General features: G+C 43.6%; 1 protein-coding gene across 6 annotated transcripts; it reads left to right on the top strand.

The window, feature by feature from the left end:
- The first annotated feature begins 54,439 nt into the window (after positions 1-54,439).
- Positions 54,440-114,669, top strand: chrdl2 (chordin-like 2). Of its 6 annotated transcripts, none has more exons than XM_078211936.1 (13): positions 54,440-54,523; positions 55,070-55,311; positions 56,886-57,027; positions 59,415-59,527; positions 60,432-60,528; positions 77,362-77,507; positions 86,571-86,664; positions 88,042-88,109; positions 92,973-93,147; positions 99,361-99,555; positions 101,928-102,110; positions 110,031-110,129; positions 113,986-114,666. In XM_078211936.1, the coding sequence occupies exons 3-13, from the start codon at positions 56,922-56,924 to the stop codon at positions 114,114-114,116; spliced, it is 1,407 nt and encodes a 468-aa protein (XP_078068062.1). In that variant the 5' UTR covers positions 54,440-54,523; positions 55,070-55,311; positions 56,886-56,921; the 3' UTR covers positions 114,117-114,666. The 6 variants fall into 6 exon arrangements, with proteins under 6 accessions (XP_078068062.1, XP_078068065.1, XP_078068063.1 ...); XM_078211939.1 differs by lacking the exon at positions 54,440-54,523 and adding an exon at positions 54,795-54,939 and having other exon boundaries at positions 113,986-114,669; XM_078211937.1 differs by lacking the exons at positions 54,440-54,523; positions 55,070-55,311 and adding an exon at positions 55,364-55,424.
- Positions 114,670-144,179: the final 29,510 nt, after the last annotated feature.

The following is a 144,179-nucleotide window of genomic DNA, read 5'->3' as shown; positions in this document are numbered from 1 at the left end:
CTCCCTCAGTGTACCCGAACAGGCGCCGGAATGTGGCGACTAGAGGATTTTCACAGTAATTTCATTGCAGTTTTAATATAAGCCTACTTGTGACAATAATAACTAAACTAAACTTTAAACAAGCCCACAGGAGTCTTGATGTGAGGTAAAATCCACTAACTTTGAAGAATTCACCTGGAATATCATCAAGACTGCAGGTCTTGTTGTTCTTCACCTGTTGGTTTCTTGCAGATCACATCATCTGTTCCACAAACATCTGCTTCTCCACATGGATTGAATGATACGCACGTCACTTCGATCTTTGACCTGAACAATGGGATAATCCAGGAGGTGCCAATGCTTTGGTCTAGGTTGCCAACATGTGGTTTTGATTTTGTCCTTCTGGCGGAAGAGGATGTTTATTATAATGAGTCTTGTGCTGAGCAGATTCTGTCAGTAGGACCACACTATTTACATAATTTCCACCCTATCTATTCCAATGGTTTTACTCCAGGCTTTGGAGTGACAGCCAACCTGGTATCATCCCCGGAAGGATGTTTTTTTTCTTGCTTTGAGATGGCTGGAAGAATTTCATCAACATCAAAATAGAACTTCCCAATGAGTCAGAGTCAAAAGTTAGAGCATCAGTGCTGATGTTGGTGGCATATTGGCTATGGCTATAGGTGATGTGTCAATGAGCCTTTCATTTAAACAATTGCAGAGTTCTGGCAGTCCATCCAAGATTCCGTTCCAGAAGACAGTCAAACCTGCGACCACAAAACTTGCTGTCAACTTTTCCTTTCCAGTACAAGTTACATCTCCCTGCTTGTTCCTTCAGCTATCTCTCACCTGGAAAGCAAGTCTCACTGAAGACAGTGATGTCAATTTGGAGTCTTGATAGATCGCGCACGATGTTTGCAGTTCTTCTTTCTGGATGACGATCCCACTGGGCATGGTTCCCAGCCAGGAGAGAGTTTTATGGCACCTTTTCTATCCTCCTCACAATTTGGTGTGGACACAGGGTATCCTAAAGAGGATTGCTCAGTCACAGGTGCTTCTGCTAAAAGATACCTCCATCCCAACACACGAGTCCAACAATCTTCATGCATCTGTCACCTATGTGCAGGTTCTTGACTTACAACTCCCAGGTTCACTGTCCTATCTCTATTGTCAATTCCCCCTCACCGTGGGCTTGGCAAATGTACCCTGGTAGAAACCTCCGTGTGACTTTGGTTAACATGTGGTCCTTGGGACTCTGTCATTGTCCACATGATCTTGATAGGTTGGTGATCAGATTTCAGTGACATGTCAGATCACAATGACCAGGACTGCTTTGCCCCTGCAGCCTTCTTCCACCTTCCCAGCTGGTGAGGCACATACGCCGGAATTCTACCACCCCACCAGCCATGGGAATCAGAGCGGACGAGGGGCGGATAATGGGCAGGATTTTCCGGTCTTGGGTCGAGCGAGGCCCTAAGGTCCCGCCCATAGTCTTCCTCCACCTCTACTGCCACTGAGAACATTTTGGATTGCGTTTTTTCTGGCAACTCTCCTCAATCTTAGTGCCAAGGGTGGCAAAATCTGGAGTAAGGAGATTCTGACAGCATTAGTCAAGGAATCAATGGAATCATAGAATCCCTACAGTGCAGAAAGAGACCATTTGGCCCATCGAGCCTGCACCAACAACAATCCCACCCAGGCCCTATCCCCGTAACTCCACGTATTTACCCTGCTAGTCCCCCTGACAGTAAGGGACAATTTATCATGGCCAATCAACCTAACCCGCACATCTTTGGAATGTGGGGGGAAACCAGAGCACCCGGAGGAAACCCGCATAGACACGGGGAGGATGTGCAAACTCCACACAGTCACCCGAGGCTGGAATTGAACCCGGGTCCCTGGTGCTGTGATGCACCACTGTGCCACCATGCCGCCCTAGAATACACTAGCCTCTCCATCATATCAAAGTGACAATCTACAGAGAAGTCTTATGTTACATTTACATTTCAACAGTGACTACACTTCAAAAATACATTGTCAGCAGTAAAGCACTTTGGGAAGTTTTGAGGCACAATATAAATACAAGTTTTCTTTCTTCCTTAGACATTGAATAAGTTGGCATGTACTCCACAGCAAGAAACCTCTGCTTCAATAATACTTCATGCAAACATGCAAAACTTTCTAGCCAGGTTTTAGTGAATCTGGTTAGTGTTTAGTAAATCCTTTGCAGCGAGCCATGACTACGTCACCATTGCAATACCCATGGGGTATTTCAGCTAAGTCCAATCAAAAGATAAATAAATATGGTATCCATCAAGTGTTTCTGAATTACTGAAAAGTCATGGATTGTTTTCATACAGTGAGAAATTATGGCAAACGAGTGAAGTATATTTATTAGTCACAAGTTAAAGCTTACATTAACACTGTAATGCAGTTACTGTGAAATTCCCTGAGTTGCCACAGTCCAGCGCCTGTTCGGGTCAATGCACCTAACCAGCACGTCCTGCCACCGTGCCACCCAGTAAAGAGATCAAGCAAGAGAAAAGGTATCTCACTCTGAATCGTAAGTAGTCTTACAACACCAGGTTAAAGTCCAACATTTTATTTGCTAGCATGTTTATTTGCTAGCACGGGCTTACAGAGCGCTGCTCCTTCATCAGGTGAGTGGGTCGGTATGCGCGATCTTCTTGGAGATCCTCTCCACTTTGAGCCGGTGGTTTGTGGTGTCAGTGGTAGCCATGATGTGGAGATGCCGGTGTTGGACTAGGGTGGGCACAGTAAGAAGTCTCACAACAGCAGGTTAAAGTCCAACAGGTTTATTTGGTAGCACGAGCTTTCGGAGCACCACCCACCTGATGAAGGAGCAGCACTCCGAAAGCTCGTGCTACCAAATAAACCTGTTGGACTTTAACCTGGTGTTGTAAGACTTCTTACAGTGCTTACCCCGTCCAACGCCGGCATCTCCACATCTTAATCTGAACTATTCCACGATTTAAGCACCTGTTAAAAACAATCTGCACATTGATCACATTTGAATCCCACCCAGTGAGAAAGAAGTCAACTCTCATGGGATGTAATAGTGGCAAATAAATAAACTTGACAAAACTCGAGAGAATATAGAATATCTTGATCAGGTTCAGGGAAGAATAAACTGTCTGTGCTTCATGAATGGAAGTCTGTGCACTGCTGATTACATCAGGTTTGTATACATGCAGCAGATCAGATATCAAGTCAATGGAGAACGAGATTAATTCTAATTGAATAGAGAGAGAAACCTTCAACAGTGGAAATCTGGACGAAGAACAAACAATGATGAAACTAGCTACAATAGCTCCAATAGCTTAGAGTTTACAGCACGGAAGGAGGCCCTTCGGCCCACTGTGTCTGAGCTGACCATCAAAAATCTTACCTATTCCAACCCCATTTTCCAGAACTTGGTCCGTAACCTTGTAAGCTATGTAATTTCCAGTGTTCATCTAAATGCATCTTAAAGAGAAAGGACAAGTTATATTTTTTAATAGACCATTTCACGGTTATGATCTGAGCTGGAAATGATAGGGAGAGCAAGACAGAGAGGGAGAGAGTGTAATTTTGTGACAAATTAACGACGAGTGTTCAAAACGTAAATTGGACAGCAACTTCTGGTGTGCACACATGTGCAGTTACACATGGAAATTAGGAAGTTGCAGTCTAAGTTTCCCTGCTCCTTCAGAAGCTTGACTGTTATTATTGGCCAGAATTCTCTCATCCCGCCCTCCACTGGAATTCCAGTGGGTGGGGCGGGGGAGGGGGGGGAGCTCACCATGTAAAGGTCCATTGAAATCGGGCAGGAATTTCCGGTTTTCAGGCGAGCGTGGCCGGAGAATCCCGCCCAATATCTCTGAAAGACTCAGGAATATGTGGAAGAGCCTGAAGGTGGCATACTGATGCATGAAGTACCTATTAAGCTCTGCAGAAAAAGATAAAATCTGTACATTCCAGTGTAACTAAATTGTTAATAGTGTGAAAAATCTTAATCACTGTTAACAACCTCTCTGATGTGGAGATGATAGGTGGGAACAACCTCTCTGGCATAGAAAATGGACTTACACGATGTGGAATCTCACTCTTCCAGATTTTATTTGATGAAGTTTTAAAAGCATGAAAAAGTAATAAAAGATTATCCCAATTTTCTTTTTCTGTCCATGGAAGGATGCAATTGTTCTGGAGAGAGAGTGCAGAGGAGGTTCACAAGAATGTTGACAGGGCTGGAAAAATCTAGCTTTATGGAGAGATTGGATAGGTTGGGGTTATTTTCCTTTGAGTAAAGGCTGAGGGGTGACTTGATTGAGGTGTACACAATGATGAGGGGGAGAGAGAGAGAGTGAACAGGATAAAATTGTTTCCCTTGGTGAAGAATTCTAGAACCAGGGGACATCGATACAAGATAAGTGGCAGTAGGTGTAGAGGGGACATGAGGAAGAATTTGTTTACATCGAGGGTGGTGGGTGTCTGGAATTCGCTGCCTGAATTGGTGGTGGAGGCAGAGACCCTAAACTCTTTTAAAAAGTACCTGAATCTGCACCTTAGGTGCAGGTAACTTAGGTGCTGTAAGCTACAGGGCTATGGGCCAGGTGCAGGAAGGTGGGATTAGAAAGGGCACCTGGGTATCAAAGAACAAAGAACAATAAAACACAGGAACAGACCCTTTGGCCTTCCAAGCCTGCGCCGATCACGTTGTCCTATCTAGACCAATCGCTTATATCCCTCTATTCCCCGTTTGTTCATATGCCTATCAAGATATGCCTTAAATGTGGCTAACATAACAGCCTCAACCACCTTACTTAGCAGTACATTCCAGGCCCCCACCACCCTCTATGTAAAAAAAACTTCCCCCGCACATCTCCACTGAACCTTTCCCCCCTTTTCTTGAACTTGTGCCCCCTTGTGATTGTCATTTCTGCCCTGGGAAAAAGCTTCCAACTGTTCACCTTATCTGTGCCCCTCATAATTTTATAAACTTCTATCAGTCGCCCCTCAGCCTCTGTCTTTCCAGGGAGAACAATACAAGTTTATTCAATCCCTCCTCATAGCTAATACCCTCCATACCAGGCAACATCCTGGTAGACCTTTTCTATATTCTCTCCAAAGCCTCCACTTCTGGTAGTGTGGTGATCAGAATTGGATACAGTATTCCAAATGTGGCCTAAGCAATGTTTTATACATCTGTAACATTATTTGCCAACTTTTATACTCAATGTCCCATCCAATGAAGGCAAGCATGCCATATGCTTTCTTCACCACCTTTTCCACCTGTGCTGCCACTTTTAAGGATCTCTGGACCTGTACCCCCAGATCTCTCTGTGTGTCGATACTGCTGATAGTTCTGCCATTTATTTTATAGCTCCCAACTGAATTGGATCTACCAAAATGCATGATCTTGCATTTGTCCAGATTAAATTCCATCTGTCATTTCTCCGCCCAATTTTCCAGCCTATCTATATCCTGCTGTATACTCTGACAATCTTCATCACTATCCGCAACCCTGCCAATCTTAGTATCATCCGCAAACTTGCTAATCAGACCAGTTGCCTTTTCTTCCAAGTCATTTATATATACTACAAACAGCAAAGGTCCCAGCACTGATCTCTGCAGAACACCACTAGTTACAGACCTCCATTCAAAAAAACACCCTTCCATCGCTACCCTCTGTCTTCTATGGCCAAGCCAGTTCTGAATCCATCTAGCTAGTTCACCCCTGATCCCATGAGATTTAATCTTTTGCACCTGCCTGCCATGAGAGATCTTGTTGAATGCTTTACTAAAGTCCATGTAGACAACATCCACAGCCCTTCCCTCGGCAATCATTTTTGTCACCAATTAATTCAATTAAATTAGTGAAACATGACCTCCCTTGTACAAAACCATGCTGTCTGTCACTAACAAGACCATTCAGTTCCAAATGTGTATAGATGCTATCTCTAAGAATCTTCTCCAACAATTTCACTATCACTCACGTTAAGCTCACTGGCCTATAATTACCCAGATTATGCTAGCTACCCTTCTTAAATAACGGGACAACATTGGCGATCCTCCAGTCCTCTGGGACCTCACCAGTGGCCAACGAAGAAACAAAGATTTCTGCTGGAGGCCCAGCAATTTCATCTCTTGTCTCTCTCAGAAATCTGGGATAGATGCCATCTGACCTTGGGGATTTGTCCATCTTAATGATTTTTAATTCACCAAACACTTCCTCCCTTGTAATGATGACTTGTTCTAGAAGGTTTACACACCCCTCTGAGACACCATCTATCGATGTATCCCTCTCCTTTGTGAATACCAATGCAGAGTACTCATTAAGGATCTCACCCACTTCCTCTGGTTCTACACATAATTTCCCTCCTCTGTCCTGAAGTGGGCCAACTCTTTCTCTAGCTACCCTCTTGTTCCTAATATATGTATAAAACGCCTTGGGATTCCCCTTAATCCTGTCTGCCAAGGACATTTCGTGACCCCTTTTTGCCCTCCTAACTCCCTGTTTGAGCTCTTTTCTACTCTCCCTGTATTCTTCAAATGCTTCATTTGTTTTTAATTGCCTGGATCTCATGTATGCTTCCTTCTTCTTTTTGACTAGACTCACAATTTCCCTGGTCATCCAGGGTTCCTGAATCCTGCCTTTCCTGTCCTTCCTTTTCATAGGCACATGCCTGTCCTGCACTCCGATCAACTGCTCCTTAAAAGACTCCCACATGCCAAATGTGGGTTTACCCTCAAACAGCCTCTCCCAAACAACAGCCTCCAAATCCTGCCTAATCTGGCCTTCCCCCAATTTAGTACATTAACCCTAGGATAACACTCGTCTTTTTCCATCCGTATCAGTAATCTTACGGAATTGTGGTCACTGTTCACCGCATGTTCCCCCACTGCAACATTGATGACCTGACTAGGCTCATTCCCTAGTACTAGGTCCAGTATAGCCCCCTCTCTAGTTGGACTATCCATACATTAGCCGTGATTCTCCCAATGCAACCCACACTTTTTCTGGCGGGTCGCGGTGGGAGATGCGCATCGCCGGCCTTGTTCCGGGATTTGCACATGTGCCGGGAACACATGCATATCTCCCAGAGCCGGCGAATAGTCGCCGATCAGACCGCGCTGGAAACCAGCAGGAAGGCAGGTAAGTAATTTGAATCTTTATAAAATGTATTTTAAATATGTTTTAAATCTAATTATTGGGAATTTTCGGGTCCCGATTGAATCTCCCACCCTGCCAGTACTTCATTCCGGCGGGGTTTACACTAGCTCCCCATGTTCAGGGAACTAGCGGGAGACCCCGCCTGAATGAAGGGGGGCAATCGGGGCCCCCCAAGGGGTTGGGCAGTGGGAGTGGTGCCCCCTGGGCATGGGCACCCTGGCAGTGCCAGCCTGTGCCCCCTGGCATTGCCCAAGGGGTAAAGTGCCCATGCCTGGGGGCACCTTGGCACTGCCCACCGGACATCGGGCAGTGCCAAGGGGGCAGGGCCTGCTGTGGGCGGGACCTAGGGGCGATCGATGGGGTTGGGAGGGGTCCCGCTGCCACTGTGTAGATGGGATCGGTCTCGGATGGAGGGAAGGCAATGATTGGGGTGGTCTGGGGGGTGGGGTGTCCTGCCAGGGGTTGCCTGCCTCCGGTGGGAGGGGGGGGGGGCTGGAGGTGTCTGACCCCGGGGGGATTAGCCGGGGGGGGTGGGGGTCTGCCACTACCAGGGAGAGTGGGCTGTATATTAGGGTGCTCTGGGACAGGTGGGGGGGTCAGGGCTTGCCCGGGAATTTTTGAGAGGGCTGCGATTGGGCCATGGAGGGGGCTGGCCAGCGATCGAGCTGGCCAACAAACGGGGAGTCTGACATTTCAGGAGCACTGCGCATGCGCAGAATTCCAGAGCTGTCAGACTCCGGTGTGAATAGGCCCCGCCCCTCTGGGTTTTTAATGATATTCACGATCGTGACCTCTGCAGTGCACAGAGTGCGGAGATTCGAGTGAGAAGCTGAACTGACAAAACAGTCGGGATCCAGAACAGTTTTCCCGCCAATTCAGCATTTTTGGGAGAATTGTGGCCATTGTTCCAAAAAGCCTTCCTGGACACACTTAACAAATTCCTCACCATCTGGACCCTTGGCTCTAAGGGATTTCCAATCAATATGAGGAAAATTAAAGTCTCCCACTACAACAACCCTATTATTTCTACATCTGCCCCGAATCTGCTTACATATCCATTCCGCAACTTCCCGTGGGCTGTTGGGAGGCCTGTAGCACTCCCCCATCATAATGACTGCCCCCTTCCTGTTTCTGAGTTCCACCCACAGTGTCTCATTACATGATTGTCCTCCCTCTGTACAGCTGTAATATGTTCCGTAACCAGTATTGCAACTCCCCCACCATTTTTCCGCCCCTCTGTCTCGCCTAAAACATTTATATCCCGGAATATTTAGCTGCCAGTCCTGTCCCTCTTTTAATCAAGTCTCCGTTATCGCAACCACATCCAAGTTCCGCGCAAGAATCAAGGCTCTAAGTTCATCTGTCTTACTTGTTATACTCATTGCATTGAAGCAGATGCACTCCAGACCTCTGGGCCCACTGAGTTCGACCTCCCCCAGTCTGCTCTTCCTCTTAGCTAGCCTGGCCTTGGTCCCATGCTCATCACCAGCCTCTACACTTGCTGACTTACTGTTCTGATTCCCATCCCCTCACCACATTAGTTTAAACCCACCCGAACCATACCAGCAAACTTTCCAGCCAGGATATTGGTGCCCCTCCAGTTCAGGTGTAACCCATCCTTCTTGTACAGGCCCCACCTTCCCTGGAAGACATCCCAATAATCCAAAAAACTGAAACCCTTCCTCCTACACCAGTTCTTTAGCCATATGTTCAGCTGCACTATCTCCCTGTTCCTAGCTTCACTAGCACGTGGCATGGGGAGTAATCCTGAGATTAATACCCTAAAGTCCTGCTTTTCAATCTTCTACCTAACTTCCTAAATTGCCCTTGCAGGACCCCGCTACTCTTTCTATCTATGTCATTCATGCCAATGTGGACAATGACATCTGTCGGATCTCCCTCCCGTTTTAGGATGCTTTGCACCACTCAGAGACATCCAGGATCCTGGCACCAGGGAGTGTCCTTGGGCTGGCATGGACAAGATGGGCCAAATGGCCTCCTTCTGTGCTGAAACTTAGCTAAGTAGCTATTCTAACTTATGCTTCCTGAGTTAGGCTGTGTGTCTCAGTAAGGATTCTTCAATCACTTGGTTAAGAAGATGTACTGTTGCTTGCTCCGTGAACACACAGACTCAGATTGCACAGACAGAGCACTGTCAGTGCAAAAGCCCACATGTGGGCAATGTAAGTGTAATAGGTGATCGTGCCTGGTGTTGTTCAATTGCTGCTGATTGCAAGCTCCAGATCTTTAACCTGTCTTTTTCTTGAATTCTGAGGGCCCTACTGTACAATCAGCTTTTACAGTGTTCTAAACGTTTGGTTGTTTGCTTTTTGATTCTAAGTTTAGAAGGCAGAGATAAGACATGGGCTGTTGTGTAGAAATGGAATACACAGCAGAAAATTCATTTGAGTGCTTCCTTCCAAAATCCTAATGCAAGACACAGTGACTGAGAGATAGTGATGTCGAGGAAAATAGAGCCAATTCTGTGCTACTGTGACACCAAGTGGAAAATACTGAAACTGCACTGAGATACCCAGTGAAAACCCGTTCAATAAATTGGAAAGAATAGACACTTATAAAGGGATGAAACGTTAAAGTGTTAAATTTTGCCTCATTTTGTGTTCATAAAGTGAAGGGTGACAGCACTGGGAATGGAACATTTATCACTTTTTGCCCCCAGATCAGCTTCAGCAGCGTTTGCAAGTTTGAATAAGGTTTTAGCTACTTATGCCTTTGTAATCTTTCATTGTCCTGTTTCACTTCACATAGAACTCTAATATTTACAAATAATTTGTTTATAAAATTAATCTTGTCTGGATGTGAACACAGATCCCAGGTGTGAAAGGAATGTGATCTAATTCACTGGTAATTGCTTTCCGTATTGCTGCTATGGTTAACCTTTCCTTCACGGATTAAATACCAGTGATGAAATCACAGAACTGTTGGGTTGCAAAGGAGGTCATTCAACTCATTTTGTCCGTACCGGCTCTCTGAAACAAGCATCATGACTTAGCGACATTGCTCTGCCTGTTCCCATACCATTGCACATTATTTCTATTCAACTAATCATCTAATTCCCCTCTCAGGGGCGGCACGATAGCACAGTGGTTAGCACTGCTGCTTCACAGCTCCAGGGACCTGGGTTTGATTCCCGGCTTGGGTCACTGTCTGTGTGGACTTTGCACATTCTCCTCGTGTCTGCGTGGGTTTCCTCCGGGTGCTCCGGTTTCCTCCCACAGTCCAAAGATGTGCGGGTTAGGTTGATTGGCCATGCTAAATTGACCCTTAGTGTCCTGAGATGCGTAGGTTAGAGGGATTAGTGGGTAAAATATGTAGGGATATGGGGGTAGGGCCTGGGTGGGATTGTGGTCGGTGCAGACTCGATGGGCCGAATGGCCTCTTTCTGTACTGTAGGATTTCTATGATTTGAATGCCTCGATTGAACCTGCCTCCACCACACTTCCAAGTGGTGCATTCCAGACCCAAGCCACTCATTGTGTGAAAAAATATTGTCACATCACATTTGCTTCTTTTACAATCTGTGCTATCTCATTCTTGATCTTTTTACAAGCGGGAACCCTTTCTCGCTATCGACTGTGTCCAGGCCCCTTATCATTTTGAACATCTGTATCTCAGCCTTCATCTTCGCTGGGATTGTGGTCGGTGCAGACTCGATGGGCCGAATGGCCTCCTTCTGCACTGTAGGGTTTCTATGATCTACTCAAGGACAATAGTCCCAAACTCTCCAATCTATCCTCATAACTAAAGTTTCTGAACCCTGGAATCTTTCTTGTAAACTTTACACTCTCTGGAATGCATTCACACCCTTCTTATTGTGTGGTGCCCAATACTCCAGCTGAGATCTAATTAATGTCTTGTATAAGTTCTGCGTAATGTTCTTGCCCCTCTTCTCTTGTCCCTAGTAATAAATCCCAGAATACTATATGCTTTATAAACTGCTCTCTCTACCAATCCTGCCACCTTCAATGATCTATGCACATATCCATTCTGCTTCTGCTCCCACTTAAGAATTTTACCCCTTATTTAATGTTGTCTCTCCATGTTCTTGCTACCAGATCACATTTCTCTGCATTGAACTTCATCTGCCATCTATCTGCCCACTCCACCAACTTATCTATATCAATTTGAAGTTCTACACTGTCCTCTTCACAGTTAACAATACTTGCAAGTTTTGTGTCATCCACAAACTTTGGAGTTGTCCAGTGCACACCAAGATTGAAGTCATTAATATATATTAAGAGAAACAAGGATCCCAGTGCCGACCCCTGGGGACGCCGCTACAAACTTTCCTCCAGTCTGTAAAATATCCATTGACCATATGTTATATATTTAAGTAGTTACATGATTGATTTATGAGCTGATCACATGATTTGATGGTGATGCTTTTGGAATGTTTCACAGACTCCTGCTTTTAGCTGCAGTTTGTCCTCTGTACAGGCAACAGCTCCTTCAATAAATCAGCTGTTGTTAGTTTGAATTTACATGTGCAGACCACATCTTTCCTTTTTGTCTAAAATCTACAAGCCTTAACATAGGTAGGACATTACCCATTATTCTCTGCTTCCTATTATTCATGATGTGGAGATGCCGGCGTTGGACTGGGGTAAACACAGTAAGAAGTTTAACAACACCAGGTTAAAGTCCAACAGGTTTATTTGGTAGCAAAAGCCACACAAGCTTTCGAGGCTCTGAGCCCCTTCTTCAGGTGAGTGGGAATTCCCAAGACGGGAGTGGGAGTGGGAATTCCCACTCACCTGAAGAAGGGGCTCAGAGCCTCGAAAGCTTGTGTGGCTTTTGCTACCAAATAAACCTGTTGGACTTTAACCTGGTGTTGTTAAACTTCTTACTCCTATTATTCAGCCAATTTTGTATGCGCATTGCTACTGTCTCTTTGATTCCATGAGCTATAATTTTTCTCATAAGTCTGTTGTGTGGTACTGCATCGAATGCCTTGTGTATAAAAACACAGTAAGAAGTCTCACAACACCAGGTTAAAGTCCAACAGGTTTATTTGGTGTCATGAACAAAGAACAAAGAACAGTACAGCACAGGAAACAGGCCCTTCGGCCCTCCAAGCCTGTGCCGCTCCTTGGTCCAACTAGACCAATCGTTTGTATCCCTCCATTCCCAGGCTGCTCATGTGACTATCCAGGTAAGTCTTAAACGATGTCAGCGTGCCTGCCTCCACCACCCTACTTGGCAGCGCATTCCAGGCCCCCACCACCCTCTGTGTAAAAAACGTCCCTCTGATGTCTGAGTTATACTTCGCCCCTCTCAGCTTGAGCCCGTGGCCCCTCGTGAACGTCACTTCTGATCTGGGAAAAAGCTTCCCACCGTTCACCCTATCTATCCCCTTCATAATCTTGTACACCTCTATTAGATCTCCCCTCATTCTCCGTCTTTCCAGGGAGAACAACCCCAATTTACCCAATCTCTCCACATAGCTAAGACCCTCCATACCAGGCAACATCCTGGTAAACCTTCCCTGCACTCTCTCTAATGCCTCCACGTCCTTCTGGTAGTGCGGCGACCAGAACTGGACGCAGTACTCCAAATGTGGCCTAACCAGCGTTCTATACAGCTGCATCATCAGACTCCAGCTTTTATACTCTATACCCCGTCCTATAAAGGCAAGCATACCATATGCCTTCTTCACCACCTTCTCCACCTGTGTTGCCACCTTCAAAGATTTGTGGACTTGCGCACCTAGGTTCCTCTGTGTTTCTATACTCCTGATGACTCTGCCATTTATTGTATAACTCCTCCCTACATTATTTCTTCCAAAATGCATCACTTCGCATTTATCCAGATTAAACTCCATCTGCCACCTCTCCGCCCAATTTTCCAGCCTATCTATATCCTGCTGTATTTCCCGACAATGCTCTTCGCTATCCGCAAGTCCAGCCATCTTCGTGTCATCCGCAAACTTGCTGATTACACCAGTTACACCTTCTTCCAAATCATTTATATATATCACAAATATGAGCTTTTGGACCTTTTGGAGCTTTTGGAGCACCGCTCCTTCATCAGGTGAGTCACCTGATGAAGGGGCAGTGCTCCGAAATCTTGCGATACTAAATAAACCTGTTGGACTTTAAACTGGCATTGTGAGACTTCTTACTGTGCCCACCCCAGACCAATGCCAGCATCTCCACATCATTATATATATACATTCATTAGAGAACTATTTCATCACATTTCAATTATTTCTGAAGTTATGTTATCTCTTGATCAACTTACATTCTTTAAAATAATTATGATGGGGATGGCAGTGAATGTACTTCCTATAAATTCCTTACTGGCTTCAACATGAGGAACATGCACAACAGCAGGCAGTGAAGGATTGGCACTGGATGCAACAGTGCATTTCTTTGACATAGGTCTCAAGTATGGTAGCAGGGAAGGAACAAAGAGGATCCAGACCAGGAAGTGAGTGAGTCAAATATAACCACTTCTGAGAACCTCATCATAGAACCCTACAGTGCAGAAGGAGGCCATTCGGCCCATCGAGTCTGCACCAACAACAATCCCACCCCAGGCTGTATCCCCATATCCCCACATATTTACTTCACTAATCCCTCTAACCTACACATCCTGGGCAATTTAATATGGCTAATCAACTTAACCTGCACATCTTGGACTGTGGGAGGAAACCAGAGCACCCGGAGGAAACCCACACAGACACGGGGAGAATGCGCAAACTCCTCACAGATAGTGACCCAAGCCGGGAATCAAACCCAGGTCTCTGGAGCTATGAGGCAGTACTGCTAACCACTGTGCCATCATGTTGCCCACCTCAATAATCGCACACTCAAGAATGACACTGACAACATCAGAGGAGCAGAAAACCAACTCTCTGCTGTAATTCTGGAATGGTTATGGCATGATGGGGTTGCAATTGGACTCAGTGCCCTAGTTTGAGAAAACTAAAAATCCACTATGTGATCCTGCTGTAAAATGTGACATTGTCAACATCATAAGAAGCAGAATTGGACTCCTATGTGATGGTCAGTGTTCAAATTAAATTGCTGACACTCATTGCATGGGCTGACATGTGAAGAATATAAATTTTGAGGAAGTCGAGGTGTTGATGCCTTCGAAATCATACTCCAGTGTGAGTAAACACCACTTTTTTTTCCTTTTAATATGCTTTTAAGAGATATTTGTCTGGAGTTATCTGGGTAAGTTACCCTTTTTCTGCATTCCTACCTACTCTTCACCATCCTAACCCAGCAACAGCTTCCAAAATTCTTGGCAAGTGATCTACATCCATTTAGTAGATTGTAGAATGCCCACCATCCTTAGCTCTTCTTTCGAATTTCTCTCCCCCTCCACCCCCCGGACCTCAGCTCAGAAAGAGCACATTAAGCCACTTTGCCACTCAGAAACTTATATCTTTGTTTCAATCCGTCCATCCTTCCCTCAAAAGAATGTTCCACAGATCATGCAATAGATATAGCTCTTGGATCAAAGGATATGGGGGGGAAGGTGGGTTCAGGATATTGAATTTGATGATCAGCCATGATCAAAATGAATGGCAGAGCAGGCTCGAAGGGCTGAATGGCCTACTCCGGCTCCTATTTTCTATGTTTCTAGAATGCAAATACAATTGACGCTCTTTTGGATCTAGCCATTCTGCAATCCAAGGAGTGAAAACCAATTAGTTGGTGTGTGCTTCTTAATGTTAATGAGATACAGCAGTGAAGCTACGAATAGATTAGCGACAGATAACTTGTACTTCAGGAATTTTGTCCCATGAAATTGATTTTCTTTTGATTTGCCTCATTTGGATAGTTAGTTAAAAAGAGCAAGGTTATTCCTAGTTGCATCTTATTCGTATTTGAAAAATAAAGCATTTTTGTCTGGTCTGGCAAAATCATATACAACCCTCACTTCTGAAAAAATAATGTGACTACACAGCTGTAGCAGTGTTAAAGAAAGGCCAGGAATTCCTTTAATTTTACAGTTGCTGACCTAATGACTAGCATGTTCAGTCAATTATACCAAGATTGCAGGTTATTCATACTTATCCTTCATTCCTGTAAGGATGAAGGATAAGTATGGCAAGTTTCGGGAACCTTGGCTAACAAGAGATATTGTGAGCTTAGTCAAAGAGAAAAAGGAAGCATTTGTCAAGGCTAAGAGGTTGGGAACACACAAAGCAAGTATGGAATATAAGGAAAGTAGAAAGAAACTTAAGCAAGGAGTAAGGAGGGTTGAAAGGGGTCCGAAAAGTCATTGGCCAGCAGGATTAAGGAAAATCCCAAAGCTTTTTATACATATATAAAGAGCAAGAGGGCAGCCAGGGAGAGGGTTGGCCCACTCAAGGACAGAGGAGGGAATCTATGTGTGGAGCCAGTGGAAATGGGCGAGGTTTTAAATGAATACTTTGCGTCAGTATTCACCAAAGAGGACTTGGTGGATGATGAGTCTAGGGAAGGGTGTGTAGATAGTTTGAGTCATGTTGAGATCAAAAAGGAGGAGGTATTGGGGTTCTTGAGAAACATTAAGATAGACAAGTCCCCAGGGCCTGATGGGATATACCCCAGAATACTGAGAGAGGCAAGGGAGGAAATTGCTGGGGCCTTTAGAGAAATCTTTGTATCCTCACTGGCTACAAGAGAGGTAAACACAGTAAGAGTTTTAACAACACCAGGTTAAAGTTGTTAAAACTCTTACTGTGTTTACCCCAGTCCAACGCCGGCATCTCCACGTACAAGAGAGGTCCCAGAGGATTGGAGAATAGCCAATGTTGTTCTTTTGTTTAGGAAGGGTAGCAAGGATAATCTACGCAATTACAGGTCAGTGAGCCTTACATCAGTGGGAGGGAAATTATTGGAGAGGATTCTTCGAGACAGGGTTTATTCCCACTTGGAAATAAGTGGACATATTAGTGAGAGGCAACATGGTTTTGTGAAGGGGAGGTCGTGTCTCACTAACTTGATTGAGTTTTTTGAGGAAGTGACAAAGATGATTGATGAGGGTAGGGCAGTGGATGTTGTCTACATGGACTTCAGTAAGGCCTTTGACAATGTCCCTCATGGCAGCCTTGTGCAGACAGTGAAGTCGCATGGGATAAGAGGTGAGCTGGCTACGTGGATACAAAACTGGCTCGGTCAAAGAAGACAGAGGGTAGCAGTGGAAGGGTGTGTTTCTGAATGGAGGGCCGTGACATGTGGTGTTCCTCAGGGATCAGAGATGGGACCTTTGCTGTTTATAATATATATAAATGATTTTGAGGAAAATGTAATTGGATTGATTAGTAAGTTTGCGGACGACACAAAGGTTGGTGGATTTGCGGATAGCGATGAGGACCATCAGAGGATACAGCAGGATATAGATCAGTTGGAGACTTGGGCGGAAAGGTGGCAGATGGAGTTTAATCCGGACAAATGTGAGGTAATGCATTTTGGAAGGTCTAATACAAATAGGAAATATACAGTAAATGGCAGAACCCTTAAGAGTATTGATAGGCAAAGGGTGTACAGGTACACAGGTCACTGAAAGTGGCAATGCAGATGGAGAAAAAGGCATACAGCATGCTTGCCTTCATCGGCCAGGGCATTGAATTTAAAAATTGGCAAGTCATGTTGACGCTTTATAGAACCTTAGTTAGGCCGCACTTGGAATATAGTGTTCAATTCTGGTCGCCACACTACCAGAAGGATGTGGAGGCTTTGGAGAGGGTGCAGAAAAGATTTACCAGGATGTTGCCTGGTATGGAGGGCATCAGCTATGAGGAGAAGTTGGAGAAACTTGGCTTGTTCTCACTGGAACGACGGAGGTTGAGGGGTGGTGTGATAAAAGCCGACAAGATTATGAGGGGCATGGACAGAGTGGATAGTCAGAAGCCTTTTCCCAGGGTGGAAGAGTCAATTACTAGGGTGCACAGGTTTAAGGTGCGAGCGGCAAAGTTTAAAGGAGATGTACGAGGCAGATTTTTTACACAGAGGGTGGCGGGTGCCTGGAACTCGTTGCCAGGGGAAGTAGTGGCAGCAGATACGATAGTGAATTTTAAGGGGTGTCTTGACAAATACATGAATAGGATGGGAATAGAGGGATATGGTCTCCGGAAGGGTAGGGGGTTTTAGTTCAGTCGGGTAGCATTGTCGGTGCAGGCTTGGAGGGCCGAAGGGCCTGTTCCTGCGCTGTAATTTTCTTTGTTCTTTGGTATTATCGCTCAACTATTAATCCAGAAACCCAGATAATGTTCTGGGGACCTGGGTTCAAATCCCGCCACAGCAGATGGTGGAATTTGAATTCAGTAAAAAATATCTGGAATTAAAAGTCTACTGATGACCTTGAAACCATTGTCGATTGTTGTAAAAACCCATCTGGTTCACTAATGTCCTTCAGGGAAGGAAATCTGCCATCCTTAGCTGGTCTGGCCTACATGTGACTCCAGATCCACAGCAATGTGGTTGACTCTCAACTGCCCTCTGAAATGGCTGAGCAAGCCAATCATTTGTAACAATCGCTACAAAGTCTCAACAAAGAAATGAAACAGGACAGACCACCTGACATCGACCGAGGCACCGGAAAAGACAACGGCAAAACAAACAGCCCCGTCGACCCTGCGAAGTCCTCCTTAATAACATCTGGGGGTCATGCCAAAATTGGGAAAGCTGTCTCACAGACTAGTCAAGCAACAGCCTGACATAGTCATTCTCACGGAATCATACCTTACAGATAACACCATGACCATCCCTGGATATGTCCTGTCCCACCGGCAGTACAGACCCAGCAGAGGTGGTGGCACAGTGAAATGCAGTTGGGAGGGAGTTGCCCTGGGAGTCCTTAACATAGACTCTGGACCCCATGAAGTCTCATGGCTTCAGGTTAAACACGGGCAAGGAAACCTCTTACCCGTTACCACGTACCGTCCTCCTCTGGCTGATGAATCAGTATTCCTTCATGTTGAACAACACTTGGAGGAAGCACTGAGGGTGGCAAGGGCGCAAAATGTATTCTGGATGGAGGATTTCAATGTCCACCACCAAGAGTGTCTCGGCAGCAGCACTACTGATCGAGCTGGTCAGATCCTAAAGGATATAACTGCTAGACTGGGTCTGCAGCAGTTGGTGAAGGAACCAACAAGAGGAAATAACATACTTAACCTCATCCTTACCAATTTGCCGGCTGCAGATGCATCTGTTCATGACAATATCGGTAAGAGTGGCCACGGCACCGTCCATGTGGAGACAAAGTCCCGTCTTCACATTGAGAATAACCTCCATCGTGTTGTGTGGCACTATCACCATGCTAAATGGGACAGACTTCGAACAGATCTAGCAACTCAAGACTGGACATCCATGAGGCGCTGTGAGCCATCAACATCCGCGGAATTGCACTCCAGTACAATCTGCAACCTCATGGCTGGCATATCCCCCACTCAACCGTTACCATCGAGCCAGGGGATCAACCCTGGTTCAATGGAGAGTGAAGAGGACATGCCAGGAGCAGCACCAGGCATAACTAAAAATGAGGTGTCAACCTGGTGAAGCTACCAAACAGAACTACTTGCATGCCAAATGACAAAAACAGCAAGTGATAGACAGAGTTAAGTGATCCCACAACCAACAGATCAGATCTAAGCTCTGCAGTCCTTCCACATCCAGTCGTGAATGGTGGTGGACAATTAAACAACTCACTGGAGGAGGAGGTTCCACAAATATCCCAATCCTCAATGATGGAGGAGCCCAGCACATCAGTGCAAAAGATAAGGCTGAAGTATTTGCAACAATCTTCAGCCAGAAGTGCCGAGTGGATGGTCCATCTCGGCCTCCTCCAGTGGTCCCCAGCATCTCAGATGCCAGTCTCCAGCCAATTTGATTCACTCCATTTGATAACAAGAAACAGTTGGAGGCACTCGATACTGCAAAGGCAATGGGCCTTGATAATGTTCCGGCAATAGTACTGAAGACTTGTGCTCCAGAACTTGCCGCTCCCCTAGCCAAGCCCTTCCAGTACAGTTACAACACTGGCATCTACCCAACAATGTGGAAAATTGCCCAGGTATGTCCTGGACACAAAAAGCAGGACAAATCCAACCCGGCCAATTACCGCCCAATCAGCCGACTCTAGATCATCAATAAAGTGATGGAAGGGGTCATCCACAGTGCTATCAGGCAGCACCTGCTCAGCAATAACCGGCTCAGTGACGCCCAGTTGGGTTTCGCCAGGGTCACACAGCTCCTGTCCTCCTCAGCTTTGGTTCAAACATGGACAAAAGAGCTCCAGAGATGAGGTGAGAGCAAAAGCCCTTGACATCAAGGCCGCATTTGACCGAGTGTGGCATGAAGGTGCCCTAGCGGAACTGGAATCAATGGGTATCAAGGGGCAAACTCTCCGCTGGTTGGAGTCATACCTGGTACATAGGAAGATGGTTGTGGTTGTAGAGGGTCAGTCATCTCTGCAGGAGTCCCTCAGGGTAGTGTCATGGAGTCATAAAAATTTACAGCATGGAAACAGGCCCTTCGGGCCAACTTGTCCATGCCGCCCTTTTTTTAAAAAAAACCCTAAGCTAATCCCAATTGCCCGCATTTGGCCCATATCTCTCTATACCCATCTTACCCATGTAACTATCTAAATGTTTTTTAAAAGACAAAATTGTACCCGGCTCTACTATTACCTCTGGCAGCTTGTTCCAGACACTCACCACCCTCTGTGTGAAAAAATTGCCCCTCTGGACACCTTTGTATCTCTCCCCTCTCACCTTAAACCTATGCCCTCTAGTTTTCGACTCCCCTACCTTTGGGAAAAGATATTGACTATCTAGCTGATCTGTGCCCCTCATTATTTTATAGACCTCTATAAGATCACCTCTCTGCCTCCTACGCTCCAGAGAAAAAAGTCCCAGTCTATCCAACCTCTTGTTATAACTCAATCTATCAAGTCCCAGTAGCATCCTAGTAAATCTTTTCTGCACTCTTTCTAGTTTAATAATATCCTTTCTATAATAGGGTGACCAGAATTGCACACAGTATTCCAAGTGTGGCCTTACCAATGTCTTGTACAACTTCAACAAGACGTCCCAACTCCTGTATTCAATGTTCAGACCAATGAAACCAAGCATGCCGAATGCCTTCTTCACCATTCTGTCCAACTGTGACTCCACTTTCAAGGAGCTATGAACATGTACCCCTCGATCTCTTTGTTCTGTAACTGTCCCCAATGCCCTACCATTAACTGAGTAAGTCCTGCCCTGAGTCAATCTACCAAAATGCATCACCTCGCATTTGTCTAAATTAAACTCCATCTGCCATTCGTCAGCCCACTGGCCCAATTGATCAAGATCCCGTTGCAATTGGAGATAACTTTCTTCACTGTCCACTATGCCACCAATCTTGGTGTCATCTGCAAACTTACTAACCGTGCCTCCTATATTCTCATCCAAATCATTAATATAAATGACAAGTAACAGTGGGCCCAGCACTGATCCCTGGTCACAGGCCTCCAGTTTGAAAAACAACTCTCTACAACCACCCTCTGGCTTTTGTCAAGAAGCCAATTTTGTATCCATTTCGCTACCTCACCCTGGATCCCGTGAGATTTAACATTATGCAACAACCTACCATGTGGTACCTTGTCAAAGGCCTTGCTAACATAGACAACATCAACTGCACTGCCCTCATCTACCTTCTTGGTTGCCCCTTCAAAAAACTCAATTAAATTTGTGAGACATGATTTTCTAATCACAAAGCCATGCTGACTGTCCCTAATCCGTCCTTGCATCTCCAAATGCCTGTAGATCCTGTCTCTCAAAACACCTTCCAACAAATTACCCACCACAGATGTGAGGCTCACTGGCCTGTAGTTCCCAGGCTTTTCCCTGCAGCCCTTTTTAAACAAAGGCACAACATTTGCCACTCTCCAATCTTCAGGCACCTGGCCCGTGACTATCGATGATTCAAATACCTCGGCTAGGGGACCCGCAATTTCCTCCCCAGTCTCCCACAACGTCCTGGGATACACTTCATCAGGTCCCGGGGATTTATCTACCTTGATGCGCTTTAAGACTTCCAGCACCTCCTTCTCTGTAATATGTACACTCCTCAAGACATCAATATTTAATTCCCCAAGTTCCCTCACATCCATGCTTTTCTCAACAGTAAATACTGATGAGAAATATTCATTTTGGATCTCACCCATCTCTTGTGGATCCGCACATAGATGACCTTGTTGATCCTTAAGAGGCCCTACTCTCTCCCTTGTTACGCTTTTGCCCTTTATGTATTTGTAGAAGCTCTTTCGATTCTCCTTTGCTTTATCTGCCAAAACAATTTTGTGTCCCCTTTTTGCCCTCCTGATTTCTCTCTTAACTCTACTCCTACACCCCCTATACTCTCCAAGAGATTCACTTGATCCCAGCTGCCTATGCACGTCATGTGCCTCTTTCTTCTTTTTGACCAGGGCCTCAATATCCCGAGTCATCCAGGGTTCCCAACTTCTGCCAGCCTTGCCCTTCACTCTAAGAGGAATGTGTTTACCCTGAACCCTGGTTAACACACTTTTGAAAGCATGCCACTTACCAGACGCCCCTTTACCTTTCCACAGACTCCCCCAATTAACTTGATGTGTCCTAGGCCCAACAATCTTCAGTTGCTCCATCGATGACCTTCCCTCCATCATAAGGTCAGAAATGGGCATGTTTGCCGATGATTGCACAATGTTCAGCACCATTCACGACTCCTCAGATACCGAAGCAGTCCATGAGCAAATGCAACAAGATCTGGACAACATCCAGGCTTGGGCTGACAAATGGTAAGTAACATTCGTGCCACACAAATGCCAGGCAAGACCATCACCAATAAGAGACACACTAACCACCGCCCCTTGACATTAATGGTGTAACCATCACTGAATCCCCGACCGTCAACATCCTTGGGGTTACCACTGACCAGAAACTCAACTGGACTCACCACATAAACATAGTGGCTACAAGAGCTAGTGGCTTTTGCTACCAAATAAACCTGTTGGATTTTAACCTGATGGTGTGAGACTTCTTACTGTGTTTACAAGAGCAGGGTTAGAGGCTAGGAATACTGCGGCGAGTAACTCACCTCCTGGCTCCCCAACACCTATCCACTATCTACAAGGCACAAGTCAGGAGTGTGATGGAATACTCCCCATTTGCCTGGATGGATGTAGCTCCAACAACATTCAAGAAGCTTGACACCATCCAGCACAAAGCAGCCCACTTGATTGGCACCACATCTACAAACATTCAATCCCTCACCACCGACGCTCAGTTGCAGCAGTGTGCACTATCTACAAGATGGCCATTTGCCATCTGCTGCAGTCAGGGGCAAGGATGAAGAGAGGAAAGGATGCAGGTGTCTCTAATCTATGTCATGGTTGAAAAGTGCTCACGTAGTTAGTCTTTCTATGCTGCCAAGGCAATGGCCTCTCTATAGAGTCTCAAGGGAATGGGGGCAAGTAGAAAATTGTCAGAGCGAGGTTTCTTGCACATGGTTCTCATTACCCTGATCAAAGAGCAATGTTTCCATGCGCAGTCATCTATGAACAAGAGGAACACCCATCTCTGGTCTTTCAGGATGTCCTTCACATGGAAGGGATGATGTGGGGTGCCATGTCTAAATGGAGGATATGGAACAGCTTAGCACTGGCCTGCGGGCTTTGAGATGGAGGGAAATCTGTAAACATTTCAATGTGTTTTCAGATCTGCTGATGCATCAATGGTGCAGGCAACACCGCCTTGGTAATGGCTCTCATCAAGATGCAGGGAAGGAGGGCCCATTGCAGGCCGGCACTGGGCCAGGACAACCAAGGACTTGACCAGTAAGAGGCAGCGTGGGGCCTCTATTAGATCAAGATGCTGGCAAACAGGGTCCACTGCAACAGTGAGCATTGGCCCAACTATGGGTGTATCACAGGCAGTAGTCTTCTCCAGAAATAAATGAAAGGCAATGCTGTAGACATTGTCATATGTTCCAGGATGAGGTTGCTGCATCTATCAGCTTCTCAAGAATGAACTGCAGCTGTGAAGACTTTAGGGGACCAGGGTGGAGCTCCTGATTTACATTGAGCAAATGGCTGCCAGATGCCATTCCAATATGGCGTCTGGGCCTTTGGCCCCATGAGGTAATGGCAGGATGGATGACCTCCTGCCCACCCTGCCATGAGGTTTGCTGTGCCCTTTGCTGAAGCATAATTAATGAGCTGAACGGATGATCGTCCTTGTTTAACCATCCTGCCACCCACTGAGAATCATGCCAGTTTTCCTGCCCACCACTGAACTTAGACTCCAGAACTGCAGTTATTGCAACTGTTTCTGCTACTTGAAGATATAATTGGTGTATCTACAGCATCCAGACTGTCATATTTTGAGAGTATTTTGAGGTATTTTGAGAGACAGGATCTACAGGCATTTAGAGACGCAAGGACTGATTAGGAACAGTCAGCATGGCTTTGTGATTAGAAAATCGTGTCTCACAAATTTGATTGAGTTTTTTGAAGGGGTAACCAAGAAGGTAGATGAGGGCAGTGCAGTTGATGTTGTCTACATGGACTTTAGCAAGGCCTTTGACGAGGTACCGCATGGTAGGTTGTTGCATAATGTTAAATTTCAAGGGATCCAGGATGAGGTATCTAAATGGATACAAAATTGGCTTCTTGACAGAAGCCAGAGGGTGGTTGTAGAGAATTGTTTTTCAAACTGGAGGCCTGTGACCAGTGGTGTGCCTCAGGGATCAGTGCTGGGTCCACTGTTATTTGTCATTTATATTAATGATTTGGATGAGAATATAGGAGGCATGGTTAATAAGTTTGCAGATGACACCAAGATTGGTGGCATAGTGGAAAGTGAAGGAAGTTATCTCCAATTGCAATGGGATCTTGATCAATTGGGCCAGTGGACTGATGAATGGCAGATGGAGTTTAATTTAGACAAATGCGAGGTGATGCATTTTGGTAGATTGACTCAGGGCAGGACTTACTCAGTTAATGGTAGGGCATTGGGGACAGTTACAGAACAAAGAAATCTAAGGGTACATGTTCATAGCTCCTTGAAAGTGGAGTCACAGGTGGACAGAGTGGTGAAGAAGGCATTCGGCATGCTTGGTTTCATCGGTCTGAACATTGAATACAGGAGTTGGAATGTCTTGTTGAAGTTGTACAAGACATTGGTAAGGCCACACTTGGAATACTGTGTGCAATTCTGGTCACCCTATTATAGAAAGGATATTATTAAACTAGAAAGAATGCAAAAGAGATTTACTAGGATGCTACCAGGACTTGATGGATTGAGTTATAAGGAGAGGCTGGATAGAGGGACTTTTTTCTCTGGAGCATAGGAGACTGAGGGGTGATCTTATAGAGGTCTATAAAATAATGAGGGGCATAGATCAGCTAGATAGTCAATATCTTTTCCCGAAGGTAGGGGAGTCTAAAATTAGAGGGCATAGGTTTAAAGTGAGAGGGGAGAGATACAAAAGTGTCCAGAGGGGCAATTTTTTCACACAGAGGGTGGTGAGTGTCTGGAACAAGCTGCCAGAGGTAGTAGTAGAGGCGGGTACAATTTTGTCTTCTAAAAAACATTTAGATAATTACATGGGGAAGATGGGTATAGAGGGATATGGACAAAATGCGGGATTGGGATTAGTTTAGGGGTTTTAAAAAAAGGGGGAGGGCATGGACAAGTTGGGCCGAAGGGCCTGTTTCCATGCTGTAAACCTCTATGACTCTCTGACTCTATAAGCAGAGTGGAGGAGGTTCTGCAGACATGTCAGTTTTGATGAAGACTGCCGGTGGAACTCAGATTGGTTGTGTACTGCTCTCAGCTCAAGTTAAAACCTAGAAGACAAGAAGCCGAAATTCTTCATGAGAAAGACAAGGGTTTTGAAGGACTGAGATTGATGAAACATTTGCAGTGTGAACTGCAATCTAATTAGTAACATCTTTTTTTATTCATTCGTGGGACATGGGCATCCGTTGGCTGGCCAGCATTTATTGCCCATCCCTAGTTTTGATTTGATTTATTATTGTCACATATATTGGGATACAGTGAAAGCTATATTGTTTCTTGTGTGCTTTACAGACAAAACATGCCATTCATAGAGTACATAGGGGAGATGGAAAGGAAAGAGTGCAGAGTGTAGTGATACAGCTATAGCGAGGGTGTAGCAAAAGATCAACTTAGATAAGGTTGGTCTATTCAAAAGTCTGATGGAAGCAGGGAAGAAGTTGTTCTTGAATCGGTTGGTATGTGACCTCAGACTTTTGTACCTTTTTCCAGATGGAAGAAGGTGGAAGAGAGAATGTCTGGGGTGCGTGGGGTTCTTGATTATGCTGGCTGCTTTGCCGAGGCAGTGGGAAGTATGCAGAGTCAATGGATGGGAGGCTGTTTGTGTAATGGACTGTGCTTCATTCACAACCCTTTGCAGTCTCTTGCAGTCTCAGTCAGAGCAGGAGCCATACCAAGTTGTGATACATCCGGAAAGAATGCTTTCTATGATGCATCTGTAAAAATTGGTGAGAGCCATAGCGAACATGCCAAATTTCCTAAGCTTCCTGAGAAAGTAGAGGCATTGATGGGCTTTCTTAACTATAGTGTTGGCATGGGGGGACCTGAACAGGTTGTTGATGATCTGGACACCTAGAAACTTGAAGCTCTCGACCATTTCCGAGAAGGTGGTGGTGAACTGCCTTCTTGAAATGCTGCAGTCCACGTGCTGTGGGTTGATCCACGATGCAAGGATTTGGACCCAGCGACTGCAAAGGAATGGTGGTATATTTCCAAGTTGGATGGTGAGTGACTTGGAGGGGAACTTGCAGGTGCTGGTGTTCTCATGTATCTGCTGCCTTTGTCCTTCTAGATGGAAGTGATTGTGGATTTGGAAGGTGCTGTCTAAGGATCTTTGGTGAATCTAAACACCTGTTTAAGTTGTGTCTGCCATTTAGTGTATAATTTACAGTTTATAAATTGACTACATTTTGCCTGTTAATTTATGTTTAACTTGTGTTGATTCTGAATTTAAAGTCTAGGTGATTACCTAAGACGGTATTTATTGTTTGCTTTCACTCTTGTTAAGTAAAGATATTCCTCTTTTTAAACCATGGAATTTTGTGGCTTAACCCAAGTTTTTAGGATTTCATATTTCTTCTACATTAAAAGAAAGTTACTGGCCTCATCCAAGATCCTAATGAGAGATTTAAGATAATTGGTGGAAGGGACAAAGGAAAGATAAGGAGAATTTTCTTTAAGCAGTAAGTTGCTATGATTCGGAATACACTGCCTGAATCAGTGGTAGAAGCAGATTCAACTGTAACCTTCGAAAGAAAATTGAATATATACCTGGAAAGAAACACTTGGTGGACTAGGGAGAAAGATGGTCGACAAGGTGGCAAAGTGGTTCGCACTGCTGCCTCACAGCACCAGGGACCCGAGTTCAATTCCGGCCTCTGGCGACTATCTGTCTGGAGCTTGCACATTCTCCCCATGTCTGCGTGGATTTCCTCTGGGTGCTCTGGTTTCCTCAGCCTCTAGATTAGGTTGATTAGCCATGCTAAAATTTCCCCTTAGTATCAGAAGGATTAGTAGGGTAAATACGAGGGTTTATGGGAATAGGGCTTGTCTGGGATTGTTGCCAGTACAGGCTTGATGGGCCAAATGGCCTCCTTTTGCACTGTAGGGATTTTATGATTCTATGAATAGGAGAAGTGGGATTATAGCTCTCTCAGAGTCAGTACAACATTAAATAACCTGTATGATCTATGATTGTGCAATAGTCCATTGTTGCAGCCTATTTTCACATACTGCTTTCACATACACTTAGGGGCAAGGTTTAAAGGAGATGTACGAGGCAAGTTTTTTACACAGAGGGTGGTGGGCGCCTGGAACTTGCTGGGGGAAGTAGTGGAAGCAGATACGATAGTGACATTTAAGGGGCGTCTTGGCAAATACATAAATAGGAAGGGAATAGAGTGATGTGGTCCCCGGAAAGGTAGGGGGTTTTAGTTCAGCATGGGCAGCATGGTCGGTGCAGGCTTGGAGGGCCGAAGGGCCTGTTCCTGTGCTACAACTTTCTTTGTTCTTTGTTCTTTGCTAAACTGCTTCTAAATGGTCATGAATGTTTCAATAATCTGTAGTGTACTTTATTACATTTTTCCACAAAACATTAATTGTGTTTAATTGTACATAAGGTGATGGTCTTTAATCCTGGAACTCTCTCCCTAACAGCACTCTAGGTGTACCTATACCACATGGGCAGCCGGTGGTTCAAGGCAGCAGCTCACCACCACCTTTTCAAGGGCAATTAGGGGTGGACAACAAACACTGGCCGAGCCAGCATTCTGATACTGAAAGAAAAAGTGATGTTGCACTGAAGCACTTACAAAGTTATAATTATTGAATCTGTGCTGTTGAGTCATGCTTGTAATGTTTCACTTTGTAAATAAATTTACTATCGATCACAGGCTGGCTTTCTGGATTAGAGCTTGGAGAATGCTGGAAAATTATATAAAATGCTTGTTTGATGGACTTTAAAATACTGCTTCCTCCAAAATACAATAGCATGTAATTATGTTGCAGTTAAACATACTGATGCGCGATTAAATCACTCGGGAGGCTAGATCGTACCCGGGAAACAAAGGCTTTTATTAATAACAAGAATGGAACACACTATATACAATACAATCCCAGACTAAAGGGTCACCAGGCAGTGCAGTGACCTTTATACTCCTCCAGGTAGGCGGAGCCAACTGGAGTGTACCACAGAACAATACCAACAGGTAGAACAGCCCAACCCTAACCCCAACAGTGACAACAGTAACATATCTACAAACACCCATAGTGCTAACCATCTATGGTTCAGTACTCATAGTGGTAACCATCTATGGTTCACCACACACACTTAGGGGGGAATCTTCCCATCCCGCCCATCACGGGAGTCGTAGCGGACGGCGGGGGGGGGGGGGGGGGGGAGAGCGGTCCATGTAAAGGTCTGTTGACCTCGGGTGGTATTTTATGGTTTCGGGATGAGCGAGGGTGTAAAATCCCGCCTGTTAAATTTTAATATTATTTGGTGCCGCAATTATTAAGTTTAACCACAAGAGGGCATGAGTCGACAGTGATTCTGTTACTTGGCTCCCCACACACAGATGAAGCATGTACACCTGTCAAACTGTTTTCCACTCTGCTCTCAGATACTTAACTTATAGATCCAGCAATCACTTAAAAATGCATCTTCTGTGCCCATCAGCTTCCCAGAAATCTGGTCTAAATGAAACAGCATTCTTACTAATTACAATATCCAGTTACTGCATTGTCAAAAAAAAATAATCTGGTCGCTGAATTCTTCATGGCAAAGATTTCCTGCTTCAAAGATTATATCCAAAAGCTACATCAAGCAAAATAAAAACAGGCTGTGAGAGTGTGGAAAATATACGCAGTGTGATCCAAAACAGAGTGTAATCAAAGAGATCAATGCAGCTGAGTGGTAAACTAATGAAGGGAATCAAGCTTTGGAAACTATTAGCTTGAGTTATTCAAAGCATGTTGCGATAACCATTCTGTCTGTGCTAATAATATCAAGAGACCCGCTTCGGAGGAACAAGGTACATAACAAACATCTACCGCTGTAAGTATGTACTTAACAAGAAGAACGAAAGGAATCCTGCACAATGTGATTTGCAGCATTTAAAACTGCAGTTATTAGAGTGGCAAATAAAGTTTATTTATTAGTGCCACAAGTGGGCTTACATTAACACTGCAATGAAGTTACTGTGAAAATCCCCTAGTCGCCACACTCCGGTGCCTGTTCGGGTACACTGAGGGAGAATTTAGCATGGCCACTGCACTTAACCAGCCCATCATTCAGACTGTGGAAGGAACCCGCAGCGCCCGGAGGAAACCCACGCAGACACAGGGAGGATATACAGACTCCGCACAGACAGTGACCCAAGCTGGGAATCAAACCCAATTCCCTGCCGCTGTGAGGCAGCAATGCTAACCATTGTGCCACCGTGCCGCCCCTACATACACAGAAAAATATCAAAAGCAGTTTCGACAATAACCATGTTATTAAATTTGTTAGCAATCCTACAGTAGGCCTGAAGTTAGAGGACTGATTCTGTGTCATAAATGAATATAAGATGATTATTGTTATAGTGGTTTTGCAGAAGGGTCTCCAAAAAGACAAACTTTCAGGTCGAATTGAATGGTCTTTGTACAGATGTTCTTGAGGATCATGTTCATCTTGGCACTTGAAATTAGAAGATGGTCTTTTAGTCCACTCATACTGCAAATGATTTACAGGGATCTAAAATCTACCATATAAAGTTTGAAGTAAAGAAGTGTTAAGTTGAATTCTGGCACATGGCCATTTACTGCCAATGCATTTTAGTCCAGGTGAACACAATGGAGTGAAAGCTTCTCAGCCTTGCGTTGATATAATGCAATTGCAAACTTCCAACAAAGCTCCTTTTCAACTTTTAAATTTAGTTGACAAATACCCATCTGTCTTTTAGGGCTCACCATTTAAATTTACACTGCATGTGGACGCCAGTGAGCAGCCATGGCTAAGGACTCCACTTTGACTGACAGCAGAGTTAACGGCATAATTCAGGTCCGCCAGCTTCACATTCTTTAAGTGGCAATCTATGGTATAAACAGCACTATTTCACATTGCATTTGAGCACAGTTGTAATTTAGACCCACACAGACGTACCAATGGAAATCTTTATAAGTTATCTTTGTGCTATAAATACCAGGGCCTCCAAGTGCGTCACATAAACAATGATGTGAATGTAATGCTAACACAGTTGATGATGGGATAAGGCTATTTTACAAAAGATCAACTCCATTTTTGTACTGATAGGTTACAGTTTTCCACATGTTCAGCCAGGACTAAAAATCTCTATCGACAAGCTTTCTTTCTTGGAACCATTTTATGTCGAGCTTGATACAAGTAAGCTCTTTTGCAAAGTCAGTAGCACGGTACTTTCTCTTTCATATAATTTTCACACTTTAAAAATACTTTCCATAAGGCAACTCCCACAAAATAACACATTTCAATCCAATATTCTCTCACTTACAGCTGGTCCGCACTCTCCAGCTTCGAAGTAACAATTTTGATTCTCAAACAAAAAGAAAATCCCTTGGCAGCCAGAATGATAAGCGGCTATACAAGTGGAACTAACCGAAATAAAATAATATTAAAATTGATGGATATTTACTGCTTGATTGTTCAGTGACAGGGTCTCAGGTCTGTCCTCAACATCTATCCAGAATGCTGACATTGCCCATTGTTGAATGTAAGGTGAGGAAAGCCTGTAACTTGAACTGTGCAAGGCTGCTGACATGCAGTATCCAGAGGGAAGACTTATTGCCATTTGGATGGAGTTCCAGAGGGTCAATGTTACTTGTGGAACTATATCAAATGAATACCTTTATTGAAGTGGCACGGTTCCTGAAAACACATGGATTACTTTAAATTACAGTTTTAATAAAGAACATTAATGAAAAGAATGCTGACAATCGCTATGCAGCAGGATTTATCAGGAAATGCCCTGCAAAGGGTAAATTGCAAACCAAAGCTGAATTCGAAAAGAAGACAAAGTCTGTTTGTAGCTGTTCTACAGGACTTTAAAAGACATTTGGAATTTGCATTAGTGACCCAGGTGAAACTCAGATATTGCTGTTATTATTGAACAAAAAACAGTTTCTGGCGACTGTGCATTTTCATTTAAACGTTGAAATCTGGAAGTTTCTGTCAGTGATACCATACTCCTTTGTAGGTTGTGCTGTTGCCGTCTTCACAGATTGAATCACCGATTTGTTCTGAAGTTCAACTATTTAAAAAGAAATGTCATCGAAAGAAAGAAAGGCCTATGTTTAGATGGCGCTTTGCATGACCACAGGATGCCTCACAGCCAATTAAGCATGTTTGCAGTGTCGTTACAGTTGTATTGCAAAGAATATTTATTTACACAGCATTCTCACGCTAAGGAGCAATGATAAAGCTAATCCTTGTTCATTCAGGAGTTGGTGAGTTCATAATGGTGTATCATATCATAATTATTACTGAACAATATCTCTGGTCACGAAGAGCTACTTTTATTATTGTGGAATCTCATTCCCTCAGAACAATAGATTTCAGATTCTTTACAAAATAATAAATATTTTTTTCAAGAAAACGTTTTTTCAATTCGTATTTCTCCCTTAACCTCACATGTGTGTCTCAATCTTCATTTTGCTTTCTGATGTAAATGTGATTTTATATTCCCTACTTTTTATCCTGCTGCTTTGCTGTGAGAATTCTTCAATATAATGGGCTGAGCAGGAGGTCTGCTGCTTGTCCTGTCGGTGGATACCCCATATTCACTGTAGAAAGTGCCAAATTCAAACTGACATTGAAAAAGAGGAAGTCTATGCTCTGAAGCCTGCTAATGTGAACATTTTATTTTGAGGTCAGCGGTAAGTGGAGTTCCTTTGCCTTTGTGTGCAAAACTCAGGTCAATGAGAAATAGTTATTCTGATATTTATAAAGGTGAATGGTGTTAAAATCAAGATACATGTGCAAAATATTCTTCATAAACAATATACCTATATACATCTCTGTGCATCCATACAATGTAAGAAGTTTAACAACACCAGGTTAAAGTCCAACAGGTTTATTTGGTAGCAAAAGCCACACAAGCTTTCAGAGCTCTTAGCCCCTTCTTCAGGTGAGTGGGAATTCTGTTCATAAACAGAGCTTATAAAGACACAGACTCAATTTACATGAATAATGGTTGGAATGCGAATACTTACAACTAATCAAGTCTTGATTAGTTGTAAGTATTCACATTCCAACCATTATTCATGTAAATTGAGTCTGTGTCTTTATAAGCTCTGTTTATGAACAGAATTCCCACTCACCTGAAGAAGGGGCTAAGAGCTCCGAAAGCTTGTGTGGCTTTTGCTACCAAATAAACCTGTTGGACTTTAACCTGGTGTTGTTAAACTTCTTACTGTGTTTACCCCAGTCCAACGCCGGCATCTCCACATCATGACATCCATACAATGGCATGGTGGTGTCATCGTTAATCCAGAAACTCGGCTAATGTTCTGGGGACCCTGGTTCAAATCCTGCCACGGCAGATGATGGAATTTGAATTCAATAAAAAAATCTGATGACCATGAAACCATTGTTGGAAAAACCCATCTGGTTCACCAATGTCCTTTAGGGAAGGAAATCTGCCGACCTTACCTGGTCTGGCCTACATGTGACTCCAGAGCCACAGCAATGTGGTTGACTCTTAACATGACATCTGAAATCATAGAATCATAGAAACCCTACAGTGCAGAAGGAGGCCATTCGGCCCATCGAGTCTGCACCGACCACAATCCCACCCAGGCCCTACCCCCACATATTTACCCACTAATCTACGCATCCCAGGATTCTAAGGGGCAATTTTTAACCTGGCCAATCAACCTAACCTGCACATCTTTGGATGTGGGAGGAAACCGGAGCACCCGGAGGAAACCCACGCAGACACGAGGAGAATGTGCAAACTCCACACAGACAGTGACCCGAGCCGGGAATCGAACCCGGGACCCTGGAGCTGTGAAGCAGCAGTGCTAACCACTGTGCTACCGTGCCGCCCCAATGGCTTAGCAAACCACTCAGGATTGGGAAATAAATGCTGCCCAGCCAACGATGCCCATGTCCCACAATCAGTAAAATAAAAAAAAGGATTTCATAGATCCTCAATTGTTTTGGATTTATATCAAAATGGTTTGACAGTGCAAAATGTTTGCTAGGGCCTATCCCAATTTTCTGGATTGGGGTTGGCCCCAGCAAGCAGACTCTGCAGAGTCAACATGGTTTTATGAAAGGGAAATAATGTTTAAACAATTTATTGGCCAGCCTGATGGAGGGTGAAGTTACACACAGGTTCTAACGCAGAAAATACAGATGAAGAATTTGATGAGACACGTGTCAAATGATGGCCAATTGAGATACACAACAAAATGTTTGGTGTATGGTGGCACCTTCGAGAAATGATTCTGGTACCAACCTGGCAGTGGTCTTTGGGCAGAACTTGGAGCCCATTCTTCCCAGTATCCAAGTGGTTAACAATTCCATGGCATAATTGTGGACCCAACAATGGTGCAATGTTTAATGGCCAATGTCAAAAGTTTCATTGCATCACAAGTAGCTTCCAGCAGAGGAATGAATGCCATAACAAAAGCTCAGGCTGAAGTCATGCAGTGTTAGCTGATGTGAAACAAACTCAAGCTGCTAACATAATGGCTTTGGATTACAATGTGCAAAGAAGCTTGCAGGGTATCCAAATAATCTATCCTCCAATGGATCACTAGGACTGCTGAGGCGCTGCCCAAGGTGAGTGGCACTGGTTTGTGGAATATGAACTTACAGACACTCAAAATCGCACCATTTGTACCCCAGTACTGCCTCTCTGCCAGCACTCTTACAGTTGTCTTTTAGCTGAAAAACCCAGGCTACTGCTACAGAAAATGGTACATTTTGAAGATGGTCTTTCTAGGCCCAGAGCTGCTCCTCATAGGCAGAATACATTCTCCTCCAATGAAGTTCACAAGTCTTCTATCAGCCATGCTGCAGCCGTTCAGGTAGGCAATGCTTTGGAGGACCAAAACAGCCAAAGGCACACAGACGACAGATACAAAGGGGATACACAAGGTGATTTAGTTACATTTGCAAGCAATATATTCATGATTTAATTTGAAAATTTGGCTTCGAATGTTGATTTTAAGTTTTATTTTAACATTTGCATTCTGGCCAAGTGATGATCAGAGACAGAGGGAAGCTAATAATTGTGGGAATCTGGGTGAATGAAGAATTGGGGTGGCAATTGCTGGCATCTCTCTCAAAGTAGTTCGTCACATCCAGCCCAGGATACAAAAGACTGTCCAGGTTGTCCGCTTGCACTTTCTCTCTCTTCTTCCCCACCATCTTCTTGCTCTGCATGGTCCCTACTTGTCCTGCTCTTCATGGTCCCTGCTCATTCTCATTCTCCCCTATTTCATGAGGAAGGATTAATATAAATTGACCATGTCCAGGAGAAATTTATTCAGAATTCTTGAAATCAGGCAAAAGTCCTTCAGCACTTGCCACCTCACTCTCTGTAGACTATTGAACTTTGAAATAGCTGTAGGAAGATTCAGACACTTGCAGAATTGCACCTAGAGAACGCAATCAGCAACGAACTATTAAATAGTTAAAGATCCCTTTCAATAGCAATGGTTGAGGACCTTTTGTAATGACCTCAACGAGGCCCACGAGGTTGGCCTCCTGGATTATGAGCTCCCTGAGTGAGGTAACGATTACCTGCGGTGTCGGGGGGCACCGTTAATGCCTTCTGTTCCCACTGGGCACCGCAGGGACTGGGGTACATTATTGACCCCTTTAATCACAATTTAATTTGATATTTTAAGTTTTCTTTCCACTTTGCCCTTTGTTTTGGACGGTTCCCCTCCTTTTGGGAGCTGTCGATTTTAATTTGTCCCCTCGTTAATTTGATTCAGTTTATTTGGTTGGTGAAGAAGATTGGTAATGATTACCTGCCCAATTGGAGAGTCTCACCTGTATATATAAAAGATATATATATATATGTATATATTATACATTGAGGAGTGTCAGGACTACTGACACTCTGAATTCTGACTTTGTACCTAAAGCACCCTTAGGAGTGGAATTGAGTTTGTAAATAAAGGGGATCTGGTGAAGGGACACTGGCTTCTGAGGAATTATTTCACCTTTTATGTCTGGGGGCCATACTTATCTGTGTGATATTCGGAAAGGATATTGGTTTAAATTGACATTAACATTGCACGGCGATTGGTGTCACAATCTGTCTTCTCTGTGTCCTTCTGACAATGGTGTGGGTATGTTAATGTCTTTACCAACATGGCACATGGCATGATTTGCAGCAGACATTGTGTGTGCCATTGGATGCCATTTCAGTCCTCAAACTGCATTGGTAGCCCAAACAATGGATGCACAATTTTGCAGTCAAGTGTTCGAGAAAATTGACATGAGTATTATCTACAAATTCCTGTTCTAATTCTCCCAGTCTACGTGGGAATTAAAATCTCCTATTATAACCATTGTGTTGTGATAAGAGTTGTTCAGGTTTCATTAATCATATTTAAACAAGTTCTGATTTTTGACCAATTTTTTGGTATTTAGCTTTGGACTGAGAGCAAGCACTGATTTAATTGCAATTCTTAATATATCAAATCCGTAGCATTCCTATATTTGGAACTCGATCAACATACTTACATCATAGCTTGAATGTATCTTCCAATAACATCAGACGTTCATCATAACTCAAAACTTTGTTGCTGACTTTTTTCAACAATCTCTCCCCTTGAACTTTGTCAACATATTTTTACACCCAGCTTACTTGTGGCAATTGCCACTTTAAATGGAATGGACTACATTTATATAACTGCAAACACATCCGTTATGGTGATTTTCAAATGTTTCCTTGCGTGGTTCAAATTCTTTGGATTCTTCAAAGATACTTGTTGAAATCGTTTCTCTCCAACCCCCTTCCTTTCTCAAGCAATATCGCACAAACTAGAAGCAAACAAGCTGTAGATAGTGAATAGGAAACTAAGTAACTGGAATTAAATTTAAAAGTAACCACCTGAGAGAGATTAAGTAACTTTACACGTTTGCTATTAGAACTGGAGGGGCAAAATTGAAAACACAATTGATTATAGTTCCCAGCTAGCTGCTGTTCTCCTGGCAATTCACCATCCTGAATTCTTAACCAGCTCCCACTGCCAAGTCCTACATGGAAATTCATTGCATGCTAAAATGGAAAAGTGAAATTAATACTAAACAGAACAAGCAAGCAGAACAGAATGCTTAAATGTACTTGACCGAATTGCTGAGGCTTTTGCAGCCTACAAGATTTGACTTCGCTAGTCAGCACGTGCCAATCAGAATTCAGAACAAGGAAAAAAACATACACTCCAAAATGCTGCTCAATATTCTGATCGAATCATGCAGACTTTGCGAATACATTACTTGAATTTGTTTTGCTTGCAGTAATGAAGAAACCGATAACTCCCTCGCGTGGAACTGTTGGCCCAATGCTGCCGAGAATTGATTTGCTGCGGCCAACTGGGAAATTATATGTGATGGTGGGCCTCAACCCTCTGGCTGCTGTTTAATGATGGTCTTTACATTCGATGAGCTGTGTTCATTGATATCAACATCAATTCACCTTCAGATATCGGTATAAACTCAATGAGTTTTTTTTACACTTTGACTTTGAGAATTGGATCCAGGCCCCAACTAATCATTAGGCTTTGTTTTTCTCTTTCCTGGCATATTTTCCTGACTTTTCTGGTAGTTTTCCAGGAAAACTCAATAATACACACTCCTATTCCAGCCACTGTAGTTATGTTTACCTGGAACTGGTTTGCATTTTATACATGAAACAAAAGGGTCATGCCTGGGAAACAGAATCCAATGTCAGTACGATACATGTTTAGGCTATCTCCGATAACATTGTCATTAATTGCTTAGTCGTTTTATAAACTGTTGTGTTGAAGATGTTGGATACTAAAGTCACTTTATTCCTGATTTATCTGACACAAAAAATTGTCTAATATATAAATAGTTAAAAGCTGCATGGAAATTAGCAAGAGCAGATTCCATCCAAACACGTTGGCCCAGAATGTACAGGGGAAGTAACGGTGATTTTAATACGCACGCCATTATTAATGTGTAAAAAGACCAGTAATTTGTGCTGAGGAAGAGCTATATTGTGAATTTCTAGATGATCTGTGCCACAGGTTTCGCACAGAGAAAGGAGCTCACTGTCGATCTCCTCATAGAATTCAACAAATTGCTGCGTTTGCGCTGTTAAAATGGATTCACCACACTGCAGAAAGTTAGGGTTAGTATATAACAATATAAGAATGCTTCAAAAGACAAGATTTACGTCCCTGTACTGCTACTTAATCACTGAGGTTCAGAGAGGAAACAACTGTAACTATGGCTAGCACTGCTACCTCACAGTGCCAGCGATCCGGGTTCGATTCCGAGCTTAGGTCACTGTCTGTGTGGAGTTTGCACATTATCCCCGTGTCTGCGTGGTTTCCTCCGGGTGCTCCGGTTCCCCCCCACAGTCCAAAGATGCGCTGGTTAGGTGAATAGCTCATGATAAATTCTCCCTCAGTGTACCCAAACAGGCGTCAGAGTGTGGCGACTAGGGGCTCTTCACAGTAGCTTCATTGCAGTGTGAATGTAAGCCTACTTGTGACTAATAAATAAACTTTTGTTCCCTCTTTAAAGATAGTGATTTTTTTCTACAGGGTTTTTAACATAGAAACATAGAAAATAGGAGCAGGATTAGACCATTCGGCCCTTCGAGCCTGCTCCACCATTCAATTTAATCGTGGTTGATCACCAGTATCCCATTCCCCCTTTCTCTCCATACCTCTTGATCACTTTAGCCACAAGGGCCACGTCCAGCTCCCTCTTGAACATATCTAACGAGCTGGCCCCAACAGCTTTCTGTAGTGGAGAATTCCACAGGTTCACAACTCTCTGAGTGAAGAAGTTCTTCCGCATCTCAGTGTGAATGGCTTATCCTTTATTCTTAGACCGTGACCTCTAGTTTTGGACTTCCCCAACATTGGGAACAGTCTTCCCGCATCGAGTCTGTTCATCCAGTCAGGATTTTATATGTTTCTATGAGAGTCCCTCTCATTCTTCTAAATTCCAGTGAGTACAAGACCAGTCGATCCAGTCACTCCAGTGAACCTTCGCTGGACTCTCATAAAGTTTTTATAAATTTATTTACTTTACCTTTCTGACTTTTTCTTTCCCTCATAATCGAATACGGATTTCCATGTTTTTATTTCTCTTTTTCTATATCTAATTCAACCTTCCCTGCCACGGAATCGGAGCGGGCGAGGGGTGGACAACGGAAATGTCTGTTGATCTCGGGAGGGAATTTTTGAGGTTGCTCAAGCGAGGCCATAAAATCCCGCCCCCTATTTCCGATTCCTTCATTTCTCTATGTATTTCCCTATCCCGAAGTTTATTTTGGTTAAAGAGACAAACTGTTGGTCCCATTGTCTGTCGAGGTTCCAGGGATATAAATAGTTAGCTGCTGTTACACCGAGTTGTCAATAATAGAATGCATTGTAAGCAGAATGTAAAAGTTGTGAATTTGGTGAGACTGGAAATTTAGTGTAGAGGGTGAAGGAGCTGCTACTTTTTGCTTTCAATATTTGTAGTGGTTTGCACAAGCTTGAGACAATAATTATATTCAAATCATATCCAATGCTGTAGTGCTAGTTAGTGTGTTGAAAATACTTACAATAGACTGAATATAAGTAGCATAGTCTAAGACATGGCAGAGCAGGTTATATGTCAAAACTGCATGGAGTCTGTAGAAATCTGTGCTCAGATTTATAGAATCCCCATGGTGCAGAAGGAGGCCATTTGGCCATCGAGTCTGCACCGACCACAATCCCACCCAGGACCTATTCGCACAACCCCACATATTTACCCTGCTAATCCCCTGATACTAGAGTCAATTTAGCACGGCCAATCAACCTAACTCGCACATCTTTGGACTGTGGGAGGAAACCGGAGGACCCAGAGGAGACCCACGGGGAGAATCATTGAACTGAAGTGAGTTGGAAACACTCTGATATATTCCCCCTCAATTTACAGCATTTCAAATTACTTGTTTGTATCTCAATATCAAAAATATTCAAGACGACACGTGGAGCCAGTGGAAAGATTGCAAATCACAAGCTATGGTTTTCCTAGGAGAAGGCCATTGGATAGTGGAGTATGGAGAAAGAAGGGAAAGGTGAAAGAGCTGCCATTTCTGGACAACCCAATGTTTTGTATCAACTTATTCCCGTCTATTCCCACACAAACCAAATAAATTCATTATCACACAATGGAAGTTTCATCAGAAGGTCATTAAAAGCAAACGTCTGGCATTTGTCATCTCACAGTCATTGAAGGCTTGAAAAAGCAGATTACCATTTGTGCAGAGCAATGCAGAACCACATGGTATCCTTTGACCCATTCACTGAAGTTTGCCATCATCATTACACATAAATGAGCACTAAGAGGTAATATTGGTTAAGGATAAGGATAAATAAGCAGCAGAAGTTAGTGGAGCTGAACCAATTGAATGCCGCACCTCAAAACTGAAGTAAGCAGAAGGAAAATAAGTTGCATTAGCAATTAGCACAAGGTTAGGTATATGAAATGACAAACAACAGGGAGAATACAATTTTCACAGTGAGGCAACCAAGAGCTATTGTCCAGTGAACAACATGGAAGCATCCTAGTGAGTGTTTTAAAGGATTATCCATTTAATCACTCCTGTAGATGCATATGTAGGGTGGGATTTTCCACCCATGCTTGCCCCAAAACCAGAAAATTCCGCCCAAGGTCAACAGACCTTTGCAAGGTTCCCCCCCACTCCACCCCCACCACTGCTACGATTCCCATGGTGGGCGGGACGGATGGGAAAGATCCCCCCCAAGAACAGGATTAAGTTCAGTGATCCCTTGTAGTAAAATAGCACTCATTGTTAAAGCTCATTCATAAATAATAGCCACCTGGTAAGAAAACAGGCAGTGATAGAGCCCTGCAGCATTATTTTCCAGCATTCATAAGGTGGGAGGAGGAGGAGGAAGATAGTTTTATCTTTCAGAAATGGTGCAGGAGTTGAGCTGTTGGTTCGGTTTTACTTTATACACTTCTCCCAGTTTCCTTTTCCATTGCTTTATACCATCATCAGAGTCAAAATATTCCTCAATCCCTTCAGGGTGGAGGAAAAAAAAACTGCTGAGGAAAAAGTCATAAATAAATAAGATTTTTTTCTGATGGGAGTGACACTGACTAGGCCAGCATTTGGTACCCGTCCCTTGTGTCTGGAGCAGGTGATGAGGGAACTAACAAGAGGGAACACCCTCCTTGATCTTGTCCTCACCAACGCGCCTGCTGCAGATGCATCTGTCCATGATGGTATTGTAAGAAGTCTCACAACACCAGGTTAAAGTCCAACAGGTTTATTTGGTAGCAAAAACCACTAGCTTTCGGAGCGCTGCTCCTTCATCAGGTAAGTGGGAGTTGTGTTCACAAACAGGGCATATAAAGACACAAACTCAATTTACAAAATAATGGTTGGAATCGAGTCTTAAAGGTACAGACAATGTGAGTGGAGAAAGGGTTAAGCACAGGTTAAAGAGATGTGTATTGTCTCCAGCTAGGACAGTCAGTAAGATTTTGGAAGGCCAGGCAAGTCGTGGGGGTTACAGATAGTGTGACATGAACCCAAGATCCCAGTTGAGGCCGTCCTCATGTGTGCGGAACTTGGCTATCAGTCTCTGCTCAGCGACTCTGCGCTGTCGTGTGTCGTGAAGGCCGCCTTGGAGAACGCTTACCCAAAGATCAGAGGCCGAATGCACGTGACCGCTGAAGTGTTCCCCAACAGGAAGAGAACACTCTTGTCTGGTGATTGTCGAGCGGTGTTCATTCATCCATTGTCGTAGCGTCTGCATGATCTCCCCAATGTACCATGCCTCAGGACATCCCTTTCTGCAGCGTATCAGGTAGACAACGTTGGCCGAGTTGCAAGTGTATGTACCGTGTACCTGGTGGGTGGTGTTCTCACGTGAGATGATGGCATCCATGTCGACGGTCCAGCATGTCTTGCAGAGGTTGCTGTGGCAGGGTTGTGTGGTGTCGTGGTCACTGTTCTCCTGAAGGCTGGGTAGTTTGCTGCGGACAATGGTCTGTTTGAGGTTGTGCGGTTGTTTGAAGGCAAGAAGTGGGGGTGTGGGGATGGCCTTGGCGAGATGTTTGTCTTCATCAATGACATGTTGAAGGCTCCGGAGGAGATGTCGTAGCTTCTCCGCTCCGGGGAAGTACTGGACGACGAAGGGTATTTTGTCTGCCGTGTCCCGTGTTTGTCTTCTGAGGAGTTCGGTGCGGTTTTTCGCTGTGGCGCATCGGAACTGTCCATTTGGCCCATATCCCTTTATACCATCTTACCCATGTAACTGTCTAAATGCTTTTTAAAAGACAAAATTGTACCCGCCTCTACTATTACCTCTGGCAGCTTGTTCCAGACACTCACCACCCTCTGTGTGAAAAAACTGCCCCTCTGGACCCTTTTGAATCTCTCCCCTCTCACCTTAAACCTATGCCCTCTAGTTTTGGACTCCCCTACCTTTGGGAGAAGGTATTGATTATCTAGCTAATCTATGCCCCTCATTATTTTATAGACCTCTATAAGATCACCCCTAAGTCTCCTACGCTCAAGGGAAAAAAGACCCAGTCTATCCAACCTCTCCTTATAACTCAAACCATCAAGTCCCAGTAGCATCCCAGTAAATCTTCTCTGAACTCTTTCTAGTTATGGGATATGGGATCCTGGGCTTTAAAAATAGGGACATAGAGTACAAAAGCAAGGCAGTTAGGCAAAACTATAGAAAGCACTAATTTGGCCTCAACTGGAGTATTGTGTCAGTTCTGGGCATCACACTTTCGGCAGGATATGAAGGCATTAGAGAGGGTGCAAGCACAATTCATGAAAATGGTTCCAGGGATAAGGAACTCCAGTTATATGGACAGATTGGAGAACCTGGGGTTGCTCACTTTGGAGTAGAAAAGGTCGAGAGAGGTTTTGATAAAGGAAATAAATATCATGAAGTGTCAGAAGAGAATAGACCGGGAGAAACTCTTCCCAATTATGGAAGAATCAAGAAGCAAAAATACACCAACTTACGGTGATTGGCAAAAAGAAGTAATAGTGACATCTGGAAAATTGTTTTGTGCAGTGAATGGTTAGGATCTGGGATTCACTGCCTGGGAGTGTGGTGAAGGCAAATTCAATTGTGGGATTCAAAAGAGAATTGGCTCATCTGAAATGAAAAATTTGCAGGACTATGGGAAAAAGGAAGTGGGAGTGGTACTGGGTGAATTGCTCTTGTCGAGAGCTGGCACAGACACAACAGGCCAAATGGCCTCCTTCTAAAGTTAAAGTTTATTTTATTAGTCACAAGTAGGCTTACATTAACAAGGAAATGAAGTTACTGTGAAATTCCCCTAGTCACCACAATCCGCCGCCTGTTCGGGTCAATGCGCCTAACCAGCACGTCTTTCAAACTGTGGGAGAAAACCGGAGTACCCAGAGGAAACCTACACAGACACGGGGAGAACGTGCAAACTCCACACAGGCAGTGACTCCAGCTGGGAACCGAACCCGGGTCCCTGGCACCGTGAGGCAGCAGTGATTACCACTGTGCCACCGTGCTGCCCTTAAGCAGTCTAGGATTCTACGAGAAGGTGTTCATAACCTACTGGATGTCAAGAAGTGATTGAAATATAAAGGTATAATGAGGGTAAGTGGTCGGGAGGGGTGGTGTCGGGGGGAGGGGGATGTGGGGCATATGTAAGATGCCCATATATTGCTCATATGTAAGATGGGCAAAGATTAGGCAGTTTTCAATCTTAATCTGTATCCTGAGATTCAACCTCAGCCTGGAATCTCTCCCATTTTGTTTACAAAAAATTTATATGTAATTTTATGTGGCTTGAATTTTCTGTGTTTTTGTATTGATGGTGCTTCCAATTTTGAGAAGATGGAAGCCATTTTATTCAGCTTCCACCAAAAAAGTTGTGTCTTCATCACTAACTCCATTGTAAGTGGAAACTTGATGGTGAATAGCCTTAGTGAGTATTTGATCACAGGATCAAATCCCATGACAAAGTGAACAGTTGCATAATATCATCCAGCTCCAGCTTTACCTTAACGTTGGCATCATTTTAAATGATCATCCATGTTTTTGTCACCTCTGGACTTAAAATACTCTCCTTATCAATCTCCTGAGCCATACCGTACTCTTTTCCCAAAAGTCTGTTGCCCTTATCCCAGGTTAGGGGTTCTACTCACTCATCAAACCTGTTCACAAGGATATGAACATACAAAATAAGAGAAGCAGGTGAGGATTTATTTAACTGATGTTGTGGTACCATATAAGGACATGTACCTATTGTCTGGCCTCTTTAAGGGACAATTTTCTGAAAGGGTCACATGATCCAGGCTGACAAATCAGGAACTGAGTTGGGGTTTCACTCCAACTTGTCTGGGCTTTTCCCAGCAGTTAGATCCTAGAGTCATGCCTGGATGCATTGAATCTATATCACCCTGTAAATAATTAATAAATGTCTATAGTTTGTTCTTAACTGGTGGAGCCAAGTTACAACAGTACCTTAAGTTGCTGACAGTCATTTCCACTGAGACAGGATGTGATATTATAGTCACATGACTCTGAACTCAATGTAACAGCAGTAGCCGAGGTCAGATGCGTATCTCACAGTTAACGTTGCATGTATCTAGTCTTATCTTCTATTAAGAATCTACACTATTGTTTTACCAATCATTGTCATATGATTGGTACATTTACATCAAAGAGAAGAATGTAACATGGTGGCAGCCTGATTTTTGAAGATTTTACTGAGATGTATACAGTCCTCAAACGCTCTGACACACAGCAGAAGGGAATCAGCTATCAAGTATTAATACCCCATGCATAACCAATTCTGCTGCGCTGGATGGATCCTACACAATGTACCTTTGTTCGGGGACATTGCACTTTGCTCCAGCTAGAAAGCACCAGGTCCTGGTAAGATTGTTTCAATTTCAGATAGCTTAATTAGTACAAGTCGATCTGCAGCAAAGTGTGTGCAGGGACAGAAATTAAATAGCTGACACTGAAGTGTCTAGCTTTCAGCAGAACTTATAAGGGGAAGAATCCATTAATGCAGCTTACTACCATTTGGGAGGTTTGGGGATGGAGCGTGGAGGGCAGTGGGGAGGTGCAGCATCAGTTAGACTCTGGCCACTGGCCTCAGAAAGGAGAATCCATTCAGTAACAATTCCCAAGAGCTTGAAAAAGGTTGTAAAAAGCATTTTTTTCACTGTTTAATTTTACCTTTGCGGCTGCAATTCATTTCATGCGAAAATCACTGTTCTGTGGATGGAGGTTAACCTAAGCCAAGGAAAACAGAAACATCTCAACAGCACCACCATTGCAGCCAAGCAACAACTTGTGACTAACTAAGAGGGTGACTATTAAGATATTGCAACTCAATCTGATGAAGAGCATAAATAACTGTTCCAAATACTCTTAATAAACCTGCAAAAAGCCACATGATGACCATAAAATTTCCAGCACTCAATTAGAAGACAATGGATCTTCTGTCTGAGGTCACTTCGTTCTGACAATGCGTAGAGCTGTATTTTCTGGACCTCATTTTTCTGAACCAGATAAACAAACCATTAAAATCATTATAGACAATGAAGCTCTCCACAAACTGAACACTTCAGGTCTGTCAAGCGATGACTTAAAAATACAGATATAATATTGTCAACACTCGCGGACAAGTGAAGCCCAGCTTTGGAATACACTGTCTGGAATTCATGTCTCTTAGGCAACAATTGACAGAGGCCACTGAACAATTCATGAATAGATGCAGAGACAAGAAGCATCAGATAGCTTTGCGCAGAGGCAGTGGGAGAGACTCATCCTGAGTGATATACAGCCATAGTGAGTGTGGGTATTGGGAATTTGGACCACTGTGGGAATTCTGTGCAGAAGGGAAAGATGTTCTTTTTTTTCTTTGCTTTCTAACGTTTTAGGTCTTCGGAGTGGTCTTACCCTGCGGCAGTAGAAGAGGGAGAACTGACTGGTGAGTCGTGGGTAAAATCAGGTAAGTATTTACGACTTTTATCACTTACAGTCTGTAAGATCTTTTTGTGGCTTATAGTTTGTAAGGACTATATTCTGTAGTAACAAGGACCTAGAAAGAAGGGCCCTAGAGTAATTGATATTATTTGATATTAAGCATTTTCCGAAGGTTTGATTGAAAGGGGTATGTTATGGCAGGAGAGCTCAAAGCTGTGGTGTGCTCCATGTTTTCCTTGTGGGAAACTGGGAACATTTCCAGTGCCCGGGACCATCACATGTGCAGGAAGTGTCTTCAGCTGCAGCTCCTCGAAGCCCGGGTTTCAGAATGGAGTGGCAGCTGGGGAAACTGGAGCATTCGCGAGATGGAGTGTATCCTGGATAGCACGCATAGAGAGGTGGTCACACCGCAGGCTAAGACTCCCCAAGCAGAAAGGGAATGGGTGACCATCAGGCATAGCAAGAGGTCTAGGCACATAGTGCAGAAACCTCCTGTAGCCATTCCCCTGTTTCTCTGCTGAAACTTGATTCATTTGGTTCCCCTCATTTCCAAGAACCGGGTCCTACAATGCCCTCTTTCTCATTAGACAGGAAACAGACGGATACACAAAATTCCCAGAACAAATCCTTGCCCCTATATGTGATTTAAACAATTTCTATCTCAGTCTACATTAAAATAATTAAAGTCCCCATTATAACTATTCTATAGTTCTTGCACTTTTCTGTGATCTGTGGATTTGTTCCTCCACACCTTTCCCATGAGTTGTGGTATATGAATATGGAGAACAATGTAATGGTACTTCTATTGTTTCTTAGCTTTAGCCACATGGATTCTGTCCTTACTCCCTCTGGGGCATCCTCTTTCCCCAACAGTAATGTTCTCTTTAATCAATAGTGTCACCCCCTCCTCCTTTCATTCTTTCACTATCTTTCCTGAATATCTTGTACCCAGTAACATTCAGTACGCAGTCCTGAGCTTCTTTGAGCCAGTTCTCCATTATTGCCACAATATTTTCACATGGATGTATGCACTTGCTGCTCATTAACCTTAATTACCACGTTCTGCATGTTCACACACACACATGCGCAGTAACCCTCATTTAAACTTCATTACATTCCCTATTATTCTGACCACACTTTACTATTTTCTACTCCAGTGCTATCTGTATCTCCTGCTTCTCTGAACTCCTTGGTGTTCCTCTCTAGTATTACCTCCTGTTTCTCACAAATCTGCCAACTTAGTTTAAACCTTCCCCAGCAAATCACCCCTGCCGGGAAATTGGACCTGTTTCGATTCGGGTGCAATCCATGGAGCCTGTACAGTTCTATCTCCCCCAGAACCAATATCCCAAAAATCTAAATCCCTCCTTCCATATCATATCTCCATCCATACATTTACCTGCTCTACCCCACTATTCCTATTCATATGTGTGTGGTCCGAGAGTAATCCAGAGATGGCCATTTGCAATCCTGCTTGTTAATTTCCTTTCTAGCTTCCCAAACTTTGAATGTGGACCTCATTCCCCAATTCTACCCAGATCATTGGCAGCAATGTGGACCATGACTGTGGACCATTCCTCTCCCTTTAGTTTGCTCTGTAGCCACTTAGTGACAGCTTGACCCCGGCATCGAGGAGGCAACTTACCATCCTGGATTCATATCTGAGGCTGCAGAAATGTTCTCTTAACTATCAAATCCTCAATCATGACTGCTTTTTCAAACTTATTCATGCCTCTCTCTACAGCGAAGCCAGCCAAGGTGCCTTGACTTGGCCTTGGCTGTATTCCGAGATGAAACATCACTCTCACCAGCTTTCAGTTCTGAATAGATTGGTGGAGTAGTGGATGAGGTGAGTAGTGGATGAGGTGAGTAGTGGATGAGGTGGTGGAGTAGTGGATGAGGTGGAGGGCTGTTGTAGGCTGCAAAGAGACATAGATAGGATGCAAAGCTGGGCTGAAAAATGGCAAATGGAGTTTAACCCTGATAAGTGTGAGGTGATTCATTTTGGTAGGACTAATTTAAATGTGGATTACAGGGTCAAAGGTAGGGTTCTGAAGACTGTGGAGGAACAGAGAGATCTTGGGGTCCATATCCACAAATCTCTAAAGGTTGCCACTCAAGTGGATCGAGCTGTGAAGAAGGCCTATAGTGTGTTAGCTTTTATTAACAGGGGGTTGGAGTTTAAGAGCCGTGGGGTTATGCTGCAACTGTACAGGACCTTGGTGAGACCACATTTGGAATATTGTGTGCAGTTCTGGTCACCTCACTATAAGAAGGATGTGGAAGCGCTGGAAAGAGTGCAGAGGAGATTTACCAGGGTGCTGCCTGGTTTGGAGGGTAGGTCTTATGAGGAAAGGTTGAGGGAGCTAGGGCTGTTCTCTCTGGAGCGGAGGAGGCTGAGGGGAGACTTAATAGAGGTTTATAAAATGATGAAGGGGATAGATAGAGTGAACGTTCAAAGACAATTTCCTCGGGTGGATGGAGCTATTACAAGGGGGCATAACTATAGGGTTCATGGTGGGAGATATAGGAAGGATATCAGAGGTAGGTTCTTTACGCAGAGAGTGGTTGGGGTGTGGAATGGACTGCCTGCAGTGATAGTGGAGTCAGACACTTTAGGAACATTTTATGCGGTTATTGGATAGGCACATGGAGCACACCAGGATGATAGGGAGTGGGATAGCTTGATCTTGGTTTCAGATAAAGCTCGGCACAACATCGTGGGCCGAAGGGCCAGTTCTGTGCTGTACTGTTCTATGTTCTATGTTCTAATAATATTTGGGGAATGGTCTGCACCCTGGGAACTATTGTATTATCTGTCTGGTCCTTCTTGACTGACTGGCGGTCATCTATTCCTTCTCTCCCTGCATGTCCTTCAGAAGTGTGGTGACCATTTCTATGAGTTTAAGTTTATTTACGAGTGTCACAAGTTGGCTTACATTAACACTGCAATGAAGGTACTGTGAAAATCCCCTAGTCACCACACTCCGGTGCCTGTTCGGGTACACTAAGGGAGAATTTAGCATGGCCAATGCACCTAACCAGCACATCTTTCAGACTGTGGGAGGAAACTGGAGCACCCCCACGCAGACACGGGGAGAATGTGCAAACTCCACACAGACAGTGACCCAAGCTGGGATTTGAACCCGGGTCCCTGGCGCTGTGAGGCAGCACTGCTAACCACTGTGCCACCGTGCCACCTAACGTGCTATTCATGAAGCTCTCAACCTGACGGATGCTCTGCAGTGGTGCTAGCTGCCGTTCAAGCTCCAAGACTCAGAGTCTGAGCTGCTGCTGGTGTGGACAGTTCCTGCACAGAGCATCATCCAGGTCACAAGAAGCATTCTGGAATTCCCACATGGAAGAGGATGTGCCCTCTGTGAGTCCAGGCTTTCCAGCCATGGCTCTATGTATTAGACAAGAAAACTTACTGAATAAATGAAGATTCATCAACTGCTCACCAATCAGCTACTTCTGTTTTGCTGACACATTTTGGGGGTGATTCTCCCAGCCCGCTGCTCTGCTTTACCAGCTGGCCGCGAGACTTAAGCAGAGGCCGTGTAGTGGGGTTCGCGTTGGGCACCATGGTCTCCGCGCCTCTCCTGCCACCGGATTTCCGGCGTTGTCAGCTCCATGCCAGAAATCATCACGGAGCTGAATAAATTATTCCAATGCTCATTTTAATATCATTAGCGGGCTGGAATCTCCAGGCCCGCTAACCTCACCCCACTTACCACGAGTGTTTCACTCCAGCGGCATTTACAACAGCTCCCCAGTCATAGGGAGCTGGCAGACCGACCCCGCTGGAATGAAGGGGGGCCTCCATAGGGTTGAGGATAAGGGGGAGTGCTTGGCAGTACCAGCCTGGCCCCTGGCACTGCCCAAGGGGCAAAGTGGAAATGCCCAGAGGGCACCTTGGTGCTGCCCATTGGGCAGTGCCAAGGGGGTGGGGCCAGATGGGGGTGGGGCCTATTGAGTACAGGGCCTATCAGGGGAGAGATCGGTGGGGGTCCCACTGCCACCTTGCACTCGGCAGTGATGGTGGGGGGGAGGCCAGCGATCGGGGCTGGCCATCAAGGTGGGGGTCAGCCTGCTGGGGGGATTGGGGCTGCGGGGTGAGGTCAGTACTGCGGGGTGGTTGGAGCTGCCAGTGGGGAGATCGGGAGATCGGGACTGTTGGGGGTGTGGTCGAGGCGGCCCTGGGGGGGTGGTCGGTGTTGGCCCGGACATGTCTGGGAGCCCAGTGATTGGGGGAGGTGGAGGGATCGGAGGGGCAGCGATGCGGGGCCGCGGGGCTGGCCAGCGATCGAGCAGAGGCCAGCAGTGTGGGGCTACTGCATATGTGCCGATCTTGGCACTGACAGATCAATGCATGCACCGTGGCCCACTCAGCGCTATGCTGCCAGCTTCTCCAGTGGGAATAGGCCCCACTCACAGACTTTTAGCGTGATTCATGCTGAGGAACTCTGCAGTGCGCAGTATGGGAGGTCATTTTGAAAATCCCACTGAAAAAAACAACTGGATTTATCCCAGTTTTTGCGTGAATTAGACACTTAGAATTTTTTGGGGAGAATCCTATCCTTAATTTTATAGGAACGTTAACTGAATGGTTTTATTGCTGAACAGAGACATGTTTCCAAAGTCTTTAATCTTGTATTGATCAGCACACAAGCAACAATTCTAAATTTCAAATAATCACAAAAATCTATACCAGAGGAGAAAAGGGGTCCTGATTGGTTGGTAAGTCGACTCTGATTGGCTGAGGTATTGCCACAGAGAAAACAACATGAAATATTAACTTTTCATTGCTTTTCTCAAGTGTAAATGAGCTATGTTATGAGTTTGACTGATTATCCTGTATTAGTTAATGCAGCTATTAGCACAGTCAGGATTGTTCAACAAGTGCTGCCCGATTGCAAAATCACATCTAACAGAAATCATTTTGTTTTGGATTTTTCAACTCAGCCTCTGGCTGTTCATTACAGGCAGAGTATGGATTGTACTCAACCAATCCAGATTTGGATGAAGGAACAAACAGTTTTGTAGCTAGCAGTACAGAAGTAATTAGGAAGAAAATGGAATATTGACCTTTATTGCAAGGGGGATGGAGTATTAAAGAGGAGAAGACTTGCTACAGCTCTACAAGGCATTGATAAGTTTGCACTTGTGCAGTTTTAGTATCCTGATTTAAGGAGAGATATACTTCCATTGGAAGCAGTTCTTGCTCGGATTTCTTATGGATTTGATTATAATCAGCACCAAAGCCCCCAGTACTGGAAAACCTTGGAGCATATTCTTCTGCCCTATTGCATCATTGTTCTCTTTCTTGCAGGCCTGAGCTACTTCCAGCGTCAACTCCAGTCAAAATGCCCCTCCTCTTAAAGATGCGCAGGCTGACTTTAAGTGGAGCAAGCTAACTTGAACTCATGCTAACCTTTCACAATTTACCTGCACCTCCTGCTCAGTTGTGAAGCCACTAAACAGTATGTCTAGTGCTGGTTGCACACTGAGGTCATGGGGATGAGCAGGCCCTACGATGGAAGCAATAGGTGTGGGTTAATGGTGCACTGTGATCCTCTGAGCCTCTTGTAGGTCTTATTGAATTTCACAGACTGCAATTCTTGACTACTTTCTCCCACTTCAACTTGAGAACACTTGAACAAAATAACACCATCCCTATGGTCATCCAGGATGGTGCGAGTTAACATTTAAGATTGAACCCAGGATCATCTTGATCTATTTGGCTCAATTCCCCCCGGTTCAATGTATTTAAGTAATGAGACCATATTATTTTGGGGTGGGTTTATTGAAAATACATCAGGGAGGCAGGTGCGAGAAGATAAAACAAGCAATCATAATTTAGAAAATAGTTCTCAAGAATCGTAAAAAGAAAAAAAGTATGAAATAATAAAATGATTGCACAGTTATGAAGAGTTAAGCATACACATTATAATAATTGCAAGAAGTTACAAAATACAGGTCTCTTTAACTTACAGAATAACAATGAAAGGTCTACAGCATTGTGCATTTTGTATTAATTTTAATACCTTTTTATTCATTCATGGGATGTGGGGATCGTTGGCTGAGCCAGCATTTATTGCCCAACGCTAATTGCCCTTGAATTCAGTGGTTTGCTAGCCCATTTCAGAGGCATTTAAGAATTAACAACATTGCTGTGGATCTGGAGTCATATGTAGGCCAGACCGGGTAAGGATGGCAGATTTCCTTCCTTCAAGGATCTTAGTGAGCCAGATGAGTTTTCACAACAATCGTTTCACGGTCATTGTTAGGTGACTAATTCCAGATTTCTATTGAATTCAAATTTCAACATCTGCCATGGTGGGATTCCATAGAACCATAGAATCCCTACAATGCAGAAAGAAGCCATCCAGCCCGTCCACAGAATCCCTACAATGCAGAAAGAAGCCATCCAGCCCGTCGAGTCTGCACTGACTCTCCAAAAGAGCATCCCACCCAGGCCCTCACTAGCCTCATAAACCCATACATTTACCATGGCTAATCCACCCAGCCTGCACATCTTTTGACGTTAAGGGGAAATTTGGCATGGCCAATTCACCTAACCTGCACATCTTTGGTAAAAGCAAAATACTGCGGGGGCTAGAATCTGAAACAAAAACAGAAAATGCTGGTAAACCTCAGCAGGTCTGACAGCATCTGTAGAGTGCTCCTGCTGAAATTTTCCAGCCTTTTCTGTTTTTACTACACATCTTTGAATGCGGGAGGAAACTGGAGCCCCCATAGGGGAACCGTGCAGACACAGGGAGAACATGCAAACTCCACACAGTCACCCAAGGCTGGAATTGAACCTGGGTCCCCAGTGCTGTGAGGCATTACACTGGATCTCTGAATTACTAGTCCAGTGACGATACCACTAAATCACCGCCTCCACTATATGTTGTCAGCTCATTAAATTCTCAATCGTATACACACTATTGATGAGCCTTATGAAGTGGGAGATTGAACTATCCATTATTTGGGAAATGATGAATAAGGATCAGTGAAAGGAAAAGGAAAAACTAGGTCTACAAGTTAACCATCTAAAACTCATTACCGCATCACTTTTGCAAACTTCCTATTTTTAAAAATTTAAATATGGAACCTGCAGATAGACAACCCGGAGAGGGTCGGACACACAGGAAATAACCATAGAAATCATAGAATCATAGAAACCCTACAGTGCAGAAGGAGGCCATTCGGCCCATCGAGTCTGCACCGACCACAATCCCACCCAGGCCCTACCCCCACATATTTTACCCGCTAATCCCTCTCACCTACGCATCACAGGACTCGAAGGGGCATTTTTTTTAACCTGGCCAATCAACCTAACCCGCACATCTTTGGACTGTGGGAGGAAACCGGAGCACCCGGAGAAAACCCACGCAGACACGAGGAGAATGTGCAAACTCCACACAGACAGTGACCCGAGCATCGAACCCGGGACCCTGGAGCTGTGAAGCAGCAGTGCTAACCACTGTGCTACCGTGCCGCCCCAGTTAACAACTGAAACTTTGGCTGCGATTCTGCATATTCTGAGATAGAGAATCTGGTGAACTAGAGCGACAACAATAATCTCTCCCTCAATGTCAGTAAAATGAAGGAATTTGTCATTGACTTCAGGAAGTGTAGTGGAGGACATGCCCCTGTCTGCGTCAATGATGATGAAGTGGAAATGGTCAAGAGCTTCAAGTTTCTAGGCGTCCAGATCACCAACAACTTGTCCTGGTCCCTCCACAGCAACGCTATAGTTAAGAAAGCCCATCAATATCTCTAATTTCTCAGGAGGCTAAAGAAATTCAGCATATCCACTACGGTTCTCACCAATTTTTACAGATGCACCATAAAAAGCATCCTTCCTGGATGTATCACAGCTTGGTATGGCTCCTGCTCTGACCAAGACCGCAGAAAACTACAAAGGGTTTTGAATGTAGCCCAGTCCATCACACAAACCAGCGTCCCATCCATTGATTCTGTCTACACTTCCCGCTGCCTCAAAAAAGCAGCCAGCATAATTAAGGATCCCACGCACCCCGGACATTCTCTCTTCCACCTTCTTCTGTCAGGAAAAAGATACAGAAGTCTGAGGTCACGTACCTAAAGACTCAAGAACAGTTTCTTCCTTGCTGCCATCAGACTTTTGAATGGATCTACCATATATTAAGTTGATCTTTCTCTACACCCTAGCTATGACTGTAACACTACATTCTGCACTCTCCCCTTTCATTCTCCCCCTATGAATTCTATGAACTTTGTTAGACTATGCTTTGTCTGTATAGCGTGCAAGAAACAATACTTTTCACTGTATGTTAATACATGTGACAATAATAAATCAAATCAAATCAGATGTGACTGGCAGAGCCCAAGGGTTTTAGGGCATATTCCCTTTGTTAAAGAAAATAATTTGTTCAGTGGACTTCACACATCATTTACCAGCATACAGGAAAACATATTGTACAATCTAAATGTTCAGTAAATGTTCAAAATGTTCAGCTGGGCAGCATGGTGGCACAGCGGTTAGCATTACTGCCTCACAGCGCCAGCAACCCAAGTTCAATTCCCAGCTTGGATCACTGTCTGTGTGGAGTTTGCACATTCTCCCCATGTCTGCGTGGGTTTCCTCTGGGTGGTCCAGTTTCCTCCCACAGTCCAAAGGTGTGCGGGTTAGGTGGATTGGCCATACTAAATTGCCCCTTAGTTTCAGAGGAACTAACTAGGGTAAATGAATGGGGTTATGGGGATAGGGATTGTGGTCAGTGCAGACTTGATGGGCTGAATGGTCTCCTCCTGCACTGTAGGATTCTATGAATTTTGCTTCAGATCATGGGCTGTCAGGGCGGCACATTGGTTAGCACTGCTGCCTCACAGCGCTAGGGACCTGGGTTCAATTCCTGGCTTGGGTCACTGTGTGCGGAGTCTGCACGTTCTCCTCGTGTCTGTGTGGGTTTCCTCCGGGTGCTCCGGTTTCCTCTCACACTCTGAAAGACGCTCTGGTTAGGGTGCATTGGCCGTGCTCAGTGTACCCTGAACAGATGCCAAAGTGTGGCGACTAGGGGATTTCAGTAGCTTCGTTGCAGTGTTAGTGGAAGCCTACTTGTGACACTAATAAATAACGAAATGGCTCTCTCGTCCTCTCTCCAATTCTGACAAACTAGTTAATGCTGCGCCATGCCACAATTAGTCAAACACAATCGCTTTATTTTATGCCATGACACAAATAAAATGGCTTTGCTCCAAGCCAGATGATTTTCGCAGCTCCGGAGTTTGGAAACTGCGAATTGTTCACACAGTGAGTTACGTGCTGAGGGCTGAAGGACAAATAAAGGCGAGTTGTTAATTGCAGCCTGTCCCGGGTACTGTCACTTAAGGCTCCAAACTGCATCTGTTCTCTTTGTCATCTCAGTAAAAAAAATCCTTAATTATTTGATTAAAATATGTTTTTATTGCATTTTTTTGAAAGCTTAGACTTTGTTGGCATTTGATCATTAATTTCATTACCAGCCATCTTTTATTATAAGACGCGTTTTTGGAACCTGCATTCCGCTGAATACATTTTTGTGTTCTCCAGGGCTCTATTGTGTTAATTTAACCTTCTGATGGTAAGTATTAAGTTGCAACAAGTTTGCCAAATGAGATGGAGTAATTTTTGTGTTTGTCACGGTGTCTGATGAATCCTCACTCCTCTAGGCGCTTTCTTTTAGGTGGGCTTCTGTTGACTGAAATCCTACCATCAGGTCACATGTGTGAAAGGGGTTGTGGGGGAGGGAGGTGGGCAACAGAGAGGTTAAAAATCACCATCCGTTCCCCAGTGATTGATTCGCCCCAACTGGGCTGTCTTCGGGATAAAACCTGCCAGAGGGGTAGCAGCCCAGAGAGGGTCGCTGCTGAGTTACTCTAACCCACGGCCACCTGAGAGATTTCAGGCAAAGGCTAAGTTACAATTCGGGAGAAAATGAAAGTGTGAACATCAAACAGCAGCCTTTGCTCATCGGGCTGTCAAGAGGGAGCTGGGGATGTGAGTTCATTGTGCGGAATTCCAGCTGCCCAGAAAGTCTCACACACACACACACAGAATTTAACTTCTTGTCACAAGGTGTTTACATATATATATATATATCCCTCCTCCACTTTTTTTTTGTATTAAGGGATAGATTGTGAAAAGGAGAATCGCTGATCTGCCGCGGACCGGTCGCCGAGTGGAACGCTGCAGTTGATTGTTTAGATCGGAACTGCACTTCCTTACACTTCAGCACGTTTGAAAAGCTGAAGGATTGTCACCATAAATCACTGAAAGAGAGACAGAGAGAGCTCATTGTCTGCATCCTGGCCGGGCGTCCCGTGCAGCATTTTAACATTGACCCAAATCCTGCGGCGTTAACCGTTCCTGGTAAGTCATACCTATTGTCACTGAAGGGTTTATTTCCCAGATTGTCAGACCAGCTCGAAGGAATCCACTGTCCTGTGTGAAATCATTTGGCGTGGTGATAACTGAAACTGCTGGTAGGTAAAGAGGAAATTAAAAGCCTTTAGTGGCCAATATTTATGATATTGATGTTAAATTCTACATTGCGTTGGGGAACTGTTCATTGCATTGCATCTTTCTACTTTTTAAAAAAAATAAGCATTTTACAACGTGTGGCTTGCAGGTCTTAATATTCTGAAACTAAGATTTAAGAACCGGTGATTTCTGATCTTGCTCAGCCTTCACCAGGGGACAGACCAAGTACGTGCCAGAAAATACTGAGTGTCATCTCCAGTAACTCCGGCAAAGTTACAGCACATCTGGGTCCCTCTCCAAGTCGCTCACTTGAAAGGTCGCTGAGACCAGGCTTCAGAAATTAAGTACTGTTGCAAGTCAGACTGGGCGAATGGGTTTTGGAATATGGGGCAAACGCGGGCAATTGTTTATTTTTTAAAGTTTATTTATTAGTCACGAATTAGGCTTACTTATTCACTGTAATGAAGTTACTATGAAATTCCCCTAGTCACCACAGTCCAGCGCCTGTTCGGGTCAATGCACCTAACCACCTAATTGAGACTAGTTTAGTGGTTTCGAGTTGGGCCGAAGGGCCTGTTTCCATGCTGTAAACCTCTATGACTCTAATCTGTAACTTTTCCCGTACATAACAGGATGGAGCAGGATTGGAAATAGCAGCAGTTTAGGTGGATGGAATGTGATATCACACCTGGAAGGGATAGATAGAGATTCAATTGCAGAAACTGTGAGGAAAACAAATCATCATCTTTTTCAGTTTGGTCTGGAACAGAATCGATGTCAATTGATACAGTGAAATCCTTGCCTGAATATTATCCAGACAGTTGCTGGCAGGTGAATGGGAAACTGGTGTGTGGCCTGTTTAAATGATTTACCCTTGCTTCCTTCAGTTTAGGTGGGTGGGATTGGAGGTCTACACGGTATCTTAGAAAAGTCGTTGTGGGGGAATGACATAGAAATGACATCAATTGGTTATTTCGGGATGTAGCTGGACTGACAATTTGAAGCGTGGGGATAACATTGGCACCACACTGCGGCAAGCGGGAGGTGAAATGATGACTGTGGGGAATGTTGGGATCTGCAAGAGCGCTGTTTTAAAAGCCCAGTACATTAACAACAGCAGCATGTTAATTAATACATCTGCAAGAATCCAGGGCGGTGTGCGTAATAGCCTTAAATATGCCATGCGTGCCTTGGAGGAACTGTTTCAGCGGTGAATGTGCAGCAGGATGTGTGTGTGTGTGTGCGCGTGGAATGTATTTCAAAATACGCAGTGATTTCTTTGGGAATGAAAGTAACGCGTGTTTGTGGGATTGGTTGCGCAGTCTGAATATATCTTTTACCCAAATAAAAAAAGGAGTGGGTGATGGGGGGGGGGGGGGAGGGGGCTGAACTTCAGCTTTAATTCAGTGACGTTTTCCATTTAGTTCAAAATACAGATCCCCTTTTTCTTAATTCCCCCGCAGCAGATCTGTGGAACCTCTCCCAGTCGCATTGGAAGGATGAGAGGGATCTGGAGACTGGCGAGCAGAGAGGAGTTTGGCCTCGTCCTTTATTGCGCTGTCATGTTCCTCAAGGTAGAGGCAGACAAAGCTGAACTGGGCAAACGTAAGTTTGGGCGAATCCTGCTTTCTTGCACTCTTTCCACCGGGTGGTCCATAAGGGGAGGGGGGCTTCACTCAAATATCAGCAAAACAAGATGCAGCAGGCACAGGCGTGTCCCCAAAGCAGGGTTCATGTCCGCAGAGAGCTCACCCCGAACTGCAAATATTTTATTTATTATTTCAAAGATTACTACTGTTATTGTTTCAATCTGTTCTGAGACTGAGCGACGACTGTAGGAGCCGGGGAGCCGGCTCCCAGTGCGAGGTCAGCATGGGCTAGAGCAAACCAGAGCTCTTCAAATATTCCTGACCCTGGACTCAGTCCACGGTCACATTTTGTCTTCAAGTGGGTCCTCATACCAGCCTAGCCGCACTCTCCCAACCTCACACACAAGACCATCTCCTCTGCTGCCAGGATCCAACATCCATACCGAGCTCTCAGCCTCATCTGCAAGCGCACTGCAAGGCTCCCACTCCGAGACTGATAGTGAAGTAACGTTTGGACCCATCCCCATCTTAATCCAACCCCAATAACCCGAGATAGAATTGCCCTCCAAGGACAACTAGAGATGGGCAATAAATGCTGGCGAGCCAGCGACGCCCATGTCCCACAAAAACATAGAATTACCGTTTGTACTTTTCAGAACCAACGCTGTCGGTTCTACTAACCTGAAGCCAAGGTGTAGGGCAATAGGTGCTGGAAAGCTCGGGGTTTGGTCATCTTCATTGCCAAACCCTCACCAGAAGATGCCATGCTACCTGCCTGTAAGCGGATTCGCTTTCTAACTGGAACTACAGCACCCAACTCGAAGGCATTCCACTTCTGCTTAAATTCACACTCAATGTATATAATCCAAGAGTTTACCATAACTCTGTCCCGAAACCTCAATGATGCGCTCCTTCCCACTGCCCCTAACCGGAAGAAAAGATTCACCATCAGCTGAATCTGAGCCCAATCCGAAATAATGCTGCACTTTTTGCAAACTCCGAGGAACAGCTGCACTTCCCACCGACACAACCCCACTCGCAGGTTTAGTGAACTCTAACCCTAAAGCAAACCATGTCAAGCAGCCTGAGTTTGATTCTGGCGCTAAGTTTCAATCACTGACTTGACTGAAATGTTATCTTCCTTTTAATAGTAATGAAAATGGAGCATAAACATAGAAGTGCGTGGTATTTGACATCGAGAGCAGTCTGGTCCCATACTTGTCCAAGCACAATGTTTTGACTGCAGCAGTTTTGTGAATTTGCCAATGTGTGTCCAACAGAATTCAGTTACACAGGCAGGATACTGCGGATTCTGTGGCTGTCGCTGTTCAGAGTCTAAATCTGCTGCTTGAAGTGACGCTCAGGCGTGCAGTCTACAAATAAACTGCAACCACCACTTGCTGATTGCTTGCGACTGGCGAGTAAGTTGGGTTCATGTAAGCCTGACTGGTGTGATGACTTGCGCATGTTTACCTGAGCGCAAGTTTTCACCCTATACCTGGTTGTGTTCGAAGGATGATCCAGAACAGAACATTTGGCTATGAGGAGAGCTTGAATAAACTAGGATTGTTTTCACTGGAAAGTCGGAGGCTGAGGGGAGACCTGATAGAGGGTCTACAGAATGATGAGAGGCATAGACAGGGTGGGTAGTCAGAGGCTTTTTCCCCAGGGTGGAAGTGTCAATTACAAAGGCGCACAGGTTCAAGGTGAGAAGGGGAAAGTTTAAGGGAGATGTGCGGGGGAAGTTTTTCACGCAGAGTGGAGGGTGTTTGGAACGCGCTGCCAGAGGAGGTGGTGGAAGCAGGCACATTAGCAACATTTAAGAGGTATCTGGATGGGTACATGAGTAGGGAGGGAATAGAGGGATACGGACCGAGTAAGGGCAGAAGGTTTTTCTTTAGTTTAGTTAGAGCATCATGATCTGCATGGGTTTGGAGGGCCGAGGGGCCAATTCCTGTGCTGTACTTTTCTTTGTTCTTTAGCAGATAGTTTAACATTGGCTAATGTTACAAAAAGGGAAAATGCTGGAAAATCTCAGCAGGTCTGACAGCACCTGTGGAGAGAGAATAAAACCAGCGTTTGGAGTCAGGCTGACCCTTCGTCAGAAGCCTTTGTCTTATTGTTTAATGTTAATTTATTTCAGTTTATTAATGCCTCGGAACGGGAGAATTCAGCAGAATGTTGTGAGTTCAGGTTACTGTCTACTGATTTATTACAAATGACTGATGAGGGGCCCCCAGATTTGACACAGAGACACTGACCGGCATTGAAAATATCCCCGGTTGGTGTCTGTGCTTCTTTAAGGTCCTCATTTTTGGGTTGAAATATAGCTACCATCAGGTCGGGTTATCGGTAGTCGGTGTTTAATATGACGCAAGGCTGTTGTTACATTCCCCTAAACAGAGTCAGACACATTTTGTGTGTTCCAAGATAAGAAGTATCGGATGGGAGAGAGATGGCACCCTTACCTGGAGCCCTATGGATTCGTCTATTGCATAAACTGTCTTTGCTCGGAGGTACGGTATCCTTTCCTTCTCTAGAACCTCAGGGTCAAGAAAGCTAGGTGCAAAGCATAGCAAATAAATAAGTGTCGATAATCTAACAGAGCGTACAGACCCCACAACACTACAAACAGAAACAGATTGAAGATTGTTAGAAAGCCCAGCTTGTTTGAAGTTTGGTGATAATTTAACCTTAGCCTCCTAACAGTGTCCAAATTTTATATTATAAAGGATCCCCCCCACCCACCCTCCCAATTCTGTCGTTGGGAAGCTGTGTTTTACTAGTAAAATGATATGGAGATACAACTTGAGCCAATCTTTAGTAAAATCTGTTTTAAAATGCTGTCTGCAGACTTCCCTAACCTTATTCTCACCCCTTGATTGTGATCGCTTTGGGCCAAATAATTGATGGGATCAAGTGTCCAGAGTCCAGACCACTAGAAAGTAATCCCCGACATGTGATGAGTTGGACAGTCAAAGTGGAGAGATACAGAGGGAGGGGTTCAGCAATGTGGAACTGAATTCACGAGCGCGCATCGGGAGTGCAACCAACTCACCCTGGCAAACTTGAAAAGTTGATCACCAAAGCAAAGCCAATGAGATAGAGATGAAAGTGTTAAAAAGACACAAGGCGCATTGAAAAATTATATTCAATCTCATGGAAGCTGCACAGGAGACAGTTCCAACTTTTATACAGATTTTATATTTGTAATTTTTGGAGTAAGATGATATTGGAATGTTCTTTGTGTGTGTTCTCAATGATGAATGTACCCTAAGCACACTTGTTACCTGTTTAATTTAATTGTAAATTCGAGATGATGCTGATTTGTAGACAAGCTAATTTAAAGCCGCGATAGCTTTATTTGGTACCATCCCTGAATTTGTATTTTAGTGACTAACACGGGATTTATACTTCCAGAATGGGCATGTGGCCTGCAATCGAGTGAAATGCCCGAGTATCCACTGTTCCAGCCCAGTGACACTCCCACAGCAGTGTTGCCCTCACTGCTCACCAGGTAATAAGGACATCATTCTCTCTTGGCGCACAGGGTTTGTGATAGTGTGCGGGGAGGCGGCAGGGAGTCCTGTCCAGCCAGCTCGCTTTAATTTGTATGGACCAGGGGATTGTGTGAGCTTATCAGTGATTTCCAGCAGATTGTCAGAAAATATTGTCTTTTAAAAAATCTGCTGTACACATTGAAGATCAGACTTTTGAATGGACCTACCTCGCATTAAGTTGATCTTTCTCTACACCCTAGCTGTGACTGTAATACTACATTCTGCGCTCTCTCATTTCCTTCTCTATGAACGGTATGCTTTCTCTGTATAACGTGCAAGAAACAATACTTTTCACTGTATACTAATACATGTGACAATAATAAATCAAATCAAATCAAAGATTAAGAAAGGGGAGTTAAGCTGTCACCCGTGCCTCCATGTGAAGCAGTTTCTGATGTGCTTCGATGTGGCAATCTCCATCCTTGCTCAGCCCATGGCACTAATCTCCTGATCTCTGAACTCAAAACTTGCATTGCAGGTTTTAGCTGAAAAAGGCAATGTCAAAGTGTGTGGATACATTCTCCCACCACTTAGAATTTGCAAGTATCCATTGAACAGTCTAGAAACTGTTAACACTTCGTATGCACTCATAAAATCATAGAATCCCTACAGTGCAGAAGGAGGCCATTCAGCCCATCAAGCCTGCACCAACAACAATCCCACCCAAACCCTAGCCCGTGTTATGAAGCGGAGGTAGATTCCCCCCTCTGAGAGCTAACGCCTAACCACTCAAAGAGGAGTACCTCACCTCATAATCTGTAAAAGTGTGTGAAGTGGTACGATCTGCTCTCCAGCAACCTTTAGTGGTTAAATCAAAATAACTCCCTGACATTCTCTCTAAAGTCAACAAGTAACAATTTATTTATCTAACTAACAGTGAACAAACTAACTAAACTATTAACAAACCAAATATAACACAATTCTAAGGGAATGCTGTTCAGATAAATACAATTCCCACTTATTAATTAAAAAAAATAGAATTTTAGTCACTCTCCGAATTACAACCAGGTTTTGTGTCTTCTGGAATATTCTGGGCTTTCTCTGTTGATTCTTCTGTCTTCTTTCTTCCCTGCTATCTAGATGAAGCTTTGAGCTAAACGCTATGAGCTGTGGCAGGTGGCAGTTGCTCTCTTCCACTGTCGCACTGCCTCCTTCCTTTCATACCTGTGATGACATCTCAATATCCCCCACATAGGATTAGTCCTAGGTTGCCAAAACCATCAGATTCAAATTTGATAGGTTCTTGGTCTCTAAATGCCTAATTCAAATTGATAGGCTGAATTCAAATAATTCAAATGCCTGAAAGCCTGTTGCCTTGGTAACCCTGTTGCTTGGCCTTCCGATATAAATGTTTCAGTCTGGAATGCTCATATCATAGAATATGATATGTCTGGGATGCTGTATATGTACTTGCAAATTTTTAACTTTCTAAGCACAGAAAAGGCTCCACTTTTTTAAAGGGACCATGCAATGCTTTCCCTAGCATTTTACAAATTTACAAACACCAATCTACAATTACTCTACTCAACTTCGCAACACCCCATAACCCCACATATTTACCTTGCTAGTCCCCCTGACACTAAGGGCGGGAGTTTACTGCCTCGCTCGCTCTAAAACCGTAAAATCCCACCCGAAGTCAATGGATCTTTCCATGTTCTGCCCCTCACCTGCTCTGACCCCCATGGTGGGCGGGGCAGTAAAATTCCAGCCAAAGGGGTCATTTAACGTGGCCAATCCACCTAACCTGCACATCTTTGGACTGTGGGAGAAAACCAGCACACCTAAAGAAAACCCACAGAGACATGGGGGGTGCGTGCAAACTCCACACAGCAACCCGAGGCCAGGTTTGAACCCGGGACCCTGGCGCTGTGAGGCTTAGTATGAGTAATTAGCTGCCTTACCCAAACATTGAAGAATATACTCATAGAATTCCATTTCTGCTTTATTTTGTCACCAATTAGATAAGGTCAGTCTTCAGTACAATTCTAATCTGCAACCTGCAAATTGGATCAGGTAGTCCAAATCTATAGATGTTGTATAACTGTAACCTAATTACTACATAAACACACACACAGGATATGTATGGAGTGCTTAATTTCTCTTACTATACATTTCCATTGTTGCAAAACTGCTAACATTATGGTTAACCATGATGTTTATTGTGCTTTGAGTGATGAGCTAGCATTGTTCTCCGCATTCTACTTTCATAACTTTACAAAAGTTCAGGGTTTTATGCTTTTAATTAACCAGTCACAGGAGATATCTTCATGAGTAGACAGAATGTTATTTTAGCAAATGTAGAAAGTAATTGTCTACCATTGTTTCTCATTCAGTCGGACTGTGGGAGATGTGTTCAGGAATCAATACTCACTTTTGATTCTCACTGGTGGAGATCAGTTGTATTAAATAACTGCCATCAGAAGAATCGACATAGTCATAAACATCTCTTTGCAAAATGCCCATTCAGTACCCTCCCAATTGCGAGTAATTGGGAGAAAGAAGAGAATATAAGGAGGGCAGCATGGTGGCACAGTGGTTAGTACTGCTGCCTCACAGCACTAGGGTTCAATTCAGGCCTCGGGTGACTGTCTGTGTGGAGTTTGCACATTCTCCCTCTGTTTGCATGGGTTTCCTCCGGGTGTTCCGGTTTCCTCCCACTGTCCAAAGATGTACGGGTTAGGTTGGTTGGCCATGCTAAATCACCCCTTAGTGTCAGGGGGATTAGCAGGATAAATATGTGAGGTGAGAGGTATAGGGCTTGGGTGGGATTGTTGTTGGTGCAGGCTCGATTGGCCAAATGGCCCTGTAGGAATTCTGTGATTCTATGAATATTGTTTGTTGAGCCCAGATATCAAAGGGTGAAAATAATTTCTGACAGGTAGCTCATTATTCTTTTGAACGATACGTTTGAAATGAGATCTGAATTATTTGCATTAAACACCCTTTTACAATTACTTTAGTAAATCTATCAGGGGACACACATCACATATGCACAGTGCATTTGACTACAAGAACACAAACAGTAACACGTATAGATGGGTGCACAAAGAAGACAAAAGATTTAATGGGTATAATTGGTGGATGTTAGCCTTTCACCTCAATAGTCAAGGTTCAAATCAGGCAGAAGATGGGATGGAAATTGGTTCTGTGTTCTTTCACAGGTCCTACATTCAATGAATTTGGACAATAACCTTTGACCGGGTATGGGTCTGCAGCACAAAAATCACCTCAGAATTCAGAAAACATTAACATTATTAGGTCAGATATTTTTCTAACGATGAGGGTAACAGTAGCCATTTTTATTTATATATAAATTGGACTGCAATATCTGGCAAGTGCATATGGGGAGTTAAAGGTGGTAATGCAGAGGTGGCAGTCTGAGATAGAGCTGCTCTGTAAGTTGTGTCAAAACAGCTTCTCACTGCTGGGCTCACCATTTAAATGTATTAAACATCATGAAGTTATAGCATTGACATTTTAAATATGGATTAAATTCACCACAACATGATAAGGTTGTATATTCCAATTGAAGTATCATAGAATCACAGTATCGCAAAATTCCTACAGTGCAGAAGGAGGCCATTGAGCCCATCGAGCCTGCTTCGACATAAGTCCCACCCAGGCTCTATCCCCATAACCCCATGTATTTACCCTGTTAATCCCCCTGACACTAAGGGGCAATTTACCATGGCTAATCCACCTAACCCACACATCTTTGGACTGTGGGAGGAAACCAGAACACCCGGAGGGAACCCGGAGGACGTGGGGAGAATGTGCAAACTCCACACAGACAGTGACCCATGCCAGGAATTGAACCCAGGTCCCTGGCGCTGTGAGGTAGTAGTGCTAACCACTGTGGCACCATGCTGCCCTATAGTGAGCTTTAGTGTACCTAATCCATTACGTATCACATCACAAATAATGTACAAGACCTTTCTGCAACTCTACGGAGAATTAAGTTTTTTAGGAAGTGTTGGACACTTTTCATATTACATGAAGAATGTGAATTATATCACAGATCATAGTTTATGAAGGATCCCCAGTAATATATCATAACAAAAGGTTTTTAGTGCAATTTGTCCATTAGAGTAGCCATAGCTGTGTAGTGACACCCCGTGTCCTTTTAACAGCATGTTAAGTCTTAATTATTCAACCTCTCCGGCATTAATCAGCAACATTACAACTGTGAAATCTTATTACACGAGCTTTCAATTAGTTTTTAAAATCTGTATCTCTTACATTTCTCTTAGAACATTCTTTCTTTCCCTCCCTTTATTTCACTTTCTGTACCTGATTTAACATTGAATTTATGACTGCCTTCTATTTCCTGATTCTGACCCTGCACAGCCCATTCAATCTGGGGAAGATATATACCAACAAAATACTGTGGATGCTGGAAATCTGAAATAAAAATAAACAACGCCAGAAGTTTTCAGCAGGTCTGAGAGGGAAACAGAGTTAACATTTCATATGGATGACGTTCCATCATTTTTTGATGGCCAGTTTAGTGCAAATACTTCTCTGAATTATGGGCAATTTGATGGGCAGAAAGCTTTCAAAAATACTTTTGTAAGAAGTGCACAGGCTTGTGAATATCATGAGCACTAGTGTACCTAATCCATTACTTATCACATCACAAATCTGACAACTATACAAGACTTTTCTGCAACTTTATGGAAAATTACGTTTAAGGAAGTGTCGGACACTTTTCATATTACATGAAGAATGTGAGTTATATCACAGATCATAGTTTATGAAGGATCCCCAGTAATATATTATAACATAAGTTTTTTTTAGTGCAATTTGCCTATTAGAGTAGCCATAGCTGTGTAGTGTCACCCCAGCGATCACAGCAGCCTGAGGAGATTAACACTGCCCAGTAGATAAATTGTAACGCAAATCCTAAATGTGAAGACATAGATGAGAGTGCAAGCTAGATGGATTGAATTTCACCCTAAATTTAGTATTTAATATTCAAGCATTTTTGAAAGAGACATTATTTAACCTTGTAGTTTCAAGAATTCCGCGTGTTTCCAAAGCTTTCTGACCCAGTATTGAGGACAGGTGATGAAGTACAAAATGTTTTAAAGAGAATTGAAGGTGTTGGGTTGGGTTGTGCTGACACAAAAATCTCCTGCTCTCCATGTAGAATATAAATGAATAACTTCTCTCTAAATGGACAAATAAATTGACCCAGTAGATATTTTCAGATGGCACCATGCAGTCAAGCTTAATGACTTCTTTGGAGGTAAAAAAATGGGAAGATGGAGGTAACATGATTGAAAGCTTTTGTTGTAGTGTTGTAGACTTTGCAAATTAATTTCACTTTCGGCCAAGCTTGTAAACATGCTCAGATGTACTGTTGCAAAATATGTTACACTTTATCTTTGATGCAGAAGATTGCTAATTATTCAATTGATTTTAAATATTTAAGCTGTATTTAGATCACAAGATAGAGTTGCCATACACCAAACTGTAAACTCCAAAAACATCCACGACTGTAACATACCATACCAACCATCCTTGTGGCTTTTGTGAGCCACATGATGACAATTGGCATCAATTTTGGGGAGTGATTTGTGGTGTCGACTTGTACACAGTAATTTACTACATGGTCATTACAGATGGAGGCTTCTGTAGAGTGAGGATTGTGAAATGTAACAATACCCAGTATCTTTGTGTTGTTTCATTAAGGTAAAAACTTTGGAATTATTATTAAGTACCATGATTAGTTAGTTATTAATAAACATATAAACTGTAAAGAGAAAAATGGCAGCATGTTTGTAAAGTTAAGTACTTTTAGAATATCCTTCTTCTAAAAAGGGTAAATTACTTGAAACCTGTCTGGCTGTGGTTACAATTACATTAATGGTACTATCATAGCATCTTAAAGTTTAAAGTTTATTTATTATTGTCACAAGTAGGCTTACATTAACACTGCAATGAAGTTACTGTGAAAATCCCCTGGCCTCCACACTCTGGCATCAGTTTTGGTACACTGAGGGAGAATTTAGCATGGCCAATGTATCTAATAAGCACGTCTTTCGGACTGTGGGAGGAAACCGGAGCACCTGGAGGAAACCCACGCAGACACAGGGAGAATGTGCAAACTCTGCACAGACGGTGACCCAGGCCGGGAATCGAACCCGGGCCCCTGGTACTGTGAGGTAGCCTTGTTAACCACTGTGTCACCATATGAAATTGAACCAGTAAAATAAATAAATGCCAATTAATTCAGGGAAGAGAACATGTTAGTTTAGCCTAGACATGACTGATCACACTCTATCAGGGTAAAACTGGACATGAGCTGGGTCCAAGAGGCTAAATGACATGCCTGATATTCAGTTCTATTGAAGTCTAAGGAAATGAATATAAAGAAGAGTGCATAACAGGTGACTGATGCAAAATCACTTGTTTTATGTCTCCACCCATGTCCAACTTTAGCCCCAAATGTTGACTCTTAATCCACTTTGGTGAATTAGGGATGGGCAATAAATGTTGCCTTGCCAGTGTTGCTCACTTCTCAAGAATACAAAAAAAGGCTGACCAAGTTTCAGTCTTAGGTAAATAGAGCAATTTCAATTTAAGTTAAATAAAACCAGTATGGGATATCATTATGAATTAACTGTACTTGCACTCAGCTTTATCCACTGCAACTACACATTTGGAAATTTAAGCCACATTTCTCCCCATAATTTACAGACAATTCCTATCACAATCCTGAAAGTAGTCAGGATTTGTCATCAGTGAATATAAATCAGTACATGGTCATCCCACGTTGTGGCAAATTGGCTGCCTTGAAGGATTTGACAAGGTGGTCACTTTCATTCAAGTCCCTAGTGGTCATCTCACTGCCAGTTCCATTTGGGGAAAGGGGATTTTTACAGTAACTTCATTGCAGGGTTAATGTAATCCTACTTGTGACACTAATAAATAAACGTAAGCTTAAAACTTAAACTCTGCAGTATTTTGTAATACTTGGTATTGCAATGAATTAGGAATCCTCACCCTAATTCAGAATCAGGCAGGAGCTGCAAGTAGGATGGAAGTCTAGGAGGAACAATGCTTCTGTGAAAGGGGTTTAGAGTGGTGGAATATTTCTCTGAAGGAGAAAACTACCTCTTTGAGGGGCTGAGGAGTTTGGGGTGAAAAACATCCATGTGGGAACTGCAAGTGGACAATTCACTTTGTGGGACAAATTTGTTGCAGTACAAGTGTCCAGTACCCACAATGGGTGTGGAATTTAGTCAGGAAATGGATAAAATAGGAAACAATTAAGAGGAGAAATAAGGTGTAAAGAAGACTGAGAAAGACAAATGCCAGAATCTTACCACCTTTCACGCCGACGGGACTTTTCCATCACGCCGCAGTGAACGCAGATTTGGCTGCCCGCCAAATCCTCTGACCTCAGTGTAGCGGGAGCGTGGCATGAACAGCAGGTACGACTGCGCCCAAATAGTGCAAGGGTAAAGAAGGTTTCAGAAATCGAGAGCTCAGAAGAGGGAAATGTATGTTGTCGAAGATAGAGTCAGGCGGTTATAGGTTCAGGATAAGGGGCACAAGCATTTAGAACTGAGGAGAAATTTCTTCACTCAAAGGATTGTGAAGCTTTGGAATTCTCGACCCTAGAGGATTGTGGATACTCCACAGTTGAATGTATTTATGGCTGAGATAGATATTTGGTTTTTCAAGGAATTAAGAATTTTGGGGAATGGGCAAGAAAGTGAAGTTGATTCCAAAATCAGCTATCATTGTATTGAAAGATGGAATAGGTCCAATAGACCACATGATCTTCTCCTACTCATATTTCTTATCTTCTAATTTTTTGGGGGTTAGGAGCTCATCGGCTGGATTTAACACCTCCCCACTGGTGGGATTAAAGATGGAAACCATGTTAAATCCAGTACCACTCCTGTAGAAAATCCCTCCTTACCTGGGAATAACCTAGTGAACCCTTTCTGGACTGCCTCTAATACCAGTATTATTGACCCACTTCATTTGATGAGTTTGCAATCCCATGAGGAAAGAAACAGCGCTGGATCTAATTACAGCAAATGAAGTGGGTCAAATGGAACATGTTTCAATCCGAGAACAATATTCACAATACCATCAGAATTTCAAAACTTATGAAAAAGAACAAGGAACAATCAAGTGTAAAAATAATTAACTTGAAAAGGGATAATTGCATTGAATTAAATTGAGATCTGGCCCAGGTAGATTAGAATCAAACTTTCATATGTAAAGCAGTTTCAAAGAGGAGATAGAAATAAAATGGTGCAAATCTGGAATTAAAAACAGAAAATGCTGGAAGTACTTGGTAGGTCAGGCAACATCTGTGGAGTGAGAAATACAGTTACTGTTTCAAATACAGTTACTGTTTGGGTGGCACAGTGGTTAGCACTGCCGCCTCACAGCGCCAGGGACCCGGGTTCAATTCCTGGCTTGGGTCACTGTCCGTGCGGAGTCTGCACGTTCTCCCCATGTCTGCGTAGGTTTCCTCCGGATGCTCCGGTTTCCTCCCACAGTTCAAAGGTGTGCGGGTTAGGTTGATTGGCTATGGTAAATTGTCCCTTAGTGTCAGGGGATTAGTAGGGTAAATATGTGGGGTTAGGGGGATAGGACTTGGGTGGGATTGTTGTTGGTGCAGGCTCAATGGCCTACTTCTGCACTATAGAGATTCTATGACTCTATGAAGTCATAGATAACCCTTCATCAGCATAGTTCTGTTTTTATTTGAGTGCTGGTACAGACTAGGCATAAGCTTACAAAGTGGGGGAAGAATGATATCCAAAGGAAGAGCTCCATGGATGTTTAAAGATGTTTATAGAGCTTGAAATGAAACCAAGAGCAGCCTATGACAAATGTGAGGCTGTTGGAAAATAGATAGCAAGTACAGAACCAAGCAAAAAGTATATAGCAGATCGAGAAAGGGTTATAAGAAAGGCAAAGAGTGAGTGTAAGGATAGATAAGTAGAAAACATAACAGGAAATCCAAGCATCTTTTATAAATGTATAATGAGTAAAATGATAACCAAAGGGCAAGGTCAATTGGGAGACGAAAAGAAATGTTCTTATGGAGTCAAAGGGCATGGCTGAGAGGCACTAAATAAACTTTGCCTCTATCTTTGGTGACAAAGAGGATGCTGCCAATGTAGCAGTAAAGGAAAGGTGCTATTGATATTGGATAGGATTAAATATCAAAGAGCTGGAACTTAAAAGTTTGGTAGCAATCAAAATAGAAAGGTCATCCACTCTGGCATCTTGGTTTCTGAAAGAGTAAAGGTCAAAATGGTGAAGATTTGAGCCACAATCTTCCAATAATTCTTAGACATGGGAGGAGTAGACATGGGGTGGCAAAGTGGCACAGTGATTAGTACTGCTGCCTCACAGCTCCAGGGACCTGGATTTGACTCCCGGCTTGGGTCACGGTCTGTGTGGAGGTTGCACATTCTCCCTGTGTCTGCGTGGGTTTCCTCCGGGTGTTCTGGTTTCCTCCCACAGTCCAAAGATGTATAGGTTAGGTGGATTGGCCATGCTAAATTGTCAGCAGGACTGGCATGATTAAGGGGATGGGACCTGGTGGGATTGTTGTTGGCGCAGGCTCGATAGACTGAGTGGCCTCCCTCTGCACTGTTGTGATTCTTCTATAATTGGCATGATTGCAAATATTACACTCTAGTTCAAAAAAAGAAAGAGGGATATATAATGTAATGGCATCCATTTGAATTGGGAGACAATGGACTCTGCCCTGGATATATGTCTGCTGTGGCTGGTGAGGCCACTTTGTGAGTGCCAGTCTCTTCCACAGCTGGCACAGCTGAATAATGTTGGCACAAAAGCGACTGGTGATTTTGCTCTCACTTTCTGCCATCTGGTTGCTTCTTTTGTCCTCTGCATCTTCCGTGCCCTTCATGACTGCTTGTCTCCAGGTGTTCTTGTCAGCAGAAAGGACAACCCATGCATTGACTCCAACCCCAGCCAGCTTGAAGTCTTGCCTGCAGCCATCCTTGTGCTGCAGACATGGGTGATCGGTTGATCTTGTGTTCATAGCAAGCTCGCCATAAAGTCCTTGGGGATGGGTCTCTCATCCATTCAGCTCACATCACTCAGCCAGTTAAGTTGCTGCTGACTCAAGAGAACGAACATGCTGGGGATCCCGGCACGCTGGCATACTCCCATATTCAGCATTCTGCACTGCCAGAGGATACCCAATATTTAGATTCATAGAATTCCTACAGTCCAGAAGGAGGCCAGTCAGCCCATTGCATCTGCACCAACCACAATCCTATCCAGGCCCTATCCCCATAACCCCTTGCATTTACCCTAGCTAGTCCCCATGATACTAAGACGCAAGTTAGCATGGCCAATCCACCTAAACCACACATCATTGGACTGTGGGAGGAAACTGGAGCACCCGGAGGAAACCCACACAGACACGGGGAGAACCTGCAGACTCTGCACAGACAGTGACCTAAGACGGGAATTGAACCCAGGTCCCTGGTGCTGTGAGGCAGCAGTGCTAACCACTGTGCCATCATGTCGCCCTGTCAAAGCAGTGGAGATGGAAGCTGTTCAGCCAATTTTCTTGGCTTGCATAAGTTGTCCATACATTGCTGTTGTAAAAAAGGCTGCTGGGAACACAGTTCTGCGACACATAGAGCTTTGTATTTTCAGTTAGTTGACTGTTAGTCCACACGCGATGTCTCAACTTTGACATGACAGCTGTGACCTCGGCAATTCTGGTGCTGATTTCAGCATCAAAGCACAGGATGCCGGTTATTGTTGATTCAAGATATGGGAAAATGTTCTCTCCCGGAGTGGGGATTCGTTCCCCTGGTGGGGAGGAGGGATCACCCGCAGAGTGGCAGCAGACACCCCTGACCCCTCCCTCCCCACCAATCGCCCGCAGAGTGGCAGCGGACCCCCCTGCCCCCCCCCCCAGAGATCCATCCGACCCGCCTCCCTCCTCCCCCCCTCAGAGATCCATCCGACCTGCCTCCCTCCTCCCACCCCCGAGAGGATGATCCAACCCGTCCCCCTCCTCCTCCCCCCCCCAACCAGAGATACATCTGAGCCACCCCCCTCCTCATCCTCCCACCGCCCAGAGGATGATCTGTGTCAGAGAGCTGCTCTCTCCGCTTTCTTCTTTTTTTTTCCTGCAACTGGTTTCAATGATACATCACACAAACAACTACATATATGCAAGTCAAATCCACACAAATATAGTCAGGAACAGGAGGCACAGAATTAATGTGAATGGGTATTGTCTAATTAACATTCAAAGCATTTTCTCCTTGCATTTAAGCCATGTAATAGTAGAAATAAAAACAGGAATCTGTTTTTTCATTCCCTGTATCCTTCCTGTAGAAGCACATTCTAACAAAATAAATGGATTAGATCATAAATAAAAAACACAACTTATTAATGACATCACAATAATATGTGCATTTGTCAAAGTTCCACTGATGTCAACACCAGTCGAGCAGTCCAGTGATGGTTGTTTCTAAAATCCAACATTTTGAAGACTACTTTTTCTTCCAGAACTTGCTATAATTGTCAACTTTAAATTAATCTTCAAATTGCTCCTCTTTCATTCAAGCTCTTTTGGGAACACGTTTGTGCATTCTTGCTTTCTTTCAGCTTCTGGCAGAAGGGAAACATCGACTGGCATCATAATAATTTTTTTAGGCTCCTTGTATCGGATATTGATAGTGGACCCATCTGGTCGAACCAGCAAAACAGGATATAGCCTGGCATAGACCTGCCTTCCAAAGCGAACTACTGATGTTCTATTTGAATTGTTCTGCCTGGGTACGCTGGACTCAGGATACACAGCAGGAAGCAATCTTTCAGAAACATTTAGCTGTAAAGAAGGCACAGACCGCCACAGCCGCGCGCTCCAGCCCAGCGCCTGTGCATGCGCAGTTCAGAGCTCCGATTGTTCCGGCAGTGCTAAGCCCCGCCCACAGCGCGAATCGGACTGGAGCCGGCTGAAAGCGTATGGGCGCGCTGGAAAGCGGATTTCGAGGTCGGATCTGTATTACGCCCAGATTCGGCACTTCGAATCAAAATGGTAAAATCGGGCCCATACACTGCAGAAGAGGCCCTTTGGTCCATTGCATCCACACCGACACATCGGAAACACCTGAACTCTCACCTAATCTCATCTGCTAGGCCTTGGCCCATAGCCCTGAATGTTATGACATGCCAAGTGCCCATCCAGATGCTTTTTAAAGGATGTGAGGCAACCCACCTCCACCACCCTGCCAGGCAGCACATTCCAGACCATCACCACCCTCTGAGTAAAAATGTTTTTCTGAACATCTCCCGTAAACCTCCAAGCCTGCACCTTGAACCTATGTTCCCTCGTGATTGACCCTTCAATTAAGGGGAACAGCTGCTCCCTATCCACTCTGTCCATGGCCCTCATACTCTTGTACACCTCGATCAGGTCGCCCCTCAGTCTTCTCTGCTCCAATGCAAACAACCCAAGCCTACCCAACCTCTCTTCATCACTTAAATTTTCCATCCCAGGCAGCATCCTGGTGAATCTCCTCTGCACCCCCTCCAGTGGCGATCAGAACTGCACACAGTACTCAAGCTGTGTCCTCGCCAAAGTTCTATACAACTCTAACATAACTTCCCTGCTTTTGTAATCTATGCCTCAATTGATAAAGGCAAGTGTCCCATATGCCTTTTTCACCATCCGACTAACATGCCCTTCTACCTTCAAAGATCTGTGGACAAACATACCAAGGTCTTTTTGTTCCACAGAACTTTCTGGTGTCTTACAATTCATTGAGTACTTCCTTGTTAAATTACTCCTTCCAAAGTGTATCACCTCACACTTTTCAGGGTTAAATTCCATCTGCCACTTATCTGCCAATTTGACCACTCTGTCTATGCCTTCTTGTAGCCCAAGAGACTCCACCTCACTGTTAACCACCCGGCCAATCTTTCTATCATCCACAAACGTACTAGTCCTACCCCTACATAGTCATCTATGTCATTTATATAGATGATGAATAATCGGGGTCCAGCAATTACAGACTAATGTTGCTGGTGTGAAACTGTTAGTCAGTGGGGTAATTTCACAAAAAAATTAAATGATATTTCAAAAATTATGAGCACATTAATAAATGTCAGCACAGATTTGTTAAAGGCAAATCATTTTTGGCAAATTTGATTAAAGTCTTTAATGAAGAAAGGGTTGATGAGGGTAACGTAGTTGATGTGTTTATAGATTTCCATAAAAGTGTTTGATAAAGTACCACTTAATGCTACATAAGATCAATTTTATGCAAAATGAGAGCCTATGGAATTAAAGGGACAGTGGAATGTATTTACAAAATTGGTGAAGGGACATCAGAGAAAGTTGTTTTCGGGAGTGTGGAAAGCAGACAGTGGTGTTCCCCAGAGGCTGGTGTTAGGAACACTGCTCTTTTGATATATATCAATGACCTGGACTGGAAATACTGGGCACAGCTTCAAAGTCTGCAGATGACACAAACCTCAGGAATGTTGGGTGGGATTTTCTGGCCCCCGACAGCAGGGGCTATTGTCGCGGGTAAGACAGGAAAATCTGGACAACCATTGACTTAAAACAACAATCCCAAATTTTCTCGTCCTTCCTACGACAATGCCCGCCAGTGTCAGGGCTTCAGCTTTTTACAATTTATATAAATGACTTGGATGAATGGACTGAAGTTATGGTTTCTAAGTTTGTTGATGACACAAAGATAGGTAGGAAAGTAAAGTGTGAAGTGGACGTAAGGAGGCTACAAAAAATAGGTTAAGTGAGTGGGCAAAAATCTTGCAAATGGAGTGTGGGTAAATGTGAAATTGTCCGTTTTGGCAGGAAGAATACAAAAGATTATCATCTAAATGGTGAGAGACTGCAGCACTCTGAGAGCAGAGGGATCTGGGTGTCCTATTGCACAAAAACAGGTACAGCAATTACAGCAAGGGCTGAGGAGAGGCCTGGATCGGATGCTCTTTGGAGTGTTGGTGCAAACTTGATGGGCCGAATGGCCTCTTTCTGCACTGTAGGTATTCTATGGTTCTATTCTATGGTTTTAATACCAGGAATGGGTAGATTGTCTTATGAGGAAAGGATTGGATTGGCTAGGTTCATATCCGCTGGAGTTTAAAAGGATCAAAGGTGACTTGAATGAAACATATAAGATGCTGACAGGTCTTGACAGCGTGGCAGTGTAGAGGATGTTTCCTCTTGTCAGAGAGTCTTGAACCAAGAATCACTGTTTGAAAATAAAGGGTTGCTCATTTAAGAAAGGAGGAGGTTTTTTTTCTCACACAGGGCCATGAGAATCTGGAACTCTCTTCTTCAAAAGAGAGTTCTTGAAATAGAATCTTGCGAGCTAGATAGATCCCTGATTAACAAGGAGGTGAAAGATGATTGGGGATAGGCAGGAATGTGGGGTTGAGGTTACAATCAGATCAGCCATAATCTTATTGAATGGTGCAGCAGGCTCGATGGGACGGATGGCCTACTCCTGCTCCTAATTCGTGTGTTCGAATAAATGTTTGGTATGTAAAGGGAATGCAGCAACAGAGGGACCTGGGTGTTTATGTACACAATTGTTTGAAGGTAGCCAGGTCAGCTGTTTAAAAACGTAAGGGGATTCTTGGCTTTATTAATAGCAGCGTAGAGTACAAAACTATGGAACTTGTGCCAATACATTGATTTTGTGTTCAATTCTGGGCATAGAGGAGATTTATTAGAACGTTATCAGAAACCAGGGATCTCAGCTACTTGGAAGACTGGAGATGCTATTCTCCTTTGAGTACAGAAGATTAAGAGGAGCTATGATACAGGGTTTTCAAAACCCCTTGAACAGATTTGATAGACAAACTGTTACCCGTGGCAGAATGGTCAGTGACCAAAGGACACAGGTTTAAGGGCATAGGGGAAGATTCAGAGGGACGGTGGAAATTTACTTTTTACCCTAGTGAGTTGGTATGATCCGGAATGTACTGTCTCATTTGATAGGAGAAGCAGATACATTGACCATACTTAAAAGAAAGGGGAATGGGAGTTTTATCAGAGTGCACACATGATGGGCTGAATGGCTTCCTAATGCACTGTCTCCTCCTGTGAATCTGAACAATTTATCATTTGTGTAACACATAAAAAAGTAACGTGGCAATTGCATTCAGAGTAACACATGCTGTTTACTCAAACCCTGTTTAAATTCGGCTACAAAGCCAGTAAAACAGCCTTAAAGCGAATTAAGTGGAATAAATGTTGATTTTACAGCTCTCTCCTCTTTTTAAAGTTTTAAAGTTTATTTTATCAGTGTCACAAGTAGGGTTACATTAACACTGCAATGAAGTTACTGTGAAAATCCCCTAGTCGCCACATTCCAGCACCCATTCGGATACTCTGAGGTAGAATTTAGCACGGCCAATGCACCTAACCAGCACGACTTTCAGACTGTGGGAGGAAACCGGAGCACCCGGAGGAAACCCACGCAGACACGGGGAGAACGTGCAGACTCCGCACAGACAGTGACCCGAGCCGGGAATCGAGCAGGGTCCCTGGCGCTGTGAGGCAGCCGTGCTAACCAATATGCTGCCCTTTTGAGATGGGATGTGTTTAAATGTACTATTCCTGACCTCTCTATTCAGTTGCTGTCGAGGGCTGTATCTTGGCGTCAGTGTGTAGACATTTGGCACTGATTCTAGCTGACTATACGTCACACATCAATCACCTTGGATTCTCATAACTGGCTTGATTAGAAACATATTGAGGCTCAGTCCCTCCAGGAATCGGTATTTGACAAAACATCACTTCCACTGATTTAACAAGGGCGCAAACTCCCGGTGCAGCAGGGAAGACAACAAACATGCACATGTATTGCAATGTGACCTCTTGTCTAAGATTGTGGGAGCATTGCAACACCTGCAAACTGCAGCAAATTCTCCCCAGTGCACACACACGCAGGGCGACCTCTTTGAACGATTTGTGAGTAAAACTTTTGCTTACAAATAGCAGCAATATATTCAACATCGATTCCCAGGTTTATCCCAGTCCAAAGGATAATAATTGGCCAACAAAACAGAGGTGGAATAATCAAATATGTATACGTTGGGGAGGGACATGCCAAACATGTGGTCATTGCATTTAGGGAGTTGTAAGTATAACATATTTTGCAGTGTGGCTATTGCTGCAAACTATATCTCTCATGTATTGATTAGACCTCAAATGTACTTCATTGGCTGTAAATCGCTCTGGGAGGACTAAAGATGTGAAAGGCACTATATAAATGCACGTTCTTTCTCTCTTTAGCACACACATCACTGATGTAATGTGGCTGGCTGGCCAGCATTTATTGCCCATTCCTAATTGCCTGAGGGCAATTGAGAGTCAACCACATTGCTGTGACTCTAGAGTCACATGATGGTCAGACCAGGTAAGGATGACAGATTTCCTTCCCTGAAGGACATTAATGAACCAGATGGGTTTTTCTAACAATCAACAACGGTTTCACAGTCATCCATAGATTCTGAATTCAAGATATTTTTTATTGAATTCAAATTCCACCATCTGCTGTGGCGGAATTCGAACCCAGATCCTCAGAACATTAGCTGAGTTTCTGGATTAATAGTTTAGCGATAATACCACTAGACCATCACCTCCCATACGTGCAGGTGTATTTACATATCTGAACACATTAGATTACATGAGCATTCATTGCTGTGCTTTGTAAGTGACTCGATGTGGAAATGTGTGCCATTTTTAATGTCATTTCCTCCTCTCTCCAATACAGAAGAGCATCATATTCCGGCAGCTGCTAAAATCATCGGGAAATCCTGTGAATATAATGGCACCAGCTATCAGCATGGAGAGATGTTCGTGGCTGAGGGGCTATTCCTGTCCCGGCACCCTAACCAATGTGCACAGTGTAGCTGTTCGGTAGGTGTCCATTCTGCCAAGCTTCACCACAAAATGTATTCAAGACGAAACCTTCCATCTTGGCTGGAGAACTCTTTGCCAATGTTTTAACACAATCTCAAGCAGTCTGTAAACTTTTTATACACCTGGGCTTTTATAAGTCACTCATGGGATATGAGTGAGCTGCCTCATAGAATCCCTACAATGCAGAAGGAGGCCATTCGGCCCATCAAGCTTGCACCAACAACAATCCCTCCCAAGCTCTAACCCCTAGTCCCATATATTTACTCTGCTAATCCTCCTGACACTAGATGCAACTTAGCATGGTCAATCCACTTAACCTGCACATCTTTGGACCGTGGGAGGAAACCGGAGCACCCGGAGGAAACCCACGCAGACATGGGGAGAACGTGCAAATTCCACATAGACAGTGACCCGAGGCCGGAATTGAACCTGGGACCCTGGCAGCTGTGCTAAACACTGTGCCGCCGTGTTTTGGCTTAATTGAGAAGGCGGTGGTGAGTCTCTTCATGGAACCGCTCCAGTCCATGTAGTGTAGGAACGCCCACAGTGCTGTTAGAGAGGGAGTTCCAGGGTTTTAACCCTGGGATGGTGAAGGAATGACATCGTTCCAAGTCAGTATGGTGACCGACTTGGAGAGGAACTTGCAGATGTTTTTTTAATTTATATTTTCATGTGGTGTGGGCCTCACTGATTAAGCCAGCATTTATTGCCTATCACCAATTATTTTTGAGAAGGTGGCGATAAGCCCCTTCTTGAACTGCTGCAGTCACAAATAGTTTGCCAAATATTAACGATAGAGGGTTGGCAGCAGGAGAAATACTTAATACAATTAATGTTACCAGAGAGGCAGTGCTGGGTAGACTAATGGGACTGAAGGTGGACAAGTCCCCGGGTCCGGATGGAATGCATCCCAGGGTATTGAAAGAAATGTCAGAGGTAATAGTGGATGCGTTAGTGATTATTTATCAAAACTCGTTGCATTCTGGGGTAGTGCCGGTTGATTGGAAAACGGCTAATGTTACGCCGCTGTTTAAAAAAGGAAGGAGACAAAAGGCGGGTAACTATAGGCCGGTCAGCTTAACGTCTGTAGTAGGGAAAATGCTGGAATCCATTATTAAAGAGGAGATAGCAGGGCATCTGGATAGAAATGGTTCGATCAATCAGACGCAGCATGGATTCATGAGGGGAAAGTCGTGCTTGACGAACATGTTGGATTTTAATGAAGATGTGACTAGGGCGGTTGATGGAGGAGAACCGGTGGATGCGGTGTTTTTGGATTTCCAAAAGGCGTTTGATAAGGTGCCCCATAAAAGGCTGCTGAAGAAGATTAGGGCACACGGAGTTGGGGGTAGTGTGTTAAAGTGGATTGGGGACTGGCTATCCGACAGGAAGCAAAGAGTCGGAATAAATGGGTGTTTTTCCGGTTGGAGGAAGGTAACTAGTGGCGTGCCGCAGGGATCGGTACTCGGGCCGCAACTATTTACCATTTATATAGATGATCTGGAGGAGGGGACGGAGTGTAGGGTAACGAAGTTTGCAGACGACACAAAGATAAGTGGAAAAGTGAATCGTGTGGAGGACGGAGAAGATCTGCAGAGAGATTTGGACAGGCTGAGTGAGTGGGCGAGGATATGGCAAATGGAGTATAACGTTGATAAATGCGAGGTTATACACTTTGGAGGAAATAATAACAAATGGGATGACTATCTCAATGGAAACAAATTAAAACATGCTACCGTGCAAAGGGACCTGGGGGTCCTTGTGCATGAGACGCAAAAGCCCAGTCTGCAGGTACAACAGGTGATCAAGAAGGCAAATGGGATGTTGGCCTATATCGCGAGGGGGATAGAATATAAAAGCAGGGATGTCTTGATGCACCTGTACAGGGCATTGGTGAGGCCGCAGCTGGAATACTGTGTGCAGTATTGGTCCCCTTATATGAGGAAGGATATATTGGCATTGGAGGGAGTGCAGAGAAGGTTCACCAGGTTGATACCGGAGATGAGGGGTTTGGATTATGAGGAGAGGCTGAGGAGATTGGGTTTGTACTCGTTGGAGTTTAGAAGGATGAGGGGGGATCTTATGGAGACTTATAAGATAATGCGGGGGCTGGATAGGGTGGAGGCGGAGAGGTTCTTTCCACTTAGTAAGGAAGTTAAAACTAGAGGACACAGCCTCAAAATAAAGGGGGGTCGGTTTAAGACAGAGTTGAGGAGGAACTTCTTCTCCCAGAGGGTGGTGAATCTCTGGAATTCTCTGCCCACTGAGGTGGTGGAGGCTACCTCGCTGAATATGTTTAAAGCGTGGATGGATGGATTCCTGATCAGTAAGGGAATTAAGGGTTATGGGGATCAGGCGGGTAAGTGGTACTGATCCACGTCAGATCAGCCATGATCTTATTGAATGGCGGGGCAGGCTCGAGGGGCTAGATGGCCTACTCCTGCTCCTATTTCTTATGTTCTTAGTCCATGTGGTGTAGTTGCACCCACACTGCAGCAAGGGAGGGAGTTCCAGAATTTTGATCCAGCGACAGTGATGGAAAGTGATATATTTCCGAGTCAAGATGGCAAGTGTTTGGAGGGGTCATGGATTTGTAAAGTGTTCATGGAGACACCTTGATGAGTTGCTGGCCCGCACCTTAAAGAACGCTACGTAAGAATGGCAAAATGCAGAACGATGATTTCCCTTTATCCAGCTCGCAGTAGTTGAGATTGGTTTGTAATTAAGGCCTGTACATCACACAATAATTTGACTGCTGCTCTTTTAAATAATGCCTGGTTTTGTTAGTCAAAATTATAATGAAAATCGAGCATCTGAGCCTTGAGTATTCATGTCTCTGGAGCTTTATATAGTTTGAAATAATGGAGTGTGGGGGCCCAGATGATTTTTTAAAAATCCGAATAAAAGCCTGATAGAAACTGCTGAATGGACATGTTAGACTCCCAGCCTGAGCAATGCCTCGCAGCTTTTACATGGTGAATGTTCGGGTCCCAGTACAACTCCTGCAAAGAGGTGCCAAAACACACGTTAGCTTGTGGAAATTTATTTGCGAGATTGTTTTTCACTTGCTGGAGCATCGGTAATGCCAAATTGACAGTGCCAAATTAATAGAAACATTTCATGTGAGCCAAGCTATTAGGGCGGACCTCGCACAGAGTTTTCGCTTTATGTTTATTTTTGCAGCGAAAAAAAAGAGCATAAATTAACTCTTGTTTACACCCGGGCAAGCAACAGCAATCTAAAAGAACTTGATGAGTCTTGATTATAAAGAAGTCTAAAGTTTTAAAGTTTATTTATTAGTGTCACAAGTAGGCATACATTAACACTACAATGAAGTTACTGTGAAAATCCCCTAATCACCACACTCCAGCGCCTGTTCAGGTACACTGAGGGAGAATTTAACATGGCCAATGCGCCTAACCAGCACGTCTTTCAGATTGTGGGAGGAAACCGGAGCACCCGGAGGAAACCCACGCAGACACTGGGAGAACATGCAGATTCTGCACAGACAGTGACCCAAGCTGGGAATCGAACCCGGGTTCCTGGTGCTGTGAGGCAGCAGTGCTAACCACTGTGCCACCTATTTTTTAAAAATTATTTATATTAACAGTGCAATGAAGTTACTGTGAAAATCCCCTAGTCGCCACACTCCAGTGCCTGTTTGGGTACACTGAGGGAGAATTTTAACTGGCCAATTGACCTAACCAGTACGTCTTTCAGACTGTGGGAGGAAACCTGAGCACCCGGGGGAAACCCATGCAGACATGGGGAGAACGTGCAGACTCCACACAGACAGTGACCCGAGCCGGGAATTGAACCCGGATCCCTGGTGCTGTGAGGCAGTAGTGCCACTGAGTCGAACACAATATTGAGTGACCTCACAGTTTTCCAACATTTTGCTACAGGCATGCTATTTTTGCAGTAATGTGACCTCAGGTACAGTTGATAGCACAAATATTTAAAATAATAAGTTTGAGGCAAAGGATATTTTTTAAATCAAAGCTTACTCTTAAGAAAAACAAAAGATTGGAACAGAGTGATGTTCAAATTGGCTCCAAGTGCTGTTTTCATACACTACTGAGAATGTCCTCTGCAGAGACTCCACCTACAGCCTGAGGTCAAATACTGCTTAAGAACACAAAATTGAAAGTCCACTTTCTGCACAAAAGTATTACTCTTTCAACATGTGGAGGGTTTCATTACAATAATACATATTCATGTGCAAGGCAAACAATAATCTTTCAGGCAATTGAAAGGCCGAGGTCCCATTTGTTTGAGACCAGTGTTTACAATATTGTTCAAGAAGTGACAAAAGGGTTTTCATTCTGGCTGACACTTATCCAGAGAGATGCAGAATTTCTCATGCATCCAAATGTAATTCAACATATTTGAAACAATAGCTATGTAATGTGTTGGGATCTGTAAAAGGTGGATTACAGATAACAGAAGGGAGTTTACAGCCTCGCTCAACCCGAGACCAGAAAATCCTGCCCGTGGTTAACGGACCTTCCAATTGTCTGCTCCTCGCCCGCTCCGATTCCCGTGGCAGGTGGGACGGTAGAATTCCGGTGAACATTCTCCAGCCATGCAGACCTAGTTTTTTTTGGTCCCTCCCTTCATTTTTTCTTGAAATCACTGACTCTTACTGGATACAGGCTTAAGCTTGCTTAGGAACAAGAGGAGGCCATTCAGCCCATCAAGCATGTTCCACCATTTAATGAGATCATGGCTGATCTGTGGCCTAACTCCATATACACACCTTTGGCCCATATCCCTTAATACCGTTGCTTAACAGAAATTTGTCTATCTTAGATTTAAAGATAGCAACTGATCTAGCATCAACAGCCATATATGGACGAGAGTTCCAAACTCTACTGTCCTATGTGTGTAGAAGTGCTTCCTAACATCTCTCCTGAATGGCCGGGCCCTAATTTTTGAACTATGTCCCTCCTAGTTCTATAATCTCCAATCAGTGGAAATAGTTTATCTTTAATCTTTCTTTTCCTGTTGAAGACTTGAATCAGGTCACTGACGTGTGAGCCATTTATTTCATAAAATGGAGCTTCATGCCAACCCTTATCCTGCCTTCATCTGAGTCATTTTTACCCTTTTCGAAGTCGGTGATCTAACTGATGAAACTTTGTTTATTTTAACAGGAGGGAATGCAATTGCTAATTAATTCAGGGTTTTTTTTGCGTGGGTGAGTTCATTCTATAGGTTTTGTTCGGCCTACCTGCAATAACATGGCCAATCAGGCCCTGCCGGTAATAATGTTTTGTGCCTCTTCAGTATCTTAATGGTTAGTTAACCAACAGAGAAAGGACCCAGGATATTTGTCTAGCTCCAGAAAGTGCAAAGTTGTGGAAAAATTGACTAAGCGACTGATTTGGACAGCTCAATTCACTAACATGCCATTTTTAGATTTTTGAGAGAATGATTTATGGATATCTGGCAATAGAAACAAAATATTTCCTGTTGTGAACAAGCTCAACTTCCATTGCATTTAGAAACAGAAAATCACCTCTCGTTGAAATTTCAAAGCGTTGTGCATGATTTGCATGTGCAGACTGCACTGATCATCATATTTAGAACCATTTATTAGTTACTCCTGGCCTTCTTTGCACTCATTTTAACTTCAAGACCCAAAAGTATTTGACTTCACACAATGGAATCTACACTCTCAGGAGTGAATACAGGACGTCTTGTTGAAATTGGTAAGGCCACACTTGGAATACTGTGTACAGTTCTGGTCACCCTATTATAGAAGGGATATTATTAAACTAGAAAGAGTGCAGAAAAGATTTACTAGGAAGCTACCGGGACTTAATGGTTGAGATATGAGGAGAGGCTGGGTAGACTGGGACATTTCTCTCTGGAGCGTAGGAGACTTAGGGGTGGTCTTATAGAGGTCTATAAAATAATGAGGGGCATAGATCAGCTAAATAGTTAACATCTTTTCCCAAAGATAGGGGAGTCTAAAACTAGAGGGTATAGGTTTAAGGTGAGGGGGGAGAGATACAAAAGGGTCCAGAGGGGCAATTTTTTCCACACAGAAGGTGATGAGTGTCTGGAACAAGCTGCCAGAGTAGTAGTAGAGGCGGGTACAATTTTGTCTTTTAAAAAGCGTTTAGATAGTTACATGGGTAAGATGGGTATAGAGGGAAATTGGCCAAACGCAGGCAACTGGGACTAGCTGATTCTTTAAAAGAAAAAGGGGCAGCATGGACAAGTTGGGCCGAAGGGCCTGTTTCCATGCTGTAAACGTCTATGACTCTCAAACCCGATAGAAACAACAATTGCAACAACATCCACATTGAAAAGAATTCCCTGCCAGAGTAAATCGGCAGCTAAATTAGCTCTAGTTCATCAGGAGACCTTATTGGTTATTTTCTGGTTAAAGTTAGTTTCCCCAGTGGACAACTAACACCGGAAATAAGACTCACCAATTACACATTTTTAGGTGGAAAAAAAACAGTTGATGTTAAAAATTTAAAAAAAACATAGTTTCAATTTTTCTCTTTTTTTGTCAGCTTAGTAACTTTTTATGCCAATGTCAATAAACAAGTTCAGGAAATATCTGCTTTCCACCACCCCCTCCCCTCCCCAACTGATCTCCTGCCCCAGGGTCGAGGATCACTAGAATCTGATTATGAATAGGACCCCTAGCTGAATTAATTTCCATTCCATAGTTTCAGGAATATTAAGACCAATGTCGGACCTGAACTGTTCATTCCAGAGCAGAGATCAGCTCAGTTAACAGAGAACAGAATCAAATCTAGACCCTTTTGGGGTTGTATGGTTTAATACTTTATCCATGAGGATGGCACGGTGGCACAGTGGTTAGCACTGCTGCTTCACAGCACCAGGGACCCGGGTTCAATTCCAACATTAGGGGACTGTGTGGAGCTTGCACGTTCTCCCCATGCCTGTGTGGGTTTTCTCTGGGTGCTCCAGTTTCCTCCCACATGCCAAAGATGTGCCGGTTATGTTGATTGGCAATGCTAAATTGTCCATTCATGTCAGGGGGATTAGCAGGGTAAATACATGGGGTTGTGGGGATAGGGCCTGGGTGGGATTGTTGTCAGTGCAGGCACGATGGGCCAAATGGTCTCTTTCTGCACTGTGGGGATTCTATGAGTCCATCAAGGAATTTTTGCTTTTTTGTTATTTATGATGTTTGAGAAGGGGTGAACTAAAAAGAATGACCGAAACCTTCCAAATAATTTTTTTGAACAATAAAGCAGAGAGCTTGGAGGAGGCTCGCATGAAGCATAAACACCAGATCTGTTGGGCCGAATAACCTGTTCCTGTGTTGTAAATACTTTGCAATTACTTTCCAATTCAAGTGCTGATAAACAATGATGATTGATTACCATTTCTAGATATACAACTCTTTAACAGTTTATAAATCACTATGTTGAGTATTTAATGTGGCAAAGTACAACTCACAGAATACTAAAACAAATACTTTAAAACATAATTTGATTTAAGAATAAGTGCCAAGTAAACTGTTTGCAAACATTAATTTCTATGGCAAAGTATTAGGAAGTTGCTGCACTAGCCAACACATTGCATGGTATATTAAACATTCCAATATTTCAAAAATCACCACTAAATATTCAGTTTATATATATATATTTTACTTCTGAAGAACATAAAATCAAAGATTCAGATATATAGTATTACCAATTAATCCCCATTGTGGAATACTGATTCTAGAATATCAATTGGTTTTAACATCTCCATCAGATTATGTGATTAGGTGCCTACCTCTTTCATAAAATCATAGAACCCTACAGTGCAGAAGGAGGCCATTCGGCCCATTGAGTCTGCACCAACCACAATCCTACCCAGGCCCTATCACATAACCCCATGCATTTACCCTAGCTAGTCCCCCTGACACCAAGGAGCAATTTAGCATGGTCAATCCACCTAACCTGCACATCTCTGGACTGTGGGAGGAAACCGGAGCACTTGGGAGGAAACCCACGCAAACATAGGGAGAATGTGCAAACTTCACACAGTGACCCGAGCCAGGAATTGAATCCTGGTCCCTGGCACTGTGAGGCAGCAATGCCACTGTGCCACCATGCCACTTTCCCCAATAATGAAAGTTTGGTACCTTGGATTTTCTTTAGCCAAACCAAAGACTGAAATCCATCATATGGCTAATTTTGGGGAGGAAGAAAAAGCTACATTAGATTCCAATATTATTTAACAATATTGTCTTATTGAATGATTTTGTAGTGTAAATATAATCATAGCATCCTTCAGTGCTGGCAAATACTATGTATCATATCAAATCCAACCATCTCCAAGGGTGGCTTGTTGTATAGGGCCACTGTTGTATAGTAAAGGAAGGAGGAACATTTTGTCTTTATTACATGGGTGTTCATTGGAGGTTGGAGGATCAGGCTCTGCAATATTGTACATTAATAGTTCGACCCAATAAATCAAATGCTGTATTTTATTTCTCTCATGTGGATCGTGTGCTATGATTCTGTTCCATTTTCTGGGAAAATCGTAATTCGGTGCTTTTGCAGATGCAACAAAAACAATTCTATTTAAATAATGAAATCCAACTGGCTGACAATGGATGTCGCTGGCTGGCCAGCATTTATTGCCCATCTCTAGTTGAGAGTCAACCGCATGTGGCTCTGAAGTCACATGGAGGCCAGACCAGGTAAGGAAGGTAGATTTCCTTCCCTTAATGACATTAGTGAACCAGATGAGTTTTCTGACAATTGACAGTGGTTTCGTGGTCATCAGTAGATTCTTAATTCCAGATATTTTTTAAAAATTGAATTCAAATTCCACCATCTGCTGTGACGGGATTCGAACCCAGGGCCCCAGAACATTAGCTGAGTTTCTGGCTTAATAGTCTAGCTATGAGGCCATCGCCTCCCCTACTTTTAAAGAAGTAGTAGATATGATGATGTTCGCTAGTGCTGATGACAGTGAGGCAGTGTTATAAAGTGTTTGTGTTGGAAATATTATTCATAACAGGAATGCTTCTGTGGCCTTAATGTTAATGGTTTCTTTTTATCCTTTGACGTGAAGGAAGGAAATGTGTACTGTGGTTTGAGGACATGCCCAAAGCTGACCTGTCCATTTCCAATAATGGTTCCTGATTCTTGTTGCCAAGTTTGCAGAGGTAATTCTACATCTTCACGTTTCTACTTACATAGACATATAATATATAGACACGTTTTTCATAAACATTTGGTCCATTTTGTGCTTATTGTGGTATGCATTTGTCATTTGTCCAACTTTTAACATATTGAGTCAGTGTCGAGTAACTTCAGATCAGGTATGACATGTACCAGATGTTGAGTAACATTCCCTCTACTTTGCCAGAACGGTGCTCAAATTAAATCCTCAGACAACCTAAATCCTCTGATGAATAAACCCTGATTGTACATGTAAGCTCCCTGCTTGAGATCGCTAATTGAGCCTAAACTGGTAGCAAATCACAGCAATTTTGCACTGTAGATTCATGCCCACCAGAATCTGACCTAAGATTAACCTTAGCTCTTCTCATGTTTCCCTCTGGCTGGCATTTAAAAGGTCATTGCTATCAAAAAGCATTGTGAAATAAAGGAAATACATTTGGTGAGCAGGTAATATAATCGCACTAATCAGAACATAAGAATCTTTGGAACTCCCTTCCCGCAGTGACGACAGGATCAATGAATATTTTTAAGGTAGAGGTAAATAGATTCTTGACTAACAAGGGAGTCAAAAGGTTTTGGGGGTAAGCGGAATGCGGAGTTGAGAACACAATCTGATTAGCCGTGATATTATTGAATGGCGGAGCAGGCTTGAGAGGCCAAATGGCCTACTCCTGCTCCTAATTCATATGTTTGCATGCAGGTATAAAAATAGAAGTGGGAGTAGGCCATTTGGCCCATTGAGCTAGATCTGCCATTCAATAAGATCATGGCTGATCTGATTGGCTCTATTTTTTGGCCTGCCCACCTTAACCCTTGATTTCCTTGTCAGTCAAAAATCTGCCCTTCTCAACCTTGAATTCCATGACCCATCATTGCTGGGGAAGAGAATTCCAAAGACAAAATAGCTTCTGAGAGAATAAATTCCTTCTTTTTGCCATTTTAACTGGGAGGCACCCTTATTTTGAAACTGTGTCCCCTAGTCCCAGATTCCCTTCTGATGTTAAATATGCAATGAAGTTACTGTGAAAATCCCCCAGCTGCCACGCTCCAGTGCCTATTCGGGTACACCTGAGGGAGAATTTAGCATGGCTGATGCACCTAGCCAGCACGTCCCTGGTGCTGTGAGGCTAACAACTGTGCCATGGTGCCGCCCATATTTACAATATGAATCAAATTAATCTCATAAATTACTGGTGTCTGATGTACTGACAACTTTTCAATTCGTTGGCACGGTGCTTCATTCGGTTGAATGCCCCACTTATGAGGCAGAACATTTCCCAGAGAAATGTGTTAACTAGTGGTTTACTCAAAGAGACCAGTATGTTTCCTACTTCTGAAGATATGTATGTTGTTGACAGGAGAAGGAGACTCCTCATGGGACACATCAGATGCAGAGATATTCCGTCCAGCATCCAACAGGGAAGCGGTATGTACATACAGAGTTCCTGAGATGAAATTGGGGATGATGTTTCAAAAGTATTTTTGATCAAATTAACAAGCACCATTTCATACAAAGCAGTAAAAAATGCCTACTAATTATACATGGAAATATTTTTTCTATTTAAGTATGCCACAGTTTCGCCTTCCAAGTTATTGATCTTAAGAGTCAAGTGAGTCAGCAGGTTACACAGATTTGCTTTGCATGATTTGCTACTGATACACCTGTTTGGTCTAATTTTGTTGTCTCATGGAGACATAGAAAGACTTTCAACATTGACAGAGACCATTTGGCCCATTGTATCCGTGCTGCATTGTCTCATTGACAATGCCTTTGGATTATCTGATGATATACAGTGGTTTAATTGCCGTTTAACCCACCAGATTATTTTAATCAAACATTGATAATGTGTTTATTAATCATTCAAAATGATTAAAATGGTAGTTTCCTGTGTTTACATTATGGAAACCAGTTCAAACCCAGTTCTCAGGATTTCAATGGCAGCAATAAGTCTTTAGGTGTGACCATTTAATCAGTTCATTTCATAGTCTTGTTCCATCCTATTTCAATAATCTTTTCACACTGTTTGTGCTCTCCGCTCCTCTGACACTCCCTTCACTCTGGGAAACAATGATGCAAATTCAGCCAGGGAAAATTGACCGAGTCTTTTGATGCTTAAGAAAAACATTTTGTCAATAAACCTAAGCTACATCTACAAACCTAGACATCACGTCTACAAATATCCACTCCTTCCACCACCAACCACTTCCATCTAGAAGGACAAGGGCAGCAGATACATGGGAACACCACATCACCACATGCAAGTTCTCCTCCAAGCCACTCACCATCCTGACTTGGAAATATATCACTGTTCCTTCAGAGTCACTGGGTCAAAATCCTGGAATTCCCTCCCTAACTGCATTGTGGGTCAACCTACAGCATATGGACTGCAGCGATTCAAGAAGGCAGCTCACCACCACCTTCTCAAGGGCAACAAGGAATGGGCAATAAATGCTGGCCAGCCAGCAACACCCCTGTCTCACAAATGAATGAAAGAAAATGTGCGTTGCTGGAACCTTAATTTTAGAATTAACTTTAACTAATTGACAAAGAATGCAACTTTGGATCCTCCAATTGACAGATGCTAAAATTGCCTTCCATGCCCCTAGGACAGGGCAAGGAGAAAACAATCAGCCCAGGTGCCTGATCATCCTCTATTGACTCTTGGTAGGAAGTGTGTGTGGATGTGGTGAACACAGAAGTGATGAAATTGACTATTGACATTACTATCTGGAAATAGTTGTGGGGAATGTACCTAAGTAAAGCCAGCATCTGTGAAACCTATCTCAGAATAATCAGTAGTTTCAAAAGAGGAGGGATAAAAGTGCAAATTGTCTAAAAAGACAAGTAGGATTATGATGGCTGTCATTCACTGCTAGATATTTTACTGTTGCCTACAGCGGTCATGATGGACTAATCTATGTTATGATCCCATAGAAACCGATAAGCTATTGCTGTAACCCCTCATATTTACCCTGCTAATCCCCCTGACACTGGGGTTAATTTAGCATGGTCAATCAACCTAACCTGCACATTTTTGGCACGTGGGAGGAAACCGGAGCACCCGGAGGAAACCCACGCAGACACGGGGAGAATGTGCAGACTCCACATAGACAATGACCCAAGCCAGGAATCGAACTCAGGTCCCTGGCAATCTGAAGCAGAAGTGCTAACCACTGTGCCACCATGCCACCGTTTCTTTTAAAAGTCCTAATTCCTTATCCTGAGACTGTGCCCCCATTGTTTCGAATCATAGTTTCTCCTGAGGTGGGTGCGGTGAGCCAGGATATTTCCTAACTTGCTCTATCCACTTTATTTCAGAATTCCAGCATCTGCTGTAATGAGCTTTTGTATTAGTGGAGGCGATTTGTAGCCCTTTGTATTCTCCCTCATTCTCCCTCGTTTACTTCACATCAAATCTAACTGCCTATTTCGCCATGTGAAAAATTGGATTACATTTTTTGCGAAACTTATTGTAAGAGTAATCTCAAAAGTGATAAAAAAACAGTGTTTAGCTCCTAACATTTTAAATTTAATAACACAGATCATGTTTGAGGAGCTGGGTAGTTTCACCTTGATTTTCAATTTCAAACAGAATCAAGCATTTGACACAAAAGTGCAATAGTTGAAACTAATCAACAACAAAGAGAAGAGAAATGGAGACAGAGAGCGTCTGAACTTGTTCAAGCTGAAGTCAGACAGAGTTACTCGTGCACCAAATTTAGAAGTAATGTAGGAGCTGCTTAAACAGAAAGTGTTCAAGCTCAGGTCAGGATTTTATTAAATCAAACATCTTTTTGGCAGAATACTGTACGAATAGAAAAAAGGAGTCCAAATCTTTCCTAAACAACTCTGTGCACACACAAGCTTTCTGGTATTACACACCAGCACAAATCACTCACAAAGCAAAGCTTCAAACTCATGTTTACAAAAATTAACAAATGATATTGAAAATATTTTAAACACTTGAAACTCCAGCTTCCTGGCACATGCCCAGTTTTTCACCGCAGTTTGGCAGCTAGAAAGGGAAAGCTCAAGTGAGTGCACAATATTGTTTTCATGTTCCTCTCCCCTCTCTCTCTGAACCGCCCCCCCTCCGAACACCTCCTCCGCTCCGAACCTCCACCAAACCCACCCCCCGCTCCCAATCCCCCCCCCCCGCTCTGAACCCCCCTCTGCTCTGAACCCCCCCCCCTTCATTCCGAACCGCTCTCCCCCCTCACCACTCTGAAGCCCTCTCTCTGCTCCAAACACGCCTTCCACTCTGGCTACTCCCCTCTGCTTTGAACCCCCCCTCCCTCCACACCAACGCGTCCTCCAGTCCGACCCAACCCATCCCTCCACTCCAACCCCTCTTCAGTCTGACCAGCCCTTTCACTCCAACCCCCTCTCCATCTGCTGCAAACGTTCTGCTCCAAACCCCCCACCACTCTGACCCCTGCCCTCTCTGCTCTGACACCTGCTCCGATGCCCCCCCTCCACTCTGACCTTCCTCGACTCTGGCCACCTCCTCTAGTCTGGGTCACCCCGATTCTGACCTGAACCCCCCCCACCTCCTGGTCCAACCCATCCATCCCAGTCCAACCCCCACTCCAGGTCCATTCCCCCATCCACTCTGGCCCTGTTTTCCCCTCCTGTCTGCTATACTCCTCCCACCTACCATCTGGGACAACCCCTCTCCCACCTCTGATCTGTGACACCTCCCCCTACCTCTGGTCCAATCTGGGACACTCCCCCTGCCCCTCCCCCCTTTTCCAGGACACAACCTCACCCCCCTTTGGATGAGGACACTGCCACTCCTCTAGCTGCCTCACCTTACCCCCTCCAGTCCGGGACACCCTCCCCAATCCTCCGGGACATCCGCCTACCCCCCACCACCTCCAGTCTGGGTCACATGGTATTTGTAAATATTTATTTGAGTGAATGAGACTCCACACTTGGAAAATTGTTTCTTCAAGGCCAGGGATGTTGTTCAGCAAGAAGAATGCTGTTAAATTCAATAGATCGTAATATTTTCAGTAGTTTGTACAGCACGAACAATGTGAGAAAAGTTCACACCAAATCACCAGTTCCCCATCATCTACAAAGACTGCAACAGTGCACCCTGTGTGGGAGCAGGGTATTGTTGAAGTTGTACAAGACATTGGTAAGGCCACACTTGGAATGCCGTACACAGTTCTGGTCACTCTATTATAAAAAGGATATTATTAAACTAGAAAGAGTGCAGAAAAGATTTACCAGGATGCTACCAGGACTTGATGGTTTGAGTTATAAGGAGTTACAAGTTTAAAAAGCATTTAATCAGTTACATGGGTAAGATGGTTATAGAGGGATATGGGCCAAACACGGGCAATTGGGACCAGCTTAGTGGTTCAAAAAAAGGGCGGCATGAACAAGTTGGGCTGAAGGGCCTGTTTCCATGCTGTAAACCTCGATGACTCTATTACTGACTACAGCCTCTGGATTTCTGGGCACGTACGGAAGCCAGAAGTTTCTGTTAGCTTCATAGAGTAATGATGATATGTGTTGCAGTTCATCTGACATTACACTTGCAAATTTCAGGCCATTATATTAATGGTGCCCAATTTTGTCATCCAAATATGATCCTAAAGGTCCTAACCTAGTATATTTGATTTTGAGTTGCTTATTACATTATGTAGTTGCAAACCAATTAAAAATGCCTCACTAAACTTTCTCAAGGAAGAAGTAACCTTTCAACGCAAAGCCTTTGACATCCCTTTCTGCTTCTTCATTTACCGTAGTTCATTCATGGGACTAAAGCTTGTTCTTTTTATTTCACTAGCCAAATGTCTTGTCAATTTAACAACCTATGCTGGGTTCTCATGGAACTGCAAACCTGCAACTTTCACATTGTGGCTAGAGAACTTTCAAGCAAAATCTAAGAAGCCAGAAGGCAGGTGGCATAACAGATCTGAAAGAGTAAGAGGTGCCAGATAACCCATATCCAGTCAATGGCCATCTCAAATCCCCTGATAAATTGCATCATTCGCAGGGAACACTATAAAGTTGAAAGCTTATTCATGAAAACTGAAAGATAAAGTCACTTTAAGTTTAAGTTTGTTTATTTGTGTCGCAAGTGGGCTTACATTAACACTGCAATGAAATAACTGTCAAAGTCCCCTAGGCACCACACTCCGGCATCTGTTTGGATACACTGAGGGAGAAGTTAGCACTTTTCGCTTGCCAAAGGGTCTAATGCATAAACCTTCTTTGTTGTCACAGTGCAACATGCACATTTGAATGAATGGCATTCTAACTTTGTTCAAACAGAGACATTCATATCAGCGGACTCAGTACGAATCTCGAGGAAGCCTCGGGAGCACCATTGCCAATTTACCCAGAATGCCCAGCTCAAGGACTCACCGCGGCCTGTTAACTGACCCTCAGCAAGGATCTGGTACCATTGTGCAAATTGTTATCGACAACAAGCACAGGCATGGCAGAGGTAATGGCAGCTGGCAAGTTAAGTGATAAGCTTACTTTCAGTCAATTACATTTGAATTACCCAAACTCCTCATTGAATGTATACACATGTAAAGAAAGGCGAAAAACAACTGGCTGGCCTATCAATGTTCATCTTATCCATTAAATGATTCAATCCTGTGCACCTAACTATTAGTAACTCAGTAGCAGCAGCTACAAGATGCACTGCAGCAATTCACCAAAGATCCTTAGACAGCACCTTCCAAACCCACAACTACTTTCATCTCGAAGGACAAGGGCAGCAGATACATGGGAAGAACACCACCTGCATGTTGCCCTCCAAGCCACTCACCATCCTGACTTGGAAATACATCGCCATTCCTTCGCAGTCGCTGGGTCAAAATCCTGGAATTCCGTCCCTAACCGCATTGTGGGTCAACCCACAGCACATAGGCTGCAGCGATTAAAGAAGGCAGCTCACCACCATTTTCTCAAGGGCAGCTAGGGATAAAGTTTACTTATTCGTGTTACAAGTAGGCTTACATTAACACTGCAATGAAGTTACTGTGAAATTCCCCTAGTCGCCACACTCCGGCGCCTGTTCGGGTACACTGAGGGAGAATTTAGCATGGCCAATGCACCTAACCAGCACATCTTTCGGACTCTGGGAGGAAACCGGAGCACCCGGAGGAAACCCACACAGACACGAGAAGAACATGCATACCCCACACAGACAGTGAGCCAAGCTGGGAATCGAACTCGGGTCCCTGGAGCTGTGAGGCAGTAGCGCAAATCACTGTGCCACCGTGCTGCCCCGGGATGGGCAATAAATGCTGGCGAGTCAGCGACGCCCATGTCCCACAAATGAATAAAGAGAAATGCAAAATGTTAAGGAGGAGGAAAAGTGAAAAATAACGGAAAAAGTGCTAGTATATTTCTCTCTTACTCCGTAAGATAATTAGCAAGTGCCAAGATTCTGTGATGGATATCTACTTTCCTTCAGCATTTACCTTGTTAAAGGACTGTGGTACACAACATGACTGTCATTAGTCAATTCAAAAGGTAATTCTCTGAGAGAGGAGATACTTTCTGATGCTCTGACAAAGGGTCATCCAGACTCGAAACGTTGGCTCTATTCTCTCTCCACAGTTGCTGTCAGACCTGCTGAGCTTCTCCAGCATTTTCTGTTTTTGTTTCAGATTCAGTATTTTGCCTTTAAATACTTTCTGGCATCTGATTTGACTTTGGCCATGTATTTTATAAACATACCATCTCACTCCATTATTTATTTTGAATACTGTACACAAATCAATTACATCCAATCTCTTCATAATATTTTTAAAAATCATGTCCAAAGAAAATAAGCCTAACTTTCTAGGCCTTTTTATTTTAACTAAGATCTTAGTTTAAGTATCATCCTATGTGTCCTCCCCTTCAAGCATCCTGAGACTTCATGAAATGTTTGGACTAAAACTGAACAAAATGGGGGAGATCTTTACTTCAAATACAAAATGCGGGAGATTTTTCGTTCAAATCCAAAACAGAATCAATTTTGGTGATGAAGCCTGCACAATGCCAGAATTGGGATGTCTGATCGATTTTCAGGTATAGGTCACATTTTCATTTTTACAGTGAGCTTTGGGTGCTCCAATCACTAGCTTTTGGAATATAAATCTGCATTTTACAGGGCGTTGTATTTCTCGCCCCCTCGGCGGTAGTCAGTCGTTAGCTCGCCTACCTGAAATGAAGCTGCCCTGCAATGATATTACGCTGGGAGCAGCCATAATTGTTTCAGAGTGGGACTTCTGCCCCCACCATAGAGAATTGCTGGCCAACATGAAGGGTTCAACTGGGGTTCCGGGTCCAGGTTTGAAGGGGAACTAAAGGGGATATATGATTTTGTGGGTGAGTGCCTCAAATGGGCACGGAGGAGTTACCAAAGGAGGTACCTCCCTTCCAGTCCATCAGCAGCCCACGCAGTGGAGGCTGACAGGCTACCCATCTTGCCTCCGCCTTCCCCTGTCCCATGTAAGATAGCAGCAGAGGCAGAATGAGGCTCTTAAGTGGCCATTAATTTGCCATTAAGGCCTCAGTGGACCCAAGGGCAGGTCTGATGCCTTCCTCACCCACCAAACTATGGAAGATAGGTCAGGGTGGGCAGGAAGGCCACCCTCTTTATTTTATGAGAGGAGCCACCATATACAAATACACTGGAAGAGGCCACAAAAAACCAGCTTATAGGAATTAGGAAGAGGAGTACGCCATTTAGCCCCTTTAACCTGTTCAGCCATTTACTTAGATCATGACCAATCTGTGACGTAACTCCATGTAACCATCTTCATTCCATATCCCTTATACTATTGGGTAACAAAAATCTATCAATCCCAATTTTAAGTTGAACAATTGGTCTGGCATCAATTGCCATTCACAGCAGAGAGTTCCAAAGCTCTATCACCCTTTATGTGTAAAATTGTTTTAAAGGGACGGCACAGTGGTTAGCACTGCTGCCTCACAGTGCCGGGGACCCGGATTCGATTCTGGCCGAGGGTGACTGTCTGTGTGGTACCTGCACATTCTCCCCGTGTCTACGTGGGTTTCCTCTGGATTCCCCCACAGTGCAAAGATGTGCTGGTTAGGAGAATTGACCATGCTAAATTGTCCCTTAGTATTCATGGTAAATACAGGTGGGGCTGCATTATGGGGATAGAGTGGAAGTGAGGGCCTAGGTGGAATGCTCTGTTGGAGAGTCGGTGCAGACTTGATGGGCTGAATGGCATCCTTCTGCACTGAAGGGATTTTATGAATTCTATGGTTTCCTAATTTCACTCCGGAAAGGCCTGGCTCTACCTCTCAGTCCATGCCTCCTAATCTAAGACCCCTGACCAGCAGGGGATCGAGCTATACCATATTAATTCTCCTTCACATCTTTGAAACCTTAATCAAATCACCCCGTAACCTTCTAGATTCCTGGAAATATGACATTGGGTTTGTGTACTGTCTCCTTGTAATTAACCCTTGATTTACAAGGATTTACAAGGATGTTGCCTGGATTGGGGGGCATGCCTTATGAGGATAGGTTGAGGGAGCTTGGTCTCTTCTCCCTGGAGAGACGAAGGATGAGAGGTGACCTGATAGAGGTTTACAAGATGTTGAGAGGTCTGGATAGGGTAGACTCTCAGAGGCTATTTCCAAGGGCTGAAATGGTTGCTACGAGAGGACACAGGTTTAAGGTGCTGGGGGGTAGGTACAGAGGAGATGTCAGGGGTAAGTTTTTCACTCAGAGGGTGGTGGGTGAGTGGAATCGGCTGACGTCGGTGGTGGTGGAGGCAAACTCGTTGGGGTCTTTTAAGAGACTTCTGGATGAGTACATGGGATTTAATGGGATTGAGGGCTATAGATAGGCCTAGAGGTAGGGATATGATCAGCGCAACTTGTGGGCCGAAGGGCCTGTTTGTGCTGTGGCTTTCTATGTTCTATGTTCTAAGTACTGTTCTCATTCTGGTAACATTTACCACTAATGTAGATTATCAAACACATTCCATTATAACTCATGCTCTGTTCAAACAATTATTTTACACCTGGTCTCATGTCCCTAATTGAAGTTACACTTTAGACAGTTTGGAGGAATTTGGGCAGCAATGGGATATTGGAGCCCCAATTCTTCGATCATGCATCTATTGAGTGCTCTTAGCTGGGAGCCCAGGATTGTGGAATCATCTCTACATTTCATTTTTTTTCCACAAATATGTCTTAACTGTCCTTGTTTGTTAAGGGTGGTGGCCTTATCAGCTGTTAATGCATTCATTTGAGAACAGCTCCCAACATAAATAAATGAAATTATGACTGATTTGTCAGCTGTATATTCATTCATTTTGGAGGCAAGAATTTTTTATTTATCTTATTCATATCTCAAAAAAAACTCCAGTGTATGTAATTGGTTCTCTATATCTGTCAATATTTCTGCCTGTTAAAAACAGTGTCATATGATTGCAAATCCATTCATTGTAATAGATTCTCTGAGTCAGGAGTTAGGTCAACCTGAGATCAGGTTAGAACATAGAACAGTACAGCACAGAACAGGCCCTTCAGCCCACGATGTTGTGCCGAGCTTTATCTGAAACCAAGATCAAGCTATCCCACTCCCTATCATCCTGGTGTGCTCCATGTGCCTATCCAATAACCGCTTAAATGTTCCTAAAGTGTGTGACTCCACTATCACTGCAGGCAGTCCATTCCACACCCCAACCACTCTCTGCGTAAAGAACCTACCTCTGATATCCTTCCTATATCTCCCACCATGAACCCTATAGTTATGCCCCCTTGTAATAGCTCCATCCACCCGAGGAAATAGTCTTTGAACGTTCACTCTATCTATCCCCTTCATCATTTTATAAACCTCTATTAAGTCTCCCCTCAGCCTCCTCCACTCCAGAGAGAACAGCCCTAGCTCCCTCAACCTTTCCTCATAAGACCTACCCTCCAAACCAGGTTATGTCAGAACTATTTGGATGTTGAATAGGGTTCAGATTGCCAACTACTAATGGACTTTTTTTTGTCCATGGAATATGACCATTGCTGGCCAGCATTTATTGCCCATCCCTAATTACCCTTGAACTGTGAGGTCATTTGAGGTCTGGAGTCATGTGTAGGCCAGACCAGGTAAGGACAGCAGATTCCCTTCCCTAAAGGACATTAGTGAACCAGATGGACGTTTTTGCAACAATCGACAATGGTTTCATGGACATCATTAGACTTTTATTGAATTCAAATTTCACCATCTGCCATGGTGGGATTTGAACCCAGGTCCCAGACAATTACCTTGTGTCTCTCGATTACTAGTCCGCTCACAATACCATTTTGCCACTGCCTCACCTAGTAGTAGCCTATTAGAGTTTGCAGTGGCACAATATGCAGTGGCGTATTCGAGTAATGTGGCTGCAGCCACTGCTTCTGTCATCTTAATGCAATGCCTTTCACTTGCAAAACCAATTCAGAGATTATTTTCATCTGTTTTTTAAAGTTTATTTATTATTGTCACAAGTAGATTAGCACTGCAATAAAGTCGCCGCACTCTGGCGCCTGTTCAGGTACACTGAGGGAGAGTTTAGCACGACCAATGCACCTAACCAGCACATCCTTCGGACTGTGGGAAGAAACTGGAGGAAACCCACGCAGACACAGGGAGAACGTGCAGACTCCGCACAGACAGTGATCCAAGCTGGGAATTGAACTCAGGTCCCTGGCGCTGTGAGGCAGTAGTGTTAACCACTGTGCCATCATGTTCGTGGTTTATGTGCATCACTGGTAAGGCCAGCATTAATTGTCCATCCTAGTTGCCTTGAGAAAATGCGTGGTGAGCCACCACCTTAAACCACTGCAGTCCATGTGGTGTAAGTACACTCATAGTGCAGTTAGGGCTATGTCTGTGATTGAAAGAGTCCAGTCTTTGTAATTATACTATTCTGGGCAAAACTAAATGATTTGCTTCTGGCCAACCAGATGTCTGACACGCACAGAAACACATTAACATGTTTAATAGTCTCCAAACCAAACTACTGAGAAATCTGTAGAAGTGGAATTTCCTCTTTCTCGATAATACTCTCCTCCCCATGGTGACACCTTTATTGGGACTTCGATACGGGTTGGCATGGAACCAAGGTACGAACAGAAGCGATACTGGAATTTAACTGGCTCTAACCTTGCAACTTTCTGGCACAATTTATTCACACTGAGTGCAAAGTAACTTGCACATTATTTGGCCAGCGAAATCTACATTACCACTTAGAGCATTGGCTAGCTGAATCCTATTAACGAGACAGGCTGGCTGGGGTAAAGCGGAACTCAGCTCAACGGACCTACATTGGCTCAAAATTAAAACTCTTATTCTGTGTTTACTCTCATTTTGACCATGGCAATAATTGTCTGTGAAAGACAGAGGAAGGTATTGCAGTGGTGATAATTCCCTTCAAGTTATTGGCAATCAGATCTCCAAAATGAGAGACAAAATGTACTTATGTGAATAATTGAATCATAATAACTATGGTGTCAGTATTTCCTATAATTGCAAATCTAGTGGGAAATGCAGACAACGCCTCTGCAGTTATGGAGACAGCAGTGTTTATTGTGGTTCAAACAAAATAATAGAGTTAGAAACTTGCAGAGCAGCATGTAAAACTGGTAGACAAACAATGAATTGCTATTCAAAGGATTGAGCGAGTCTATCTTGTGTCCTCAGTTTGTGTCTCAAATGGGAAGACCTACTCACATGGAGAATCCTGGCACCCGATCCTGCGCCCGTTTGGACGAATGGAGTGTGTGCTGTGTACATGCAACATAACCAAGCAAGAATGCAAGAAGATCCATTGTCCAGATCCTTACCCATGTAATTACCCACAGAAAGTCAATGGAAAATGTTGTAAAGTTTGTCCAGGTAGAAGTCATTTCATTTAACGCAATTTGTTTTTTAACTAAACACTAACCATGTTTAGAAACTTGTGGGGGATCAGATCTGGGACTCTTGTACTAATAGACAATGGAGCAAATAGATGTTTTTGCGTTTGGCCTCTTACGGTTTTTGTCTCAAAAAGGTAATAGCTCTTCTAATTTAAGTTAGCAATTCTGTTTTATTTAATGTTTTCACTGCCAGTTTTCTTCCTTCCCCAACAGTACTGTCTTGCATGCTGGTATATAGTTCCATGGATGTCTCCAGTAATTGTGGATTGAATGTGCAATTCACACGCACCATTTAAGAGTCCATAGGCCTTGCAGGCAGAGGAGGTGGTTAAGAAGGCATATGGTGTGCTGGCCTTCATCAATCGAGGGATTGAGTTTAGGAGTCAGGAGATAATGATGCAGCTATATAAGACCCTCGTCAGACCCCACTTGGAGTACTGTGCTCAGTTCTGATCGCCTCATTACAGGAGGGATGTGGAAATGATTGAAAGGGTGCAGAGAAGATTTACAAGGATGTTGCCTGGATTGGTTGGCATGCCTTATGAGGATAGGCTGAGGGAGCTCGGTCTTTTCTCCTTGGAGAGACGAAGGATGAGAGGTGACCTGATAGAGGTGTACAAGATGTTGAGAGGTATAGATCAGGTGGATTCTCTGAGCCTTTTTCCCAGGGCTGAAATGGCTGCTACGAGAGGACACAGGCTTAAGGTGCTGGGGAGTAGGTACGGGGAGATGTCAGGGGTAAGTTTTTCACTCAGAGGGTGGTGGGTGAGTGGAATCGGCTGCCGTCAGTGGTGGTGGAGGCAAACTCGATCGGGTCTTTTAAGAGACTTCTGGATGAGTACATGGGACTTAATAGGATTGAGGGTTATAGGTAAGCCTATATATAAGCCTAGGTAGATAGGGACATGACCGGCGCAACTTGTGGGCCGAAGGGCCAGTTTGTGCTGTATTATTTCTATGTTCTATTTCTAAGGGTGGTGTCACATCCATTCTGAAGTTAACTGAGATTTTTGCATGTGTAGACTCCAAAGAATTCACTACATGTGCATTGGCAGTAGAAATGCTGAATAATTTTCACACGCCCTAACGCTGAAGCATTGAGACTAATTGTTGCACTCCTACTAATGCAGAATTCTAGGATATTCCTGATCTGTTGGCTCCACATTACAGAAGACATTTCGCTTACCAACTGAACAATCAAGGACCTACAGTAACTAGTGGAGTGCTATAGGGAATAGTGCAGGGGTCTCAACTATTTATAATCCATATTAATGACTTGAATGAATGGACAGATTGTATTATAGCCAAATTTGCAGATGGTATGAAGAACGGAAAGCAGGTTATGAGGCGGATGCAAAGAGACTTAAAGGGATATGGGTAGGTTAAGTGAGTGAACAAAAAAATTGGCAGATGGAGTATAAAGTGGGGTAATGTAAGACTGTTCCCTTTGGCAGAATAGAAAAACAGAATATTATTTAAGTGCAGAGAGAGTGCAGCGTTCTGCATTAGAGAGGGATCTGGGTGTCCTTGTATATGCATGCAGGTACAGCAAGTAATTAGGAAGACAAATGAAATGTTGGCCTTTATTGCAAGAGGGACAGAGTATTAACGTAGTAAAGTCTTGCAGCAACTGTAAAGTGCATTGATGAGACTGTGGACTGTTTTAGTCGTCTTACTTAAGGAAGGATATATTTGCATTGGAAGCATTTCAGATAAAATTCACTAGGTTGATTCCAGGGATGAAGGGATTGTCTCAAGGGCTTGTGGAAGGGCTGAGCAGATTGGGCCTATATTCTTTGGAGTTTATAAGAACGAAAAGCGATCTTATTGAAATTGTAAGATTCTGAGGTGGTTTGACAGGTAGATGCCGAGAGGATGTTTCCTTTTGTGGAAGAAACTAGGGTGCACAGTTTAAAGCTAAGGGTTCTTATCCATTTAAGATGGAGATGAGGAAGAATTACTTCTCTTAGATGGTCATTTGTCTTCAGAATTCTCTTCCACAGTCAACAGGAGAGGCTGGGTCATTGAATTTATTCAAGGCTAAGTTAAATAGAAATTTGATTGCCAAAGGAATAAAGGGTAAAGGGGGACAGGCAATATAGTGGAGTTAAGGACACAGTCAGATCAGCCATGATCTTATTGAATGGCAGAGGAGGCTCAATGGACCAGGTAGCTTACTCCCACTCCTATTTCTTATGATCCATAATGTAATCTTATTTGAACAATGATGGTAATTTCAACCTAGTAGCATGTAGGATTTAGATATCAGATAATGTTCAAGGAAAAAAACAACTAATTAATAAAGACATTTTTGTGTTAAGAGTTTAGTTCTCAGTTTTTCTTCCACAGCACCAGAGGTACCAGGGTTTTTGCAAGATAACAATAAGGAAGTAGAATGCGATGAAGAGACTGTTCAAGTTTATGAATCACTCTTGGTCCAGGAAACTGATTCTCAAAAGCATAGCAAGAAAATTGCTATAGAGATTGACAATCTTCCAGAAGTAGAAGTCCATACCTGGACTCTAGTGAAAGGTGAGTTTTATGTTCCATAAACTTTAGCCAAAATGTTATTTTCACTGTCAACCAATTTATTTTATCTAGTTAACAATCTACTTATCTAGCCATTCTGCCCATATCTTCATATAATAGTTCATGAGAGGTGAATAGAAACAGAAGTCCAACGCATTAACCTGTTTTTTCTCTTTAAGCTGTTCAGGCTGACTTGTTGCCACTAATGCCATTTTTGGTTGAGTTCTAGAATACCAGTGATTTTGTTTTTGTTTATTTCTCCCGTAAAGTGAATAACCTGCTCCCCCATTTAAAAGGAGAAAATTACTGCTGGTATGTTAACCTATAAATATTTAACATGCCTGTGCAAATCACCCTCATTGATACTTTAATGGCATCTTTTAACCCTTTTATATCAAACGAGTTAGTTCCTCTTTAAAAATGAAGACTTAATTGCAATTTTATAACTAGAAGCAATTACACTAATATCTCTATTTGTTCATCCACGTAGCTTGGCACAGAAGTAACAAGAAGCCTTGAACTGTGCGTAACAAAGAAAACCTAAAGCACGGTTCTAGGGGATACTTGTAAAATTCAAGATGGTGTCCACCCTTTACACAGTCGTAGAATCACTACGGCATGGATGGAGATCATTTGGCCTGTAGAGTTCATCCCTAAAAAGCAATCTAACCATTCCTATTCCCCTACACTATCCCCATTGCCTTGCAAGTTTATTTCCATTAAGTACTCATCCAATTTCTTTTTGAAATCATTGATCGTCTCTGCTTCTACCACCCTCATGGACAGTGAGTTCCAGCTCATTAGCACTCACTGCGTGAAAATGTTCTTCCTCATATTCTTCCTGCATCTCTTGCCCAAAACTTTAAAATGACATCCCCTAGTCCTTGTACCATAAGTTAATGCGAACAGTTTTCCTTTGTCCACCTTATGTAAACTTGGCATCATCCTCTACACCTCTATCAAATCTTCCCTCAATCTCTTTTGCTCCAGAGAAAACAATCCCAGCTTCTTCAACATAAACTTTTGCTAAAACCGCTCAGCCCTGGAACCATTTTGGTATATCTCATCTGCACCTTGTCAAAGTCCTCACATCCATCCTAACGTGCGCTGACCAGAACTGGAACAAGATACTCTAGTTGTGGCCTAACATAGAACATAGAACATAGAAAGCCACAGCACAAACAGGCCCTTCGGCCCACAGGTTGCGCCGATCACATCCCCACCTCTAGGCCTATCTATAGCCCTCAATCCCATTAAATCCCATGTACTCATCCAGAAGTCTCTTAAAAGACCCCAACGAGTTTGCCTCCACCACCACCGACGTCAGCCGATTCCACTCACCCACCACCCTCTGAGTGAAAAACTTACCCCTGACATCTCCTCTGTACCTACCCCCCAGCACCTTAAACCTGTGTCCTCTCGTAGCAACCATTTCAGCCCTTGGAAATAGCCTCTGAGAGTCTACCCTATCCAGACCTCTCAACATCTTGTAAACCTCTATCAGGTCACCTCTCATCCTTCGTCTCTCCAGGGAGAAGAGACCAAGCTCCCTCAACCTATCCTCATAAGGCATGCCCCCCAATCCAGGCAACATCCTTGTAAATCTCCTCTGCACCCTTTCAATGGCTTCAACATCTTTCCTGTAATGAGGTGACCAGAACTGCGCGCAGTACTCCAAGTGGGGTCTAACCAGGGTCCTATAAAGCTGCAGCATTATCTCCCGACTCCTAAACTCAATCCCTCGATTAATGAAGGCCAGTACGCCGTACGCCTTCTTGACCGCATCCTCCACCTGCGAGGCCGATTTAAGAGCTTTATAAAAGTTCAGCATAGCATCCTTGCTTTTATATTAACACAGCTATTTAAAGAAGTCCAGGAATGATTGCTTTTCTGCAATTCTTATTTCAGATTTGTAGCAAACTCAGTAGGGGAATTTTCCTGCCCCGTCCGCCATGGGAATTGTAACACGGTTCATGTCACACGACTTGTAACCCCCACCATACTGCCTGGGTTTACGAAATCCTACTTACTGTCCTGGCTTGAGACAGTTCACACCTCTTTAACCTGTGATTATCCCTCTCTCCACGCACACTGTAAAGACTTGATTACCTTTAAAGACTTGTATTCCAACCATTCTTCACATTACAATCAGTAATTATCTTGCAATTGTGTCTTTGCCTATATATGCCGTGATTGTGAACCTTCTTGTCCACTCTCCTGATGAAGGAGCAGTGCTCCAAAAGCTCATGATTCCAAATAAACCTGTCGTACTTTAACCTGGTGCCACCAGACAATTGCCTTCATGTAGTAGGGTGCCTATTTGGCACTGATATTTCACTGGCAAAATATTAATGAGGCCTGAAATGAAAAGTGATCTCGGAAACACAACTGGTGCATCGGCCAAACTCTTTGGAAGCAGCTCCAATATTCTTCCTGTTTGGCACCCATACTGAAATTCGCCCCCCTCCCTTCCCGAATAAGAGTGAAATATTCAGAGGTGAACTGACCATAGTATAATGGATAAAATAAAGGAAATTTGTGATGGGAAAAGAGAGATTGGAGGCTAGAGATTGCCAATCATCTTATATCCTTCTCTAGAGTACTGGAACATATTTTGGAAAGCTTTTCCTATTGGCAAGTTATGTTAAAAAGCTTGGAATCACTTTAGCTTTATAGAGAGTTACTGGTTAATGAGAGAAGACAAATCTGAAGTGACTGAGTTAACTGAGCTTCCTGTGAATAGCTTGAAGTGATGAAAGGGATATGGCAGTTCCAGAATGGAAATAGTGATGACTAAAGTGTGATCCAAGAAAGAAGGGTTAAGGTGGGAACTATCAAAGGTAAGAATTGGCAGCTGTTGGTCGGGCATGAAGGAAATGTGTTATTGCAAAACTGAAAGAGATAAAATGTTGTTGCCACATTGACGGGAATGGAGGGCTCAAGATACAATAGTTCAGTCATTATTTTCAGAAGGCTGGAGATTGTGAGAACTGAGGCTAGGTGATCAGAAAAAAATTGGTTAATCTAGTCCGGAATCATCAACAAAAGTTTGAATAAGGATGGATGATCAAAGGAGGTCACCAAAAAAAAGAGGAATGCAAACTGTGAGTGAGGATAGATAACAGAAGTCCTCCCCCAGTCCATCCCAAGCCCCATCCACTGAATAATGATTTGAGAATGATTTAACTAGACATAAACATTACCTTCATGGATGATCACGTGAAGGTTACTCACATAACATTGAACAGTGGCAAATCCTTTAAGTCTATCTATTTTTTTTATTAATTCATGGGATATGGGTGTCGCTGGCTGGTCAGCATTTATTGCCCATCCCTAATTGCCCTCGGAGGGCAGATGAGAGTCAATCACATTGCTGTGGCTCTGGAGTCACAGGTAGGCCAGACCAGATAAGAACGGCAGATTTCCTTCCCTAAAGGACATTAGTGAACCAGATGGGTTTTTCTGACAATCGAAATGGTTTTGTGGTCAGTAGTACATTCTTCATTCTAGTTTTTTTTTAATTTAATTCAAATTCTACCATTTGCTGTGGTGGGATTCGAACCCGGGTCCCCAGAACATTAGTTGTCTAGCAATAATACCACTAAGCCATCACCTCCCTTCAACTTTTATGCCTCCAAGACAATGACAGACGTTGCACCAGGAGGAGCAGATTTCCAGAGGGGTGTAACCCAGGTAACCTATGGAGCTGCTGTACAGAGAACCAGGTAACCTATGGAGCTGCTGTACAGAGAGCTCTACCATAGATAGTGGATTAAACCAGAACTTTCAAAGTGATGGATGAGTTGAAAATTAACAGCAGCATCCATAAAATGAGGAAGTATCGATGTTATGACAATGTGATATTTGTTTGGAAGGTGGAAAGAAACATTGATTTTAGGGGTAATGTGAACAAGAGGGTGAGGGGTCCGATGAGAAGGACATTATCTGGGTGTAAGAGAAATAGAAAAGATTGGCACAAGGATACGTTTAAAAGATCAATTTTTGAAAATTATAGGAGGATAGTCACTAATTAGGAGGTTTTATGGTGCAGTTAGCAATGTTGCTGCCTCTGAGCCATAACCTCCAGTTAAGAATACCATCCTAGGACTTGGTAACCAAAGAAGGTGTGTTTAGAATGTGACCAAACAGGTTGAGCCTCAAACTGCAAATCCTTCCAAAACATGCCGTTAGCAGATGGAAGAGCTTCCCAGTCAGCCATGTGGCGGGAAGAAAATTGGAGACTCTACCAGCACCATGAATAGAGTATAATGTGCAGACATAAATGCAGGTTGCCACAGTAACTCAAACAAACTTCTCCCCAAAAAATTCTAAGAGCCGAATTCGTGTAAAAACTGGAGTAAATCCCGTTGCTTTTTTTAGCGGGACTTTCAAAATGAATCTCCCACAACTCTGTGCATCACAGAGTGCCCTAGTGTGAATCTCGATTCAAAGGTTGGAGCGGGGCCTATTCCCGCTGGAGAGGCTGGCAACGTAGTGCTGAGCGGGCCACTGCGTGTGCGCCGATCTATCAGAGCGGAGATCAGCGCATGTGTAGTAGCCCCACACTGCCGGTCTCCCGATTTGCTGGCCAGCTCGATTGCTGGTCAGCCCCGTGACCTCTGCATCGCTGCCCCTCTGATCCCCCACCCCCTGATCACTGGCCTCTCCAACGTGTCCGGGCCAGCCCCAACACCCCCCACTCCGATGGCCAGCCCCAATCGCTAGTCTCCCTCCCTCTGTCACTGTTACAAAGTGCAGAGTGGCAGTGGGACCCCCCACCCCCAATAGGCCCTGCCCCATTGGCACTGCCGATGGCCCCTAGGCATTTCTACTTTGCTCCTTGGACAGTGCCAGGGGCCAGGCTGGCGCTGCCAGGCTGGCAATGCCTAAAGGGTACATCCCCCTTTACCCCCGACCCTCTTGGAGAGCCTCCATGGCCTCCCTTCACTCCAGTGGAGTCGTGCCACCAGCTCCCAATTAGTGGGGAGCTGTTGCAAACCTGCTGGAGTGAAAGACTCCTGGTGGGAAAGGAGAGGCTAGCAGGCCTTTAGACTTCAGTCCTGGGCCCACTAATGAGATTCAAATAATTTATTCAGCGCCGATTTCTGTACACGCAGAGACCATGGCACCCAATAGGAAGTCCACCCAAGTTTCATTGCAGGGAGATGGGGCAATATGAATTTGGGCCTGCTAACCCTGGAAATAGATCATAGGTGGCCAGGAGAGTGGGCAGTGCAAAGATGGGCTGGTTAGAGGGCCCGCCTTGGCTCTCTCAGACCTTGTCCTAATTTTGTTTTAGAAGTTGTTAGGCCCTCTAGCCCTCACTCCTCACACAGCCCTCAACCCCAATCATGCCCCCATTCCCCCTCAATTCTGCCTCATTCCCCATGCCAACTCTTGCCACCATGGGAAGACCTGGAGCCATGTGGAGATGAATAAATTAAAATTCCAACAATTTCATAGTGTTCTTCCTCATACCCACTTAATATGGAAAGAATTGAATTCATGAAACATATTCAAAAAATTTAAATAGACTCAAATGTTCAGTCTGTTATACAAAATCATCATAGTTCTATTTAGTAGCAACATCAAAGATTGTTCATCCTTTAATATTCACTTTAATCTGCCAGTCAAAATGTGAACTCAACCAACTGCTGAGATTACTGCATTTGTAGTTTTTGAAACACAGGCAAGAATACATAATGGCTCAGCAATGAACTCTGTTGAAACTGAAGGAACATATGGTACTTTTTTCTAACCTACATCAGATGGCCTGTCAATCAAAGCAGTCCAGCAGCCAATGTATTTTAACTGTAACTGACAGCTTCAGCCTGATATTCTTTTCATTTTTAAAGGCTGATTATTTAAATAAATCCAGATCATGACACTATAATGGACCTTTTCTGCACTTCAGTAGAGTTTACATCCATTCTATAAATCGTGCCACCCATGCTGTACATGCGGATGCTGTGGGTTTTGGTCCTTGAAGCAGCAAAAATGTGGTCTCTTTGAACTCTGCACTAACTTCAGTTGACCCTGCTAAGGTTGGGTTTCCGGCCTGTGTGATTCACTCTCTGGCCCCTTCCCCTGCCTGCAAAAATGGGCTCTGTCAGAAATACGGGTGGGACTTCCACATCCAGGTCTTTCCCACTATTCCTAAAGGTCTTTGGAGTCGCCTATCAGATCGAGTCCTGACTCTCAGGTTATACTGTCACTTTCCACATTAATGCACAATGAAAACCATTCACATTGATTTGGGAAGTTGCAGTCCAACTGGACTATGGCAATTTTCTCTTGTGTGATAAAAAGCCATTATTCGTGTAATGCTTAAACTATGGGAAGTGTGCAAAATTCTTTCATGCCAAGGGTTGTCAATACTGATATGCAGCCAATGCATTCCTGTAATTATCACCAGACTGTAAGAAACAGCTGACTAGAACAGTCAGACTAAGCAATGCAGTGCTCCTATGCAACAAATATGTGCACAAATTCTTTTTATAACCTCCCGAACAGCATCTCAGCAAACAAAATGGTTTTGAGACCAAATCCTCCAACACACATAAATTTATTTTACAATCTTGTAAAACTCTGGTAGTGAAAGACGGTGACATGCAGTAAAGATATCATTCCACATGGTACCACCCTTTGGATATATTGCCAGATTAGTAGTGTTAGTAGCTGCACAGAAGCAAACTTTGACATGTATCCTTAAAATAGATTTATGTCCCAATGGAATTAGGCTACATTAAGATTACTTGATTCTGTATGAATTCCAGTTGGCTTTAAATAGAACAGAAGATTATATCCATAAGCCATTAATGCAGTATGCAAAAGTCGGAGCTGTTTGTAGCTGTACCATACACACTTTTGTATTAAAAGACTTGTAAAGCAAATCACCAAAAATGCAAACTGACACACAATGCCCATTGTCAAACCATTGTGCTACAGAATAGTTATATACATTGTTTGCCAAGAGTTGAGTTTGGCTGTGCCTAGGGTCTTGGGGAGATGGTAATGAAAAGTGCAACACTTCCTCACTATGAAAGGAGCATAGTTGGATGAAGTGAGTCAAGTTGAATGAGCTCTCTCTACTCTTTCACGCAGCTGATCGTAGAGTAGGTGTGGATCAAAAGCTTGCCTACAAGCCTGGTGTCAGGACGGGAATGATGCATAATATTGGACATTCAGAATAAAGAAGAAAATACAATTAAATTAACTGTGGAAGAAAAACATTTAGCTTCTTGTTTATAGTAATTGTCTTCCACGCTCTGAAATTGATTTGCCTCTATACTATATTGTCCTAACTTGAGGGGCAACACTATGCATCAAGCTTGCCTGACCAGGAGCCCCATCTGTTCTTGCCAACTGCTATGGAAATGTTGGAAGGCTTTGCAGGTTGACAGTCAACCTGTTTGGCCGCATTATGGATGCACCTTCTATGGCCATCATGCTGTGGAGTGGGACTCAAACCCAGAAGTGGGGACATTAACCACTGCAAAACATCTCAAATGCAGACCATTAAGTAAGTTATAGAGTATGTAGAATAGTGTGTGTAAGGACTTCAACGAGACACATGAGGTTGGCCTCTGAGTATGAGCTCCCTGATTGAGATCATAGTTGCCTGCCCGATCAGGGAGCTTCACCTATATATAAAAATGGGAGTGTCAGGTCCAGTGGCCACCTGGATTCTGACTTTGTACCTGAAGCACTGGAATAGAGCTTGTAAATAAAGGGAATCTGGTGAAGGGACACCAGCCTCTGAAGAGTTATTTTATTGTGTACAGTTAACACTCTGAATTCCAGCTCTACAGTTGAATCAGAAGCAACTGCTTTTGAAAAATGAATTTGTTTTACAATGAGAAGCTAATTGTTTAACTTGGAAATTAGAATTCCTAATATAGCTGTCACTGTTTCCCATGGCAGGTGTTCTACGCCACTTTTACATGGAGAAAATGTCAAGGAGAGACTTTGAAAAACAGGTCAACCTTGGATCTTTTAAACCACTGACACGGACCACTCAGAGTAAGTAACAATGGTTCAGGGCAAAGCACAACAATAATGGAATAAACACATGGGAACACATTATTCTTTGCAGAGGTGTAACTTTGTAAAAAATGTTATGTGCTCTTCAAGTTGAGGGATGTGCATAACACAGCCATGCTAGGTATAATATGGATCAAGTGTTGTAAAACTCCAGTCTGCTCCAAAAATACAGCTTAAGACCATTCTTAGGAGAAAATGTTGGGCTGCATGATGATAAGATTATATTTGCATTCCCCCATACCAGTCATCCTTATGACTATTGGTAAGATTGTCAGTTAGTTGCCAGATTGTGATAAATTAAGGAACAACCGTACATTGTGGACTCAAAGCCACTCTGGCAAATTATATTTGATTCTTGGGTTCATCGACAAAATAATTGGTTCCTATCAGGTTGTCTTTCAAGCAAAGTGGCGGTTGGAAGATCATAAATTAAAATAAATAATGGAATAATCTATTTCACTGAGTGGCATAGTAATATTTAGTATTTTTTTAAAGAAGTTAAAGCAGTGAGAAGAATTTTCCTCCAATGATCGGCTGGAGAAGGTTTGGTGATGGGGAATGAAATTGATAAACCCCAATATGCCACAAATGCATTTACTTTAACTATGCAGGTTTAAGAATGTTCAAGTAACCTACTGTGGTGAGGTGGGTCTGTGGTTGTAATATGTTAGTGAAGCTCAGTTCCTCAAGTTTTCTCACCGATTTAATTTAGTGCTGGCCAGTTGAGATCCTGAAGGTTCGGGGAGTAGCCAGATCCAGCAATTTTTTTTTAGAGCACTGTTTATGGGCCAGAAAGAGGGATGATGTGGATTCAGACAACTCAAGTAAATCATCTGCTGTGATTGGCCAACACCATGCCCCTCTGCCCCCTCCCCCACCCCACCACCTGCTAATAACCTGTCCCGCATACAATAGCAATTCCTCCTCCAAGCCAGTGAACCCCAATCTCTCTCCACATGACCTTCCCCTCTCCCTCCCTCCCTCTCTCTCTTGATTGTTGGTAAGAAATCCTTGCGTCTTGATCTTTGCCTCTCTCGCTGCGATCTGCCAACCAACTGCACCAAGTCCAATCTCTCCAACCCTCTCTCTGCACTGCCCCACTCAATCCTCTCTACAATATATGATCTTTCTTGATCACCATGCGCCATCGGCAATGGCCTCCTGCTTCTATAACTGGTTTTCTGGGGATCACTATTGGGTGAGAAATTAAGTTGAAAAATTATAACCATATCCTGCCATTAAATTTATCAAGACTTCTACATTCCCAACTTTTATGGTATCCCTCACCAACATATCCCCTGCTCCACCCACCCTGCTCCTCATTGATTAAGAATAAGAATTTTCTGAAAAGGTAATTACAAATACATGGGGCAGAATAGTACAGTGGTAGGGGAGTGGGTTGGTGTGTTGTGGTGCTCGCATATGGACTGGTTTTAACCATAGCTCCCTGCATCAATGTTATGCTGCAGGTGGCCTGAATAAGCAGAGAGTGGGACTACCGCCCTTCAGTGAAAAAAATTTTTGTCCTCAAGAGCTGCCAACCAATCCACACACAGGACTTCCCACTTTCTAACAACTTATCCCTTTTCTTCTCGCACTTTTATCAACATCTGTGGGGGAAAAAACAACTTTCCACTCTCGCTCACCTTCCACTGTCCAGCGTATTATGAGAGTGGAGATGGATTGAGGTTGTGAAGTGGCCACTTAAGGGTGGGCAGGCAAGTGAGCACCTTACCCATCCCCTGGGTTATAGAGGCCAGGTGGGAGGTGGGCAGGAAGGTGATAGGCTAGCCATCCATCATATTAAACATGCCCAACCGCCGAAAACATAACCACCACAGTGTCGTAAGATTCATCCACGGTACCTGCCATTAAGTGTGCCACAAACCCAGCAATTTGTGACGAGGAAGAAATACATGGTGATTGGCGGCGAATCACCGTCAGTATTGCAAAAACAGGACATTGCCATCAATCTCCCCATGGCTGGATTTGCACGAAATATGAATGAATCCCACTGCAGACATCCTGAGAGTAGTGTATGTTTGGGAGATGCTGTTGAAGAAGCCTCAGCAAGTTTCAGCACTTTTACAGATGGGGCACACTGCAGAATCCATGAAGGGAGCGAATCTTTCAGGTGGCAGATGCAGTACCAATCAAGATGGCTGCTTTGTTCTGGATGGGGTTGAGTTATTTTATTGTTGTCAGAGGTGCACTCATCCAAACAAGGTGGACAGTATTCCATTGCATTACTGATTTTGAGCCTTATGTTTTGATAGGTTAAGGAGAGGATTTTTAGTCCTGTATGGGGGAGAACAAAGAGGTGGGGAGGGGCATGAAAATACATCAGAAGCAGGTCATAGAGTCATAGAGGTTTAAAGCATGGAAACAGACCCTTCATGCCAGCCGGTCCATGCCGCCCAATTTTTACCACTATGCTAGTCCCAATTGCCCACATTTGGCCCATATCCCTCTATACCCATGTGACTGTCTAAATGCTTTTTAAAAGACAAAATTGTACCCGCCTCTACTACTACCTCTGGCAGCTCATTCCAAATACTCACCACCCTGTGTGTGAAAGAATTGCCCCTCTGGACCCTTTTGTATCTCTCCCCTCTCACCTTAAACGTATGCCCTCTAGTTTTGGACTCCCCTACCTTTGGGAAAAGATGCTGACTATCTACCTGATCTATGCCCCAATTAAAGACAGTGTATGACCTTTTAAGACCGAATGTCAGAGACGAACTGGAGTTTTTCACTCTTTGAAGAAACTCAGTCCTCCAGAAAGACTGTGGATTCAATTTTTTAGTCTAAAGGTGTAAATCTTTGGAACTTGGCTGAATTGCAGGCTGCATCCCCTTCTGAGCTGGAGGGCTTTCTATTGCCGCTCCAGCTTTGAGATCCTGTCTTTAATGGGCCAGCAAACTTGCCTTCTGGTCACTAATTGGCCAATTTGGAGAAAATCTTCCATGTGACTGTTTCCCTCATAGTGCAGGGTTCCGATCCCCATTTTAACCTGACTACAGAGTCCTGAACCAAAGGACAAAATCTTGCCTTAAGTTTCCAATTTCAGGGAGTCCAAAAATAGGGGCCAATAAATAGGTCACTCAATTAATCCACTAAAGAATTCAATTAATTGCCCAGAGAGTGATAACAATGTGGAATTCATTAGCATAATGAGCAGTTGAGGTTAACAGCATACATGTATTTAATGGGAAGGGAGATTAGGGTGAATGGAATAGAAGATTATGTAGACAGTGTTGGATAAAGAGGGATGGGAGGAAACTTGTGTGGAGCATTAACACTGTTTAAGTTTATTTATTAGTGTCACAAGTAGGCTTACATTAACACTGCAATGATGTTACTGTGAAAACCCACTAGTCGCCACATTCCGGCGCCTGTTCGGGAACACTGAGGGAGAATTTAGTTTGGCTGATGCACCTAACCAGCACGTCTATCGGACTGTGGGAGGAAACCAGAGCGCCCGGAGGAAACCCACACAGACACAGTGAGAACGTGCAGACTCCACACAGACAGTGACCCAAGTCAGGAATCGAACCGGGTCCCTGGCACTGTGAGGCAGCAGTGCTAACCACTGTGCAGTCAAAGGGCTTCTTTCTGTGCTGTAAGCTCTGTGCAACCATGTGAAAAGGTTGGATGACATAAAAAATGTTCAGATATTATTCTCTTGACTTGTGATTTCATCTAAATCCTTTGATCCAATAATTGCCTTGCACCTCACAAGCACCTGTCCAGTCTATATTCACTGAATGTTGCAGAAAAGCGCTGCACCTTATTAATTTTGTAACCATTCATTTTTGTTTCCTGTGGGCCCTAGGACGATGGAATATTTTCAAAGAAGGAGAAGCAGAAATCAGCCAGATATGTATGAATCAAGGATGCAAAACAGAATTGGAAGACTTGCTTAAAGTTTTACAGCTGAACAAACCAGAAAAGGAACGCTGCTGAAGTCGGGAGGGTGGTGGGCTGGGGTACGGGGCGGGGCGGGGGGAGGGGTGGGTGTGCAAGGGGGTGAGGTCGGGCTGGGGCACCATAATGTGAGAAGGGAAAATTCAGTTCACTGAAACCTGGCCTGTAGCTGGACTGCAGTGGGACTCTGATGTGAATCTAGAGCACCCCGAAAACCAAAACGTATGCAACGGAAAATTAACAAAGAAAAAAAGAATCACTGTTAGCTTTCTTTATTACAAGGAAGAAAAAGTGCCTTTGGAAACAAAAGAATGGAGAGTGGTCCTAATGTGTATTTATTTGTATTATAAAACACTATTGAAATTACTTATGTGATCTTAATTCTTAGAATACAATTAGCCTGTCACGTATGCATATTAATATTCAAGTCACATAATGCGTATCTTGGTTTTAAGTAAAATTTCTTTCTTCATTTTATAAGCCTGCGGAATATGTTGACATTATCCTTGAAGGTATTTGTACTTTATTTATGTACTGACGGCGTTTCATCCCATTTTTCTTGAAACTAATAAAGTATAGCCAGTTGTACAACATTTTATTATTTTGTTATCTCTTTTCTACTGTCTGAGTTAATAGGAAACTGAACTAGACTAGCCATATAAATACTGTGGATATAACAGCAGATCAGAGGCTAGGAGTCCTGTGGAGAGAAATGTATTTCCTTACTCTGCAAAGCCTGTACACCTCTGCAAGACATACGTCAGGAGTGTGATGGAATACTCTCCGCTTCCTGTATGAGTGCAACTCCAACAATACTCAAGAAGCTCGACACCATCCAGGACAAAGTAGCCCGCTTGATTGGCACCCCATCCACTAACATTCACTCCCTCCACCACCAATGTACAATGCTAGACAGTGTGTACCATGTACTAGATGTACTGCAGCAACTCACCAAGGTTCCTTCAACAGCACCTTCCAAACCCATGATCTCTAGAAGGGCAAGGGCAGCAGATGAATGGGAGCAGAACCAGCTGCAAATCCCCCTCCATGTCACACACGATCCTAGCTCTCAAGGGCAATTAGGAATGGGCAATAAATACTGACCTAGCCGGTAACACCCACATCCCAGGAACGGATACAAAAATTACAAATTTCGTGAGTGTCTCACATGTCACTTGTTTTGTACTTTTCAACGTTTTCAACAGAGATGAGTTAGGATAGATACTTCAAGAAGCATTTCCCTTGCAGTGACGTGATGATATTTTGTTCCTATAATGTCATAAGTGAGTGACATGTTGTGACACAATGGTAGCATCCATATCTCTGGATTCAAGTCACACTTCAGAACTTGAAGACTGTGGAAGGTACATTCACAATGTGGCCGAACAGGTTGATTATCAGGCTGTAAATCCTTCCAACACATGTTCTGGCCGGTGGTAAGAGTGGGATAGTTTCTGGATCAGCCATACTGCAGAAGGCAATGGCAAACCGCGACAATGCTTTGCCAAGCATAATCATGGACCAATCCAATGGAAGTCCATGCTCACCAATATCCTTCTTCGGCCTGATACCTGAAGGAGGAGGTTATAATTATATACAGATCCTAATAATATTTAGAGTTATGGAATTAAGCTGTTTTACAACTACATGCACCACTATGACAGGCCATCCAACAAACTATTCCATTGTGTACTTGTGTGTTAACTTGTCAATACTGATCAGTTTCCATCAAAGAATGAAAGGTTAGTCATTAAAAACAGCCTTTGTGCCATCCAGAAACTTAGCAATGTATCTCTCTGTTTGTTGATCTGAGTATTTAATATATGGTGAAAATCTGAGACCTCAGTTCATATCCTTGGGTAATTCCTGAATTCACAAAAGTAAATCTAAAGCTCCTGCGGAGTTGACTGCTCAAGTAAAGCAAGAATGTAAGAAAGAAACCAGACAAGAACTCAGTGGTTAGCACTGCTGCCTGTCAGCACCGGGGACAATTAGTTCAATTCTGGCCTCAGATCATTGTGTGGAGTTTGCACATTCTCCCCGTGTCTGCGTGGATTTCCCCCCACAGTCCAAAGATGTGCAGGTTAGGTTCATCGGCCATGATAAATTGAACCTTAGTGTCAGGGGGACTAGCAGGGTAAATACATGGGGTTCTGAGGATAAGGCCTGGACGGGATTGTTGTTGATGTAGGCCTGATGGGCCGAATGGCCTCTTTCTGCACTATAGGGATCCTATGATTCTATGAAGAACTCAGGGAGCAGCAGATTAACCACTGTACTGTGAAGTTGTATTACAATAGCTAATATTCTGCCCAAGAAGTAAAAATACCTAATTGCAAACAATGTGTATGCTTGGACTTGCCAATATGCGAGAGATTTACACAGTTCAATGGAGGTGAACAATGATAAAGAACATTGGAAGCAGGAGACAATTGAGCCAACTGGGTAAATCGGGTTGGGTTTGCGTCAGATGAGATGGATAAATTTTAGAAATTGGAAACCCAAACACAACCCATCTGGAATCCCCACACTTCTGGTTTTAATGACGGTGAGACAGAGTTGGGGTTTTGGGGAAAGTCAACTCTCTCCCAAGCGGTGGATCATTCAGTTAAAACATTAATGAGACTTCATGCCTCAGCTTTGCACCTCTCATTCGCACTGGGCAACCAGGATTCCTGGGTGTCGGGAAACACAACAGAGGCCCTTGACGAATACTTTGCATCGGTATTTACAAAGGAGGAGGACATGATGGATGGTGAGTCTAGAGAGGGATATGTTGAAATCCTAGGGCATGTCGATATAAAAAAAGAGGTGGCGTTGGGTATTTTGAAAAGCATTAGGGTGGACAAGTCCCTGGGACCTGATGGGATCTATCCCAGAATACTCATGGAGTTGAGGGAGGAAATTGCTGGGGCCTTGTACAAAATCTTTGCACCCTCTTTAGTCACAGGAGAGGTCCCAGTGGACTGGAGAATAGCCAATGTTGTTCCTTTGTTTAAGAAGGGCAACAGGGACAATCTGGGAAATTACAGGCTGGTGAACCTTACATCAGCTGTAGGGATATTGTTGAAGAAAATTCTTAGGGACTGGATTTACTCACATTTGGAAAAAATATGGACTTATTAGTGATAGGCAGCATGGCTTTGTGCGGGGGAGGTTGTGTCTCACCAACGTGATTGAGCTTTTTGAGGAAGTGACAAAGATGATTGATGAGGGCAGGGTGGTGGATGTTGTCTACATGGATTTTAGCAAGGCTTTCGACAAGGTCCCTCATGGAAGGCTGATACAGAAGGTGAAGTTACATGGGATCTGCAGTGAGCTGGTAAGATGGATACAAAACTGGCTTGGGCACAGAAGACAGAGAGTAGTGGTGGAAGGGTGTTTTTCTGACTGGAGATCTGAAAGTTTGGGGAAGCTGTGGATAGTGTGGAGGATTGTCAGAGGATACAGCAGGATATAGATAGGCTTGAGACTTGGGTAGAGAAACGGCAGACAAAATTTAATCTGGACAAATGCGAGATGATGCACTTTGGAAGTATACAGTAAATGGCAGAACCCTTAGAACCATTAACATACAATGTTAGTGTTTATTTCTAGAGGGCTAGAATACAAGAGCAGGGATGTACTGCTAAGGCTGTATAAGGCTCTGGTCAGACCCCATTTGGAATACTGTGAGCAGCTTTGCAACCCATACCTAAGGAAGGATGTGTTGGCCTTGGAGGGGGTCCAGAGGAGATTCACAAGAATGATCCCAGGAATGAAACGTCTGTCATGTGAGGAGCGGTTGAGGAACCTGGGCCAATTCTCGATGGAGTTTAGAAAGATGAGAGGGGATCTAATTGAAAATTACAGAATACTGAGAGGTCTCGATAGTGTGGACATGGAGAGGATGTTTCCACTAGTAGGAGAGACTACAACTTGAGGGCACAACCTCAGAGTGAAGGGACGCTCCTTTAAAATTGAGATGAGGAGAAATTTCTTCAGCCAGAGGGTGGTGAATCTGTGGAATCCATTGTCACAGAGGGCTGTGAAGACCAGGTCATTGAGTGTCTTTAAGACAGAGATAGATAGGTTCTTGATCAGGAAGGGGATAAAGGGTTGCAGGGAGAAGCCAGGAGTATGGGGATGAGAATCATACCAGCCATGATTGAATGGGGGAGCAGACTCGATGGGCCAAATGGCCTAATTCCGCTTCTATATCTTATGGTCTTATGGTCTGATCTAGGCCTACAGGCCCACAGTTCCTTGAAAATGGCAACACAAGTGGATAAGGTGGTCAAAAGGCCTATGGCATGCTTGCCTTCACCGGTCGGAGCACAGAATATAAAAATTGGCAAGTCATGTTGCAGCTGTATAGAATTTTGGTTAGGCCACATAATGTTTTGTGATGAGAAATAACTATAAATCATTGTTTTAATCTGGAAGAATTCCTGCATTCATCTTGTGTAACTTGTTAACACAGATAATGTTGGGACTGATTTTCTCATTCTCTTATATGTGGGCACCTGTCAGACAAGATTTACCCAACATATGATCTGTCTGATTTGCCCTGAACCCATTTGGATATATAGGTTTAGATCATTGACTTATGCCCAGTGAACCACTGCCAAGTGCAAAGCTACCTCTTGGCACCTGTAAAAAGATGTGGCAATGCAATTAGCATTGTGGACTTGAGAGGCTTGAAACAACAGTCATGATTACTGATACTGGAGCCTTCCAGCAACCAGAAGGCCTCCAGTGCTGATTCCTCTCCCAATCAGAGAAGGAAATATGACCCTCATTATCTTCATGAAAAAGCATGGTGTCAAATCCTTGGTTTTGTTTCCTGCAGTGATATAAATCAATCTTGTCACATAAATTAATATGATGGCCTTGTCATGAAAACAGTAAATGTATTCTGTTTATTCTTCCTTCAAATAATAAACAAATACATTTTCTAGATAAGAGTTCCTCTTTAATGAGAAGATCTGAAGGGATGGAATGTTCTGCTTGCGTGGATGTCTTACTTCTGATCCTATTGCTCGGAGGTTCTTAAAGTTTATCTTCTTGTTGTCATCCATTGTACTTACTTTCTGCTACTTTGACTCTTAAGCTATTTCTTGAGGATTTATAATACCTTTGGAAGGAAACTGTAATATTTCCAACATGACCGCATGGCCCGCCAGTTAATCAATGTAAATGAGGTTTAAAAGTTAAAATAGTTCAGGTCTCAAATTGATGACACGGGGCGGGATTTTTCGGCCACACTCACCCTAAAATTGGAACATCCCGCCCAAGGTCAGTGGATCTTTGCATGGTCTGCCTCCCCCCACTCCACCCGCTATGATTCCCATGGCGGGTGGGACAGGAAAATTCCCCCCATGGGGTGTGCTTGCTGCTCACCCATCTGTCTGCCTGCCTGAAAGGTAGGTCCAGTTATAGTTTGCCCAGATCTTCTACTCTTCTCTCATCATTCGATCAGCTATTTTAAATGATGAGTGTTTTTGCGAGACTATTTTCAGAGCCTGAACATCCTTGTGGCCATGACTGAACTTATATGGATTGATTTTTGTTCCTTTCGCTTCCCCGTTCCACCACCACCACAGTCACATACAAGTAATGTCAGGCACAACAGAAATCCATCCTGTCCAGAAGGCCAGAGAAGAGGTCTTTTTCTTGCACAAGCAAATGTAAAGGTAGGAGATGATTTGCCAGTGAACAGTGTGGAGCACTATTGGGTGCTGCTACATGACGTACAGGTCACAGAGCTAGTCAAAGGCCTGCAGCCACTGAGAGGCGTTATGTCTTCATGGAAGCTTCTTCTCCCTTTTTTTTGATGCCTGGTGGCTACAGATAACCAGATATCAGGTTATCTGTAGCCTGGTTATCATGGAGGTGGTGGCGTAATGGTATTGTCACTAGACTTGTAATCCAGAAACCCAGGGTCATGTGCTGGGGACCTGGATTCGAATCCCACCACAGCAGATGGTGAAATTTGAATTCAATAAGAATCTGGAATTAAAAGTGTAACGATGTCCATGAAGCCATTGCTGCAAAAACCCATCCGGTTCACTAATGTCCTTTACAAAAGAAATCTGCCATCCTTACCTGGTCTGGCCTACATGTAACTCCAGATCCGCAGCAATGTGGTTGACCCTAAAATGTCCTCAGGGATGGGCAATAAATACTGGCCCAGCCAGCGATGCCCACACCCCATGAACAAATAAAAAAATCTGCAGGCCAATGCTTAAAAGAAGCATGGTGTCAGAGTGAAACATATTGTTGCAATCATTAGGGAATGTGCACTGCAGCTTTTGACACATGGCAGTAAGTGTGGAGGAAGCCACAACTCACAACCACAGCACTGGAAGCGTACAACCTTGGAACACATGGTGGAACGAGAAGAAAGAAGAAAAGAAAAATCAGAATAATATTAGGAGACAGGATGATTCCAGATTCTATGGAAAAATCCCAACTGAAAACAGTAACTGTGTTGGAAATCATACTGAAAATCTGTTTTATTTATTCTTTCATGGGATGTGGACATCGGTGGCAAGGCCAGCATTCATTGTCTGTCCCTAATTGCCCTTTAACTGAGTGGCTCACTAGGCCAGGTCAGAGAGCAGCTGAGAGGCAACCACGTTGCTATGGGTCTGGAGTCACATGTAAGCCAGGCCAGGTAAGGACATTAGTGAACCAAATGGGCTTTTACAACAATCAATGACAGTTTCATGGTCACTGTTACTGAGACGAGCTTCATACTGCAGATTTTATTCATTGAATTTAAATTCTACTTGCTGTCATGGGACAGGGCAGGGGTGATTTGAGCCCATGTCTCCAGAACATTCGCCAGGGGCTCTGAATTACTGATCGGGTGATATTACCACTGTCTCCCATGTCTCTCCCTATTTCTATCATTGCCACAATGTAGCATGTTGCCACATTCCTGAGTATCTCTCAAATGAAACATAATAGGTTGGATTTTCCATTGGGGAGTGGGAAACAGTGGTCAAGATTGTTTCTGGGTCCCAAACCAGCTCCCTGGGCAATAGTGATTAACAGCCAGAGGGAGGTTTACCATCCAAATTATGGACAGTGGATGAACTCTTTAAGCCTCCCAACTTGAAAGTGGCAGTAGACTGCAATGGTGTGTAAGTAAAAAAGAAAGGGAGAGAGAGAGAGAGAGGGTGCATGCACTATAAGATATAAGTGCCCTCCCTCCAGCATTTTTTAAATCTTTAATTAAGAAATAATGCACTGCCTGGGAGGGTGGTGGAGGTGGGATGCCTCACATCCTTTAAAAAGTACCTGGATGAGTACTTGGCACGCCATAACATTCAAAGCTATGGGCCAAGTGCTGGCAAGTGGGATTAGGTGGGCAGGTCAGGACCTTTTGTGTGTCGGTGCAGACTCGATGGGCCAAAGGGCCTCTTTTGCACTGTAGTACTCTGTGATTCTGTGAAATAGATTGAGCAGATAGAACATCACCCTGGGGAGGGGAGACACTGTGCAGAGCGTTCTGTGGCAAATGCTGCACTCAGGCAGGCACACCTGAAACGTACAGTCAATTTCCCCTAATTGGCCATTATTAGAGCTTAATGAGCCAGCCTTCATATGCAGGCTGGTAGGCCTGTCAAATCCCAATCCACCATCACAAAATATGGGCTGGAAGTGGGATCGAGCTAAGGAACTGGCACACAGGCTGATGGGGCCATTTTCTAACTCCTGCTGACCTCTGATCCCAACCCCAGTGGGGAATGCAAGCCAGCCACTTGTCTTGGAGTCAGAAGCTAATGGAAGCTTCAGGAATTAAACACAAACATTGGACTCCCCTACTAGAGTACTGAGAGCACGTTACACTGTCGGAGTTGCAGTTAATTCAGTGAGTCCCAGGTAAATATGAGGGAAGTCTGATAAATTGGAATGCTCTCCATTTATACATATATAACTATTGGAAAATATAAGCTGCTTAAAGGCAGGGACAGTTTGGTTAGGCTAATGGAACTAGTTCTTCTGATATGTTGATGAGCCTAGCAACATTGCTAACAGATGTTTATCTAAGGAAAGCTGGTAACAATGGGGAACAGAATTTAAAGGGGTGCATTTTCCCATTCTGCCTGCCATGGGATTTGGAGTGGGCGAGGGGCGGACCATGGAAAGATCTGTTAGTCTCGTTGAGATTTTCTGGTTTTGGGGCGAGCGCAGATGGAAAATCCCACCCAAAGGGTTTAAATGGGCTGATAGAGGTTCAAATGAGGCCACAGTGTGAACAGCGCATTTACACTTGAAAAGGTAGAGTCAACGCAATGAAGTTAATTAAGTTTGATTTCGAAAGAGGTTAGTTCAGATAAGGGAAGATCAAAAGGGAAAAATGCTGTATCAGGAGATGATTAATCCCATACAAGGGTAGCTGCCCCTAACCTCAGCCACAGTAGGAATAGCTAACTCCCAATAAACCATCTTGGGAAAAAAGCCTGCCTTGAGAAGCCATGTGTTTGTTTTACCTCAGAAGCAACACCCAAAGAGATATTACTGCCTGCTGAGGTAACTGTTACTGGATTTTTTGTTCTAGTTTTTAAAAATCTACAAATTGTTGTGAAACACTCGGGGATAAGTAGGTCCGAAGATTGAGAAATGACGTTGTGGGAGGCTAGGGAGGAAATTGCGGGTCCCCTAGCCAAGGTATTTGAATCATCGATGAGGTGCATGAAAATTGGAGAGTGGCAAATGTTGTGCCTTTGTTTAAAAAGGGCTGCAGAGAAAAGCCTGGGAACTACAGGCCAGTGAGCCTCACGTCTGTGGTGGGTAAATTGTTGGAAGGTATTTTGAGAGACAGGATCTACAGGCATTTAGAGATGCAAGGACTGATTAGGGACATGGCTTTGTGAGTGGAAAATCATGTCTCACAAATTTGATTGAGTTTTTTGAAGGGGTAACCAAGAAGGTAGATGAGGTCAGTGCAGTTGATGTTGTCTACATGGACTTTAGCAAGGCTGTTGACAAGGCACCGCATGGTAGGTTGTTGCATAAAGTTAAATCTCACGGGATCCAGGGTGAGGTATCTAAATGGATACAAAATTGGCTTCTTACCAGAAGCCAGAGGGTGGTTGTAGAGAGTTGTTTTTGAAACTGGAGGCCTGTGACCAGTGGTGTGCCTCAGGGATCAGTGCTGGGCCCACTGTTATTTGTCATTTATATTAATGATTTGGATGAGAATATAGAGGGCATGGTTAGTAAGTTTGCAGATGATACCAAGATTGGTGGCATAGTGGACAGTGAAGAAAGTTATCTCCAATTGCAACGGGATCTTGATCAATTGGGCCAGTGGGCTGACGAATGGCAGATGGAGTTTAATTTAGACAAATGCGAGGTGATGCATTTTGGTAGATTGAACCAGGGCAAGACTAACTGAGTTAATGGTAGGTCGTTGGGGAGAGTTACAGAACAAAGAGATCTAGGGGTACAGGTTCATAGCTCCTTGAAAGTGGAGTCACAGGTGGACAGAGTGTTGAAGAAGGCATTCAGCATGCTTGGTTTCATTGGTCAGAACATTGAATACAGGAGTTGGGACATCTTGTTGAAGTTGTACATGACATTGGTAAGGCCACACTTGGAAAACTGTGTGCAATTCTGGTCATCCTATTATAGAAAGGATATTATTAAAGTAGGAAGAGTGCAGGAAAGATTTACTAGGATGCTACCAGGACTTGATGGATTGAGTTATAAGGAGAAGCTGAATAGACTGGGACTTTTTTCTCTGGAACGTAGGAGGCTGAGGGGTGACCTTATAGAGGTCTATAAAATAATGAGGGGCATAGACAAGGTAGATAGTCAATATCTTTTCCCAAAGGTAGGGGAGTCTAAAACTAGAGGGCAGAGGTTTAAGGTGAGAGGGGAGAGATACAAAAGTGTCCAGAGGGGCAATTTTTTCACAGAGGGTGGTGAATGTCTGGAACAAGCTGCCAGAAGTAGTAGTAGAGGCGGGTACAATTTTATCTTTTAAAAAGCATTTAGATAGTTACATGGGTACGATGGGTATGGTGGGATATGGGCCAAATGCGGGCAATTGGGATTAGCTTAGGGGTTTTTTAAAAAAGGGCGGCGTGGACAAGTTGGGCCGAAGGGCCTGTTTACATGCTGTAAACCTCTATGACTCTATGACTCTAAATGTTTCGAACTGGCTAATGTTAGTGTATAGTCATTGTCTTAGTTAAGGGTATTTTTTGTTTATTCTATTGCTGTTTGTTTTATTGTTTAAAAGCTGAAACATTGTGTGATTTCAAAAAGAAATTAGATATAGCTTTAAGGGATCAAGGGATATGGGGGTAAGGGGGGGATCAGGGTATTGATTTTGATGATCAGCCATGATCAAAATAAACTTGAAGGGCCGAATGGCATATTCCTACTTCTAGTTTCTATGTTTCCATGTATTTAAAATGATCATAAAGCATTTGGGATACCATTCTCTGGATTTCAAATTTTTCCTTACATTATGTCAAATTGCAAAATACAGTCGAGTTTTTTCAACTTTCCTGTCCGGGATTTGGAATAACCAAACGTTTACCATCAGCTGTGTTCTTAACAACTGAGCCTTAATTCTCTGTGGCATTGGATCCAGTGGTATCTGCCAGAAAGAGAAATAAACAGAGGGAAAGAAAGATCAGTGGGTGAAGTTCCCCATTCCGCCCATCGCGGGAATCGGAGCAGGCGAGGGGGTGAATCATGGAAAGGTCTGTTGACCTTGGGCGGGATTTTCTGGTTTTGGGGCAAGCTTGGCTGAAAATCCTGCCCCAGATTATGAGAGAGACAAAAATGTGACATAAAGTGAAAGAAGATAAAGTTTTATTTTAGACGCTGCATTTAAAAAATTTCCAACAAGTGAAACCTTTAGGAATGAGACTTCATATCTTACTGATTAATTTTAAGTGCCAGAGTTGTTAAGTGATAATAATTAACACTTATTGGTTGTTAAAAGAGTACTTATGCTTGAAATGACAAGACTTAACCTTCTGTGTTGAGTGGAATTCCTATCTGCCAATCTACAGCAATTTCACACCATTCAATGCACGTCAATGGTTAACCAGACGTCGTTTGCACAAAACTAATGGTGACGCAGTCCATCTTGAACAGCAACCTTTGAATTTTTACATTTAACCATACGTCCGCCTCTCATTTTATGTTTCTATTGGCCTCAAGTGTTATTTTGAGAGCAAATTCTTTTCCATAAGATCAAGGTTCTGTTTACATGTTTCAGTGGTTCACGTCAGCAGGACAATGTTTTAAATAGAGCAAAGTGGTGACCTGGTCGAAGTTCCTTCCTCAACCAAAAATGAAACAAATGAAGCATCTCTCTTGCTATGTACAGAAGTGCTACTTTCATTATCTACAGAACATCAATCAATGGACTTCAAAGGTAGTTTGAAGCACATTGAAACATTTCTGAGTGATACACTTGGATGCTACTAATGTAACTTGTTATTTTCTCTGAGCTACCACTTTGGAACCTTTCCAAAGTAACCTAGATATTATAGTGACTAAAGTCAGTCAGATGCGAGACTTTATCAGCCCCAACTGTATGCCAAGAAACGCTAATAAAACAATGTTATAAAAGTAGTAGCATGCAGCAGTCAATATGTTCTGATAGTTCGTCAACATAATACAGCAATCATTTAGCTTAATAGTAGCATTCCTGTCTCTGAGTCAGAGGTGCAGAGTTCAAACCCTAATCCAGACAGTGCTGGTGAATGGAGACTGGAGCTCCAGCTAACACCCAGTGGGATACTTGTGTTTTGTGGTCTGTGGGTACCCATAAAACCCTGTTACAGAACAAGCCACCCAATCAGCTGGCATGAAGATGGTTATGACCATGAAAGGGGTGTTGACATCGCAGGCAGCTCATCAGCCTGGCAAACCCTTTCATTGCCTTGCTGTGTTCTTCGAGGGGAAAATGTGAAAATCTGGGAAAGAAACAAACAATCTAATATGAGGGTGCTGAGGATGTAGATGCACAATCCTTTTGCCATACGGCTTTTGTACGTGTATATAAAAGGAGAAGTGGTGAGTTCCAAATCAATTTGGCCCAAGCATCCTTTTGCTTCAGAGATCGAAGCCAAGTTCTTGGCTCAGCTCAAGGCTCGACTTGACCTTGGAAATATCTGGCTGTTCCACCTCTAGTGATGACATCACCAAAATGTCAAAGGCATGCTTTTGGCAGGGCGAGCTGCAATGAAAACACATTAATGGATAAGAGTGTTACCACAGAATGTCATCATTATTCACAACACATGTATCAATTGAAAACTCTTGGAATAGAGGCATTAATTACAGTAAATTGCTGTTAGATGAGTATTCCCAATTTGCCAAGATTTAGTTTAGCTTGAAGTTGAATTTGGGATTATACATTTCAGTAGCTTTGCCAGTTGCGCCTGCAAATGTTGTACATTTTAAAGCGACAATTCGAAACACTTTGTTTTCACATTTGAGTAGGAAGGAACCAAGATGACGCAAAATGTGTTGACATTCAAATTTGTTGGCTGACAGAAAGACAGGACATGTCTTGTTTTGTGCCTTGTGTCAGTGATCAGTGCAACTAGCCTTCAATCGTCAGCACATTGCCAGGGAAACAACAGGCAGTAAAAGCTAACCACTTCCTTAAACTGTATGGTTTTAGACATCACCTAGTTAACAGCCTCAAGAATGACTGACAAACAAAAGCTCTGAAAATGGCAAATGGCTGTCTGGCCATCTTCTGCCTTAGGAAGAGGGCAGCATGGTGGCACAGTGGCTAGCAGTGGAATTTGCATGTTCTCCCCGTGTCTGCGTGGGTTTCCTCCAGGTGCTCCAGTTTCCTCCCACACTCCAAAAATGTGCGGGCTAGGTTGATTGGCCATGCTAAATTGTTTCTTATTGTTAGAGGGATGTCAGGGAGATTAGCAGTGTAAATATGTGGAGTTGCAAGGATAGGGCCTGGGTGGGATGGTTGTCAGTGCAGGCTCGATGGGCCAAATGGCCTTCTCCTGCACTGTACATATTCTATGATTCTATGAAAATAATTTCTTCAAATATCAGTTTTTATAGACATCATCGGATATATTACCAGGCTAGGTTTGTTACAGGTGTGTCTTTGATTTGTTTTGAAAAGCTTAATCTTAGCCATAGCAAAAGCTATGGTGTTATAGATAGATAGATAGATAGATAGATACCCTACAGTGCAGAAAGAGGCCCTTCGGCCCATCGAGTCTGCACCGACCACAATCCCACCCAGGCCCTATCCCTATCCCCATATCCCACCCACTAATCCCTCTAACCTAGACATCTCAGGACTCGAAGGGGCAATTTTAGCATGGCCAATCAACCTAACCTGCACATCTTTGGACGGTGGGAGGAAACCGGAGCACCCGGAGGAAACCCACGCAGACACGAGGAGAACGTGCAAACTCCACACAGACAGTGACCCAAGCCAGGAATCGAACCCAGGTCTCTGGAGCTGTGAAGCAGCAGTGCTAACCACTGTGCTACCGTGCCGCCCATCTTTTATATCTTTTATCATTGTTTTGGTCTTGGGAGAGGTAGACGTGGATCTAGACTTGCTGGGGCAACACTGTTAGCAAACTCCATTGGACCATGTAAACATTATGGTGCAGGAAGAGGCTATTCAGCCCATCATGTCTGCGGCGGCCACAAAGAGAAAAAAAATGATCTGCGCTAAATGGGTTGCCAGCAAAGTTCTTAACACACTGGGGATTATTTAGCAAATATTGGCCTATTGCAGAATAATATCTCATGCTGGACATTGTGTTTTGTGTTTTGCAAGCATGGCTGGTTGGATATGATCTGTACCTTGCCTGCTATGTACAGTAGAAGGGACATGCTGTTTGATATGATCCATGGTGCGTTTTCACATTCTCAGCAAACCATATTGAATAAATTGTTCTAAAAAGATCAAATCTAACTGATAGTTTACAGTTAAGGTAAATAGTGAGAGCAGAAACTATTCACATCTAATTAATCTGCAAATATTATTCTGCAATTTATCTTTTTCAGCAGTTTGTTTTTCCTTTCACAATGAGCACAATGATTGAAAGTTGCAGAAATGAACTCAATGTGAGGGATGAAGATCTCAGACTGTATATTTTTCTAAAATATCTATAGGTATGCTGATTGCTATTTCTAAAGTTTTAAAGCTGAACCTTTAAAATAACTGTGCTAGAATGTAACCGGTGATAACATTGTATCTGATGTAATGTAATCAATGGTAACAAGCTGTGACGGTCAGTTGACCCAATAACCCATGTAACCAATGGCAGAATGATGTGATGATCAGCTGACTCAGTATAAATAAGAACTTCGGGAATTGTTAGATTGCTTGGAATGGCCCAGGGTGAGGCCTCAAGTTTGGAGTACTGAAGCCCCTTTATTAAACTTTTTCTTTGATTTATTAATTGGAGTAAGTTTTGTTATATTTTTATTGTCTACACTGGAAGAGTTCCTCCTGGATCAACAAGCTGAACTTATGTCTGTCTGACACCCCTGGACAAAATAAGTTTATCTGGCAACTTCAGGAAAACTCACTCCTCGTTATCTCCGAGGGTCCACGAAAAATTTTTTTTTAAATTCATTCATGGGACATGGGCATTGCTGGCTGGCCAGCACTTATTGCCCATCCCTGGTTGCCCTTGAGAAGGTGGTGGTGAGCTGCCTTCTTGAATCGCTGCAGTCCACATGCTGTGGGTTGACCCACAATGCAGTTAGGGAGGGAATTCCAGGATTTTGACCCAGCGACTGTGAAGGAACGGCCGATATATTTCAAAGTCAGGATGGTGAGTGGCTTGGAGGGGAACTTGCAGGTGGTGGTGTTTCCATGTATCTGCTGCCCTTATCCTTCTAGATGGAAGTGGTCGTGGGTTTGGAAGGTGCTGTCTAAGGATCTTTGGTGAATTGCTGCAGTGCATTTTGTAGATGGTACACACTGCTACTACTGAGCGTCGGTGGTGGAGGGATTGAATGTTTGTAGAGGTGGTGCCAATCAAGTGGGCTGCATTGTCCTGGAGGGTGTCAAGCTTCTTGAGTGTTGTTGGAGCTGGCAAATGGGAGTATTCCATCACACTCCTGACTCGTGCGTTCTAGATGGTGGATAGGCTCTGGGGTGTCTAAAAAAAAAAGGGACACCAGATTATTTTGGCAGATGAGGCAAAGGAGAATCCAAAGAGCTTCTACAAATACATAAAGGGCAAAAAAGTAACAAGGGAGAGAGTAGGGCCTCTTAAGGTTCAACAAGGTCATCTATGTGCAGATCCACAAGGGATAGGTGTGATTCTAAATGAATATTTCTCATCTGTATTTACTGTTGAGAAAAGCATGGATGTTAGGGAACTTGAGGAAATAGTGATGTCTTGAGGAGTGTACATATTACAAAGAAGGAGGTGCTGGAAGTCTTAAAGCGCATCAAGGTAGATAAATCCCCAGGACCTGATGAAATGTATCCCAGGACATTGTGGGAGGCTAGGGAGGAAATTGCAGGTCCCCTAGCCGAGATATTTGAATCATCGATAGTCACGGGTGAGGTGCCTGAAGATTGGAGAGTGGCAAATGTTGTGCCTTTGTTTAAAAAGGGCTGCAGGGAAAATCCTGGGAACTACAGGCCAGTGAGCCTCACATCTGTGGTGGGTAGGTTGTCGGAAGGTATTTTGAGAGACAGGATCTACAGGCATTTACAGAGGCAAGGACTGGTTAGGGACAGTCAGCATGGCTTTGGAGTGGAAAATCATGTCTCTCAGATTTGATTTGAGTTTTTTGAAGGGGTAACCAAGAAGGTAGATGAGGGCAGTGCAGTTGATGTTGTCTACATGGACTTTAGCAAGGCCTTTGACAGGGTACCGCATGGTAGGTTGTTGCATAAGGTTAAATCTTATGGGATCCAGGGTGAGGTATCTAAATGGATTCAAAATTGGCTTCTTCCCAGAAGCCAGAGGGTAGTTGTAGAGGGTTGTTTTTCAAACTGGAGGCCTGTGACCAGTGGTGTGCCTCAGGGATCAGTGCTGGGCCCACTGTTACTTGCCATTTATTTTAATGATTTAGATGAGAATATAGAAGGCATGGTTAGTAAGTTTGCAGATGATACCAAGATTGGTGGCATAGTTGGACAGTGAAGAAAGTTATTTCCAAATGCAACAGGATCTTGATCAATTGGGCCAGTGGGCTGATGAATGGCAGGTGGAGTTTAATTTAGATAAATGTGAGGTGATGCATATTGGTAGATTGAACCAGGGCAAGACTAACTGAGTTAATGGTAGGGCGTTGGGGAGAGTTACAGAACAAAGAGATCAAGGGGTACATGTTCATAGCTCCTTGAAAGTGGAGTCACAGGTGGACAGAGTGGTGAAGAAGGCATTCAGCATGCTTGGTTTCATTGGTCAGAACATTGAATACAGGAGTTGGGATGTCTTGTTAAAGTTGTACAAGACATTGGTAAGGCCAGGTAAGGCCACACTTGGAATACTGTGTACAGTTCTGGTCACCCTATTATAGAAAGGATATTATTAAACTAGAAAGAGTGCAGAAAAGATTTACTAGGATGCTACCAGGACTTGATGGTTTGAGTTATAAGGAGAGGCTGGATAGACTGGGACTTTTTTCTCTGGAGTGTAGGAGGCTGAGGGGTGACCTTATAGAGATCTATAAAATAATGAGGGGCATAGACAAGGTAGATAGTCAATATCTCTTCCCAAAGGGCATAGTTTTAAAGTGAGAGGGGAGAGATACAAAAGTGTCCAGAGGGGCAATTATTTCACACAGAAGGTGGTGAATGTCTGGAACAAACTGCCAGAGTTAGTAGTAGACGGGGGTACAATTTTGTCTTTTAAAAAGCATTTAGACAGTTACATGGATAAGATGGGTATAGAGGGATATGGGCCAAATGCAGGCAATTGGGATTAATTTAGAGGTTTTTAAAAAAAGGGGCGGCATGGACAAGTTGGGCCGAAGGGCCTGTTTCGATGCTGTAAACCTCTATGACTCTCTATGACTCTGAGTCAGAAGGTGAGTTACTCACTGCAGTATACCTAGCCTCTGACCTGCTCTTGTAGCCACTGTGTTTATGTGGTGAGTCCAGTTGAGTTTCTGGTCAATGGTAACCCCAAGGATGTTGACAGTGGAGAATTCAGTGATGGTTACACCATTGAATGTCAAGGGGCGGTGGTTAGAGTGACTCTTATTGGTGATGGTCATTGCCTAGCATTTGTGTGGCACGAATGTTACTGCCACTTGTCAGCCCAAGTCTGGATATTGTCCAGATCTTGTTGCATTTGAATATGGACTGCTTCAGTATCTGAGGAGTCGTGAATGGTGCAGAACATTGTGCAATCATCAGCAAACATCCCCACTTCTGATCTTATGGAGGGAAGGTCATTGATGAAGCAGCTGAAGATGGTTGGGCCTAGGACACTATCCTGAGGGACTCCTGCAGAGATGTCCTGAGATGACTGACCCTCCACAATCACAACCATCTTCCTATGTACCAGGTATGACTTCAACCAGCGGAGAGTTTGCCTCCTGATACCCATTGATGCCAGTTTCGCTAGAGCTCCTTGATGCCACACTCGGTCGAATGTGGCCTTAATGTCAAGGGCTGTCACTCTCACCTCACCTCACCTCTGGCATTCAGCTCTTTTGTCCATGTTTGAACCAAGGCTGTAATGAAGTCAGGATGTGAGTGACCCTGGCGAAACCCAAACTGAGCGTCACTGAGCAGGTTATTGCTGAGCAGGTGCTGCTTGATAGCACTGTTGATAACCCATTCCATCACTTTACTGATGATCGAGGGTAGACTGATTGGGTGGTAATTGACTGGGTTGCATTTGTCCTGCTTTTTGTGTCCAGGACATATCTGGGCAATTTTCCACATTGTTGGGTAGATGCCAGTGTTGTAACTGTACTGGAAGAGCTTGGCTAGGGAGTGGCAAGTTCTGGAGCACAAGTCTTCAGTACTATTGCCGGAATATTATCAGGGCCCATTGCCTTTGCAATATTCAGTGCCTCCAACTGTTTCTTGATATCACGTGGAGTGAATCAAATTGGCTGGAGACTGACATCTGAGTTGCTGGGGACCACTGGAGGAGGCCGAGATGGATCATCCACTTGGCACTTCTGGTTGAAGATTGTTGCGAATACTTCAGCCTTATCTTTTGCACTGATATGCTGGGCTCCTCCATCATTGAGGATGGGGATATCTGTGGAGCTTCCTCCTCCAGTGAGTTGTTTAATTGTCCACCACCATTCACGACTGGATGTGGAAGGACTGCAGAGCTTAGATCTGATCCGTTGGTTGTGGGATCGCTTAGTTCTATCACTTGATGTTTTTGCCATTTGACATGCAAATAGTCCTGTTTGGTAGCTTCACCAGGTTGACACCTCATTTTTAGATATGCCTGGTACTGCTCCTGGCATGTCCTCCTGCACTCTCCATTGAACCAGGGTTCAATGATTCAATGGTTCACAGCCCAAATTCAAAGAGAACTATACAAAGGGGCGGCACGGTGGCACTGTGGTTAGAACTGCTGTCTCACAGCGCCAGGGACCCGGGTTCAATTACTGGCTTGGGTCACTGTCTGAGCGGAATCTGCACATTCTCCTCATGTCTGCGTGGGTTTCCTCTGGTGCTCCGGTTTCCTCCCACAATCCGAAAGACGTGCTGGTGAGGTGCATTGGCCATGCTAAATTCTCCCTCAGTGTACCCAGTGCCAGAGTGTGGTGACTAGGGGATTTTCACAGTAACTTCATTGCAGTGTTAATGTAAGCCTACTTGTGACACTAATAGATAAACTTAAATAATTAGCAAATGTAGCTCAATCTCAATTTGAGGTCGGAATAATAGGGAGAGAACATTATTTGAAAGGTACCAGCCTCTGTAGGATAGAGGAACAAAACGATCTTGGAGTACAAATACATCAATCATTAAATGTTGCACAGCAAGTCAACAATTGGACATCAAAAAGCAAACCAAGAACGAGCTTTTAAGGGATGTTATGCTAGACCTGTAGGGAAACTTGGCTGGACTACACTTAAGAGAACTGTGCGCAATTCTGGCTGCCATATTATTAAAAGGATATGGAGGTTTTGATTTGATTTGATTTATTATTGTCACATGTATTAACATACAGTGAAAAGTATTGTTTCTTGCGCACTATACAGACAAAACATACCGTTCATAGAGAAGGAAAGGAGAGAGTGCAGAATGTAGTGTTACAGTCATAGCCGGAGTGTAAACAAAGATCAGCTTAATGCGAGGTAGGTCCATTCAAAATCTGATGGCAGCAGGGAAGAAGGTGTTCTTGAGTCAGTTGGTATGAGACCTCCAAACTTTTGTATCTTTTTCCCGATGGAAGAAGATGGAAGAACATAAGAACATAAGAAATAGGAGCAGGAGTAGGCCATCTAGCCCCTCGAGCCTGCCCCGCCATTCAATAAGATCATGGCTGATCTGACGTGGATCAGTACCACTTACCCGCCTGATCCCCATAACCCTTAATTCCCTTACCGATCAGGAATCCATCCATCCGCGCTTTAAACATATTCAGCGAGGTAGCCTCCACCACCTCAGCGGGCAGAGAATTCCAGAGATTCACCACCCTCTGGGAGAAGAAGTTCCTCCTCAACTCTGTCTTAAACCGACCCCCCTTTATTTTGAGGCTGTGTCCTCTAGTTTTAACTTCCTTACTAAGTGGAAAGAATCTCTCCGCCTCCACCCTATCCAGCCCCCGCATTATCTTATAAGTCTCCATAAGATCCCCCCTCATCCTTCTAAACTCCAACGAGTACAAACCCAATCTCCTCAGCCTCTCCTCATAATCCAAACCCCTCATCTCCGGTATCAACCTGGTGAACCTTCTCTGCACTCCCTCCAATGCCAATACATCCTTCCTCATATAAGGGGACCAATACTGCACACAGTATTCCAGCTGCGGCCTCACCAATGCCCTGTACAGGTGCATCAAGACATCCCTGCTTTTATATTCTATCCCCCTCGCAATATAGGCCAACATCCCATTTGCCTTCTTGATCACCTGTTGTACCTGCAGACTGGGCTTTTGCGTCTCATGCACAAGGACCCCCAGGTCCCTTTGCACGGTAGCATGTTTTAATTTGTTTCCATTGAGATAGTCATCCCATTTGTTATTATTTCCTCCAAAGTGTATAACCTCGCATTTATCAACGTTATACTCCATTTGCCATATCCTCGCCCACTCACTCAGCCTGTCCAAATCTCTCTGCAGATCTTCTCCGTCCTCCACACGATTCACTTTTCCACTTATCTTTGTGTCGCCTGCAAACTTCGTTACCTTACACTCCGTCCCCTCCTCCAGATCATCTATATAAATGGTAAACAGTTGCGGCCCGAGTACCGATCCCTGCGGCACGCCACTAGTTACTTTCCTCCAACCGGAAAAACACCCATTTATTCCGACTCTTTGCTTCCTGTCGGATAGCCAGTCCCCAATCCACTTTAACACACTACCCCCAACTCCGTGTGCCCTAATCTTCTTCAGCAGCCTTTTATGGGGCACCTTATCAAACGCCTTTTGGAAATCCAAAAACACCGCATCCACCGGTTCTCCTCCATCAACCGCCCTAGTCACATCTTCATTAAAATCCAACATGTTCGTCAAGCACGACTTTCCCCTCATGAATCCATGCTGCGTCTGATTGATCTGGGGTGCGTGGGATCCATGATTATGCTGGCCGCTTTTCCTGTGGCAGCGGGAAGTGTAGACAGAGTCAATGAATGGGAGGCTGGTTTAAGTGATAGACTGGGCTTCGTTCATGACCCTTTGTAGTTTCTTGCAGTTTTGGACAGAGCAGGAGTAATACCAAGCTATGATACAACCAGAAAGATTGCTTTCTGTACTGCATCTGTAAATGTTGGTGAGAGTTGTAGCAGACATGCCAAATTTCCTGTCTTCTGAGAATTGCATAGAGGATTTACAAGGAATTTCCCAGAAATTCCTCTCAGGAAAGGATGAACAGGTTGGATATCCATTCTCTTGAAAAAAGAAGGCTGAGTGGTGATCTAATCTGAGGAAGGTGTTTAAAATTATGATAGGTTTTTATAGAGCGGATACAGAGAGAATGTTTTCACTTGTGGGGAAGAGCATAAGTAAAGGCCTTCAACATAAAGTAATCACCAAAATAATCTGATAAGAAATTCAGGAAAACATTTTTATTCAAAGATTGGTGAGAATGTGGAACCTGCTCTCACAAAGTGTTGAAGTTAATTAGGAGATGCTAGACAGACATGGGAGAGGGAAGAGAATAGAGGGTTTTGATAATAGATTTACTAATGGAGAGATGGGAGGAGGCTTGAGTTGAGCATGAGCACTGGCATAGATAGATTGGGCTGAATGGCCTGTTCCTGTGTTGTATATCCTATGTATGTCAGCCCATGTAATTCGACCCTGAAACTACCTTCCAAGATTGAATTACTCCTCTTGACTGGTCTCCCAACATGCTACCCTCCATAAACCTGTGGTCATCTAAAACCTTGGTGTAAACTTGCACAAAGACTCATTCCCCTATCACCCATGTGCTCACTAATGTATATTAGCATCGGTTATGTATCATCTTGATTTTAAGATCTGAACCTTGTTTTCAACAAGCCCTTCCTTACTGTGTTCCTCTGACACTGGCATTTTGAGCATCCACAATTGCTCTACCAATGGTGGCCATGCCTTCTGTTGCCTTGACCCCAAGCTCTGGAATTCCTTCCCTACCCCTCTCTCTCTTCTTTAAGACATTCCTTAAAATCTACCTCTTTTACCGAGCTTTCAATCATCTGCCCTGACGTCTTATGTGGCTCAGGGTCATATTATCATCTATGATGCTCCCGTGAAGCACGTTTGGGACATGTTATTATGTTAAAAATGCTTCATATACATGGGTAAGCCATTCTGTTGGGTGGTTTGCAACTCTTTCTTTTTATTCATTATTCACACTCCTGAAACTATCCAAAAGCTAGCTAAGTATGTGATCCCAGCATATGATGCAACAGCACTTCTCGCAGAACAACAGGCAGTCCAGTGAGTGACATGCTCCTGCTTTCAGGCTGATACTGATACTACGACCCTCAGCGTGAAGTTACTGTGCAATTACCAAATTTCATCTCTTACTAACTGACAGCCCTCTCTCCCTTCTGCTACTGCTGCTACCCTCCCCCATAGTTTAATTATTAGTAACGACTTTTAAAAACAAGATTTGATACAAATGACGTTTCAATATTAATATGCCGTATCAAATGAAGGAGTGTAAACTCTTCTCGTGATTAATTACAGTGAAAAAAGAATGTGTCATACCATTGTAGGATAAAGGGTGATGGAAAAGCTTCAATTCAAGCCAGCAACACCTTTTGCTTACACTTCCTTAAGATAGCCAACATTCCATTATTTTTCTCATACTGCTCTTTAACATTTTAGAAACTTGAACAGTATTGACTTACTGCACTAAGTTGACCATGTTAGGGAATAGTTTGAATATTCGGGGATTTAAATTTTTATGGGTTCTCTCTAGAACAAGGACAATGTGTGCCGTACAACCATTTTGGCCAATCCCTTAAACACAGCAGGAAGTAAAACTGATTGACCTGCGATAACATAGATCAACAGCTCATTAAAAATGTTGCCTTTTGAAGTTGATTCATGAACTGTTAGTAAAAAAGAATAAATCTGCATTAATGTATTAGGATGATCATTCAGGTGCAGTAGTATAATGGTTGTGTTACTGGACTTGTAATTCTGGGAACAAATTCAATTCCCATCATGAGCTTGGAAATTTGAGCTCAGTTACTGAAAATAAAATGACGGTAGCAGTAAAAGAAACAGTGAATCTGCTGGATTGTCTTAAAACCCCAAATGGTTTACTGATGTCCTTTACAGACAGAAATCTACCAGCCCTACCACAGTCTTCATCAGATTAAGCCCTGTCTTCACATTGAGGATCCCTTCCATTGTGTCATGTGAAACACTGCCATTGTGCTAAGTGGGATAGATTTGGAAAAGCTCTTGTATCTCAAGGTGGGACCTTTGGGGGGCTCTGTTGGTTATCGGTTATCAACATCAGCAGAATTGTTTACAACCGTAAAATCCATGGCTCGGCAGATTTCTCATTGTACCATTACCATTAAGAAGTCTCACAACATCAGGTTAAAGTCCAACAGGTTTATTTGTAATCACGAGCTTTCAGAGTGCTGCACCTTCATCTGGTGTTGTGAGAATTCTTACTGTGCCCACCCCAGTCCAACACCGGCATCTCCACATCATCATAATCATTAAGCCAGATGACCAAGCCTGGTTCAATAAGAAGTGGAGAAGAGAAGCACCAGGGATGCTTGAAAATAAGGAGCTGATCGGGGGAATCTACATACATGTTAAACAGGGGAAGTTGGAGGTTATAAACAGAGCTAAGTGACCCCAATTGTTCAGGTCAAAGTACTACATTTCTGACACATCTTGGTTAAATGGTGATGGACAATTAAGCAACTAATGGCAGGAGGAGGCCCCATGGCCATCCCCAACAGTAATGATGGTGGATCCCAGTATGTGAAAGACAAGGTTAAAGTGATCCCAACCATCTTCAGCCAGAAATGTAAATAGAATGGCTTAAGAAAATCGGAGCATTGAAATTCATTCAGCCCCCTGAACCTTAGGTCATGGTTAATCTGTACCTCAACTTCATTACCTGCCTTTGACCAATATCTCTTAATACCCTTACCTAATAATAAATGTCAATCTCAGTTTAAAAAAAATACCCACAGCATTTTGGGAGAAAGAGTTCCAATTATCACTATCCTATTTGTGAGAAAAAATTCTATTCCTGATTCTATTATAAATGGCCAGCTCTAATTTTAGGATAATATCTGCTTGTTCTGGAATACACCACCAGAGGAAATAACTCTTCCATGAGACCATAAGACCATAAGTCCAAAGATGTGCGGGTTAGGTTGATTGGCCAGGTTAAAAATTGCCCCTTAGAGTCCTGGGATGTGTAGGTTAGAGGGATCAGCGGGTAAATATGTGGGGGTGGGGCCTGGGTGGGATTGTGGTCGGTGCGGACTCGATGGGCCGGGTGGCCTCCTTCTGCACTGTAGGGTTTCTAAGATTCTATGATAAGGTCATAATGAATCCTTTTCTCATTTATGGAGTGAATTTTCCCTTTCCGCTTGCCATGGGAATCGTAGCAGGCGCGGGGTGGACCATGGAAAGGTCCATTGACCTCGGGTGGGATTTTCTGGTTTCGGGGTGAGCGCGGCTGGAAAATCCCGACCCATAAATTAGATCAAAAATCAACCCAATGTTATACAATCTATCCCCATAAATCTAATCCCTTTAAACCACTTCATCGTCCTGGTAAATCTGTACTATATCCAATATGTGCCAATATTTTCTCTTCTGGTTTCAGATTCCAGCTTCTGCAGTATTTTGCTTTTATATAGATGGTCTGAATTTGGGCACATTACGTATGTTACCAAAAATTACTGATAGCTCAAAGGTAGATCATTTGGCAAACATTAAGGCATAAGAGACTTCAGGAGATCAGGGAGGGTTCAGCAGAATATGGAGGAAATGCAGTTTAATGAAGAGAAGTGTGAAGCAAAGCATCTTGGAAGGAAAAGTAAGAAATAGAAGAATTCACTTAACAGAAAGACATGGATGGGGTTGAATCAAATGTACATTCCCTGAAAATGTCACTGCCGGCTGCTAAAGCAATATTAAGATCAATAGAATTTTGGGGCATAGAGTATGAGAGAAAAGAGGGTGTGATTCACCCTAATCAGCCAGCTGAAAGTGTTTCCTGTTGGCATTAGCAGAGCCTGTTGGGTGGGATTCACTTGACAGGGTAACATGGTGGCACAGTGGTTAGCACTGTCAGGGACCCGGGTTTGATTCTGGCCTTGGTAACTGTGTGTGCGGAATTTGCACATTCTCCCCATGTCTGCATGGGTTTCCTCCGGGTGCTCCGGTTTGCTCCCACACTCCAAAGATGTGCAGGTTAGGTGCATTGGCCATGTTCAATTCTCCCTTAGTGTCCCAGGATGTGTAGGTTAGGGTGATTAGCAGGATAAATATGTAGGGTTACGAGGATAGGGCCTGGATAAGATGTAGTGTCAGAGGAGGGTTGAAGCAGAATCGATGGACCGAATAGCCTCCTTCTGCACAGTAGGGATTCTATGATTCTACGATCAATGCAATTTTATGCATCAGAGGAAAGATGCCATTCAGCCTAACATTTCTGAGGTAGGGTGTCATTTTGAAAGGGTACCCCAACCTCAGCATTCAGGTCCCTCAGGGGATCCTCCCTCTGCACCCTGACAGTTTCAGAGAGGCACATGGGCACTGCAGTTACTGCCTTAACTATTCTTCTGGGTCTGCCCCACCAAGTCAATGAATACCAGGGCCATCACGAGAGCCTGCCTGGTGCAGTACTGGCTGGGTAGGTACGTGCATCGCAGGGGGCTGCTAAATCGGGTTTCCAGCCTACAAATGAAAGTCTGGATTTGTACAATTATCCGGTTCCTGCTGCTCAGGGCTGGGTGAAGGGTGGGGGGGGGGGGGGGGGGGTGTGTGGATGGGGTGAATAGCAATGGGTTTGCCACAAAATGGGAATCCTGTTTTAGCCCCCACGCCCAATTCAGCAGGACGTCAGGATTCCTGCCAGCTGCAAACAGAACCCCCCCACCGATAAGTATGCACAAGGCAATGTTTAGATTACAGTTAAGATAATTACATGCAATTTTGTACTCCCATCCCAGAAAGGATATTACAGCATTCAACCTAAATTCATCAAGCTTATGCCAGGGATGTGAAACTATAACTGTGCAGATAGACTTGAGATGTTGGTATTATTTCATTTCCATATACAACATATGCTCCAAGCATACTCCTCTACACTTCAATTGCACCCCAGAAAATGCCTTCCACAAACTGGAAGCAGCAGCAGTGTGTACCATCTACAAGATGCAGTGCAGGAACTTACCAAGACTCCTTCAACAGTACCTTCCAAACTCAGGACCACTATTATCTAGAAGGACAAGGTCATCAGATGCCTGGGAATACCACGACCTGCTTCCACCTCTTTTTCTGCTAGGGATGCCTGCAATGAATAGCTTCCGGCCTCTGATTGGCTGGCTGCTCTTGGAGCAGTGGAAATTTCACCCCAGGAATCCTGGATCCAAGGGAAAGCCGCCACTGGCTAATTAATACAAGTGGGTCTTCTCCAGAGAAGCACCCATCAGCTGTCTCCCCTATTCCCTCAATTAAATACCACCCATGGAGTGTATGGCTCCCTCCATTGCTTTGTTTAACTCTTTGCAGATCTGCTCAGCCATCTGTTTGGCTACTTAAAGCTTTACCAGATGTATAAGGTTTTATCTACCTTCAAAAGCACTAATAAGTTCTGAATTGCACTGCTGGTTTATTCAGCTTCCCTGGGAATGTGGTTCTCATGAATTTAACAGATTTTATAAGATCCTACAAGGCTAATGGTTTTTCAGATACAATTCAAATGTTTGTTTATTGTGACAGATCTGTGAACTTTTCCATGACTTTCAAATGTTATTATAGGGCTTGTTTATAATATAGATCCAAAATGTGTATAAGAAGGGGGTAAAGGCGGTAAGGACATGAAGGAAGTGTGGGGCAGGTTTAACTTGGAGAAGCTGCTGATGGCAATGAAGGACTGGGCTAATGTTTCTGGGAATGGAGGTGGGCTGCTTAACCTGGCCGCATTGGCATCAGCCACTTCCATTTCCGCTGGCAGCAGGGTCAATTCCAGGCCATCCCATCCTCTAAGACATGAACACCCCATCTGCCGAGACAGAGGTGGGATGATGATACCAAGACTAATCCAACAGGAATAACTGGTCTTTGTTCATAATGCTCAGCTTTTGCGTACCTGGAAGTCTGATTGTTCTCATCTACAGAATATGCATGTGCATGGATAGGCAAGGACTGAGACTTCTACCTATTGTTTGAATGTTCAGAGTATCTAAAGGAGGGAGTGCCACTCTCCTTCAATTTAAATTAAGGTCAAATAGGTTTTAAAAGTGACCAGTGCACATGCCAGTGTCAAGTCCAAGAGGTCTTATTAGCAACGGATAGCATGGTTTTGTACGGGGAGGCCATGTCTCACTAGTTTGATTGAGTTTTTGAGGAAGTGACAAAAATGATTGACGAGGGGAGGGCTGTGGATGTTGTCTACATGGACTTTAGTAAATCATTTGACAAGGTCCCTCATGGCAGGCTGGTGCAAATGGTTAAATCACACGGGATCAAGGGTGAACTAGCCAGATGGATTCAGAACTGGCTTGACCATAGAAGACAGAGGGTAGCGGTGGAAGGGTGTTTTTCTGAATGGAGGTCTGTAAGTAGTCGTGTTCCACAGGGATCAGTGCTGGAGCCTCTGGTGTTTGTAATATATCTAAATGACCTAGAAGAAAACGCAGTTGGTCTGATTAGCAAGTTTACGGATGATACTAAGATTGCTGGAGTTGCGGATAGTGATGAAGATTGTCAGTGAATACAGCAGGATATAGATAGGCTGGAAAATTGGGCGGAGAAATGGCAGAGGAATTTAATCCGGACAAATGCAAGGTCATGCATTTTGGTGGATCCAATTCAAGTGGGAGCTATAAAATAAATGGCAGAACCATCAGGAGCATAGACACACAGATCTGGGAGTACAGGTCCTTAAAAGTGGCAGCAAATGTTGGTTCGGCCACATTTCGAATACTGTGTCCAATTCTGGTTGCCACACTACCAAAAGGACATGGAGGCTTTGGATGGAGTACAGAAAAGGTTTACCAGGATGTTGCTTGCTATGGAGGGTATTAACTATGAGAAGAGATTGAATAAACCTCAATTGTTCTCCCTGGACAGACGGGGGCTGAGAGGCGACCTGATAAAAGTTTATAAAATTATGAGGGGTATAGATAAGGTGAACAGTTGGAAGCTTTTTCCCAGGGCAGAAATGACAATTACAAGGGGGTACACATTCAAGGTAAGGGGGGAATGGTTCAGTAGAGATGTGTGAGGGAAGTTTTTACACAGAGGGTGGTGGGGGCCTGGAATGCACTGCCAAGTGAGATGGTTGAGGCAATCATATTAGCCACATTTAAGACTTATGCGAATAGACACATGAACTGGCGGGGAGTAAAGGGATACAGGTGGTTGGTCCAGAAAGGACAAGGTGATTGGCACAGGTTTAATAGGCTGAAGGGCCTGTTCTTTTGCTGTACTGTTCTTTGCTCTTTGCTTGGGAGTGTCTCCTCCAACTAGTCTCATTCCTTTTTGCTCTGATTTACACCGCAGATTAGCATTTCTTCATTATTGGAAAGGGGTTTTTACTAAAACTAAACTCACACTCTAGCTTCACATTTAGGTCTTCTACAATATTGTGCTGCTGAATTGACATGTGGGGATTGAAGCAAAACACTGTTCTAAACTCTGGAAAAAAAACCAGTAGCTGGTGTCTATAGATCACCACATGGCTTTTACTATTAATTAAAGCAGCTCAAAAAGTTACAAAGCAAATTGTGTTCATGTGCAATTAGACCCAAAATGACCACACAGTGGTAAAGTTGGAAAATATTATTCAAATAAGGATATCAACTAATATCAAGCTATAATTCAATTTAGAGAAACCTTTACCTAGCTGAAGAATTGGTTGTCATTATCTAGATATAAAGCATAGAATTGACTGAATAGAACAAAAAAAGCAACAAAAGTAATTGTTTAGTTCATATCAGTGATCAGGTTTGACCACTAGATAAATATTGACTAAATAACACCATGCTAAATGACTGTTTATAGAAAACATTATAAACTGCGCACATTTCCCAACATATTTTTATGATTCAATGAATTTGAAATACTATCTACCCAGCAAGACTGATTTATTGTGACATTAAAAGGCTCAGTAGGCACTATATTGCAATTGCTGAATCTATAAATGTTCCATAAACACAAGACAGATTTATTAATATAGAATGACTCCAGCATTGTTGGTACCAGGCCATTTCAAACTATTTGTAAAATAACTAAGTTATCCAGAACTGACAGCGACTTTGTATATCATCTTCCAGGTGGCTGGAATATAGGAGCAATGGCAAATTCTAAAAGAAAGCTTTAACTACCAAAGTCAGCAGACTGCCTCCAATGCCACTGCCAGCGGGGGTGCGGGTGGGGGTGGGATGGAAGCACCAAGAAGCAGAATCGCAAATGTAAGTTTAAGGTATCATGAGCACAATCGGAGTTTTCACAGGCAAGACTTTCATTTCCTCAGTATAAAGCATTATTTTTGCACTACTGTTAACACTAGATTATGTTATGTTCCTTTTTTGTTACTCAAGAAAAATATTGATATTCTTTCAATGCCCTGAGTGTTCTTGATGTTTTTGATAGATGCTGGCATGGCAGTCACTTATGATGGATGACAGGGGCTGCAAATGTTATTATCCAGGTTGTGATTTGGCAATGGGGGTCATAGGATTGACTCTTCAGAAATGTTTGGTGAGGAGTTTGTGCTCTTGGCATGAGGTTGAAGGCATGGTGGCACCCTAGATGTGGGGGAAGCCAGCAATCGCTGCAAAGCCTCTGGTTCACTCAGCCTGGCTGACTTTGCTCGTGGGGAAATGAATGAAGTTAGTGACCCATCTGAAGGGAGCATCAGTGATCAGCTTGATGCAGCTGTGGGCAACGGATTGGGAAACACCACATAGATTCCCCACTGACCCCCAGAAAGGACCAGAGGCAAAATGCTGAGGGCTACTGTGATGTTCAGTCACTGGCATAGGGTAGCCACCCATACAGTTGGAGGTGATCTCTGACCCAATCACCTGGCATGTGGAGACTGCAGTCTCACTAGAAAAATAGAAGATATTGGAAACTGGCTGGTACATGACCAGCAGGCAAAGGCAAGTGTGACAATGTATCAGCATGGGCATGGCTTTCGTACTGGTAATACCTGATTTCATAGGAATGTGTTGATTATATTAAAGGCCATTATTGAAGTCTGCCTGCAGCAAACGATGGAATATCATCATGTGGCCCAAAAATAAAGGGACAGTGGTCCGTAAGCAAT

The sequence above is a fragment of the Mustelus asterias genome, chromosome 4 (genome assembly GCF_964213995.1).
Source record: "Mustelus asterias chromosome 4, sMusAst1.hap1.1, whole genome shotgun sequence".
NCBI lineage: Eukaryota > Metazoa > Chordata > Chondrichthyes > Carcharhiniformes > Triakidae > Mustelus > Mustelus asterias.
The sequence above is the reverse complement of the archived record's forward strand: the minus strand, read 5'-3'. Positions and strand labels throughout refer to the sequence as shown.

Excerpts from the sequence above, each read along its gene's own strand:
- chrdl2 (XM_078211934.1), top strand. The coding sequence starts at position 56,197 with ATGTCAATTGATACAGTGAAATCCTTGCCTGAATATTATCCAGACAGT. Across the intron at positions 60,529-77,361 it reads TTGCCCTCACTGCTCACCAG|AAGAGCATCATATTCCGGCA; the intron begins GTAATAAGGACA and ends TCTCCAATACAG. Across the intron at positions 99,556-101,927 it reads ATGTTGTAAAGTTTGTCCAG|CACCAGAGGTACCAGGGTTT; the intron begins GTAGAAGTCATT and ends TTTCTTCCACAG.